Below are 144,179 nucleotides of genomic sequence, written 5' to 3'. Positions count from 1 at the left end.
TTGAACTCACCCAGTTAATCAAAATTGATTGTTGAGGGCTTCCAGATTCTTTCTACTAACATCTCACTCCTTGTGAAGGGATTTTATTGTCAGTAGTTAATATTTTATGGGAATGCTGTCAGCTTCTTACAGAGCCCAAAGGAGTTATATATTTTTTCTGAAATAATCATAATTCCCATCAGTATGTTTAATGTCAGCACCTGTAGGATTCCTTTGATTTTTAAGGAGAAAAAACATAAAGAATTCCAGACTCATCAAATAAGAATAACTGTGAATGCTTCAGGAAATTCCTATTTCTCTGGGTGAATGCTTGGGGACCAGAGGGACAGATATGCAATGGATGCCTCTCAGTGGTTTACAGGTTAACCTGTTTTTTTCTTTGCCTGTTGAACTGTGCCAGGAAAGAGAATTTCATGTGATAGCTTTGCACATAAACACAAGTAATTTAAACTAAGGCAGAATGACACACACACACACATGCACAATTATTGTGGATAATGGTGTTCAGAAAATTATCCCACTAATTATAATATCTCTGCAAAATACTATACATGTCTCAAAATACAAGACCACAAAAGAGTCTTGGAATATGTTCTTTGTTACAGGCTTTACATCAACTGGAATCTCATCAGTTTGTTTTGCTAAGTACCACTTCTTTTTTATTCTTTTTGCTGAGAACTGTGAAAAGAAGCATGAAAATGACCTGTAAAGGCAAAGGGGCATTTGGGTTGATAATTAATCTTTACAAATGACAAGCAACTGATTTAATAGTGAAAAATTATTCAGTTAACTAATATGACTGACCTTTTAGCAAAATTGAATGAATCATCCAGTTTTGGCTTCAAACAAACTCAAGCACTAAGCATATAGCAAATGTTTGATCTATTGTTGATTTTGCTATGAGAAATGTATGCTGGACCCTATTCAGCTTTGAAGATCTTAACAAATGTTTTCTTCTAAAAAGCATATGAACTCTTCACTTATCCGAAACTTCCTCCATCATCAGGTGTTTTTGTGTCAATCACTTGTCTATGTTTTATTAGAATCGGGTTTAAAGAGAAGTTCTGTAATTGTATTTGTTTCGCAGATAGAATATTGAAAATTTAAGATCTCACTATGAAGTTGAGATATGGTCGGGGGGGTTATTAAATTTGACTTTCTAATGTAGGAACTTTGCAGTAGCCATTATCTCTATTTATGCAGAGAATCTTTTATTTCTTGCACAATAAAGGCCTTATTCATTATAAGATAAATGTTTGGCAGAGCAACTTTATTTTTCTATTTTTCTATGTAAAAATTCTTGATACTTTACATCATAGAATAGCATGTTCTATATTGATTCTTTTGAAACAAATTATCTATTTCCTTAGAAAGGCATTACAGGCCATGAAGATAAAGTTGAAAAAAAAAGATAAAATTTTAAAGTAGTTATTTCAGATATCTGGGAATAGTCTGCTTCTTTGATGAATTTAACAACTGTCCTAAGCCAAAGTCAACACCATAATTAAGATTTTAGAAAATGAATTATAACTTGGTTATGAAAAGTCAAAGACATTGTAAAAAAAAACCCAAAACTTTACTTCCACATTTAACATTCTGACAAAGTAAATAGACATGACATAATTAAGAAGGGCCATCTTCATATTCATGGACATTTAAGTTATACACTAAATAAAACTTGAAATGATCAGCTGAAAAAAAATTTAAATTAATGAGAAAATTTAGTTGGGAGGTATATACAAAATATCGTAAGATGGAATGATTAAAACAGCAGTTTTAATACAAAAAAAAAAATGGCCAGATCAGTATACTAAAACTTCCAAATTATGTTTGGGCTAGAGCTTGAACCCAGGACCACATATCTATAAACTGTTTTATTATTAAAATATATTGCATATTATGAAATATTTTAGATTATTCCAAGTGATAATATGATTTTAATATTGAAAATCATTAGTATAAATAACTGCATTGGTGGATTTTTCTGACATTAAATAATTGTGAAGTAAATTCTACTTAAATATATCATATTTTAATACACTGTTGGTTTAGTTTAGTTAATAAAAATTTAGGATTTTATAATTATATTCATAAACCAAATAGAAATATAATTTTTCTTTCTGCTATTGCCTACAATGATTTAGTTCTGTACATGGTGTAGATTAAAAGGTAGAAAATCCCTCATCTTTTAAAAAAGAAAAAAAACTTCTAATACACAGTTTACTTAAATGTAGGCATAACCTATTCCAAAAATGTTAGTAAAACACATCTAAAAGTTCTTGAGAATTTTTTTAAAAATTTGGGGTGGGTGGAGTTCTGATTACCATTTCAAATTCTTATATGATTAAAATTTTATTTTCATACTCTATTTCTTGTAATCTACTTATATATTATTTTTTAAAGTTTTAGCTAGAATTTTAAACATAATAATGCATTGTTGCTAGTTTTATTCTTTAACAAAATATACTTTTTGCAACATCTACAGATATTTTTTGTTTTCCTTTCTATATTTTTTCATCTCCTCATCTCTTTGTCTTCGAATTTATGACAGGAATGTGTCTTCTCAAAGCTTATGGGTTTGTTATTAATTTTTTTCTGTTTATTAACTTCATGTCCACCTCCTTCTTGCTTTAAAAAATCTGTTTGCTTTTGTAATATTTTCCACCTCTATACTTTTTAGTATATTTATAATATTTGCTTTATATTCATTTTCCTTTTACTGCATTAATGTTGCTTCTTCTGTCATATGATTTTATATTCAATGCCTTTCATTTTTAAAATGTTTGCCTTTCTTCCTACATTTTGTTCATGAAGATTCACCCTTGACTAGAAATGCCTGCTTTCTGGAGGTCCAGAATCCGGGGGCTAATTTTATTTCTTACTCAGAACTTCAAATGGAGTGGGTATCCTATGGAAGGAAAGCCTCAAAGACTGCAAACCTGCCTCAACCACTCTCTGCACATGCTCCCTTATATACTTTATAATATACATTAATATTTTCATAAATATTAACCTTCTTGGAAAGATAAATAACTATCATAGGAAGATAAATAATATAGTACAATTGTCAAAATCAACTAGAAGCTTCATTGATATGTCCAAAGAACATAACATGTTCTTTTTTTGAATATATTCTTTCCACTTTTAAAATAATATTACTTCCATATCATTTTATTAGGCTTAGGTAAGCATCGCCATTGCATTTCAATTCCAAAGTCCTGTGTGTCCTACCTATGAAATAGACTAATAAAGATGAGCAAAAACTCTAACTTGTTGATTCCTACCAAATATAGATGACCCTCGAACATTTATTGAAGAATCATGAATTGAATTAACTTATTGCTCTTAAAAAATTTACCCATTCCCAGTTCCAGATTCCATTAAAATAAAGAAATAATTAACACGTGGTGAGAAAAAAATATTCTTTATTCCATATGTTCCCTCCTTATTAGAGTTTTGTGTTTCTTATTCAACCCTAATCTCATATGTGTTATTTTCAAATAATGCATTTGGCTTATTATAAACTACTACAGGAAAAGAGATTCTTTTCCTTATAGGGAAAAGAGATTGTGATATTATATTGATGACTTCAATACTTCTTTATATCTAAAAGAGAACCATGAAGATAAAAGATAATTAAAATACCCATTAGTGATTTTTTCACTTGTCCTGCAATTGTTGATTATAACAATGCTGACTTGTTTCTAGGGCATTTTTTTTTCATAGATTAATAAAGTTTACCTAATTTTGAAGATATTGAAAGACAATATTTAAATGGAGTAAGAGGAATTAAGTTGCACTTAATTGACAAAAAAATCAATTCAAGAAGTTGACAAAGTACCCAATAGGTGTGAGTCATACATGAAGAAATTCTTGAAATCCCAACCACACTGGAATAAGAATCCGTATCTATATCAACATAGAATCTCGGTGCTTTAGAATGTTGTCTCTTGGGTATTAATCTTTGATTAAAGATTCCTAATAAGAAAAGCATTAACTTCTATCAACATTTAGCACTTTATTAAATAATAGATTTTCCAATTTATGATGATCTTTCTTTATTATATAACTTTATAGCAGTTTGATACGATGAGTATTTTTCCCACAAAGTGTTCCAAAACAAAGAACTCTCAGTATAAATTTTCTTTTTACTGTAATCACTGAAACTTGGTATAGAAAACTGGGAGTATTTTAAGGTTAGAAATAAACAAGTTTGCTCATAAATGTATTTATCTGAAAAATATTTATTCCACCCCTGCCATATACCAGATAATGTTTTGAGTGCTGACTTATTTTCAGTGAAATAACAGAAAATGTCTGGCTATTATAAGCATCAGAGTATTAGAAAAAGAAGATAGCCACTCAAAAATTATACCCTGAATTATTTAATTTGAATATTGATACTAGTAAAAATGATAAAGCAGAGAGCACTATAAAAACATATGAATGGAGTGTGGGAGAAATTTACTAGCTGTACTCAGGCAGGAGACGTCCTCTTCAAAAAAGTACACATTAAACCTGTGTCTGAAGGATGAGGGAGGGTAGCCAGAGTTAGGGGGAAAGCAAACAGAAGAAGAAGTTTTTAATTCTCCCACTCTCCTTGTCTATACCCCTAACTACACCCCTAACTGATTCTCAGTAAGAGTCAGATCTAAGGGAGGCTCTTAGCTTTTCTTCCTGGCTTCAGGTTTTCCTTGCCAATCATGAGTCCAAGTAAAATGGGAAGATGTGACCAAATGGCATTTAATGTAGTCTACAAAGAATTAATGAATGAAAGCCCTAGAATCTCTTTTGTATTGGTGGATGTCAATTATCATCCTGCCAGGAGATGTTACTGTTTTCTGGGTAAAGCATTTGCTGAGTAAATGAGGTTAAGAACATACATTCATAATCTGTAGCCTTCCCAACCATACTGACTGACTGTCTCAGCATAGAGGCCAATGATTAAAAGGAGATGGAAATTTACAGCTTCCAAGCAAGAGAAGGCCCCTTGCAATAATTTACATCACCATGGAATATGCTTTGCCTTCTTGTTAAACCCTTATATTTAGAAATAATACCTTCTCCAGTCTATTACTTCTGAAGGGTAAATTAATTTAATAATTATAAAACAAAAGTAATATAGAGAAGAAAATATTTGCAAGTTTTATTATTATGATTGGCATAGGTTATTTTTAGTCATTCAAGCAAACACTTTGCAATCAAGTATAGCATAAATAAGCTGTACCCTCGTATTGTATTATATTCTTACTCAGGGTACAACTGAGTTTGTGATCATGCATTTAAATAAAATGTAGACAATAGCCTTGGCATTATCTTGTGTACAATCTGGTTAAACTATTTCTAAAAGCTTCATTGGAAAAAGAGAGTGACCCCTTTAAATTAATGAAATGCAGGACAGCAACATTCTATAATACTGATGGATTATATATATCCAAGTCCTTGCTTATCAATGTGTTAAATGCTTGCTTCATTTCAGAGGATTGATTTCTAAAAGTTACTGTACTATCTTTACCATAGGTGTTATTAATAATGATATTTCAAGCACATTAATAAATATAGCCAAGATATCATGTACAAAATATTCATTGAACAGAAGAAGAAAACAATTATTAAGGAGCTAAGTATTTTGTTGTTGTTGTTCTAATGTTGTTCTAATGACAGTAGAATTCACTGTGATGATATTTCTATGTACAAGTTCAAATAGTACAAGAACGTTAAAGAAGCTATGGATGTCATTATCCCTCTCAATTTAAAACTGAATACATATTTTAATTTTGCTCAATAATTTGCATTTGATATTTCTGAGATTTTACCTGAAATATCTACTGAAGCATTTACTTTAAGCATTTAAGATATTGTAACATTTAGCAAAATGTGATCAATATCATTGATCAGAATTAATTGTTTACTAGGACTTTCAATTCTAAGTATATTAGGTAGATTTTTAAACTAAGATACATATAACAAACAGAAAACATTTATTTGTAAAATATTTGAACTTTAATAACACATGCTTCTCCGACAGATTTTTTTCATTATCCACCCATTTATGCATCTACTCATGTATTTATTAACCACTACTGTGTGACAAAATATTTATTAACTGCTTATTGGGTGATAAGTTGTGAGGATAAATAAAATAGGTAATGATAAGCATTAATGCTTAATAATATACATCTTGTATCATGATCTTCTTTAACTATTTTATGTATAATAATACATATGATCCATCAATACCTGTAAAATGGCTGGGCATGGTGGGGCATACCTATAATCTCAGCAGCTTGGGAGGCTGAGGCAAGAGGATCATGAGTTCAAAGCCAGCCTCGGAAACTTAGTGAGGACCTGAGCAACTCAGTGAGGCCCTGCCTCTAAATAAAATACAAAAAAGGACTGGGGATGTGGCTCAGTGGTTAAGTACTCCTGATTTCAATCCCTAGTACTAAACAAACAAACAAACAAACAAAAACTGTATAAGACGGGTATCATAATTAACCCCATTTGTGCTGAGAAAACTCAAGGAAAGACACATGAAAGAACTTTTCCATACCAATATTAATTAAAGAGAGTAAGATTCAGATCAACTAGTTGAAAAATTATACAATTAATATATTGAAAAATTCTGAGTAAGAATGCTCTTAATTCATTAAGTTCTTGTTTCTCTAAGATGAACAAATCTCCATTTTTTTAAATCTGAAGTATAACATAAGCTTTTAAATTAATCTGGTAGTAAATATGAACACATAAGTAGATGATTAGAATTAACCATAATAACATCTATTATAATTAAATTCTAGAAGTATAGCAGGGTGCAAAAGAGAAACTGGGTATCCTTCAGAGAATATGATCTCATACAACAGAGATTCTCTCTGCCAAAAATGACAGTCATCCAATTACCAACCAAATCCTAAAACACTAAAAATAAAGTAATGGAAACCTAAATCATTTTACAGATATCTTATTACAGGGATACATATCTTAGTTTTAGATATTCTGCCAGGATTTTTCTTACTCTTTGATGCTGGATCAGTAAAAAATGAATATATACTAATATTCAAATTTGAATTATTAATCCTTTGAGATTGGCTATTTCACATACTCATATATTTGTCACTGTGGCTTCATAATTTAGTATATTTTAGTTATGATATTAAATAATATTTTTAACAGATAAAACTCTTGCTACAACTATGTGAGGAAATTGAATATGTTACCAATCTATCTTGTTTTTCAAGAGCATCATTACTTGTAGAGATCACCCATGAGTTGAATTGGTTTGGTAATTACTCATTGAATTCCACTTAAGGCTGAATGAAGTTTTGGTTGTTGTTTAATGCCACAGTACACTGTGCTATGTAAAATGTTCATTAATTCTTCTTTCAAGGAAAATAAAGAAAACTTAAAAAGTATTGTCTAAAAAGGCAGAAAACAGTGATTACACACAGAAATAAAAGATGGGAATGGGGATCCATTTATCTAGTAAATTTAGGCAACTAGTTATTCTAATATCCTCACATTCAAAAGGGGAACTATAATTTTGTATATTTTTTTTCAAATTTAATACTCAATTTTGCAAATATAGATACGCACTTCTATGATGTAACAAATGAGAAGCTGATGAAACTTGAATTACATGTCTTTTAGAAATTTACGTTTATTAAATAAGAAAGTCATTTTTTTCTAAATTCAAGGATTAAATAAAATTCTACCTATTTTAAAATTTAGTTAAATTTGTATATGGTCATAAGAGTTATCACTCACTAAGCCTTTCCAATTTTGATTAAGGCATGTAATTACACAATTATGACAAACCCTTAGTCCAACTAGAACTATTTGTAAAATTTCTTTGAAAAAAAACCCCACTAATTTTAAACAAAACTACATTAGCCTGGATAAACTACTGTAAGACAACTAAGCTACTTTGTTCAGAGAAGTATTAAAGCTAAGCCATATATATACCTCATAACTGGAAGAAATATTTTACCTGTGGTTAGAATCCAGTTTAATCTCTGGAAGAGAGAAAAAATAATTCACCAACATTCTCCTTCAGATGCATTGGGATCAGTATTTCTTTAAAAATAAGGAATTACAGGTACTTGTCATTGGGAAATATGATTCTATAGGGACACACATATGTGATTGCAGCACTGACCAGATAAAGCAATCTTCCTAAGAAATTTCCTGACCTCTGCTGCAGGGTATATATTAAATCTCAGCCATTGCATTTGAAGTCATAGATTAAACATTCACAATGAAACCAGACACAATACTGTGTATTAGTTCTCCCTGTGCCTAGAAAATTTTGTTCTTAGATAACCCTTTGGCTAAGAAAATCTTATTCTTCAAATCTTTATAAATTTTCACTTTGTCTGCCCACCTACCATAACCCACCCCATTTCTGGAATCCTGTTTTATTTTTTACTTAACTGTTTTTCTATAGTATATTCAAGATGTTGCTAGATTAAGCAAATAAAAGTAGAGTATATCCACTTAAATTTGAGTGTCAGATAAATAATAGATAAAATACATATTATATACATATACTTATAAATTTGATATATTTTCATATATTAATTTACACATATATGCAATATTAGGACAACTTTATAGTAAAAAATTATTCTATTTGCCTATCTGAAATTTAATTTTTAAATAAATTTGGTAGTTTTATATTTTAACTGGCAGCGATAACTTACCACCTCCTTAAATAGGATAGAATTAACTTATTGTGGTTATTTTTAATTTTTTATCTTCAGTGAGAACAAGGATCTCTGACTTTTTTCATTACTTATCTATTACCTAAGACAGTGCTGGGTTTAAAGTAGTTACTCAATAAATACTTAGAGAATAAAATTATTTTTATAAAGAGGATTTTTATGTTTTTCCCAAATATAACTGCAATGAATGAAATGTGTACACACATAGCTAATTCAATTTTTAATCATTAATTAGTAAATCATATTTATCTTTACTTAATTATTTAGTATAAAATGTATTCATTCATTGAATAACATATTTGTTTGATTGTACCTGAATTGATAAGTGAATGGTACATTCTAAGCATCAGCAGCTCTTGTTAGAAGACATAAAAACTCATTCCAGAGTCAATAATTTATTTTTTTAACAAATGATGGAAAGGCACATACTTGTAGATTATTGTAATATTAAATTATTAAAGTCTTTCATTTAGATATATTTCATTAATTAATTGTAGTAAACAATTGATCTGCTAAGTCAGGGTGCAACTGTTGTGACTCTGTGTTCAGTTAATTGGGCTATTTGCTGAGTAGGATTGAGCAATGGAATTACTTTTTACTACTTAGTATCTATAGGGAATTATTCAGGTTAATTTATGGTGACTGGCTTCAACATTAGACTCCTAATAAAATGTAAAGTTTTTAAACATCTCAAATGTAATTTTAAATAACCTAAGATATGATTCCTCTCAGTGTTTGGGCTGCATTTACAATATGTGTGTACAATCAGTGATCAATGTTTGTGCGTTTATATATGAAAAGTAAGTCACAGATGTTGGGGAACATTAATTTACAATTGATATAAGCATTAATCAATTTTCCTTGTTTGACTGGCATTCCCATTATAAAAAGTTACATGTTAGCAATCATCCTTTCCATTTATCTACAGTCTCTTTTTCAACAAAATCGAATGGATTCAGCCATTGAGTAAATGTAACTCAGACCTCTTTTAAATCTAGTAAAAATAACATAAATATCTATTCAGCACTTAAAACATCTTTGCAAAAATATAATACATTTTGTCTAGCAACTTAAATATATAAAGAAAAAAACCCAAAAGCAATCAATAATTTTTTTTGTCCAAACAAAAATTGCAACCCTTACATTTCAGTAGTTCTCCTTAAGCACTATTTTAGTCAGCTTTCTTGAAACTGTGACCAAAAGATGTGATAAGAACAATTAGAGGAGGAAAAATTTATTTGGGTGTACCGGGTTTAAGAGTTCTCCGTCCTTCGACTGCCAGCTTCATTGCCCAGGCTCAATATGTGGCAGAATGTCATGATAGAAGAGTGTTTTGGAGGAAACCAGGTCAGGACATGGACACCAAGAGGAAGAGAAAGAGAGATCCCCTCACCAAGGACAAAATATAAACCTAAGGCACACTCTATTGACTTGCCTTTTCCAGCCACACACTACCTGCCTACAGTTACCACCCAGTTAATCCCTATCAGTGGATTTGTGTACTGATTAGGTTAAGACTCTCATAACCTCATAATCTCTCCTCTGAACTTCTTGCATTGTCTCCCAAGCTTTGGGGGAACACTTCATATCTAAACCAAAGCTAGCACTCAATGGGCCAAATTACTCAATTTCATACATTTTTGAAGTTGTAACAAAATATTTCAGAGGGCTGGGGTTGTGGCTCAGTGGTAGAGTGTTCACCTAACAAAATATTCCTAGCTGAAAAAGGAAAGACTGAATGCTAATACAAATTTTTCCATCAATTTTCTCACCCACTCCAATTAAAATTTCCTTTCTATTTGCTTTAGAAGAGTCCAAATCAGCTCAAATGTAAAACTTTTTACTATCCTAGAAAGTGAATGGATTTCTGGCCTAAATGAATCTAGCCTGCCTTAAAACATATTTTCTCCACTGAGAGAGAAAATAAGTGAAATTCATCCTGAAAGGTTACAATTTGTATATCAATGCTCAATTATCAAGTCATTCAGGCATGCTGAATCATTCAACCAAAATGCTGAGGAAAGTGCTCCACACAAGCATCACTGAGAATGTATGTGAGAAATCAAATGTCCAAATATAATGACTATGAAGGGAGATGTATTTAAGTTTGTGCTTATCACTGATTCCCTAATTTTTTCCTCCCAAATGTCAAAAGTAAAGCAGACTTATCATTATTCAATAGAGGGATGTGGGAGGAACCAGGCTGGAAGTAACCTCATGCTGAGATGGAAGACATGAGGGTGAGACCTTGGGAAATAAATCAATGAGAATAATCACAACTTCTATCAGGTACCCAGGTTGAATGCAGTGCTCTCATAGTCATAAGTCAGCTGGGTCATGTTGGTGCTACTTCCTTAACACTGCATTTTGTTGAAAACTCCACTGATAATATTTTATTCAATATATCTATGTTTTCACTAGGCAGTGATGTAGCTTAGACTGTAGTTAGAATAGCTTTGAATTTCTCTATCTTCCACTCCTAATACAAGATCTGAGAGTTGGTAGGTACCAAAGGAATGCATTTAGTAAGTAAATATGAGATGTGAAACTCTGGGGGACAAGTCACCCCCTTTGTTTTCCTAAACTCATGAGAATCTTCTTGAGTCAGCTTTTGTTCCTATTCCCTACTTTGTCCTCTGTGTTTCAGTTCTTCTTGACAGTATTTAAAACTGCATATTCTGAGTTTGATGTAAAATAATTGATTTCTTAGCTGCGTTTTAATCAAAGATCATTCAGGTTAATATGTTTGTGGGATTTAATCGTCCAGTACTACAAAAATTAATTCTCAGCTCATCCATCTAGTCTCTTCATTCACCCTGCTATCCATCCACCCTCCATCCCTTCATCTACACATCGATCTATCCATTCTATACTCATGCAGACAGCAGTACTTGGCTTCCATTACTATGTACAGAGCATGGTAGAAAGTACTCCAGAAGATGCAAAGATGAAAGAAAAAAAATTCTGTTTCTGCAAAGAACTTTGTTTTGTGGCCTCAACTGATCTGTGTTCACAAAGGCAACATTATTATAGAAATGTTAAGACAATCAATCAGTGTTTCCACTCTTTTTTAAGGTCAAGAACACTTTAATATGATTATGACAGTTAAAATTTTTCTCACAATGATATATTTTGCATATGTACATTTTTGCATTTTTTCCACAAGGTTTATAGAAAAACACAATGGTGGAAGGATAAGGAAGATCCTCTAATATTGGTCTAACAAACAGATAGTATAAAGATTGAAAAAGGACAATTGAAAAGTAAGGTGTCTGCCCATCACTACTAATTTTTTTGGTTTTTTTTTTGATGAAATTTATAAATTCACCTTGATATATCTCTTCTTGCTGTACCTTACTGTTTCTTGAATAGCACTTGCTACTTTTCCCTGCCAGTCCATTTCCTGGGTTATTCTCCAGATATTCTGATCATCTAAATGTGTTTGTCTTTTCCAGTCCTTCACAAATGCTGAATAATGTCAACATCAACTTCATTTCTCTGAATCCTCCAACACTCCCACCACCCCAAAATAATGAGTTGTTGAAAATGCAAGAGCATCTTTCTCCCTTTCAAGTTCAATTTACTTACATAAAATTATTTATTTTATGGTAAATCACTGAGAACAAATATATGTTCATGTGTTCAAATTAGAATAAGCTAATTTTGATATGTCACTTAAGTAATTGGCCCAAATGCACCATTAATTACAAAGATTTAAAAATAAGACCCAAACTTTCTATTCTTAAATATATAGTTATTTATTAAATATTATTAAATATATTATTTAATATATTTAATATATTTAAAATATATTAAAATATATTTTAAATATATACTTATATATAGTTATTTTTCTTATAGAATATACTTGATCTTGAGATATTCATGTTCAGCACAAATACATACTAATTAAGATAGTAGTATGGAGAATTAGTGTTAACTATTAGTGTCATGTGTGACAGTAATATAAAATTAATTGATATATGAGTTACACAATTATACTGCAGGTTATTGCTTGAAGGCCTAAATGGTGATCCCCAGCTTCCATTAGGTGACAGTTTTAATATTTGCCAGTTATGCTAATTTTATCTGTAGCAGCTGCGGGATCCTTCCTGCTTAGAAGAAGGATTTAAAAAAATATAAGAAAACATGAACCCCTACAAAGAATTCAGAAAAAATATAACAAGAGTATATAAATTTTATTGCATGAGTTTATTTAACGGATATATCCATTTCACATTTTCTCCCTGTTTATATGCCTGAAAAGTTAAATGCTTTCAATTACAATTAACAATGAACCTATACAAGTGTTTCCAAGTAGTTTTAAACTTGAATTTAATGCCACATATAATCATCCTAATAAATACCAAATTAAAGCAGTGTAAATTAAATCAGTGCATATAAATAGTTGTAATATTTTTACTTTTCCTGTTACAAACATTTCAATTCAATTTGCCTTTGGATTTAAGTCATTCTAGTTTCTCAAAAGGTAAATTTATATAGAGGATTCTTTTCCCAACTACAAACACTTTTTAGGCAGGTATTTCATAGTGTATGTATAGGATTTGTTCCATTGTATTATGTCTCTGGAAGAAAAAAAAACAAATTATTCATTCTTTTGATTTTTTATCAGATATTCAACACATATCTAGTATTAAAACATGTTCATAAAAATTTTTCACTCTGATAAAATAATTTGGATAATAATTTATCAACTGAGATATGGTCTCTCATTTTTTATAAACTCTTAAAATAATAGATATCACAGCCCTGTGTTGTCTCATGTAAAGAAATAGCCAGAATCTTTGTACTAGAAACCTTTGATAATTAGTCCAAAAAATTCATTGCATAAAACAGAACAAGTCATACTAACATCCCATTCTTTCCCCCATGATTTTCACAAAACTTTCGTTCTTTCCTCTTTATTCTACTAATTCTTGAATTTTACTTTTGCCTCCTTCACTCATCTGCTGAGTCTGTTCTGTGTTTAATCTGATTGTTTTCCAAAGTAAATCAATTTCACTATTCTTCTTCCAATTCTGCATATCCTATCATTCTCATTACTAGCAAAAACAAAGCAAGATAGACAAACAGCTAGCTCTTAGACAAGTAGGCCGGGAGAGGATGAGGCATCAGCAAACACTGAATAGTGAAATGATGATATTTTGTCTGGAGGAAATATTACCTTATAAAAATATTGGCCATCCTAATTTCTCAAGAGGCTGAGGCAGGAGGATCTAGCGTTCAAAGTCAGCATCAGCAATGGAGGGGCACTAAGCAACTCAGTGAGTCCCTGTCTCTAAATAAAACACACACACATACACACACACACACACACACACACACACACACACACACACACAATAGGTCCTGGGGATGTGGCTCAGAGTTTGAGTGCCTCTGAGTTTAATCCCTGGTATACCTGCCTCCCTCCCCCAAAAAATATTGGCCAAGAGTTTATAGTTGTAAAATCCTCTATATTTTACATATACTTTTTTATTCAGTTGATACAATATATCTATCTATCTATCTATCTATATATATATATATATATATATATATATATATATATATATATATATTCTTAGAATGCCTAATGAAGAGAAAACAAGGTAATTTAAAGGCATAGAACATGTACATAGAGGAGCAAGCATCTAAACATGGATCCTACTGACTTCTTAAGATCCATGCCAAGCTACATGAATCAATGATACTGACCTTCTTCAAGCAATGATATCAATGATAATATATTTGGTGTTAGAATAATTTCCTCTAGGATAGACAATAGTTAGTGACACCCAAAACCCGATAAAAGTAGAAAAAGTTAGAAGAAGAAATAAATACTTTGATAGGAGTCTGAAGACAAGGGTAATGATGTTGTTCACATCTTGGGAGAGAATTGTTAGAGTTTACTGAATGCTACCTTAGAAATATTAATTTAACCACAAAACAAATGTTATTACTGAACCAGAATTGAGTTATTTAAGAACATTGCATAATTCTCAGTTTCAAAAATATTTTAAACAAGAGCTGTTACAAAGTTTTACCCTGATATGCTTCTACCCCAATTCCACTTACCCTACAGTCAAAATAATCAAATAAATCCTTCAATTCTCTTCCACTCTACCACTGTTTTTAAAACATACTTTAACTTCTTATTAAAATGTTCTTCTGTTTTTCAAAAACCATTTTATAGATTACCTTTTTAACATTTTACTCTAATCTTATATCTATTAACTCCATTATGAGATTTCTCTGTAAAACATCTATTATATATCCTTGGTTTTATATCCTAAGTGTAAGATCTATTTCCATGTTTATTTTCTAGAAAAAAGGAAAGAAAGAAAGAAATATAATAAGTAAGCCAGAATATTCCCTCCAGCCTCAAGTCAATCTTATTCACCTGTATGTTCTTTTTTATTTTGGAAATATCATTCTACAGTTCCTCTCTCATCTGCACCTCCTCAGGCTACTATAAATAGGGTTTTTCTTTTGCTTCACCGTAGTTATTTGAAGGTTTCCTAGTTTTCTCCTTTCCAAACGTGCATCATCAGTTGGTTCCAATCCTCCTTGCTCCATCTGTGAAATTGCAGACTGAACCACGCAATCAGAACTCATGATCTTTCCTACTTGTTTGTTCCTTTCACTTCCTGGCTCATTTAATGGTTCATCCACTCAGAAAAACACTGACACCACAAAAACTTGCTTTTCTGTTATGTTTTCCTACAGGTACATATTGTGCCACCAGTTTTACTTCTGAAATGACCACTTTGTTTTCTCCTCTCCTATTTTAACTACCTTGGTTTAGACCCTTCCCTGGGGAGGTATTGAAATACCTTCTTAAGGAGGTTATTGTCATGAAGAGTTTCTTTTAGATTTATTTTCCAAACTGCTCACCAAGTTATTTTGTAACATAGCCAGATGCTTCTTTAAAACACTGTTTTTAAATACTCAGTCTTTCTTTTCTATTGATGAAATAAAATCCAATCTAGTTAAGCATACCAAGCACTGTACTTTATAACTAGGACACCATTGTCTTGCCACATCTCAGAGCTTTGTCAAGCTCACTACACACATAAGTCTGGACCCCTACCTGGAGAGAGTGTGTAGTCTGTATTTCTGTAACTTTGTTTCAACTATTTCTTCTTCATGAAATATCTCTGATTTTTCCTAGTCTTTTCCCAGGGGTAGATTTTACCTCTTGTTCGATTCCCGTCTAGGCATGAGAAATCCAGCTTCATCCTTCCTGTCCAGGCCATTTGTATTTCATTCTGTCTTTCTTTACCCTTGAAAGAAACAATGTGTACCCTCCTCTCGACACCCTAACCTTTTATAAATACTTCTATTAAAATGGCCATTTATGTATCTTTTTCTACCACTATTTATTGAATCCTTTTTATGTCCTAGGTGATGGAAATGTAATAGTGATACTTCTACTCTATTGGCTTGCTTCTGGAATCTCATATTGCTACTTTTATTTGATGTTCATTCTCATTGCTAAATTGTTCTTGTCTAAGGGTTATTAGGGTTAGTGTGAACTTAGGGAAGGATTTGACTCTAAGAAGCTATACAAATGTTATTTAAATGGTAATATAGAATTTCTCTGTCACTGTTTTACTTTACAATATGTTTGATGAGTCTTTCCCTCTAATATTCGTAATACATTTGGAATTACTTTCTCATCATGCCTGAAAATACATATTCAGTCCATTTTCTGTATTGTTGATGAGAGTTCTGTGAGAAAAAGTAGGCTCACAACTAATGGACTGTATTTCAGACGCGCTTTAATTTTCATGGCATTAGACTCTTTCTGTGATTTTGATTCTGCTCAAGAATCTTGTGATCACAGAGTGATTCAACTGAATGCATTGTCAAAACAGTCATCAAAATTATTTAAACTTAACAAAACAGTACAATCTTTTGAAACTCACAAAAAAGACAGTTTGGAAGAGAGGAAAAGGGTATTTTTGTGAAAGACTATATTGCCATCCACTTGCCTTGATTTAAATAGTATTGTTTTTGTTTGCCAGTTATTCATTATTTGTTCTGTTTATTTAACAAATGTGCATGTATGTGAGAATAAAATTGCACCATTATTATAAGTCAATTTCAAAGTCAGATTTTGATTATAAACTAGAATTTTGCAAAGGGATTAGTTCTTAAGGAAATGATAAATAAGCTGGGGATAGGGGATGTTTAAGAAATGTATAGTAATCTTTCTAATTACCCTATCACCAAAAGCTACTATTTCTTATAAAAATAATGTGAAGAAGAAAGCTGATTAGAATAGAATAGCATATAGGAGTAGAAAAGACCATCACTGTATTAGTGTAAGGATGGGACTTCAGTGCTTGTCAAGCTCCCCATACCATCAAAGTGACCATTGGCCAGGATTTCCAGGGTAGAAAGACAAGGAACTGAAGTGAGGTACCAAGGGGGGAGCAGGAAAAGTATTAGGATTTCTTAAGCAGTGGTAGGAAATTGAAATTATGAATGTATTCTCAGCTAGCCAAAGTTAATGTACTTTCAAGAACTGAGGAGATAAAGCTAATTTTTTATCTTGTAATAAGTATTAATAATATCCTTTCGTTTTGCAACCTCACAATTTGAATGCCACAGACTATGATGATTCATATGTAATGTTTTATAATTTTCAAAATACAACCAGAAAGTACATATTATTATTCCTGTTTCATGCATAAGAAAACCAAATTATAGATAATTTAAAGAATTTACTGAATTCAGAAAAAATGCCCCAACATATTGATTCCATTAGATTTTTTTTTTCATTTCAGTTTTCTTATTCCTGTATGTACTTGTGCATTTATATATGTAATGCAGCATGATTAACAAAACATAATTCCTGCTTTCGTTTAGGCTTATGTTCTAGGAAGCAAAGTAGGTAATTAAGACAATTGATCAAGTGTGCAAGAGTGAGCTGTGATGGGGCTTATGAGTCACGTTCCGCAGAAAAACCGACTTTTAATGGAGCTACAAGATAGATCTGGTATGAAAGTGGAAAGGAGGGTGGTCTAAGCAAAACATATAAAATCCAAAACACTGAGGTGAAGAAATGCTTGAAATAATGAAAGACCACAAATAAGACAGGTTGAACTAGACTGCTGAGTTTGCAAAAGGAAAAGGGAGATAGTATGCAAGGTCTCAGATTAGAGGTCCTTGCTCTTTGTTTACACATATTGGACATTTTAAAATTCTGAGTTTATGAAGAATTTAAGTAGAGAAGTGAAATGGTCAGTGGTGAATTACATTCTGCAGAAGAATATTCAGAGAAAGAAATAGAACCAAGACTGAACTATATTGCCTATTACTTACAAAGGTGAGAATACAAATGAGAATGAGTCAGAGATGAGAATTACTATGGACATTTTGGGAGTCTTATTTGAGGGAAATAAGGACATAACATGTTTAAATTGTGTTTAGTAAAATAATTATGTGACCCTGTGTATACTTCAGTTTTTCACCACTACTATGTAATATGCATGTAGCAAGCAGATGGTTAGCTTCTACTCACTGGGTGGATTCTCCTAATATTTCAGCATGCAGGTAAAGAGCCAGAGGGCAGGTCACAATATGAATTATCTTAGTGGCACTTTATGGAGGTAGTGAAAAAGGAACAATATTTGAAAAGTAGAGTTAGAAGTTAATTTGTGGAAAATTCTTTCAAATCTTGCAGCTATAAGAGAGGTTTCCAAAAATTTGATAATCGTGTACTTTCCATGGTTTTTCAATAACATGTGATGAGATTTAAGGAGACTTTTCTAAGTCAAAGATGATAATAAAAACTTGATCAAATATTCAAGAGAAAAGACTAGATTAATTTTCTAATCACTTTGCAGCAAACATGATTAATAGACAATTAAAGTCACTTTAGGTAAAATAAATATGTGGAAAATATTTTATAGCGCTATATCCGTGAGTTAATTCATAAAAACATTATGTTCATTTTTTAAATATTTATTTATTTTTAAGTTTTAGGTGGACACAATGTCTTTATTTTACATTTATGTGGTCCTGAGGATCGAACCCAGTGCCTCGTGCATGCTAGGTGAGCGCTCTACCACTGAGCCACAACCCCAGCCCTGTGTTCATTTTTTAATTAATTGTTTTTTTTTATGTAATAGGATTTAAATTTTCTAATGTATTGTAATTTTTTCACATTTAAATAACTGTTTTTATACTTAATTTTTCATTTGAGGTCTTATATCCTTTCCCTTAAAGAATGCCCAAGTAACAGTAATAAATCAGAGCCCACTACACTTGGGTCTGTTTCTGTAGGAACTGATGCAATCTGTAAAGGAAAACATGGAAGAAGAGTCAATGGCAAGATACTAGACATTTTCCTCAATAGCACAATTGGGCTTTAGTGCCAATAATTGGGGTCTTTTATTAACAAAAGAGATCTAGTTGTTTTAGTTCAAGGATACTCTGAGTCATGTATTGAATTGCCTTAAATGTAATAAATATAAATTTTTTTAGAATAATGTCTGAATTATATAATCACATGATTTAATATTAACAGAGGAACATAGACACTGTGCATTAGAGATCCCCAAATTTTAATGTGCCTAAAGATTGCATGAAGACCTATATCAAATTTTGGTTTCTGTATCTTAACAGCAAGAGATGCTAACCAACAACCAAAAATTGCTTACTTAATCCACATTCCAGTGATTTTGATGCAGAGGATCTGAAAATCAAATCAGTGAGGAAGTACTTATATCCTGCTTGCCATATCTCTCTTCAAAACTTTTTTCCTCTGATTTGAGGAACTGAAGAAAGATGCCAAGTAAAACATCTTCATCATATTGTTAATAAGTAAATGTATTTAAAGTCAAAATAATAGAATAATATATGATTTAACACCAGAAACAATAACAAGGTTGTTATACATAAGTATATAAATTTGTAACATGCCAACATACATGGTTTTTACTTAAAAATCTCTGGAATTAGTAGTGGTACTAAAAAAAAGAGAAAAAAAAATCACTCCCTGATTTAAATTATATATATATATATATATATATATATATATATATATATATAAAATAGATGTATTGTAGGTTTGAATAATCATTTCAGCGAGGCTTCATCTCTTAATCCCAAATTAAATCTCTTTATCCCAAATTTTTAAAAGCATGTTACAATGAATATTTAAAAATTGAATTAAGAAACTTTGTCATATTTTTTAAAGTCAACTTTACTAAGGTATGATTTATATTGCCAGAATACTTGAATATATAAAGCAGTAGATGTGTTTTAATCCTTGAATTTGCAAATTAGTTCTTTGAAATTAAAAAAGTAAACAAATTAGAAAATACATAAATAAACTAGAAGTAATTTGTTCAAACACAAGATAATAGCATTAAGTATGAATTTAATGTATCTTAAAAAACTAAAATTCTCTACAGAAAATTTTGAAAGAAAAAGTCAAACCTTTCATAATTATTCAGTGTATATGTATATACAGAACTGTATTTAACATATATTTGCACTGGGAAGATTTTAGAGATGCCCTTGGCTTATGTTCATGTTTTTTTAATAACTTTATTTTATTTCTTTAACATGGTGCTGAGGATTGAACCTAGAGCCTCATATGTACCAGGCAAGTGCTCTACCACTTAGCTACAGTCCCAGCCTCTGATGTTCACTTTTGTAGATGAGGAAAATGAGGACAGAGCCCTGAGCCACTTGCCCAGAAGAAAACCTGGGAGATCAGTTTGGAACCTAGTGTCCTACCCTCTCATTTATAAAACTTTTTTTTTTTAAGTTACATGAAACTTTTGTGACATGGGTTGTATTAATCTGTTGATTTTCACATTTGTATCAATGTGAAAATCCACTGAGTTCAAACTTTTCATACTTACATAAACTAATGAATACTAGTGCAGGTGTTTTATACACTTAAATTATAGTCCCACCGAAGGAGCTTTTTGAGACATTAGGATGAGAGAAAGGTTTTTAGCTTTATTTCCCACTGTAAATCACCGAAATAGACAAATATTAAGGAGATGTTAAAACTCTTTCTGTAATTATGTGCTTACAACACATAGCATGTATTCTGAACTGGGTGACTGGTTGGGTTATTGTGAAAATGAGGCAAGGAAAAGACCACAGGTTATTAGAACTCTGGATGTCCCTGTCACTGGTGCTTTTTCTTGAATTAGAGTTTCAGTTATATATATTTCTTGAGTAGCCAACTTAGGTTTGTAGAAATTTCCAAGGTTAAAATTTTCATCAGAGAAGGAATACTTACAGTTTATCATATCAATTAAGTATATAATTTGAATGTAAATAAACATTACATAAGCCAAGTGAAATGTGAATTTTAGTTTAAAACGTGGACTTTTATTCTTCCCTTCACACCTTTACATAACTACCCAATATTTTTCTGCCATTGACAGTAGTGTCATTTTCATTCTGTTTATTATAGGGCATTTGCATAAATTTGCAAACATTTGGCCCAACCCAAAAATCTCTCAAAATAAAATAATTTTCTTTATATCTTTGGAACTATAGAGAATATTTAAAATCAAATTGATGAAAATTTTTAATAATTAGTTTGGGCATAAGCAAGGTCTCACACATACATTGAAAATAATTTTATTGAAAACTATCTTTTAAATAGTATGAACTAAGTCAAAAAGTAAGATCTAAAAATATCTCAATCCAGTTCCTTCTTTATATCAGTAGCAGAAGGACAAAAAAGACTGCTATACTCAAGTGTGTACCTTGTCAGAGAAACAGAGCAGTGGAATGCAGCTTCTGATAAATCACTTTTTCAATTATTTTCCTTGTAATTTTTATTTATGTTACACACTCTTAAGAACAGCAACAACAATAAAGTGTATTTCTTACTTGAGTTAATTCAAGTACATGTGGGAAAAGAGAAATCAAAATCTTGTATTTGCAGCTAGAACTTACAGATACTGAGGAACAATTAGAAAGTCAGATTTGATAGAAACACAGGAATGTCTAAACACCCTGTTAACTCAGGTAATAGAAAGCAGTTGGGTGACAAAAATGTCATTAAATATCTAATAGGAGTAATAATAATACTAGCTAACATATATTGCCTATTTGATTTGCCAGGTAGTAATATTTTATACTTTATATACATTTTTTCATCAGTTTGAAAAATTTTTATAGGTTTCCAACTAAAATTTCCCCTGACATAGCTGAACCAAAATGATATAGCTAGTAAATAACTGACTCATGCTCATTTGATCCCAACTCTATATTTATTATTTGTTTTGTTGGTTTTGTTTCAATCTCATAGCTTCTGTTCTAGTTTACAACTTTTAAAATCTCTCTTTAGTATTCTGGTTAACTCCTTATGTTCCTACAACAGGGAGTATACTAGACAGTGGGAATTACTTTCTGTCATCCTTATTAGGTAGATTTTGAATTAGACTACATCTCTATCTTAGGTCATATGCCTCTCTGTTCCACTCACCTTTAACTACAGTGAGGCATCATGTGAAAACTGTGACAACACCTTATTGGGACCCAGGTAGAAATCAAGAGAAGGTGGGAGTTCTTTAAAGTAGGCCATGATTTTAACAGATATCTTGTGTCTGAGCTCTTGGAAATATTAGATATTCAATATTTTTTTCCCAATATTTATAGAAACACCAATTTCCATAACATCTGTTCCACACCTCTTCAGTTTCTTATGTAATATTTTATTGAGTAAAATTTTAGTTAGATTGTATATAGTGATATTTAGTGCATTCTCATTGCACATCAAGAAATTGAAATGTATTTTGTCTAAAAATATTTGAATTTCTAAAGTGAATTACCACATTGCTATCATTTAAATGAGACAGAAATGTGTTTCCTTAGTAGTTTTTAATCATTTTTATCATGATTAATTAAAATGTTTGTTGAAGAATGTCTAAAATAGATAATATTTACATAATTGTGTTTATAGTTCCACATCAAAGAAGTGATAAATGTCCTTGGGAAAATAGAATATAAACATATATAATGAATAATAATTAATAAGTTAGATAATTAAAGACATAATAAGATATTTTCTTAACTTACTGATTTTTAATTTGCAAGAATTAAAATTAATTTAGTCTTTTTAAATATAGATTATGGTTTGGGGAGTTCATAAATTTAACAAATATATATAACATGGCACTTATAAATTTTTTTAAAGAGAGAGAGAGAGAGAGAATTTTAATATTTACTTTTTAGTTTTCAGCGGACACAACATCTTTGTATGTGGTCCTGAGGATTGAACTCAGGCCACATGATGCCAGGCAAGCATGCTACAGCTTGAGCCCCAGCCCCAGCCCCAGCCCCAAACACTTATAAATTTTTTATTTAATTTTTATTATTTAAATGTTAACTTTCCTTATCTCTCATTAAGTACTTTTTAAATATATTTTAAAATAGTTAAACATTTAAAGTACTTCAGAAATTATACTTAATTATAGTGGAAGATACTCACTTTTATCATATAGAAGTTAGGCATTATTAATAGGTAATATAAATCAAAGCATAGAATCTTCAAAAATTTGCTTTTGCTCTCATATTTGCTCTCATACATTATTATCTTCCTAGTCATCTGCTAATAATCCCTCAAAAGATAACTATTGTGGTATCCAATTTCCATTTTGTTTTATAATCACATCCATAGTGCTTGCTATACTTTGTTCTGCTGAGCACAGATTTTGTCATTTGCTGATTGGTACTTGACAACAAGCCAATGGATTTCTAAACTATACCCATTTATTCCTCAATCACTGAGAAGAACATGTAATTCACAAGTCACTTCCAAATTTGGCTTATTTTAATAAAAAAAGCCCAATTTTTTATGGTATTCAGATGATTTTAGGAATGATTTCTTTTTTTTTTTTTTTAACAACTTGCTGGACTCTGAATGGGAAAAAAAATAAAACATAAATGTTGAAATCAAAAGAGGATCCAAATCCTTCACTTTAAAAGATTGAACTGACTAGAAGTTTTTGGCACATAGTGTTATATATAACTGAAAAAAAGAAAGTCTTCATTTCTCAGAATGAAGAGAACTTTGATGTTACATTTGCATGTATACATATATAATATATATTTTTACATATCTTTAAGGATTCATAAATATATTTATCACATAAAAATGTAGATGTATGAATGATTTATAATTGTATGATTTATAATTCATAAAGATAAACAGCATATGTACACGTGTACTTTTTAATCAGTACTTTGTGCCTCTGTGTATACATGCATGATTTTAAGGAAAGTATGATCAATATTACAAAGAAATTTAGCTTTAAGATATGCCAAAAGTTGCTATAACTCATTACTCTGAATGAGATTTCACTTTAAGTATGTTAATTGTAATGTAATAGAAGTTTCACGATATCAAATGAAAAAAAAAAAACACCACTTCTTTAATTCTTTAGTCTTCTATCAGAGTTGATGCTCAAACAAGATCTGAATATTGTCTGTATTTCAGTCCACCCTCTGTTGAAAGGGTCTTTCATTGTCAACTCTCTTGTGTTCCCTGAATAGCACTTCTCCTTTGTGACATTAGGCACCTGATGCTACAGATATTACCTAGGGTTTTACAATGGCCTTATACTGGAGGCTGGGTGGCAGAGCTAGGGGCCTAGCTTTTCCAAAACAGGGGAAGTATTTTGAGTGCTCCTCCCTTAACAAAACAAAACAAAACAAAACAAAAACATTAAAAGGTGTTTTTTGTTAGTTTTTTGATACAGATATTAAAACCAGGGGTGCTTAGCCACTGGGTCATATTCCCAGCCCTTTTATATTTTATTTCGTGACATGATCTCATTGAGTTGCTAAGGGCCTCTTTAAGTTTCTGAGGCTGGCTTTGAACTTTTGATTCTTCAGCCTCAGCCTCCTGAACCACTGAGATTACAGGCCTGTGCCACTGGGCCCAGCTCATAGAGAAATACATTTTCAACATTTTTGGGAAATCCTACTGAAGATTTCTTTGGGAAGTAAAGGACAAGGTTATTCCCATATATTGGACAGCTATATATATACTGCAAGATCATCTTGGAAGATTATTCAACAAAAGAACTTAAAACTATGCATTGGCACTGAAAGCTACCTCAAAGGAGCTCTGAAATTATCTTCCTGGTAAGGATTCGGCATTTTAAGAATCTAAACTAAGAGTGAAGTAACATCTTATTTAAAACTTAACGTTCCTCAAAACAAACAAAAAAAAATCATTGTTGTCATAGACATGAAGATATTACTGCATGGAATTTCTTCAATCATCTCTCATCATTTCCATTCCTTAAATTTAAATATTATTGAAAATGGTCAAAAATGTGAAGAAAATATTTGGGTTCAAATATTTAAAATGTGAATATCTATGGACTGTCAAAGATGAAACATAGTAAGTTTAGGATGTGAGAGAAAAGCATATTTGTAAGATGAATTTTGATAATATATTTGAATGGAAATTAGTATAATTACAAAAAATTCTACAAATACTTCTTTTGAGAAATATCAATTTTACTCAAATAGTAATTCATTTTAAAAATCAGACAAGTGGCCAAAATTTACTACAGAGCTTTTATATCTTTTAATTTTTGAACATTTAGTTTCCATTTTTTTAAAAAAAACTTTTCAAGAATATAAAAAATTCACATAATGGTTATTATGTCCTTCTTAAATTTATTACACAGAACTATAATTATCAATATGAAGGTGTATCACTAATTTTTGAGTATAAATGATAATACACTGAGTAATATATTTATCATTCTCTTGGAAAAAATCTTCATAATGTTATTCATTTTTTTGTATAGAAAAGTGCAGGAATATGGAAAAATAAAATAGCAACACTTATGTACTAGAGGTGGTATAAATTAGACTTGATAATTTTCTATTTTGTGTATTCTTTATTTTTATTTTAATTAAATATATTGTATGCAATTAAAATATTCCCTACTGAATATAATAACATTTCAATTTTCATATTATGGTATTATACAATTAGTATGTGTTTTGTTATATTAAAATATACTGTTATTCAGAAATTTCTTAATTATAGAAAAATGAAAAAACATTTCATGAGAGAAAATGTGCACACTTATATCTCTTCCTTATAACATTATGAAGCTTAATTTATATTCTTTTAGTCCCTCATGACTGACTTTCCTAATTTCCTATTAACATTAGAATTTTACATTAAACCTTTTCTTCTGATAAAGTAATAATTACTTTCATTAAAACTCATTTAAATTCCCATGACATGTGTCTTCTGTAGAAAAGTACTTAATTATCTGTGTTACTTAGAGTTATGTTTAGGAAACCCATTGACCTTTTCTTCATATTTCACAATTACCCAAATAACACAAGCCCGCCTACCTAAGACCTCTCTGTCCTGTCACATCAACATAAAAAAGATACGTTTCTCACTTTATCATTTGGGGTTTGATTATGTATCTACAAAAGGGCAACCACTCTGTGAACACCAATGTCTTTTTTATATTTCCCCAAATAGTATTTGTTTGATGAAGGAGATGAAATTAAAAGAGATGGAGCTGGTCATGGTGCTACATACCTGTAATCCCAGCGACTCAGGTAGCTTAGGCAGGAGGATTGCAAATGCCCAGTCTGGGCAATTTAGCAAGACCCCTGTCTCAAAATACAAAATAAAGATTAGAAGGGTTGGAGATGTAGCTCAGTGGTAGGGTACCCCTTGTTTCAATAACCAGTATTGCAAAAGTGAAAAGTTAATTACTCCACATTTAATTTTGGACCATGCTAAGAAAAGAGATTCTTGATAAAACAATAAAAAGGTGGACCTCTGCCACATTTTAGGTCTTCATAGTCAATGTCTTCATCTGTGATATTTGTACATGATTGTTCCCATCACCATAAATGCCTCTATTTATCTTTATTTACAAAATTATAGATAAATGATTGACCATGTTTACTTCTCCGAGAATAGTTGTTACCTGTATAGAGCTGAGACTCAATCACATGGGAGTGTGGCTATTATTAGAAAGAAAAATTTTTGGAAGGAAATATTGAGGCCTATTTTGAAACTATAAATTTGATGTCGCATGCTAATAGTTTTATGTGGGGTAGGTACTAGCAGTGTGTATATGATTTGCAAGTAGCATCTGTAGTGCATGTGCAAGTGTGTGGGGATGAACCATTTCCATTTAGTGCCTTTAGGTAGTGCTGCTAGACACACTCCAAATGTACAAGTCATTGCTCGAAAAATGCAGGTAAATGCCAGCCTGACAAAAATTCCTTCAAAGATTATGAGAGCAAGTTTTTTGTTAGTGATATGTTTATTTGTATATTGATCTTGCAGTTAAGTGGTATTTTAAAAACCATTTAACTTTCTGATTTGTCTTAACTAATGTAGATGCAAATATATATTTCAGTGAATATTAAGTAAAATGCACACATTGTTTAATTTAGTATGTGACGCATAATGAACATTAATACTATTTATGGTATTTATTTTTATCTCCCACACCAAAAATTATTTTCAAAATCTGCCAAATTAAAACAATGAAGAGTAAGAGGTTTGACTAGTTATGAAAAGCATATTGAAATATTGACTAGAGATTGGGTTTATTGGTTAGTGGTAGAGCACTCGCATTCTCAAAATGTCAATAACAAAAACAAAAACTGCATTCAAACTCTGTAATCAAGCAAAATAAACTGAATATTCAACCTAATTTCTATCTGACTAAAACTAAGCTATATGAGTTACTTGATGTTCCTCTGATGCATCATGCTGCCCATTTGTGATCTTCCTGTTTTGTTTAACTTGTTATTTTCCACCTAGCCAGTGTGGTAAACTCATATTATTTTATTATATTGCTTTAAAAAGACCTTTTCTGATGCTTCCCTGATGCATGCATCCATTACTTATAGTTGGTAGTACAATTTGCCAACTCACCTTGGCTAAGGAACAATAGGGCTGTTTATCATATAATCTAATAAAATGTCTTCAGAATGGTATAGAAGAGTGGGGTTGACTTCAGGGAAGTCCAAGAATATTTTCCAAGCCCACATGAAGAACATCTTTCCATTCGACCATTCCTTTTTTGGTCATCATTTTCTGGCTTAATTTCAGTATTCTCGAGATGGTATGTCTACCCCAGACTTGAACTGCTCACAATCAAGAGCCCTGCAGGAGAGTTTTCCCTTCATAAGTTTGCTCAGAGTAGAAAGGAAAACTTTCCCTGGGAGAGTCCTAACAAATGCCTTGCCTCTACTGTCACTAATCTATACTGAACCACATGTCCATGATTTAGTTGCAAGAGATTGGGAAAGCAAGCATGCCACCTTCCCTGCCTCCATAACAAGAAGTGGGGTTTTCAATACTGTTAAATGTTGTTATTATGCAATAATACCTTTGACACATCTTAACTCCTAATTCCAGGTCTGTCAAAGTATATTTCCTCTATTTTGATCCTCTTCCAAAAAACACATGAGCACAACTGCATTACTAACTACATCACATTTGCTGGGAGCCATCAGCCAAGTAGGTATGACAATTTCCTTGCCAGCGTACTCCCATGCTGTCTAGTGGAAGGACTCCTGAAAGGTGACCTTGTTCAAGAACCAGGGCGGATCCGTGTTTAGGGTGTCCCCGGTTTAGCATAATAGGAGATTAGGGTGTTCCCCCTTTAGAATAGGGCGTATCCTGCTGCCTGAGTTCCTCTTGAGTTCTTAGGGTCAGACAAAATATTTTGGGAGACAGAAGCCCAGTGGAGTGGTGGATTTGGGCAGAGAACATGGATTCCCCCAGAACATGTTTGTAGACGGCCAGTGTGAGTTCGGGAATAAAGAATTGCTGTTTGAATCTACAAGCTGTGTGGTGGCTCGTGATTTGTGCCCAGCCAGAGACTTCGGCAACATTAATGTAAATGTTTAGAATTTTGTAGACTTCTCTATTAAAACATCAGCAACTTGTGGGAAGAGAACCTATTGTATTCATCATTATATTCTTATTGCTTTATATCTAATAAGTGTTTAAAACCCTTTAAATAAGTTTAAAAACTGTTAAAATAGATAAAAAGAAATTTATTGAATTAAATATTTTAAAGTCAAAATAAGAACTTGAGATAAGTAAAATTGTAATGGTTATAAAACAGCATAATGGATAAAAGATATTGCATCATCCCTGAAGGAGCCAAAACCTAACCATCTGCTTCACATCTCTCTAAGTCTAGAGATGAGAAAAAAAGATGTGAATTTGCTACCCCCTGGGAGATTGGATGAGGATCATATAGGATTTAGAGAATAGAACTTGCAGGGAAATGTCAATAATTTAGGTTTTCCTTTTGCAAAGAAGACACATCAAAATTTTACCCTTCCTTAACAATGTAGTGTAGATGAAATAATGATGAATCTTTTAAATGGACTTTTGAGAAAGGGCAGGTAAAAAAATAGAATATTTTTACAGGAATTTCAGAAAAGAACACTACAAAGTGTTCAATGATAAAAACTATAGTTAATCATGTTGAATGTATTAACCTTATTTTACCAAATATATATATTTGTCTCTTGCTAAAAAAGAAATGGACTTTTTACTCAGGGGTTTGTGTCTGTGTGTGTGTGTGTGTGTGTCTGTCTGTCTGTCTTGGTAAACAGTTCTAAATAGTTCCATGCTGTATGTTTTATGATTTTCCATATCTCTGCCTAGAAAAAAACAAAAGAAATACACAAGTGTTTAAATAATCAAAGAAAAAACCTGACTTTCTCCTTGAAAATTAAATGTCAAATTGGATTTGAAATGCTTACAGAGGTACTTTTCATTTGTCCATTATGATAGTAATGATAAATGAGAAAAGCTCTTTCAGGGAATAAAGAATTTCTTCAAATTTTCAATTTAGTCTTAGTTTTATGGAAGATGGTTTTGTAAGTGTGAATTACCATTAGTAGCTCCAAAAACATTTTGTGCTTAATAAGGCTTAGAATGAGTAATTTGGTAATAGCCAATATAAAGTATAAATTTATATATATATATAATTAATTACATTTTTGGCATGAATATTGTCAATTTTTCCTCATCTTCCAAGTATAAAAATACATTCACAATGCACACACATAAACACACACACAAACTTTGCAACTCATTTATTACTCAAATAGGTCAGTTATTTGAACACTTATCATTTTTTATAAAATTCTACAATGACTTTCTTTTTATTATTGTTGACTTTAGTCATATGTCAATATATTTTTGCTGACTCTTGACATCAAGAAGAAGAGAAGGTCTTTTACTTTAGTGTTGATGCTAAGGAAGAGTGACTTAAGAGAAAAAAGGCCTTTAAATTCTTGGAGTATTAGCTGACAATTTGCTTACTTCTGACTCATTTGATGAGATTTACATGTGTTATATCTTGGCTTGGACTTGAACCTGTGGAACTAATTTTTTGATTTCATTTTGTTGGTGGTGTAACAAAACACCACAGATCAAGTGGCTCAGAGCAATACAAGTTTACAATATTTTTAAATTCTGGAGGTCAGTAGCCTAAAGAGTGTCCTCATGGATGAGCTCTTTTGGTGGCTCTGGGTGAGCATTCTTTTCCTTTTCTTTCCAAGTTTATTGGATCTGCCTGCATCCCTTGCCTCTATGTCCTCTCTTCAGTTGCTACAACCTTTGTTTCCAGGGCATGTCCACGTATAATCCTCTCTGACCTCCCTTTTAGAAGAAACTTTTGGATACAGCACCTCAAAATCTGCTCTTTATCTCATCTGCAGTGTTCCTAGAAATGAGAATGAGGAAGTGGACTTTTGGGGGATGCCATAACTCAGCCCACCGTGTGACTATTACTCAGTTCTATTCAATTTCAAATCTTATATAATTTTATCTCTATCCATTTTAGTTTTGAGTATGACCAAGCTTTAGGTGAAAATGCATGCCAATTTAAAAATATAAGAACATGTGTACATATTGTGTGAGTATGTATACAAAAATGTCTAAACAGTAATTAAGTTTCTAAATTATCAATAATGTCCCAACATGACAATAAGAATTACTGATGAAATATCATGGTATAGTATCAAAATATGGATAGTCTTCATTATGTAATGCCCTTGTAATTTACAAGTGCACATGTTTTTCCGGATGGAGTTAGCAAAGATAAACAATAGCAAACATTATAATCTTCATAAGAAGGTTTATTTTTTTAATCAACCACTCATTTTAGAAGGTAATGCATGTCCTTGGGGAGGGGAAAAAGGTCAAAATTCAACCATTTTTAATTTACCTTCCCCCACCTCAACTACCACAAATATGCAGAATCCAAATCTAACATAAATGGTGAGTTATATTTTATCTTACTCTTAAAATTATATTATTCCTAAAGGAATTATTTTTTAAAAAACTACCATTAACATATTCAGCTAAGTTACCATTGCATACTAGCTATTGTACAATCTAATTTTCAGTAGAGTATTTAAGAGCCCCAAGAGGATAACATTGAACCTCTCTCATGTTTGATTTTTAGTTTTCATGAATGCTTTAATTTTATATGGTATAATTTTTACTATTCAGTGTATTTTATTTGCACCATGGGAGAACTTAGTTTTATTTTAATGATCAGCAAAAAAAAGCTATGCATCATTATGAAAATAAAATAGAGAATATAGAATTATTTGGTTATTCTTTTTCGCCATATTTGTAAAAATGGTATAGAATTATACATAGAAAACTTAATTTTTTTTCTACTGAGAATTTCCCTTTAATATACTTTTGGTTGATATATAATTATGCATATTTTCAAGGTGGAGTGTGATGTTTTAATTCTTATATACAATGTATAATGAGCCAATCAAGGTAATTAGCATATTGATCACCTTAAACTTTTATCATTTCTATATAGGAAGAGCATTTGTAATCCTCACTTCTAGCATTTTTAAATGCATTATTATTAACTATATTCGTCCTACTGTGCAATAGGATACCAGAACTTTTTTCTTCTGACTGTAACATTATATCTGTTGATCAAATTTTCCCTCTCCCACCCGACTCCCACTTAATTAACCTCTGGGAACCACCATTCCATACTCAACTTCCATTAGATCAGATTTTCTAGATTATATATGTAAGTAATATCATGCATTGTTTTTCTGTGCCTGGTTTATTTCAGTTAACATAAATGTCCTCCAGGTCCACTTATTTTATTAAAAGTGAAAATACTAAATCTTTTCCAGGGTTGAATAGCATTCCATTGTGTGTGTGTGTGTGTGTATATATGTATATATGTATATATATATATATATATATATATATATATATATATATATATATATATATATATATATATATATTAGTGTGTCTTTTTCCATTCTTCTAGCGAAAGATATTTAGATTGGTTATATATCTTGGCTATCATAAATAGTACTGCAGTAAACACTGAAGTGCAGATGTGGCCATGACCTATTTAGCACAAATATAAAATTGAAGAAAATGTTCCCTGCCCTGTAGGAGCTCACCACTCCAGAAGTACAATACATACAGCAATGAAAAATTGAAGCTGTATGGTGTACTGAGAAGAGTTATACAAAATTAAGATAGACACACAAAAAATGAGGAATTTTCTATTAATGGAGGTAAAGTGTCACCAGACATTAGTGAATAGCTAGAATTTTTATATATGAGAAAGGCCATTCCGAGCTAAGGAATGGGAGAATAAGGACATATAAGTGATAAAGAAAGGAAAGTGAGTAAAGCAACAAGGAGAGTTAAACATGTCTACTGAATGATAAATTGACAAGAATATTAATGTTAATAACTTATTTAAAAATTATAACAATATTGTTAAGACAAAATAAATGGATTTCTTGGAATTTTTTCTTCAACAACATGTGCACATGTTTTTCTTTTTTTTCTGGAATAGGAAAGTATAAAGGAAAGTAATTAAGGTAGCTTATGAAACTTGATAACTGGAAATATGCCTTTAACTTTACATGAGCTTTATCAAAATCGGAAGCTTAATACTTTCTTTAACACTTTACAAAAATTTTATTATCTTGGCAAATGAGTTAATTGCCTGTTATATTAGACAAAAAGAAGAATAACCATATTTCTCTTAGCAATGATGAATAACATATTACTCACATTATTGTTAACTCTTTAATATTTTAGTAACAAGATATAAAGATAATAAATATTGTCAATGTTAACTAAATGCTGAAAGCATAAGTCAAATCACATCCTTAATAGTTCACTTGTTCTTAATGCTGTACCAATTATTTAACTTCTTATTTATAACATATTTTTAACATCATTAATCTGAGTCCCTAGGAATTTATTTGTTGAATGCATATGAATCCCTCCTTTATGTTTAATTTGTAAATAGTTAGCAGGATGCATCACTTTTATTTCCTTTAAATTTGCTTAAAGTGTCCTATTATGATTCAATAGACTTATAATTAATTTATTGGTAAACTATCATTCCCAGTAGAAATAACAAAAAGTCAACTTTTGAAAGAATTGATATAAAATTATTTAAATTAATTATGGTGAAATATTCAAGGATACGGAAGACATAGTTATTTAATGCATGCCTATTGAAAGATGCTTCAAAGTTTGATAGTTACTTTTTTCAAAAATAGCAAAATGAATAGTTCATTCTTATATTAAAAAGAGAAAATATGAATTAGCTACTCGGTGGCAATTTATATACACAAAATTTTTAGTTACGACCATGTATGTTAAACTTACAAAATATTCATTGTAAATTATGATTAAAAAATAATTCGATGTTTTAATAAAAGTATAGAAAGATTAGCAATACTAAGATTTTCCTTGTCCAGAATGAATCCAAACTCAGTAAACTCCATAGGCTATGGTTGTCCCAATCTTTTCATGTTTTTGATTGCAAGAGCCTATTATAAGAGATAAACATGGTACTAGCTTTGATTTTCTTCCTTAGGGATGTAAGTAAAACTTCACATTCTCATAAGCTTCTTGTTTTAATTACAGTGTAAGAGCACTGTGTTTCATATAATAGGAAGACATTTAAAATGAGATTAGTTTTGCTATCTCAAAAATGTGGGTTGAAGCATTAAATAGAATAAATGGAAAACACACATACATCCTACATGTTTTGCTTTTGACTCAAAGAACTCAATCCAGTGAATATATTTTTAAATAAGCATCTCACAGTAGCAAAAAATTTGCTCATTTCAAACTATAAGCAATGCTTTTTTAAGCTGACCTTGAAATGGAATATCTGTTTGAAAAGTAAACAGATGTGTTATAGTAAGCTCTTCTCAACCATTATTTCCTAAAGGGATAAATAAAACTGTCGCCCAAACTGCAACAATGCAAATTGTTTTTAAAGATTGAAGCTTGCTTAGCAAGCTGATAATACAGGCTCCCTAGGTAAATTGCCTTAAGTGTACCTTACTTCTATAACAAAAACAAAGTTAATTTTAGATTACAATGACTTTATTTATGTTTCTATGTATGGGGAGTACATATTGAGAATGATGGCTTGCAAATTTTCTCAAAGGATTTTTACTGAGGATTGTTTTGTATCTATGGCTCAACTTAGGTTAACATATAGATATTCAATCAAAATAAGATGAGCACTTAATTGTCAAATTGTCAATGATAGCTGTATATTCATTGCTATTAGAAGGTAATCCTTGGTGCTGGGGTTGTGGCTGAGGGGTGGAGTGCTTGTCTAGCAAGTGTGAGGCACTGGATTCAATTCTCAGCACTGTGTATAAATAAATAAAATAAAGGTCCATTGATAACTAAATAAAATTTAAAAAAAATTAAAAAGAAATCAATCCTCTCACAGTTCCTAGTGGATTCCTAATACCACTTCTATAACAAGTGTTTGAAATTTTACCACCATTTCCAGTTCTTTGGTCCTTATGTCAGAAATTAATTCTGCATCTTGGTTTCTTTAGAAAATATAATCAGAGAAAATGTCTTAAATTTTTCTTAATGATTTATCCACCATTTCATTTTTCTATTCTTTCATCCTTGGAGCAAATGCTCTTATGTTCTTGTTTAGGTTTGTATTGCATCAACAAGAGTATTCGGACAAACCCTTCCATTCCCATCTCCTTCTCAGGCCTCTTGACTCTCTCCAGATGCACCTTTCTTTCAGCAGGCACATCTACTCTGTCTGAAAGAATTCACTACACTTGAACTTTGCTATTAGTGGTACCTTCCCTGATTCAGTTCTTGAAATTGCATGGGGCATTAGTAAATGTCCTTTCCCCTTGCTCTTCATTCTTTAATTATGCATGAACTTTGTCTAACCTACTATTACTTTTCGATTTTTTCTCTTGAAAGTCTAGTCATCCTCCTCACATGTCTCTGTCCTCACTTTAACTTCACCTAACTTTCATTCCTATAGCTTACATTTTTTTCAGCCCCCAGTTCTATTTCCAATTTTGATCATTTTCCTGAATTTTAAACTTAAATACTTCACTGCCTAATTCCTTATAGATATCTTCAAAGCATCCCCAATTTGGTACATTTAAAAAGAGATCGAAATTCTAACATTTGGGTTCAGAACACCAAATTCGGGATTCTGACTTTAATGAGATAGGGTACATGATATTTGACTTCAGTTTACTCATAAAATACAATATTAACTTTCCACTCCACCAACATATTTATACACTCAACATCTCTACTCACCTAGATTATTCCAGTAACACCCTATTTGATTTCCCTACCTCCACCTTTACTTCAATACAATCTGCTCTCAAAACAGTAGCCAAAGCGATCATTTCAAGCAGTAAATCAGACTGTGTCACTCTGCTCAGTATCTTTCAGTTGTCTCCATCTTGATTTTTAAGTAACCAAGTCTACATCTACAGCCCCAACCCCATACTCTCTCATCTTGCCTCTTCCTAAATTCTCTGTTTATCCCACCACACTGACCTTTTTAGAGTCTCTTCTATTTTCTGGGCAAATCGTTGTGTTGGTCCTTTGACGCAGTCTGGCTGGGCACAAAATCATGAGCCACTCACAACTTTGTAGACTCAAACAGCAATTTTTTATTCCTGAACTCACACCGGCACTCTACAAACACATTCAGGGGAAATCCACGGTCTGGGCCAAATCCACGTTCTCTCTGAATCCCGGGAGAACTCAATGGGAACTACAGGATCAGGCAGGCCTGAGAAAGCAGGATATGCCCTATTCCCAGCAGGGTACACCTTAAACCTGGATCCGCCCTAAACCCTGATCCGCCCTAAACCCAGATCCGCCCTGGTCCTTGAGCAATTTTGAGACAGGGTCTTGCTAAGTGGATCAGGCTAGCCTGGAATTTGTGATTCTCTTGCCACATCTATCTGGGCAGCTTTACAGGAGTCTGCCGCCAAGTCTGGCAAGATTTTGTTTTCTTAACTAGTAAAATGAAGGTAGTAATAGGACTTCTTAGTTTTAATAAGGTTGAAATAAATACCAAATGAGTTAATATGCACAAAATATGTTTAGCAATGTGATTGACATGCGGAGATCATTCAAATTGTCAGCTAAAATTGTTTTATTACTAGTTTTAAAAATGAGACTTGAGTTTAGCTAAAATTCCTAGGTCAGGAATGTAGAGATGATGATACCTGCAAATCTCAACATACTAGTGGTACTTACTAGACTGTTTCCTGTGTGGCTTGTAGTTAAAGTTTTCTTAAAAACCTATTTGTCCAGCATTAGAGATGTCCAGTGTCAGAATTTCAGTTTTGTTGGGGTGGGGTGTTGTTTTAGATTAGGGAACACAAAGGAGGAGACATAAAGGGTAATCATAGTTCACTGCATTTTCGGTAGCATAAGGATTATGATGGAGTCTATGATATAAGTATCATGGGATGGAACAGCAGAGGCAGAAGCAGGCTTGTTGTGCCTGGGAGTCAGATACACATTGCATGCCATAGATATGGAACAGTAAGAATGGAACTGTCCTGGATCTCTTTAGAAGAAATACTGCCTTAAAAGCTCATTTGGCTTCCTAGTCTTATGATGTGATCTAGGAGCTGAGGAGGAACTTGAACTGGAAGAAGCAGTATTTCTTTCAGGATCAAATTTTTTACAGCAGGAAAATTTCCTTAAAATGGTCACCGAGGAGAGACTCCCCTTTGACTATCTTCCAGTCTTAGCAGAAAACCCAGATCAAGACCCAACCAGTCTTACAAAACCACACCCCTTGACTACTTATTCCATTGGCTTAATTTTGGTAAGTTGAAAATCATAGCCAGCTAGTGAGAGATTATGAGGAGAATCTAAACACATACTCCTTCAACACTGTAGGTTTCCATACCTTTGGCAAAAATCAGATTGATTGAGGAGAAAACTAATAGCAGAATTGTATGAGTTTTGAATTTTAGTCATTTTCTTGAACTTAAAATGTCCTATTTCTAAAATTTATAATATTATGAGCAAAAAGGCATGGCAAATTAATGCTACTGACTTAAGATTACATTGGGTTGCAGGGTAAAACTGACTTACAGATATTTCTTGAAGGAATAGTAGCAGATAAATAAAATCAAATAAAATATACCTAAAAAGATGAACATACGAAATATAAGTAAAATAATATTGAAGTATAGCTCTTCCAATAAAAAGAATCACCACTTAATATAATCAAATATTCTTTGAAAACTATATGACACAGTTGTAGGAGATAAATGTCTTGCTGTCCTGCCCTGTATAAGCCCAAATATGTTGAAAAACATGGAATGTTCTGGAAGCTAGGAATATAGAATTTTTACAGCACAGTGGTAAAAGCACTATACCTAGGAATTTTAATCTGCTACTAAAATTACCTGAGTGATCTATAGTAAGACTCTTGATATATCAGGGTTTCTTATTCCTTATTAGTATGATGTTATCTTCCTTTTTTTCAAAAAGTGATAGTATGAATCAAAATTGGTATATAATGATGAATAAACATAGCATGTGAATTCTCATGGTGAACAAGAAACAGAAATTGACAGATATGTTAAATGTTGATAGGAAGGAGAGTTTACTGTGACCTTTCATCAGTTGGGGGAATTTTTATGCCAAGGTTATCATCATTTCTTATTTGGATTTTTATAATAGCCTTTTCATAGAGCTTTGCACAAGAATCTAGAAAAAATGTTGATGAGCAAGATGATTAAAGTTTCTAAAATTTTTAGTCTCACCATGGAGGTAAATGATCAAGTAGTTAACCTTGTTCACACATTTTTGTCAGGAAATGTGTCTTGGCCTAAGGAGACCCTTTAAATGTGCTACTTTTGCACCATTAGACATAGGATATCAGGAGAATCATGTAAACTGAGACTGAGGATGAGTAAGTTAGTCATAAAGAGAAGAGCATGTTGGCTTGAAGGAAGGCCCAAAGAGTTTAATATTTTTGAGAAATAGAAGTTTTGAAAAATATGTTCAATAAGTTCTGGAGTGCTTCAAGGAATTTATTAATGGTAAGGGAAAATAAAAGACTTGGGAGTTGAATGTCAAAATATTGTAGGAACAAAGCATAATATTGGTCACTTGAGACTTGCTCCTAATATATGTTGAAATTTAAGCAATACTGAAGAAAAATACTATATTCAAGAATGTTATAAGAAAGCCTCAAAGAATAAATGTGTATTTGTAAGCTGTATCTTTAATTGATGAGATGTTTTAATTAATGGTCGACCCTGCATATAGTGTATGATATTTTGGAATTGGTCTGGAGCACCTGATCTATTAAATTTCTAGATAAGAAAAACTGTTAAGAAAAAATTTTGGTTTAACATGAGTTCAGTACTATATAAGGAGGGTATACATTGAAGTTTAATTTTCTGGACAAGATGAATTTGAAATTGTCTCCTTAAATTACTGTTTCACAAGTTTAAGTCAGTTTACTAAATGTTCTCAGTTGCATTTCCATGATTTTGATAGCTCCCTTGATTACTTAATTTTTGGAATATCTTGCTCACTCCCCCAAAATAACTTGCTAATGCAAAGTGTTTTGCTTTCTATCAATTTGTTGCCCTTTATTCAAAATTTATTTGAGTTCCCTGGGCAGTAAATCTTGGGTTTACAGAGTATTTGCTGAACAGATATTGACCATGGTGTTAATGATAAGGCAGATATCATTGTTGTTGTTTCTCACATTGGAGCTTCTTGCCTAGGGTTGGGGAATTAAAATTATTTAGTAGTTGGGTTTTCTTAGTTATTTTATGAGTTCCTTCAAGTTAGCATAAACTTTTTAAAGGTAATAGTACCCAGTTCTTTGTAAATAAGTTGACTGGATAGAGAATATAGTGGATAATAGCTGATAACCCTACAGTCAGAATATGCTACATCTTGCTGATTATTGTGATTTGTACTCCCTTTCTCAGAAAGGATTCCCAAGAAATAATGTAAAATCTTGGCTCCCTAGAGCCTCCTGTGCTTCTCCATGTTCTCAGCTTCTTCCAGGCAACAGAGGTTATGTCATCAAAGTTGGTAACTGTATCTTACAGCAATAAAAAGTGTGGAGATTTATTAAAATTTATTTTCTGATGTTTCAGTATACCTAGTGTCTAATAAATTACCTTTACCAAAAGTTTGAATTTATATGAAAACTATATTGGAGCTCTGTTAAAGATATCATTCTGCCCACTTCCAGATGAAAGTGTCAATTCGGTAGGATCCCTATATTTAACTTCAAAGAAGTTGTAGCCACTTCTATAGCTCTTTTTAAATGACTTTAGATGTCATTTCATGTTTCTTTTCTTAGACAGTGTGTTATGGCCACTGAAGTTGGAAAAAAGCGATTTTTTTATGTCGGGTGCATCACAAGACTTAGTTTATTATGGATAGATGGTTCCCACTGTTCTTAGCTTTTTTTTTTTTCCTGAAGTACTCTTGAGTGTATACTTTTATGTTTGCATTTACATATAAACTAATATAGATAAATATTCCTGTGTTCCCACTGATTTATTTTGATCAAATTATTTACATGCCTGGATCATGTTTTCTTTTCGATAGTTTTTTTTTTCCTTTCCCATATGATCAGGACTTCAAGATTACTATTGTGACTTTGTCAGTGCTCTAAATTTTTTTTTTGCACAATCTGACATAAAAGTACAAAGTATTTTTATTATTTATTGCTTGTGAACCAATAAATTTATAATTATAGTCTTAGCTACTCCTTCTCCAATGTACTCTTTTCAATACTCTTTTTCAGCTACTGAAAGTATACCATTTTTTCACTTACTCCAAGTTAGCCATTTTTAATCACATTTGAGCTATTTATTAACTGCAGATTTTTTATATGTAGTTATTTATAATTCATCAAACATTTATTTTCCTTTTATAATTTCATTCAAATATTTGTATTTTTTAAAAAAGCCTTTCATTTTTTTTTCTGAAAATGTTTATTTTACTTTTAAGATAATTTTTTCCTACATACGGAATCCAAGTTTGACTTGAATTTCAACTTTCTGTTTTCCCTAGCACTTCAAAGGTATTCCATTATTTCCTCCCCTTTATTGTTTCTGATGAGAAATCAGAAGTAATTTGTATCATTTTTTCCCTTATATTTATGTATGTATGTATGTATGTATGTATTTTTAAGATTTTTTTTTATTTCTTACATGACAATAGTGGAATGCATTACGATCATAATTTTCCATTCACAGCACAATTTTTTACAAAGCCTTTCATTTTTAAGAGCAGTTTTAGGTTCACAGAAAATTGAGAGGCTGTTATTTCATTTTTAAACCCTCAACAATGGGGAAATATATAGAAGTGAAAATTGAGTTCTGGCCTTCAAGGAATTCAGTCTATAGGAGGATATTTACACTAAGAAATGCATATATCATGGCAAAGTAAGAATATTACTCTTATTCAAGCACTATATAGAGCTTTCAGTGGATCATAGAAAGGAGGACATCTCCATCTTTTGGGGGTAAATTAGGGAAGGTTTTATATGAAGTCACATTTAAGCTAAGCCATAAATAGTGACTAGGATTCTATTTGTGGAATCAGTAAAGCAAGAATATTCCAAACATAAAGGAATAGAATGAATGGAATGGTGGAACTGGAACGTGAGAAGGCAAGGTATGTTTGAGGATTAACAGCCACCATAGTAAGACCTGAAAACAACTTTAGTCTCTTACCTGTGGATAATGGGTAAAATAAAAAATGGTGTATGCATACAATAAATAGAATAATATTGTAGAAAAGAAGGCAGTTGTGCTACATTGGACAACATGGATGGGCATGGAGGACATTATGTTAAATGAAATAAGCCATTCATCAAAGGACAAATACTATATGAGTTCATTTAGATGAATATCTTGAATAGATTCATTGAAACAATAGAAGGTTGGCAAGGCCCGAGAGGAGGAGGAAATGGAAAGATGCTGTCCAATTACTATAAAGTGTGTTATGCAAATGAACTCTAGGTATCTCGTCTAGCATAGTACCTATAATGCTGTCTGTATACTTAACATGAGATCTCCCCTATTAAATTTTTAAGTATTTTTTAAACAATCTCTCTCTCTCTCTCTCTCTCTCTCTCTCTCTCTCTCACACACACACACACACACACACACACACACACACGCAAACAACAACAACAACAATAACAACAACAACAAACCCAAGACACCAAACAACTCAAAATGAAACCAGAGAAATAAACACAAATTGACCAGAGAAAATATTTGGAAGTGGTGAGGTGGTGAATGTTTGTCCTATACCTCAATGAAGCCATTTCAAAACAAAGAATAAGGATCATAAACTAAAAATATTGGAAGTACTCTATAGACAGCAATCATTTAAATAGAAATTTAGATCTTTGTCAAAATAGGGAAAATTATTATTCTTTATATACTTTAGATTATCAAAGATAATTTACATCATCAAGGATAATTTACATCATCAATGATTATTAAACTTTTGGAAAAATGTTTATAAAATTTTTAGCTAAACATAATAACACCCCAAAATATTCTTATTAAGGGACTACTATGAAATTATTAGAGGATAGATGAATGAGGATCGTGGAGACATGAGGTTAAGAGATTAGTTATATGAAATGAGCACACTGTGCTGACTCCCCACATGTTTGCTTTTCCAAAAAGCCATCTGCCTGCAGCCCTGCCTGGCCTGAGTGGACAGGATATGTTGCAACTTTCAACAAACTGAGGCAGGGAGCGAGGGTCTGGCAGTCAGTTTAGGTAATGAATAAGGAGGTTGAGAAGATGAGGGTTGGTTATCAAAGCAAAGACAATGGGTTGCTAACAGCTAACACCACTGGGATGGCACTTTACAGCATAAGGAGTTGCTGCTCCTTCCTACCCTTAGGCACATATATGGAGAAGAATGAGAAAGTAGTTCGTTCTGGGGTCTATAAAAGAGCAAGATGTACCCACTCCAGCTCTGGGTCCCCTTCTCTTCAGAGAAGAATCCTGCCTCTGTGTCTTTTAAAGTAAACATGCTTTCTACACTTGCCTTGGTGTTTCTCGGGTATTTAATCTTCAACACCAGTGGGACAAGGACCGATCCTGATCTACAAGACTGGTATCAAAATGTTTTAATGCATGTATATATTATGTAATGTTTAAATCAGGTTAAACCCATCAGTCCCCTTAAACATATATATTTATTCTGAAAACTTTCAAAATCCTGTCTTCTAGCTTTTTAAATGCATAGTAAGTTATTAAATCATCTGCAGTTTCTGTCCTGTGGAATAGCATACCAGAACCTCTTGCTTCAAAGTGTAACCTAAGTACCTGTTTTCTTGACCAGCCTTTTCTTGTTCTCCTTCCCCTGCCCCCAAACACTGTCTCTGGCCTGTGGTAACTACCAATTCATGCTTAACTTCTGTAAGGTCAACTTTTAGATTCCACACACGGGTGAGAAAATGTGGTATTTGTTTCTGTTCCCAGCTTAATTTACTTTACACAATAATTTCCAGTTCTATCCATGTTGTTGAAAATGACAGGACTTCATTTTTTACAGCTAAATAGTACTCCACTGTGTCTGTTCCACATTTTATTTATTTATTCACAGTTGATCAGTTGTTTTCGTATCTTGACTATTGTGAATACTGCTGCAATGTACATAGGAATGCAGCTGTCTTTTTTTCCAAACTATTTTTAGTTGTAGATGGGCACAATACCTTTATTTTGTTTATTTATTTATATATTTTTTAATGTAGTTCTTTGGATCGAACCAAGTGCCTCAGGCATGCTAGGCAAGTGCTCTACCTCTGAGCCACAACCCCAGCCCCAGCTGTTTCTTAGTGTACTGATTTCATAAAGATCTGTTTAAATGGGAATATAAAAAAAAAAACTTTTAGAACACTTTGGAGATTACTTGAAGGATATGCTATGTCCTTATTTGGTGACTGTGTATTGTCATTTTTCCCACCTGTTAGGGAAATAATGAGCTATTTCAAAAGTATGAAATAACATGAAACTTCTCAGTACTTTGAAGTAAACATGGATATTACATCTCTATTCTTTTGAATAGTGGATTATTTAGGATTCTTTAGAGAAACAGAACCAACAGAATATATATGTGTGTGATTACAAAAATGGGATGTATTTCACTGGCTTACAGTATCAGAAGCTTAATAGTCCCACGATGGCCTTCTGCAGGCTGGAGACCCAGAGAAACCTGTAGCTCCTCAGTCCAGGCAGCTGGAGCTTCAGAAGAGGCATCAAAGATGCAGCTCCAGTTCAGTACCAAAGGACTGAAACTTCCTAGGGAGTCTTTGGTCAGAGTCTGCTTGGGAAAGTGAAGGAGCAGGAGTCTGAGTTTCTCTGGGAATCACACTAGCAATTGGAACATCTGCTCAAGAATAATAGCCTTTGCATCTGTTTGGCTTCCTCCTCCTCTTTTTTGTTCCATCCAGTCCCCAACCTATTAGAAGTTGCTGTCCACCTTAGGCTGAGTCTCCCCTTCAGCTTGACTCTGTCATACCCATAATTCCCGGAAACAAACTCATGGACATGCCAAGAAACTTCTTAATTTTAGGCATCTCTTATTCCTATCAAGATGACAATCTGGATTATCCACCAGAGTACATACCAAAAACAAAAAGAAAGTTCTTTCAGTAACAAGATAATCGCATTGCTATTACTTTTTATTATAGTGCTGTGTTTATCTTTTTGTCTAATATGTGAGATTATTTTTCTTGCATTGAATGAATCCATATTCGTTCACAGATTTGTCATTGTGTTGTGTTGTGTGTGTGTGTGTGTGTGTGTGCATGTGTGTGTGTTTCATCCTTACTGTGCTTTTCATTCTGTTACTTCCAGGTTTATTAGAATTGTGTGGTAATATGGAGTAAATTAAACTACAAAAAAAAGGACTTTTTCAAAGCTCTAGCTCTTTATGTCTCCTTTTATTTTTTTCTGTGATGTTAGCAGCCATGGAAAACCATTACCTAAATATATTTATTAATTATTACTAGCAAATGGTGTAGCCTAATTCAGTCATTCCTTCTTAATTTATTAACTGGAATATTTCAATAAGAGAAATGTCCTTCATTAACTGTTTTGTTGTGTAGAAGTAGTTCATGGAGAAAAGGATAATAACATATTTTACTCTTTTCAGTTTACTTAACCAGTTTTAAAAATGTTTTTCTAACATCCAGCAAAAGTTAACACTAGGTATATAGTGAATTTGAATGCATGGATTTAAGCATATGTGAAGTGTTTCAGTCTCTTATGGTCATTAACCTTGTATATGCTCAAATGATTTATTTTTCATCAGTGGAAGCGTATGAAAGTTGATTGCTAAATCGTTTTGTTTTATTTTCATGTTGATATTTTCCCTATTTTCTGGGATGTGGGCTCTGAAATACCACCAGTTAAGTTGGCAGACCAAAAAAGAAAAAAATAAGTGAATCTGATCATGTCACTAGATATAGATATATCTACCATCTAAAGAAAATGGAGGAAATGAGGGAGTTGTTCAGTGGTATTTCATGATCAATTAAGAAAACCTGGAATGTGGGACAAAACAATCTTTTTTCCCCTAGGAATTTGATTTAAAATAGTGAAAAAAATAATTATTTAGTCATTAAGGGACATACATAATAAAACAACAAAGATACTTTATAGCACCTCTGTCAGAACATCTTTAAAAGGAACTGGCTAATACCAGGGCCTGATAGGTGAAGAAAATGTAAAACCATACATTCTGCTATGGGGTATGTAAAATTTTGTGGCCATTTTGGATCCAATTTGACAGTTTTTTTTTTTGATAAGAATTCTCTGTATAACTCAGTAATATATCTCCTAGTTACTTGCCTTGTAATAATGAAATAGGTATTTTAAAACTTTATACATGGAAATTCATAGTGGCTTCATATACAATTTTCCCAATTAGAAACAGTCCATATGTTCATCAAAAGGGAATTACATACACTGGAATCATTGTCAGAGTAAAAAGGAATTAATACATGAAGCCACATATATGGATCTCAAAAGCAGAGTGCAAGAAACAGGCTCAAAAGGCAACATGCTATATGATTTGAAATTCTGGAAAAAAAAATTATAGGGACAGCAATCAGACTAGTAATTTCCAGAGGATAGTATGGGAAAGAGATTCACTATAAAGAAAGGGTCACAAGAAGTTTGGGAAATATTTTATAATATATATAATAATTGAAATATTTTATAGCCTGATTGTAGCCATGGTTAAATGAATGTGGGGGTTTGCACAATTCATAGAAATGTGCATTTTAGAAAGGGTGAATTTTATAGCAAGTAAAACCAATAAGTAACTGGAAAATATAATGGGAGACTTAATAGAGGAATGCCAGCTCACATAGTAAGAATATGTGCTTACTATTTGTTTACATGTCTGCCTTGTTTTAAACCAGATGGAGTTACTTTTTGTTACAAAAAAGGCACATAATTTTTGTTTTTGCATCCTTTATTAATTATTATATATCTAGTTATAATAATATAGTCTACTTTAAAGATAGCAGTTCATACTTTGCTGATAACACTTAAGGATATTTAATAACATAAAAACAGAAGTTTGTTGCCATTAAGATAATTTTTTTAAGTAAAAAAGACAATAAAGTGGAGATACACAGAAGTGGTTTTATCATTCAATATCTGCTATAAAAGGCTTTTAAATAGTTTTTAATTACGTTTAGGTTTAACAATGCTGAAATAAGTATGTATATTATTTTAAAATTATCACTATTTCATTTATCAAATCATTGATATTATTATATGCTAATATTTAATATGTAAAAACAAGTAATAAAATTATTTGGGCTAATGTGATAAATAATAAGGGTAGGTGATATTGATTTAAATAATTTAACATTTTTACAGAAGTTGAGAAATTCATTCAAGTCTTATTTATTTAATTCCAGTTGTGTTGCTAGATACGACAACTGTGCTGGGAGAACTAGGATGGAAGACATATCCATTAAATGGGGTAAGTTTAAATGTCTTTTAAAAATTATCATCCTTGTTAAGGTCTCTTGTAAGAGTTGAAGGAACAGTAGACTTTTGGTTCTGTTTAATATGAATTTTGGCTTATAACTTAAATCCTATAGAAAAGATTAAAATATCATTAAACTGGTGATTGAAGGGGGTGATTCTAAATTAATGATTTAGAAGTCTTGCTCCTAAATTACATCTTATCCTTTAGTGCTGTGTTTTATACATTGTAACACTAGAATTCCCCCATGTTTTCTTCAGAAATAAATTTTCATGTGTAGTTTTAGACACTTTTCTGTATGTTACATTTGTTAATCTTGTGTTTGTGCATAAACAAGCTCCAGAGTATCACAAATTTGGTTTTGAATAGAAAATATGTCTACTAATGCAGTATATGTTTAAACTTGACAAGATGATGTACTGTGTTCTTAGCTGGAAATAGTTGATTTTGAAGGTTTATTGGGATGTTTGATTTACAAAATACAGTTTTTCATGTACTGACATTTTAGCTATGGTTGTAGTTGACTTTTCGTTTTGGCCTGTTTTGCATTTTCAAATTGCAGTGAATTTCTACATCTTTTGTTGATATTAGGCTAATATAAAAAAGTGGTTTGTGAAGTTTTTACTTGATATTTTTCTATTTAATTAAACTATTCAATAATAGGAACAAATGTTTCAGCTATGCTTGAGTTAATCTTTTTTCATAGAAACTGTATTTCCGCATTCATGATATTCTTTGTTCATAAGTTTTTCATTGCTTCTACCACTAAATCTGAAATTTAAATTTGAAAGGAAAAGTTGATATTTTTGGGGGGGATGTTTACATATTGCTGTTGAAATTTGACATTTTATTTCATTAAAATATATATTTTCAACTCATAAAGCTTAGCATTAACACTTTATCATCCTATTTCTTACAGATTTATGTTCTGTATTTTTTCAATTTTCATTTTATTTCAATAAAATGCTCATCAGTCCATTTCTGAGAACTATATCTGTAAAAGTAAAATTATGCTTTTGTCATCATACTCTTCCATGAAAATTAATAAGCTTCAGTTTTGGGTTAAATAAACTTTGAGTTAATAACATCAGTTAATTAAGTATTAAGTGGACCATGTTTATCATTAAGTAATAAAAAAAATGAATGAACATTTCTTTTAGAATATCATTCCAAGGTGTGTGTATGCTTATATACATATAATCATAAGAGATATACATCTATCTATCATATAGATATTCACAATGTATAAATATATACATAGATGTAATTTCTACAGTATACAAAATGACTTATAAACACTTCCAAACATTAAGTAGTGTAAAGCTCTTTTTTCCATTTTCTGAAACAAATGAGAAAAAGCAATTAGAGACTTTATTCTTGGCCTCATGTAGTCAAAGCCAGGTATCACATGAGGAACAGAAGATATGAATTTGTTCTAGTTAATCTATGTATGGCTTGATCAGGTTTCATTTTTGAGGAAACTGCTAATGCAGAGACTTGGAGAATCATAAATGAAGTTGCTGCTGTCAGTCTTGTGATGAATTTTCTCTGGATATTATGAAGTAGATTTGCGAGTTATGGAAGAGAGAGGGCAGGATTGTCAGGAAAGGAGCCACTTAGCTCATGGTTTTCTATTTTCCAGACACTGCCCTCAGCGTATTTTGTTTTCACAATGGCCTTTTGAAGTGTGTCCTATATTTATTTTCTTGTCAGAGAATCCTAGTCCTAAAAAAGAGTGAGGAATAGAAAACAGTAACAAATTTTGTAATACTAACAGCCAAATGGTGAATGGTGGAATATAAAACTAAGATATTTCTGACTCAAAACTTGTGTCTTTCTGGTGACTCTGCTAAGAGAGAGGCATGAAATTTTCATGAAAGACCTTTTACAAATGTGCAGCTTTTACCTAATTGATTCATATTTCTTTTCTTTGATACACTTACACAGACACAAACAAACACACACACACACACACACACACACACACACACACAATATTTACAGTTGGGACACTACTTAACTATTACCAAGAGGAAAGAGAGAAAGAATAGGGGGATGAGAAGAGTAAAATAGAAAATGAATAGATAGAAAATATAAATAGAATGAAGTAGGAAAGTATTTGATGGTTATGTTTTATTTGACATTTGCCACATGCTAGACTTCACCTCAAAACACTTTACTCAGATCAGTCCTGTACATCAAATATAATTCATCCTCATTGGTACATGTGGAAATTGAGGACTCAGGTGCATTAAATAACATTCACAAGGTCACAAAGCTAGGAGGTAGTTCAGCAAAAGTCCTAAGCCAAATATATCCTAATATTGACACTTATGGATGGTCATTTCACAGCTAGTTACTTTTTATTTCTTCTAAGATTCTAACAGGTAAAGATAAAGGTCCATGACCAACATATTTAGACTGTGAAGGGAAAAGTAACATGTGGATTCAAACTTTAAAAAGTAAATAACTAAACCACGTTAAAATGTTATCATTAGTATGGGCTATAATACTTTTAGGTTATCTCCCAAATAATAACCTATATTTACTAATTGAGAGCAGTAGGACTATTTGAATATAAAAGCTCCTGGATATATTTCACAATATATGTGGATGAAACTATATAAATTTTAAGGTAAGATCAAGGGAATTCAAGGGAAAAAGTAAAATGGATAGAAAACAGTGTTAAAGAAAATGTACAATTTAAATTATCTTCTAATAAGGAGGATAGATTACTGGTAAGTATCAAACTTAATGCTATTTATAGGCTAAATGAATCAAATATATGAAATATGATATGTCAAGAGCTATGTAATGTTTTGAACAACTAATAATAAATAAAAAAAATAAAACTGCTGGTCCAAAAAGATGGACCCAGGCACAGATAACTAAAAAAAAAAAAAGAACTAATAAGTAAGAAGGAAGAACTTTGAAAAAAGACTATTAAAAATTCCAAGAATGAAAATAATCTAGTCATAATTGTAGCCTGAATGACTTATAAGATCTGTGGGAACCATTTATTACTATAAAACATTTAAACAATAATTTCTAGTCACTTATTAAAATTGAAATTATATTTATTTGGATTTATAAGACTCTTGAGTTCTTAGTTTTACTGAGTCAGCCTAATTTGAATGAACAATTTTAACTATTATCTTTTTCAGGCACTAATTTAGGTAGTTTAATGAATATGTCATGTGTGGAAAAGATGATTAGATAATATAAAAAAGTATATCTAATATTTCTATTAGTAGATAGTAAATCTTGTATTTCTATTATTTCTATCTAACATATTCTACTATTCCTGTGAATTATGTGTTTCTTTGTAATAACTTTTTTAAATTGAAAGCTTTCTTTCTATATAAGAAACAGAACTGAGATGAAATACTAAAATGTACTATATAAAATAAAATAAATTTAATCAGTAATTCCATAAGTCTTTATTTTTTTCCTCCATTTTTAAGTTAAAGAAGCCAGATGACCAGGAGTGCTATGCTGATAGTTATAGGAGTAGGCATTCACAGTATGCCTGTGAATAGAATTGCTATGATCATTGGAGTAGGGGGTGAGCTTCCCTATTTTGTGAACATGGAAAAGGGATGAATAGTCTTGAGTGAATGACTTCATATCTTACAAAAGTGGAAACAGAATATGTTAGTTTTCTGAAACATTTGCTTGTATCAACATATAATTTATAGTTTATTTTCTTTTGACCATTTTCACAATTCAATTTAACAAACTTCTTTTTTATGCTCTATGTGCCATGCATCCTGTTAAATGTGCTTAAATAACAGATTTTTCTAGCCTCAGGCAGTCTTACATTATAGAAATTATACTGCACAATCAGAAGGCCAAAGAAAGTGTCTTCACATAGTTTTGTGTAATGTTTTGTGAAAGAATATTAAGGGAAGGAGTAATTCTGGTGAGAGAAAATTGGGTATGAGAAGTGTTCTATCAGCTTTTTTTTTTTTAATAAAATGTGAAGGAATCACATATGGTCTGGAAGAGAAAATAGAAGGCACTGTCTAGGCAAAGGAATGGCTCCAGAAAAAACATGGGATTGTTAAACGTACGTTCTTAATGTGTATTATTATCAATTCTTATATATTAGTTCTCATAAAATTCTTAATGTGTGTTAAGCTTCAGGACTGTTGAGACTCATTTGTCTCCTTGTAGTAGGGGGTTGCATTGAGAAATACAGCTGTCATCACAGGCTAAGCCACAGTGCAAAAGACAGAATTTAAGTGTCTTAGTTGATCTAATAGTGTGTATTTCAATTCTAATAAGTAAATGTGAAAATAAAACCTTTCTCAATTTACTTAAAAATTACTGAAGTTTTCTTTTGCTTAACAGAATAATGCAGGCCCTTGGAAATGAAATAGGCTTTGGAAAATTGGAAAGATGCTTTAAATATAAATGACATGACCTTCCTCAAATTATGATATTTGAAGCTTGATTTTAACATAATAAAATATAAAAGTCAAAATATATGCCTGTATTTTATGTGGGTGAAAATACTTTTTTAATGCTGCTCAAAAATTTAAATTTGTGCACATTTTTCCATTGATTTCCCTAGTATTCTGTTAGCTACTTTGCAAGACCTTAATCTTATCATCTTATTGTATTACAGTGACAGATAAGGAATGGAATAAATTCCTAGAATAAAGTTCTCAAAAATTTTGAATTATTCTAAACATTGGACAGAACACTGTGTTAAGGCTTAATGACCATCGATTCCCAAACTCTGATTGAAATGTTAACTCTCATCTCATATGGACTTCTTTCCTTTTGAAGTTTTTACTTTCTCAGTTTACTTTTAGCCACTAAATAATTTTATAAACAAAGGGAAAATACAATTATTATAATAGGACCCATAGTTAAATGTCGTAACTGAAACCCCCTACTATCCATTACAGCTTAGACCCCATTTATTTTCACACAGCTGTGAGTCTGTCATATTGGAGCATCTTGGCCTAATATTAATTCTAACTAATGAGAAGTAACTGCTATGAACCAGAAGATTAGAAGTCTTCTCACAATACAAAAAGGAATTTCATGATTTAAAAATCCAATCTGTTTCCTTTGAGCTTTGATAATTAAATTTACATTACTTGAAACTTAATAGTTATATATTTTTAGTTTGGTTCTATAATTCAAAAGACAGGTGGCTCTTTAATACATACTGTTTAGTAAGAGTAATTATACCTAAATAAAGCTTGATAATTATAATATATAGAAATTTCTTAAGAAGATTTCCCTAAGATATTTATTTAATCTGTAATTACAAATTACTGTTCTTGATAGAAATAATTTTATTTTTAAATACTCCATGAATTCATCTGAAATAGTAATTTGTTTTTATGTTTATAGTAATATTTTAAGCAAGAAAATAAATATTTTCTTGTCTCTGATTTATTTTCACTCTTTTGATTACTAAGAGGTAGTTATCTTTTAAAAGTTAGTCTTTAATGTTCAATGTTTGGTGGTGGATCATATCTTTGTTATGTAGTTGTCCTGGTATTAGATATAATTGTCCAACATTAAAAATCAAATTTGCATTTCAATATTAGATGATTTCAACTTTAACAAAAACTTAAGAAAAATTTAATGTTAAGATAAAAAAGTATTTTGGATGTTAGTTTGCATTTTATTTTAATGATGAAAATTAGAGATTGATAAAAATCTGTTTTTTCATATGTCAAATGTTGGTTTTAAATTCATTATATGTATTTTTTGTGTTTGTGTCTTTGATAATATTTAGGGCTTGGATAATGAAGCATCATGTAAATTATATGATCTTTTCTGTTAGACATAGTCAGTTGATATTAGAGGATTTATCCTGAAATTCTTAGTGTATTAGAGTCCTCTAGAGGAACATAAAAAAAGGAAATGTTTTGGGGGTAGAGGATGTGGAGAGACTTCACTGACCCAAGCAGGATTGAGGCTTGCTATAGGACCTGGTTTATGTGATTATGATGGCTATATCCCCAAATGTGTTGTCTGCAAGTTGGAAAACAACAAAGCCAGTCATGTAACTCAGTCTTAGTCCAAAGGCTCAAGAACCAGAGAAGACAAGGGTTTCTCTCCAAGTTCAAGGACTGGGTATAAAGCTTACGAAAAAAGGTGTACTGATGAAATCAAGTCCAAAGGCCCAAGAACCATAAGTTCCTGTGTGTGAGGGCAGAGAAGATGGATGTCCTAGCTCAAGATATAAGAAGAAATTATAATTTCCTCTGCCTTTTTTGTTCAGTGGGTTCCATATTTGTGAGGAAGTACCTGCTTTGCTTGTTCTGTTGATTCAAATGCTAACCTCTTCAAGAAAAATCATCAGGGACACACCCAGAAATGTTTTACCAGCTGTATAGGTATCTCTGACTCTACTCAAGCTGACATAAAATTAATCATCTCAGGAAAATAGGAACACATGGTATTTATGTCTACATATTTGCTACAAGTGAACCTAGTAACTAAGGAATTCTATGATTAAAAAGCATACATTATCATTAACCTGTGTAAAAGCATACTTTTTTTTCACGAATAAGAGCATCATTTCCTAATATCATTGTTTTTGAAATTTCAAACACTGAATATATTAGAGAATGTAGTATCTAGTAATAATTTTAATTTGATATTATAGTTTCTACATTTCATATAAGAATGAATTTATCATGGTATAAGACTTCAGTATTGCATCTTGATTCATTGATAATTCATTGAAATGTTTTCAAACTACCATATGTTTGAATTCTGAAAATATGAACTTTAGTGATAATTTATATTGTCAAAGTGAACTGTTACTATTTTCAAAACTGATATATCTAAATGGTTTTCCACCAAGAAACTTCACAGCTTATGTGGTAATGTTCTAAATGTTCATCATGTTGATTTTAATTATGTTGTTTCATATTTGAAAAAAATGCATTAGGTTTCATGAATAAATTTCAGTGTTAGCATCTCAAAGCTATATAATTTCTAATCTCCATCCATACAAAGGGCAAGGTATGATAATAGTATTCATTTTATTAGATTATTGTGATGATCAGCTAATTTAATATATGTAAAGAACTTTAACAGTATATTGTTCATAATCAACATTAACATTATTACTACTACTATTACTACTACTATTGTTATTGCAAGAACCCTAAATATTTTGAAATGAAGATTTCTGTATAGACTTTTTTACTTTCTTACTTTATACTGAATCACAATTTCATAATGTATTGCATATTTTTTTCTTCTAGAGCCAAAAAATATTACTTTTTGCAGCTTTTTATTAAATAAGTACTTTTATATTTTCATTTTATCTAAACATATATAAAATATAAATATTAGCTCATTAATATAGTCACTCATGGCACCCAGATCATAGGAAAACCATTGTGCTGAGTAGTAGAGGTGGGGGTTGGGTGGGGTTGTGATCATTATAAAGTTACTGCCTTAACGGTAGTCATGGTCTTTATCTGAGAAGTGCATTCAGCTCATTATGTATAACATATTTTGATGATATATGGCGAATTTAACCTCACACCCAAGGATTGCGAAAGCAAATACTGAGTATAAATACAGACTCACTAACTTTAGTTATGAGATGCTAGTATGATAAAAGCCCCATAAAAGTTGTTGAATTGGAATTACCCAAGAGATAAGTCTGGAGGACAGTTTATTCAGTTTAAAGTATTACTTGAAAGCAACTCAATAGGAAAAGAATAAACCTGGGATTCCCACTGGGAAGGGACTAAGGAACTACATGCAATTCTCACATTTTGTTGTTGTTGTTTTTGTTTGATGACTTTCATATATTTTGAAAGAGCAACCTGTAAATAAACAATCTGTGCTGGATGACTGCTGAGCCTTTTGATGAGGGTCAAGTGGAGTATCCAAGCATTCTCTTCTATTTATTCTGATTGAAGGAACATGATCTGAAAGCCACCTTTGCTTCTTGGGATTGCTCCTTTCGAGGGCTTGTCCCTATTTGAGACACATACCAGCATTGGTGAGCTCAGAATTGCCTGGAGACCTCCTGTGGCACCTGTGGGCAAGAGAAAAGGGAAATTGGGCTATGAAAGATAGGGAAGTTTTTGAGGTTACATTTTCCTCTGCTCTTCCTTTAAGTAGCTCCAGATTTCTGAGTGTCTTTGTTTTCCTTCTTTCTGAAGAACTTCGTCAACATTTTTTGTAAAGTGTGTCTAGTAACAAATCCTTTCAATTTTTTTGTCAGAAAATCTTTTTCTTTTTTATTTTTGATGGACATTTTGTAGGGTACATATTTTCAGATTTTTTAGTTTTCAAATCTTTGTTTTATTGCTGAACATTACATATTTTACTCTATACTATTCTTGCATGATTTCTGGACAGTCAGATGTAATTTTATCTTTGCTGCTCTATAAGTAAGGTGTTCAGTTTCACTGGCTTTTTCCAAGATATTTTTTTATCTTTGGTTTTTTTGAAGTTTCATTATTATGTGCCTAGGTGTAAGGGGTTTTGTTTTGTTTTCTGACATCTATCCTTCTCAGTGTTTTCTGAGCTTTCCGGATTTCCTGATATTACCCACTATATGCAAGGACATCCTTCTGGAGTTTTAACTATCAGAATTGTTTATGCTACACTCCAAGAAATTTGTCAATTAAGATTAGGTTTAACTAGAATGGTTCCTACACAGTTTCTATAGGTAGGTTTCTGCTTCTCTGGGTTGTGATTCTCTGTACCCATTGTCTCTCCAATTTGGGGAGGAGTGGATTGCCTTGTGATTGTACTTCTCTGTTTTAAGAAGAGTTGAATTTTCAGTTCATTCAGATTTTTACCTATTAAAATGGAAAAGTAACTTCTATTTTTTTGTATTTATTTATATTTATTACATAGAATAGAGGGGTCATTAAGGCACACTGATATATGTGTATAACATAATTTGATGAACTTTGCTTCCCAGTACCTCTCCTTTGCTCTCCCCTCCTTCCCACTGCTTCCTTTCATCTACCCATTGGTTTCCCTTCTACTTTAATGATGTCCTCCATACCCCACACCACTAGCTTAGGTATATGAGAGGAAACATAAGACACTTGTCTTTCTGAGTCTGGCTCACTTTGATTTACATAATGGTCTCCAGTTCCATCCATTTTTCTGCAAATGGCATAATCTTATTCTTTTTTTTGAAAAAAAAAGGTAGAAGAGAGAGAGAATTTTTTGATATTTATTTTTCAGTGGACACAACATCTTTATTTTATTTTTATGTGGTGCTGAGGATCTAACCCAGCACCCCACGCATGCCAGGCAAGCACATTACCGCTTGAGCCACATCCCCAGCCCAAATTTCATTCTTATTTATTTATTTATTTATTTATTTTGAGAGAGAGAGAGAGAGAGAGAGAGAGAGAGAGAGAGAGAGAAGAGAGAATTTTAAAATATTTGTCAGTTTTTGGTGGGCACAACATCTTTATTTTTATTTTAAGTGGTGCTGAGGATCGAACCCAGCATCCGCGCATACCAGGTGAGTGCATTACTGCTTGAGCCACATCCCCAGCCTAAATCTCATTCTTTACAGATGAATCTAACTCCCATGTGTGTGTGTACAAAATCATATTTTATTTGTCCATTCATCTGATGATAGACACCTAGGCTGATCCTATAACTTGGCTATTTGTTGTGCTGTGATGAATATGGGTATGCATGTATCTTAACATTAGTCTTTAGTATGCCAACTTTAATTATTTTGGTATTTACCAAGGATTTGGCATAATTGGATCATAGAGTAGAATTATTTTTAGTATTTTGAAAAACCTTCATACCGATTTCCATGTAGTTGTACTAATTTACATTTTCACCAAGGGTATGTAAAAGTTCCTATTCCCCTGCCTCCTTGTCAGCATTTATTATTATTTGTATTCTTGATGATTGCCATTCTTATGGGAGTGAGGTGGAATCTCAGTGTAGTTTTGATTTGCATTTCCCTGATGGCTAAAGATGTTGAACATTTTCATGAAAATGTTGGACATTTTTACTTATTCTTTAGTAACTTCTAAACTGCTTACAAGCTGAATTGAGAAAAAAATATTGTATTTTTGACACTCAAAATCATTATGTATTGGCTAAAATATTTGCTTAAAAGTTTCATGAATTGTAACTTCACTTAATTTTTGCTGACCTTTTTTATTTCAACGCACTAATTCTTTTCACTTTCTCTGCACTTCAATCTCTATTGGTAGTGGTAAACTTGATTTTCAAGTTTGTTGAATTTAAAAAATAAATCACTGTTAGAACTTTGTATGCAGGAATTATTGTCATTATTCCTAATTTAAAAAAATACAGAAAGGCTTTGGAGTTTTTCTGTGGCGCACAATCTAAGCAGTAGAACATGACACACTCAGGAGCTCTTAGAAATTTAGTTCCTGACTTTACAGGAAGAACCATGTAAATTTCTGCCCTAGAATATTTAAGTTATTAATGTGGTGTTAGTCAAAAATAAGAACTGCACTGAGGTATTTTTTCATATTTAGTATTTTTTGTTTAATCTTTGTAAATTTATGTAGTGTAAATATTTTTAGCACTATGTTATAGATGAAAAAAACTGACCCTGAGACAATTTTCAAAACCTGCCCAAGTTTGTAATAATAGTAATTAAAACCAGGGTTACCTCAATCCCAAATCTAGAACTCTTATCTATTATAAGATACCTATAACTATGGGTTGATAATTGACATTGATGCTGTGCAGGGTATAAAAAAACCTGTAAAACTGATCTAGCAAAGACTGAAAATAGTTTCAGTGTTGTTTGAAACAGATTTTGTTTGATGATGCACAGTTATAGAAAAGTACTGAAAGGTTAATTCATCTTTGAAAGCATCTTAAAGCTAAGGATGGTTAATTACTATACATATTTGTTTAGTGAGTTGAATAAGGATATTTGTTGCATGTTTGCACTGAAAAACTAAAAAAAAATTTCATAGGTGTGTCATTTTTAGTTTTATCTCTTTGTGTTTATATATTGCAACTATGACTTTATTACACACCTATTATTGCTATAATTTATAATTTAGTAAAAAATATAGACAAATATAGTAAAAAACATACCATCCAGTAATAAGTACACTAGAGATATAAAAGTGTCTGTCACTCTCAAACCATCTTCTAAGTAAGTTATCTAATCAAAATACTTGCTAAGGAATATCAGTACCAGTTGGTGCTATAATGCCCTAGTGCATCAATCACATCTTATTTGAACAAAGATGGATACCTCATATAAAGGCATCTCAACCACTGAGCTGCCTGTCACCTCTCACATGTGGATTTTCATAAATGGCTAACCTAATTAGATTCATTTTGTTAGCAATTCAAGATTCCTATGTTAAGCACCCAAGGAAAATCGAAAACAGAGTCTTCTGCTGTAAAGATGTACAGAAAGATACATGTGGAAGGGTTAGAGTAGAGGGACTTTGATAAACTAGTCATGCAAATGACAGTTCTGGAACAGAAAAGAGCAACAGTGAAAGGGCAGCCATCAGTAGTAAGACCAAAGTAAAGGTAGAAGAAAAGCCATGAGAAAAAGAAACACTGGGGTAGTCAGTAACTCTTGAGCTAATTATGTTGCTGCTGAATCTCCAAGTCCAGTTCTTTCTCTGATTTGCTCCTTACAAAATGTATACTTGCATTGAATCATCACTTTATAATGTGTAAGTATGTACAATACAAGCATTACATGTCAGTTTTTTTAAAAAGTGAGTTCTTGGGCTGAGGCTTTAGCTCAGTGGCAGAGGGCTTGCCTAGGATGTGTGAGGCACTGGGTTCCATCAGCAGCACCTCATAAAAATAAATAAAGGTGTTCTGTCCATCTACAACGACAATTGTTTTTAAAAAAGTGAATTCCCTTAATTTAGAAGGCCAGATTGTAAATGCAGATTGTAATACTTCCAGTGGTAGTAGTAATAAATAATAATTACCAGGAATGAGCTACTGGCACTATTTTGAGGCAGACCAATAAACAAGAAAAGCCATGGAAGGTAGAATTTCCTCAAGGAGAACAGGGGAGAGCCCCTGGCTTATGCTGTCAACTCATGCATGAGTAAATAACCTTTCCTGTGTACAGGCAATGTGGGACACAGGTGATTGAATGTGCATAGTTTATTAGAGTGGATGAACTTTAAAATATTTAATATCTAAGCAACTACATGATTCATGTCACTTCTCTCTCTCCTAAGAGTATTCCTTTCTGTCAAGCATCATCTGCAAAGAAAATGAATTGCTGCCTTAATTTTCATTAGCTGAAAGAGCATGTATTAGATAATGATGGGCTTAATTCTATGATAAGGAAGAGAAGTGATGGAAAAGCAGCTTATAGTGATTTAGGAAATCAGATGTGAAGTGTTCACTGAATCTGTGAACATGTCATTAGCCTCATTTTTTGGTCAGCTGAAAGTATAAATCTATAAACTTCATTTCTCTGGTATCTCTGCTATTATTTTATGTATGGTCCTGAAAATTTCTTCCTGTAAACATACATTGTTAAAAAGGTATGAACTGCTTTAAGCCACATATCCTTAACTTACATCATATAGTAGTTTTTTAATTCTTTTTATTTTTGCATTACTACTTCAGTAGTTTGACTTCAAGTCTCCTAAGAGAAGTTCTCATTTTTTAATATATTTATTTTTTATTTAATCATATGTGGAGATGAGGATTGAACACAGTGCCTCACAAGCAATAGGCGGGCACTCTACCCCCGAGCCAATACCCTAGTCCCTGAAGTTTTCATTTTTAAAATATGGGTTTCTATAATATAAAATCTAAGATTGTTTTATAAGTGTTTTAAGTAGAATAAAATATAATATATTTCATTTTTTAATGAGTCTACATCTTTATCAAAAAAAAAAAGACATTCAAAACTCTAGGAGACCATTAGTGAAAGACCAGATAAAACATGTTAGACTAGATGATTTATAATCATTTACTATTTTAAGTGACCAGTTTCTTCTTAGACCCCCATATCTAGCTACCATATCTTGTTTATTCTCTTAAAACTCCTTCAAGTATCATCAGTTTCATCTATTACTCTGTTAATAGTTTGACTCTTAATTATTTCTTCTACATATTGCCATGATGTGTCCTAAATTGATCACTTGCTGTCTTTCTCCAGCCCTTTCTCCAGGCTTTTCAATACATACCTCAACCTGTTTGTAGAACTCATCTTCTAAATTGAATGTTTTATACCCATATCTCTGTCCTACCTCCTCCTACCTACCATTTAACCTGTAGATGCCTTTCTGTCTTCATCTTCTAACATCCTCTGATCTTGAACCATCTTGTTGCCAGCTATTCAGAAGCTGAGGGTTTCTTCCCTGAGATTTGTTTCTTGTTTCTGGATGAAGGATCATGTTATTGAGTCTGTCTGGAAAAACCTCTTTTATCTCTCCCTTTTTCAGTCTCTACCTTCTGGATCTCCCTTTCTCCTATTGGTCTTTAAAGGCACAAATGATTCTTCCCCTTTTCTGGAAATCTTTACATTGTTGAAGATGGAATTAGGAAACAACTTTTTTTTTGGAACACCTGAAATTCATACCTGTCATTGCATTTATCTCACACTGTTCTAATGTCTGTCTCTTACTGGATTCTGAGACCTTAGAATGATACTTTGTTTGATTTCTGTGAGTTAGGAGGCAGAATAACCACCATATAGCGGAAGCTCCCTAAAAATTGACTGAATAGCTAAGTGGATTCACCAGAGGCACCATTTTAGATAGGACATTGCTTAAAGGGTGTATTTTGCAGTTATCTCTGGAATGGAGATAATTTTGGAGGTATTATAATATACTGCTTTCTACAGAATCAGCTGTTTAAAAAGGTGAAAATTGAACTGAGTTCTTTTCATTTGTTTTGAGTACAAGTAGAAAAGTTAATGTATAAACTTTTATATTTGTATTCTAGACAATCCAATTCATCGCCTCATTATCAAATTTCTCACCAGAATGGGAGTTTAAAGGTGGAAGAAAAAGATATTTACCTATGAAATAAAAAAGACTATAAAAAAGCTTATAAGCTATTTAAGCAACACCAATCAAGGCATAATACACTTTCAAAGAATTAATGACTGGTTTAGAGCAGTTGATGATTTGAATCACATGTGGGAGATATTAACCCCAGAAGGTTATTAATCCTGCACCTTGTTATTAAGATGAGAATAAAAAGAAGAACATATGGATCTTTAATGGTTGATAGATAGACTGCAAATTTTAGAGAATTTATACTAGCCAGTCAAGCTTTCAAAAAGCCCAGGTCAGCGTTAAATGTTAAATGGGTTTTTATAATCTGTTTTTCATGCAATTAGTATTTTGAAGTAATGTACCATAGTAAGCAAAATAGGTTCTTAAAAGGGTTTGACTTTGTTTTATTTCAGCAAAGCAAAACCTATTGGCTTATAAATGTAATGCTTAACATAGTCTTCATCTCCCCCGTAATTAAGAAGCAATGTATATAAAAATATTTCAATGAAATTTAAGTCTTTCAAGTAAAAACATAAAACTAGGAGTTTGTGTGTGTGTGTGTGTGTGTGTGTGTGTGTGTGTGTGTGTGTGTTGCTTTGAATATACATTCTTAAAGACAGTGTTTTGGGGAGCAAGAATTAAATCCATCATTGAATTAGCTCACTTAGTAGTGTTATTAATATAATTCAATTATATGCTTGCCTTAAATTCAGTACTTTCCATTGCACATTAGAAGGAATTTCCTTATGTTTACCAGTGAGAAATTGCACTATGAAATTTCCACATTATAAATCTCTAGTAAAGAAAGCTGCACAGCCAAAAGATTATATTTATTTTTTTATTCCTGCTATTGGTAAACACTTTACTAATTGTTTGGATAGCCATAAGGTCTGGCTTGCCTGACAGAGTTCTGGTATATTTCAGTTGTCCTAGAAAAATAATGAATTGTGCCACAGATCATTTTTTAAAGTGTAAGATAAATCACAGGAGGAGGAGAATGCACACAATGTACTCCATGCTAAGGCCCAAACCTGACACATCATTTCTTACAGTGCATTGACCAGAACTAGCTGTATGTCAGTTCACATCAAGGGGAGTAAGATTTGGAGAAAATTCAATGAATAATTGGTGGGCATTTTTGTCAGTGCAATGTCAGCTCAAATCTCAGAATCCACTTTTAATTTTATGACTCAAGGGGTTTTCTTGTTTCTTCTCATCTAGAAAACTCTCAAGTATCATTCCCTCATGAGTGCCATGAGATAAATGTTTGAACTTTTTAGTCTAGTCCCTATATTTCTTAAGTGCCCTTTCATGATTTTAAATTCCTTATCTCTCTCAGGTAAATCAGGATAAATAATTAGTATTGTATTCTAATGTCTCTGATTCTTTTTGCTGTCATCTCTTTTTTTTGCTTCAAATCATTCTGTACCCCCCTTTATATTTTCATTAAGGAGGTTTTTCTGTCATTGTCACTATTTGCATCTTACATGTGCTTATTAATCTTTTCATATTTATTATGAAATTATTTTCATCCATGTTTACTTTATGTTTTGGTTATTAACTCATTTGATTCACTTCTTTGGCCTTTTACTTCCTTTCTTCAGGTTGGTTCAGTTCCTTGCTGCCAAATTAAGTCTGCAGATTGCTAAGCACACAATGTTTGTTTTTAACTTCTTTTAATGTGTTGAAGTGAGTAATGAAATGGCATATAAAGTCAGATGTCCAGCAGTAAGCTTGGCCCCTATCTGCAGTATCACATGATTGACTTTTGTGGTTTTGAGCCTGACAGAAAAATTAAAAGTCCCTGCTACCAATCTTGGTCTTGCTTTCATACCAGAGTCTCTGCAGGCCTGTGGCATCTAGTGTTCTTAGTGCTTTGCATTCGTGTAGTTTTTCTTCTATGATTTCTTATTTTGTTTTTATCCAGTCTGTATGACTTTCAAGTTTTGCATTTTATTATTTGTTGGAAAGGGCAATGGGCATAGGAACAGGGGATTATGGTATCACTTTGATGGGAAATTTTTGGATATGAGGGCCTATTGTCTATCTAGTTTATGCAAAGTTTTAATTCATTAGAATTGAATAGTGTAAGCCATTTGTTTAAAATTTTAGAACTAGCCCTTTTGCAAAACAGCACTCAAGATTATATTTAAAAGCAAAGAATGTGAACATTTCTGCTTTATCATTAAATAACTACCACAAGCTTGAAATATCTTTCCCCAAATATCATTATAGCTTTTCAGGGAAAACATCATTATGAAAATATTTTAACTTTTTTTGTAATCAAGAAATATTAAAAAAGAAAGTTGTTTAGAAATAATATATACTATTGCTATTCCTTCAAAGATATCCACACTTGCCAACACATTGTTGATGAAATTTTTATTAAAACATCATTTGGCATTCAATGCCAGTAACCTATTTGATGTGTCATATGAAGCTTCAGTTCAGCACACATGCCATTTAACAAGATTGTTGATACAAAATAATGATCTTGCTATGTGTATTAGAAGACCAAATTTCTTCTTATAGTACCTCTTTGAGGACTATCTTATTTGTTTTCAAGCAGACCTAGGTAGGTACTAAAACCTTACCATACTTACTTAACATACTTACCCTTTGTTTCTTTCTTTTCATTTTTCAGTTTGGAAACAGAAAGAATGGTATTCACTTTTAAATATATCTTTATGTATACTCAGCCCTGAGACTCACTCTCTGTTTGAAAAGGCAGTCTGTCCAGGTTGAGTCTCCTGAAAATATACTTTCCTGCAGCCTGTTATTCTGTATGAAACTAAATATGTCATTTGTCACTGAGTAGATGTTAACAAAGATAACAGAAACTCTAATACAGCTGCACATATAGAGATAATAGCAAAATAAATGGGGAGATGTGCTAATATAAAAATTCAGTTCATGACTTCCTTTATTTAAATTTTTTTCCAAATGGGTTGCAAAATGTATAAGTATTTTTTAGTTTTTTGATCAATATTATCAATCTATTACAGAAATCTTCACAGAATATCTTAGCATCTAAGGATATGTTAATTTGATAATTTCTCTCTTTGACCACAGAAAGTATAGTGGGCATGATGGAATGATGAGATCTCATTAGTGAAGTAGTTACTACTGTTACTTAGTGCCAGGCATTTCTCAAAACCTAATTGTTAAATCCTAAAATCTTAAGATTTTCGACCTGTAAATGAATAAAAAGGAAAATATTGATTTTTATCATGTTTTACATTACTTGGATTTTAAGAAATCACATTGTTTTTTATTTTGAAGTAAATATTGCTAAAAAAAGGAAAGATCTGTGAAAAACAATGATGCATAGTTGAAATTTAACCCTTAAATGGGACACTACTGGAAATGAAGTTTAGTTCTTACATATTGTATTTTTTAGCTGTGCATTACTGTAATGAAATAACCTGAGGCAATTAACTTATTAGCAATTTGGCTCATAGTTCTAGAAGTGTTAGTCTAAAATTGGGTGCCTCTATTCTGCTGTGCATCTTGTGAAGACACCAGATGGCAATGGTAGAGAATGTATGGTGGGATAAGCCATTTGTCATGGGCCAGGAGACAGCAAAAGAAGGACCTTAATCCTCCTTAAAAGCATGCCCCCCATGCAGTGACCTAGTGACCTCCCACCTCCTAAAGTTCCACAGAACCTACCCATAGTACTACCCTGGGGACCAAGCCTTTAGCAAATGGTCCTTTGGGATGGTGGACACTCACCAAGCCATGACACATATAATAAATTTACATTTTAATATTTATTATTCCAAATATACTTAAAATATTAAAGTAATGAACTCTACCTGCATAATACGTTTGAATATTTATATTGTGATTTAAATATTGTTAAAGGGAGCCATGCTAACTGTAAGAAATAAATTTATGTTGAAATAAAAAAAAATACTGATAGAAGAACTCTGTTTTAACATACACAATAGGAGGTAATTTTGCAGCTTTGGAAATCTTTCCTCCTGCATCAATCAGGTTTCTGTAACTCTAACAAAATGCCTGAGATAATCAACATACATGGATAAAAAATTTATCTTGGGTCATGGTGTCAGAGATTTCAGTCCATGATCAAAGGACCTTTTGCTTTTGGTGGGCTGTTAGCAGTACACATGGTGAAAGCATGGTAGAAGAAACTGCTCACCTCATGGCAACCAGAAAGCACAGAAAGAGAAGGGGGCTAGTAGTGTTCTAATATCCCCCTCAATGACATTTCCACAGGGACCTAACTTGCTTCTTCTAGGTCCTACCTCCTAAAGGTTTCACTAACTTCTAGTACTGCCACAGGCTGGGGATCTGGCCCTCAATACATGAGTCTTTGGGGGGTCATTCAAGCTCTTAACTTTAGCATCATTATCCACTAATTCCAGCTACCGTATTTCTCATTTGAGGAGTCGGTTTTCTCAAAATTTCCAAGGATTCTTAGGTTTTCACTGTTTTACATTCATAAATTATTTAAATAATGTATATGACCAATGAATCTTTGTGTACGCATGTAAGAAGTGTAATTTGTAGATAATTCTAATAACACATTATGAGTAATCAGGAATTATTTTATAATGCTATATCTTAATTTCCTGTGGCTACCTTGACAAAGTATCAGAAACTGGTTGTTTTAATATAACAGAAATTTATATCATAGTTAATTTCATCTAACTATGAAATTAAGTTATTGGTAAGGCCAAGCTAGTCTCAAGGCTCCAGGAGACCATCCTTTTTCTTCCTTCCAAATTTTTGGTGTTTTCAGCAATATTTAGCTTCTTTTGCCTAACTTAGCTACATCATCATCCTACCTTCTGTCTCTACCTTCTCATGGCAATATTCCCTCTCTGTGTGTAGGAGTTTTCAGGTGGCCTTGAAAGAACTGTAGTCATAAAAGTTAGGATCTGTTCTAGTTTATTATAATCTTAACTTGATTATATATGCAAAAACTCTTATTTAAAAATAAGGTCACATTTACAGGTTCTAGGCCAATGTGAAGTTTCCTGTGACACTCTTCAACCACTATATTTCAGATTATTAATTTTCATTGTGATATAAAATTTAAATTTATGATTTAAAGTATAGCAGTGTAACAATCAAATACATCAGCAGATTCAATATAAGGTTAATACTTTCATTCACTGTCTCTTCAAGGTTAACACCTAATACTCTGATTTACTCATTAAGGAAAGCTAAGGAGAATTAAACACATAAGCATTAATAAAAACAATAATAATAATAGTAGTAGTAGTAGTTATTTATCTGCTAGTGAAGTAATTAATTGTTCTGTGTCTTCTGTCCTGCATTTTATTATTAGCAGTAGTCCTATTGTCATGGTAGATGCCACCTTTAGTGAAGTCTGAAGAAATGCTATTAAATACAAGACACAGAAGAATGGAAACAAAGAGATGTTGCAAATTTTTCTCTAAGTTGATGAAATAATCTTAACTCACAACTTAGATATGGCCTCCAATAGCCCTTGCATGAAATTTGAAAAGTTTCAGAAATATGGAAATACATAATAATTTCTCAGTCATTACTAGTGGTCTTACACAATTCCCACTATGAGGCTTTGGTGTATTCTCTACTACAAATCATGAGAAATTAAATTATTATCCAACTTGTTTCTTTTGAGAATGAAGTGGGCACTGTTATTAATTACTCTGGGACAATTCATGTAAACAGAATGTTCAGTTCTGCTATCTATTTATTATCTACTAACTTTTATTGGAATAATATTTTTCTGTTACATGCTTTAACAGAGAAAAGTAATGACTAGATAAACTTTTTTAAATCATGGTCAATGAATCATAGTTTGTGAACGAACAAGAAAAAAAGGTTCTAATCAGTGGTATGATTGTGTAAATTGATGTTATCTGTTTGTAAAATCCCACAGAAGGTAGAAATTGCCTATGTTACTTGGAGGAAAATGTAAAAGTTCCTGTGTGCTTAATTAAATTCTACATATAATGAATTAAATATTTTTCTTACATGCAAGTCTTTTTGATCTCAGTTATATTACTGCAGATAAAATTAACTGGTACTGAAAATCATTAATATCACTGAAAGTACTTTGAAGGATAACTTAATTTTTTAAAAAATTAAAGAAAAATTTTCCCCCTTTAGCCAAGGTAACAACTCTTTCGGGGAGAAAGGAAAATTATTTTTTAAATTCTCTGTTTCACATGACTTTAAGTTCAGTTATGTGAGGTTATCTTATTGAATATGAGTCTCCTTTAAAATAAAGGGTATTTTAAGAGATAAATATTTCATTAATATATTTTTGAGTCCTCACGTATAAGGTAAGATAGTTAATAGAGGGAAAAGGAAGAAGTTAGTGAATACAATGAATGCGAAAGTATAGGAAATGGGAAAGAAATAGGGGTTATGAGGAACGGAGAATTTGATGGTACTGGCAGGCATGGAAAAATATGTTTGCTTTTGGAAATTCCTCATTATCTTAAGAATGTTACTGAATAAGAAGCTTTACATGGAATGTCCTGGTCACAGGAACAAGCTGTGACATGTGCCAGTGAGATTAAGCATCCAATTCATCTCTGTCAATCGCATCTGCTCAAAGACTGATTTACAATAATAACTTGTTATGAGGAGGAGGACATGAGGAAACATTTGAAAACACAAAGGTTTAGTGACATCATCAGTCAGTCCTGTAGCTATTTTTACAGTGTGAGGAAAAGAATGGAAATAACTAGAATATCCATGAATTCCCTCTTTCTGAATCATATATGAACATAACAGGACATAGTTTGAATATAAATTTGGTTTCATGACGTGATAAGAAGTTGGTCCTATCTCTTTTATTCTAAAGGCAACTCACATGTTGGCTGTGGCTCCACATTTGGTTCAGAGTGGAAGAGAGCTTGTATCACTTCTGTGCATAAGTAGTGACATTGCGTGATTGGAGGCAGCCTGCATAGAGAGGCTAATGCTCAAAGAGATTGAATCCTTCTGTAAGTGTCAGTTTGGGCCAATTTGATGAGATTCATCATCCAGAAGATTCTGAAAATCTCTGCCCTGGGCCCTAAGTTAATCCTAGTATAATAATGTGACCAGCAGTAGGTCCAAGCATTTAAGGATGCTCACTGTCATAAAAAGGGGAGATTGATAGATTTATATGTACAGATTTGTGAGGGATAGTCATGATATACGTTTGGCTAAATAAAAAGTTATTTCAAAATGTATATATGTGTATCTCATAACCTTTGTAAAAACAATGCCTATAAAAATTTTGGAATTATTATGTTTGCAAAATATGCACAAAAACATAAACAAATTATTTGGTGTCCTCTAAATTGTTTTATTATGAGAAGCCAATTATATCCTCGATTCAGGGTTGGATTTAAAGCACTCTGGGAGAAGATGGCTTTTATGTTTTTGTTATTTCTTAATGTAAATAATATTACAGATGATAGTACATACATTTATATACTTTTATAATAAGTAAAATGTTTGGACCTGCAAATTTATTAGAATTATAGCAGATACTAAAAACAAAACCCTATGATTTATAACTTAAACTCCCAATGAAGGGATAGTATCCCTCCCGTGTTGCCAACTGGATAGTAGTGTTTTGGTTCTTATGTATAAAAGAGAGATGGTGTTAACAAATGTCCTATTGAATGGAAAAGAGAAGATCTTGGCTTCATTTATTGCATAAAATTTTGCAAGTTATAGTAATGATTTTTAAGAATTCTCAAGTCACTGTTAATCACCTTACAATCAATCTTAGAAATAGTGGTATAATGAACTATTTGGTTCTTTGAAACAGTTAACTTATTGGCTATCAGAACAAAATATTTTATCATAGTTTACCTGTACATTGCAAAATCTCATAATTTATGTTTATTAACTTTGTAAGTATATAAAGTATATTACCAATGTAGAAATGTTTGTGTGTATGCACACATGTATTCATCATATATGTGTGTATATATTATATAAAATATATATATGTTTTATATGGATATATATGGATCCATATATATGTGTGGGTATATATGTGTGTGTGTGCTTGTGTATACAGCATCCTGAATTCTTTTAATTAAATGAAAAAATATATATTTAAAAATCATATGAAATATTATGTCTTACTGCAAATGAAATAAATTCTAAATTTAGCTACAAGTGTTTAAAATAAACTCTTTCATATAATTTAAACTCAAAATCATAAAGACAACAATTTCTCCAGAAATTGTCTTGCTACATTGTATTAAATTTTAATTAATAGGTCTACTGAGTACAGATCATATTGATAAATCAGTGTGAAGACCAATTAATTATTCAAAAGATGTTTTATTCTTTTATTTAAAAATCTAATTATCCAGATTTAGTTATCAAAATTTAAAAATTGCTCAGCATACTTTTTAAGAGAGAAGTGAGAGGTAAATTCTATATACCCTGCTTTCTTCTCCCCCTGCCCCCGCCTCTCTCTCTTCATATTTTAAGGTTCAGGCACCCTGTGTGCCACGTATTTGGTGCCTTATCAGATCTTGTTTAAAATATGTCTGTGTCTTTGTACCTCTGTCCAAAGTTTCCAACCACAAAATTTCTTCTTCGTCTTTACATTTTATATTGCCTTCTGGGATTTATGAGACTACATAGTAGCAGTGGAGTTTCACAGTAGGTGTCTTAGGGTAACTGTTGAGTTAAAAGGTAAAGAATTTTAAGATCAGATTTTTCTCTGAAAATTCATGACTAGTACAGAATATGACTCACTGGAAGTAAATAGGTGTAACCAGAACAATGGAAAGTTTGATATGAGAAAGGACACAAGAATCTCTAAGGATAAGATTATTGGAAATAGTTTTGCAATTAATAAATGATCTCCGGAATCTGGGAGAAGTAATTTGGTATTAAGGAAACATTTATAATCAAAAGTAGGCCTCAACATTAGCATTTATAAATGATGATTTCCTATCACTTGTCTCACATTCCTGGTGAAATATTATAGAAGTTCATCATGAAAGAATCTGCAGAAATCAAAGGAATGGAGAATTATAAATAATGGGCATGTCTTTGATTTTCATTTTTTATACATTAAGATGTGTTTAGCACTATCTTGAAAATTTTATTTGCATGCAGGTCAATAATTTCTTTGTAAGTTTTTTAAGGTTGTCAATTAAGTATCTTATATTTTATTACAATGCATTGATTATTATTAAAAGTGTTAAAAATTTACTTTTATTTCTTTGGATTTTTCTGATTCATCATAATTTTTTCTGGTTCATCATAATTGTGGAAAACTTATAAACGAGGATTTATTCACTTCTGGTGACTAGCTGCTATTTCTATACCTTTACCTGTTGCTGATAACCAGGGAGAAAGCCTGATTTGATATTTGTCTTCTGTTGTTTTATAATTGCTGCATGTTTTTATTTTTTGTTTGCATTGACATTGCATCTTTTTCATGAATCTTACGTTGGCAGTGATAATTTTAATGTCTTTATCTTTCATACTTTGTGAAAGATATTAAGTTTTAGAAAAGATTTGGAGATAGTTCGTATTTTAACTTGACTTCCGGTAACTAATGGTTATTTTGTTATTTTTAAGCTATCCAGTAGTTCTCCCCAAACTTATGTATTTTGTGTGAATGGAGCAAAATGGCTCACAGTGTGTCTGGAAATACACAACTTTGAAAAATTATCATAGTTCATAGTACCATTCAAATGAATAGGGTGAGGTCAGCTTTCCTGTACTTGTCTTCCAAGAGTCCATAATACTTTTTAAAAATATAGTTCCTTCCCAACGATCACTTTAGCTTCATTTATTTAATTAGTTCCCACTTTTCTATCTGTATTATAGAAATAAAACTCAACGGTCAAAGTTTTGCAAAGTTTTTCAGACACTTCTTGAAATATTTGTCATACTGTTTCACCAGTGATAGAGAATAACAAACAAAACTTGTACAGCTTTTCCATAAGCTTGGATTTTATATTGTCTACTTCTTACATTTTATGTACTTGGATAGATTATATTAGTTGTATCTGAGATTAGAAGGATAAGATTGCAAATAGAAAACAAATGAAAAAATACACTTATCAGTTTTCATTTCATATTTCATATTGTATTTCTTGTGCTGAATTGTGTCTAGCTGTGGCTAACTGAGTGAGCGAAGTGCAGTGGAATCTAGGGGTAGCACAGCACAGGAGTTGGTTGGGTAAAATTATTGTTGTACATAGAAGGACCTAAGTATTTGAGTTCCTTTTGAAATTTTTTGAACAAAGAAAACCATTTTCTGTGTGTTCTTGTTATTGTAAACTGTAGATGGCTTTGAAAGGAAAAGCAATTTGGGTTGATTAGGAGGCTCTTTGACATGAAAAGATTGTCTTAATCTGATTTTAAGGGAATGACTTTGTTGGGATTAATCTCTGAGCCCAGAAATAGTTTTCAGAGCTTCATAATGTAATTGAAGCAGTTGGGAAAAGTGGAGAATAGGAGCTAAATTTTTCTTTTCCTTATATTGATTTGATTAGTGAGAAACAGTCTTTGTGGCTTCAGCAGTAAATACAGAGATGGAGACACTTAGATCTTTGATGGCAGATACAGTGTTTTTCATGTAATTTAACTGGCTATTTTTGCTCAACTCTTCTCTTAAAAAGTAGTTCAAAGAGATTTTTCAAGACAGCTAAATTTCATATAAACTTGGAATTCATTTTTAAACCATTATTATTAGTATAGATGACAGTTATTTGGGTCCATGTCCCATATAATTAAGAAAACTGCAACAATATTTCATTTTATAATCTAGTCTAGTAGAATCTTAATCTTTGGAATAGTTTTTAAAGTAAAGATAACCAGTAAAAAAAATTCTGGAAAAAGTAAAGAAAAATACACACGAGTTTTATTTCTCAAGCATCTTTCAAATCTGGTTTATTTTTATTGTTACTATCTCCTTCTCATTGGCTTTTGGGAATGCCAATATCCATATGTAAGATGTTAAAGTAACTGTAAAATGCATAAGTGTTGGTGATAAAGGAGTGTAAATCTGTTATTTTACCTACTGAATTTTTTAATATGTTGTCTCTTTTCGAAAAGAATATGTGGCAACTGATCATAATACTGTGATTTCTCTATAAATTACTTCATACTTTATGAAATTAAAGATGAAATAATTTGAAAATACCATAAGTATTTCATCTTAGGCATTCATTTTATGTTGAAGGTACTGAATATATATGCTGTATAAATGAGTGAATGAAACCAGAAGACATAATGAATCTCAAGAACTGAATAACTTTACAGTTACATTATGTGAGCAACTGCAGCATTTTGACCTAAAGCAACAACTTTCATAACACACAACTGTAGATGGGAGTTGCTGTTGTCTCTGCTACTGAATTTGTGCCTGACCTTGAACAAGTCTTGTGTGTATCAAGGGCACATATTTCCTCAGTCACACAGTGTGATCATTTGCCTAGATATAATATAAGCCTCTGCCTTTCATTTGGTAGTGTTAGTAGTTTGTGTTTGCATAGCCCCCTAGCCAGTCCATCTTATATTGATCTAAAGAACTATCTTCTTATGTTTCACATTGTTCAAAAATATAGTGGGTGTGTCCTTGGTATATTAGTAGAAATTGTTGATAGATATCTTATATAGGGCTAGAGAGGGCACTCTGTTCTGGTTATATATATCTATCTATATATCTATCTATATCTATCTATATCTATATCTATATCTATATCTATATATATCTATATCTATATCTATCTATATCTATCTATATCTATATCTATATCTATATATATCTATATCTATATCTATATCTATATCTATATATATATATATATATATATATATATATATATATATATATATATATAACAAGAATAACAACAAAATAATCTACCTAATGGCTCTGTCAGAGAATCTGTGATTCAGCCTTGGTTCCTTTATACGATCAAAATACAGCTTCAATCTCACATCTTAAGACTATCATCTTCATCCTTTTGTAGCACTAGTCTAATAATTGATCACTCTCCTGTTTCTTGACCTCCTCGCCCCAGCCCCCAGTAGGCACAATATTCCTTTATATGTTGATCATATGGCTATTTGACATAACACCTCCAATAGCTTCTTTTGACCCTTGGGACAGAATTCAAAGGACTTACTCTTTCATTCAAGGTTCTAAATGACTGTGCCCTGCCTAACTCTCCAACCCCTCATTTGTGACTCCCTCCATTCTTCACTCTGCACAAACCACATTGCCTTTTTCTTTCTTTGAACTTGACTTTAAACTTATTCTTCTGTTTGGATGCCCCTTGCCAAAGTTTTCCCACTTCATTCAATAGTTTGTTTGCTCAAACCTTTGTCATCTCCTTGGAAAAGGCTATACACAATCTGTCTACAATAACCTTCCCAATTTATTCTTCTCTAACCCCTATCCTTATGCTTTTCTTGCTGACACTAGATAATTGTCTATGTCTCCATAGTAATGTAAGCTCCATGAGGTTTATCCTGTTTACCAATGTATGCAGAATTCTTGCCACAGTTAGTAGCACAATAATTATTGGTAACTGAAAGAACATTATTTTTCTCTAAAATAATATTTTATTTTCCTTGCATTTATATTTTGTGCTTTCTTTCTTTTTTTATTGGTTGTTCAAAACATTACAAAGCTCATGACATATCATCTTTCATACATTTGATTCAAGTGGGTTATGAACTCCCATTTTTACCCCAATTACAAGTTACAGAATCACATTGGTTACACATCCACATTTTTACATAATACCATGTGCTTTCAAATGCTTTATGAACTGTTCTATTTTGAAATATTTTCTTAAAATATAATAGAAACATTTCGACTTTTATCTGAAAGATCAAGCTGTATTTTGGGGGAAAACACTGGTAGCTCTTATATTAAAATGTTAGCTTTATAAATATTCAACACATATGGTTGGCTGTATTATTTAGCTACCATTTTATAAATTTTCCATTAAATCAAATGAGTACATATTGGTATTCATAAAAATTAAAATCAGGAATAAGTTGAATATATTATTAAACTCAAACCTTTCTTACCTATAAGGTCAGAAAATTAATGCTTTTTTGTGTTTGTTCAAAAATTCTTTAATTCAGAGACACTAAAATGTCCCAACTAATCACTCTCAGGATATCTCACTTTAATGTAAGAATATGGTATTTTTTTTAATATGGAAGGCTTTAAGTTTCAAGAATATATTTTAAGAGAAAAATTATAAATATATGTAATAAAATATGAAAAATGAACACTGAGTTTAAGATAGCAGTTACTTTTGCATATGCCCATGGAATAAAGCAGGAAATGTGACCTTTAGTGGTATTTGTAAAAGTTTATTTTTTAAAGCAAAAATATAGAATTAATAAAATCAAAGTTTAACATTTGTTCAAACATGGTACTAGGAAAATTCTTTCCTGTTTTATATTACTTATAACTTTTGATATGTTTAATATGCTTTAATAAAAAGTGAACATTTAAAAAAAAATTAATACAATGCCATTTAATCCATTAAGTCCCAAGTTTACAGTTCTGTGAATATTTTTTTAAATATTTATTTTTTAATTGTATTTTAACATAGTTATCTCTATTTTATTTATTAATGTGGTGCTGAGGATTGAACCCAGGGCCTTTCACATGCGAGGCGAGCGCTCTACGGCTGAGCCCCTTCTGTGAATATTTATACAAAATCGATGTAGTTGTATTAAAATAGTTTGAAAATGAGCTAATGTATATTATTATATTAATATTATAATTCTGTTCTTAGTATATAATTATATTGTATATCATGAGCAATAAAATGCTTAAATTTTTATGTGTGTCCCACATCTGGAACAATGAAACAAAATGAGTTGTCAGTCTATGGCCTAGTAATGATTGGCTCTGTGTTTAGCTAGATTTTTGCTGTTAAAATTAGAACATGTATTACTGTAGTATAATTTAAGGTCTGGTATTGTGATGCCTTCTGCTTCATTTTTCTTGCTAAGGGTCATTTTGGTGATTCTGGGTCTTTTTTTTCCAAATGAATTTCATGATTCCTTTTTCGAGTTCTATGAAGAATGTCATTGGGATGTTAATAGGAATTGCATTAAATCTGTATAGCACCTTTGATAATGCAGCCATTTTAATGAGGTTAATTCTGCCTTATCCAAGAACATGGGAGATTTTTCTGTCTTCTAAGGTCTTCTTCAATTTCTTTATTTAATGTTCTCTAGTTTTCATTGTAGAGGTCTTTTACCTCTTTTGTTAGAATGATTCTCCATTTTTAAGCTATTATGAGCTTGTGAGCTATTTCTAATTTTTCATGGCACCAAAACAGACATTTAGACAAGTGGTACAGAATAGAAGACACAGAGACAAACCCATATAAATACAATTATGTCACACTAGACAAAGGTGCCAAAAACATACATTGGAGAAAAGATAGCTTCTTCAACAAATGGTGCTAGAAAAACTGGAAATTCATGTGCAGTAAATAAAATTAAACCCCTATCTTTGCCCTCAACTCAAAGTGGGTTAAAGATTTAGGCATTAGATCAGAGATCCTGTGCTTAATAAAAGAAAAAGTAGACCCAAATCTACATCATGTCAGCTTAGGAATGGACTTCCTTAACAAGACACCTAAAGTGTAAGAAGTAAAATTAATCAGAAGATGGGATGGAATCAAACTAAAATGCTTCTTCACAGCAAAGGGAACAATGAAGAATGTGAAAAGGTAGTGTACAGAATGGGAGAAAATCTTTGCCCACCAGCACCTCAGATACAGCATTAATATCCAGGATATATAAAGAACTCAAAAAACCTAACACCAAATAAATAGATAAATAAATAACCCAGTCAACAAATGGGCAAAGGAACTGAACAGGCTTCACAGAAGAAGAAATATGAGTGGTTAACAAATATATGAAAAATGTTCAACATCTCTAACAGAGAAATGCAAATTAAAACTATGCTGAGATTTCATCTCATTCTAGTCAGAATGGCAATTATCAAGAACATAAGCAACAATAAATGTTGGTGAGGATGTGGGGAAAAAAGGACTCTCATACACTGTTGGTGGGACTTCAAATTGATGCAACCACTTTTGAAGTATGGAGATTCCTTAGAAAACTTGGAATAAAACCACCATTTTATGAAGTTATCCCACTCCTTGGTTTATAACCAAAGGACTTTAAATTAGCATGCTGCACTGATGCAGTTGTTAGGAGCCATCCATGGGCTGTGTGTATGAGCTATTGTGCATATGAGGGAATAGGCTGTGTGTGTGAGCTATTGTGCATATGAGGGAATAGGCCTGGCATTATCGCATGGTGCAGGTGCACCTCCCTCTGAAGCTCTGCGTAAGACCCCACACAGCACCCAAGATGGTGTGATTTACCAAGATGTCTTGTGGTCAACAGATTGATTGACATCAGGAAGCAAGACTCCACTCTTGAAACCTTGTCCCCTGCCTTTTTTGGTAAAGAACATCCTACAAAACTCCTTTGTTAGTTCCCTATAAAAGTAGATCACCAGGTGCAGCTCTTTTCCAGTGCTCCTTTTTAAGCACAGAAGCTGGCCCTTAAGGTCAAAGTGCTGTCGTACCCTTAATATGAAAATTACTCTGTGTCCTGTGCTTTTTACCCATTTTCTTAAGCTTAATGTTGCAGCCATCTCTTTTTGAACCCAGTTCATATCATCTGCTTGGGTGGCTAGTGGGATGCAGACACATCAGTGTTTGTAGTAGCTCAATTCACAGTAGCTAAAAATGGAACCAGCCTAGGTGCCCTTCAACAGATGAAAGGATAAAGAAAACATGGTATGTATACACAATGGAGCATTATTCATCCACAAAGAGAAGTGAAATTATAGCATTTAGGTAAATGGGTGGAGTTGGAGAATATCATGCTATGTGAAATAAGCTAATCCCCCCAAAACAAGGGCCAAATGTTCTCTCTGATAAGTGGATGCTAACACAAAATTGGAAGGGGAACAGCAAGAACAGAAATACCTGGAATTAGACAAAGGGGAATGAATGGAAGGGAGGGGCAATGGGAATAGGAAAGATAATAGAGTGCATCGGACATTACTTTCCCTTGTGCATCTATGATTACACGACCATTGTAATCCTACATCATATACAACCAGAAGAATGAGATGCTATTCTTCATATACTTGAAAGAAGAATGTAGTTTGAAATATAATTAAGAACAAATAAAAAGTAAAATAAAAGCATTTAAACTATTTTTAAAAAGTTAATATACCTGTTTCAACATATATTTAATGCTTTTTCATATTTTGACATTATTTTCTTAAAATTATTCATTTTCTACCTTATATTACTTTTATTATAGGATATATTACTTTATGTATAGGATGTCTCAATTTGGTGCCTTATAAATGGAGAATTCAAGAAGTATGAACCAGACTGTACCCATCTTAAATAAATTTAGATTATTTAGGAATAGAATATAAGTAAATGAAATACACTTAAAATATTAAGATTCACTTTTCATAAGTTTTATTTCTCTTTAACTTTATCATCACTGTGATAATCTTTTTCCAGGTCTTTATTTCTGACTTCATTTAGTTTCTCATAAATATATGTGTGTGTGTGTGTGTATATATATATATATATATATATATATATATATATATATATATATATATATAGATATAGATATAGATAGATATAGATAGATATTTTATATATTTTACATATATATCTATATGTATTTAAATATATGGATACATTTAACTTTATTATCATGCTATAATTATGGTATAATATTTGTTTGCCCCAGAAGAGTCCTGTCATGTTGAAATGAATGAAATTACTAAAGTAAACACTTTGAATAAATCAGGGTCTAATTCCCTTTCAGCAGTGAAAACAGTAGACTTGCCATCATGAAATTTATCATCTTGAAGGGATTACTGAAAAGTGAAATTTCAATATTTCAGGAAATTTAAATATTATTATTCCTAAGTGTATTAATGTAAAAAATAGTAGATACTCTAAAAAAAGATAGAAGTGGTGTGTGTCCTAGCCACAGAAGTTAAGAAAATCTTATGAGATGTAGCACACAATGGAAGGCCATAATGGGTGAGTAGGATTTAGCTAGGCAAAAAAAAAAAAAGTGGAAATACAGAGTTTTAATAGACATCTTGGCAAGTACTTAAGCAAGAGAAAGCCCAGTGACTGAAAGAAGCATCATAGTGTTTACTGTGCATGTTAGTTTAGGAAGGGAGAAAGAGTGAAAGGTTAGAACTGAAAGTCTTGAGTTTTGAAAGACTTTGTGTATGCCACATAAGGAATGTGGATTTTATTCCATGGAAGTAACATCCAATTCACATTTAAAAAGTATTTTGGTGACTGAAGACCCTACTCCATTTATCTACTGTGATTTTTGTTCCCTCCATACTTTTTTACTGAAACAAATTAAACTTGTTTGAAAATCATCTAAATTCTTCTGTGAGATGAGGAGGAAGAAGTAAGGTAAAATAAAAAAATAAAGTTTTACTTTAGCAAAATTACACATCCATATTTTTATTTAAATTAGGGGGAAAATAAGCAAGGCATCATGGTAGTTCACTTCGGTAATCCCAACTACTTGGAAAGTTGAGGTAGGAGGAACACCAGATCAAAGACAACCAAGGGTACTTTAGGGAGACCCTGTCTCAAAGAATAATTATATATCTACATATAATTATAAGATCTGGGCACATGAAGTTGAGTGGTAGAGCACTAGCCTTGTGTTTGCCAGGCCCTGGGTTAAACCCCTAGTACCACACAAAGTAAATAAATAATAAATAAATAAAAAGGAAAATGATGTCATTGTTTAGAAAAAAACAAAATTTAGACAGATGATTTAAAACATTTTGGTCAATAGTACTTAAATATGTGCACCATGATTATATGTAAGTGCTCATTAATCATAGACATCAAGGCATAGGCTTTTAAAATGTACATCTATAAGAATGGGGTACTAATTAGAATAAGATATATTTCATGCTTGTATAATTATAACAAAATGAATTCTACTCTCATGTATAACTAAATTAAAATTTAAAAAGAATAAGAAAAGTGCAGATCACTGAAGAAATAAGGTGTCACCTTTAAAGGAAAATGAAAAAAGTAATTAAACAATGGCAACTAACAATAATATTTAAAGTAAAGGGAATGTCACATTATTCAAATACTTGTTTAATTTTGTTTTAGGTTTTGAATTACTTTATAGATGTATATTAATTATTTATATCTGAGGGTTAGTAACAGGCTGCATGTTACAGGCTTACATTTTATGTTAGTGATGCATGAAATACTGTAGGTTATTCATCTATCCCAGAAGAAAACCACAGTTCTCCAATGAAAGCTGTGAAATTATTGGCAGAATCGGGGAGAATAACATGTTGCTTGAATGGAAGGCAATGTGCAGAATAAATGTAAGGAACACTTATTATGTATCTGCTATTCTAACTATATATTCAAATTTAATTCTTACCAAAATGATCAATTTTTTATTCTTAGTCTCATTTTTTAAATAAGGAAACCAGCTTAATGAAGTATTAAAAAATTCTATAATACCAGCATCTCTTTTAGGAAGTCAGGATTTAAATAGAAATATGTCTTATTCTAATACATATTTTCTTTATGCTGCCTTAGCTCTTACATGAGGTTGGAAACAGTATCATTTGCAGAAGTAGCAGTATGTATTATAGATACGTATATACTTGTGGTACTTACTATGTTCCACATACGGTTCCTATGCATTTTCTATATTTAATTTGAAAAAGAACTCTATGAAATATCTACTGTTTTGTCCCAGTTTTTTAACAGATGAGGGGAAAAAATCTGGGAAAGAATAGTAGGCACCATTACTATGTGTTTGTGCATAGTTTGTAGGGTTTTAGAGATGTGAAGTGGTGAAATGCTGGCCTTTAATTAAAAAATTACATGTGCTTTCTATTTCTAGGTTAAAATATGTCCATCTTTTAATAATTTGCTATTTAAAATGCTATAAATCAAGTCACTAAAATGCTTACAAAATAGTCAATTCTTTAAAAAAATGGAGAGTAAACATCTTTATATTCCTGAATGGGTGAAGAAAGGTATGGACATATTTGAGCTTCTTGGGTCCAAGGGCACCTAAAAGGAGTAATTGATTTATCTGATGATTTAGAATCTTGAGACAAAATTTTGAAGGTGATCAGCATTGTGAACAGGTATCCAACTGGAGATAGAGGGAAATGATAATCTAGATTTTGTCTGTGGATGGAAAGAGTGAGTGATGGCATCATTGATAATCTTTATAATTATAAATTTGGGGAGTTGTGAACTCCTCTTTTAGACTTCACAATTAAAATTATCTTTCCTATTTTTGTTAATATTAACAGAATGGTATTGTTGTCTTAGTTGTTGGTTTATAAAGGTCTTGCTGAACAAACTGAAGGAAAAAAAAGTTACATATAGAAGATTTGAAGCGACCCATAGAAAAGGCAGTGACAGAAGGGATGGGGGTTCCTGGGTGGAGTAAGAGGAGATTGAAGGAACTATCCTCAAAAGGTAGGAAATGACATCTAATATGGCAGATCACACAGAAGACCATCTGATGAAAGGACTTGTTATTGCCTGAGAAGAACATATGATAACCTTCAAAAGAGAAGGCCAGCAGGTTCAAGATACCTGGCAATCAAGATGTACCAGAGACCTCATGCCACCAATGACAAATGAAATTTGCAAAATTAGAAATCAGTCTGTTTTACTAATTGATCCATGTAGTCTAGTACCAAGTAATTTCCTGAACAGTGAGAGATCTGATGTGTTTGAATCATGATAGTTGCCTTCAGAGGCTCTAATTCTATAATCACAGCTAAAGAACTTCTTTTTCCTACAGAACTCTTTTATTCTTCCTCAAAGTATCCTTAAAATTTTATTTTTTCCATAGGCAGATATTATTTCCTTTGTAAACCAGTGCACATGCATATGTGCACACACACACAGACCTATTATTTTGAAATAAAAAAACAATACTTATCCTTGTTCTATCATAGTTTGCTTTTTCTAGTTATTTTACTTCTTTTCCTCTCACCTTGGCACTCATGACCCACCAAATTGTTTTAATGACCCAATCATTGTTGAAATTTGTGGTATATAGATGTTGGAGCACACAAGTTTATAATTTATAAAAAATTATTAGTAAATTTACATATATGCTAGAGGTTAAAATAGTTCTTGAAGGAAAATCTACTAGTGACCTACCTTTTCAACTGAATAAAAATTCAAATGTGAAATATTTGTAGTTTAATATTATTAAAACATGAAAAGGTATTATTTAAATTCTTAGCTTTAAGACTTAAGAGCTGGGGTGTAATTAATTAGGAGAATTTGTACTATCAGTTATAGCTAGTATTTGAAGGTATTACTGTATAATATATGACAGCAACCACTTTTTTCATGTAGTGGAATTCTCTGAACTTTCAGTGATGGAAGGCATTGTTTAAGGCAGCAAAGAGATAAAAATAGGAAGCACATTAAAAATCATGTACAGTCAATTTTATAATTTGGTTTCTTACTTTACAAAGCTTTTTGAAATTGTGTTTGAATCATATTTTACTTAAGGTAATTTGTAGTTGGCTTTAATGATGTTTTAGTGAAAATAAGTATGCATTTCACACTTTGAACATGGACTTGCAATGTGCATAAAACACAGAGAAATATCAGATGTTCCAGATATATCTGTGGACAAATTAGACAAAATATGTCCTAGAACCCCTTTTCAAAGCGACTTTGAAACAAAGCATTTGTGTAGATTCTCTTCATGAAGGTTAATGTTTGAATTTGATAATGCAAATGACCAGAAGAAACTCCTGTGAGGCACTTTCACTTCTACCCTAATGGAAAAAAAATGTTGTAGCTATGTGATATTTAATCATTTGTTATTGCATCAATGGGACTACAATATTTTGTGTAATTGGTAGTATAGAAAGCATAAAGTTTATCATTCTTAAATCTTAAACATCATTAAGTAGTTTAAAGTTAAACACAGTTGTCTTATTTTTACAAATTGTGCCTTAAGAAATACTTACCATTTTTCATCATATTTTACCTTAATCTATTTTTATTAACATTTAATTATATACTAAGTTACTTAGAAATATTATTCATTAATATGCATGCATTTCAACTTGTATGTTAAGGACTACCAAAAACAACTGTAGTGATGTGAAAGCATAATATATTACATTTGATTTAGTATTTTATTTCACATTCTTAGATGCTGAGGTATCTGAAATAGACACAATGGTTTTTTGAGGGATTATGTTAAAACACATTATGAATTTAAGGTGTTCCAGAATAAATTTTTTAAAGTGAACCCAAATACATAAATGAAGTATTTCTTTGATAGTATATTCTTGTCACAGTTTCTTACCAGAAGGCAAATTTCATAGTTAACATAGAGTGAAATCTAAGATACCTCTCATTTACTTTGCTATGTTATTTATAGAAAATATGGGCAATTATAGAACATAGTCATTGTTTAATAAGTTTGTAATTGAAAAAGTCCTACTCATTGCTAGATTATAATATCTTGTAATTTTACACTAATATCAACAATAAATAATATCCCATATTAGAATACTATTCTACAAATAAGGGAAAATATGACTTGTTATGAACTTCTCAATTTGAAAACCTTTTGGGGAACAATATATGCTCATAGATTGAGGTATGAGAGCAAGGATTGAATTTACATGTCTGTACATGAAATATATAATAAAAGAAGTTTTAAGAATTCAATTAAAGTTTGTGATAGGATAATAAATTCCATAAATTCATAAAAGCACATTAATACTGTCTATAAAGGAATGTTGTCTCCTGCTTAAAATGACTCTTTTAGTTTCTTCCTTTAATTTAGCTTTAGGGAATTTTAAAAATATATTTATGTCTCTTTCAATAAGCGAAACCATCGTTTTTCAGTCAATTGAGGAAGGGATTATAATTGACTATACTAATTTCTTGGTATTGAATACTATTTAAAGTTTCATAGATATTAAAAAAAATCTGTGCCTTTGGCCAGATAAGAAATGTATGTCCATCTCTAATAATACTTTTCTTACTATTTCTTTTTTTTTTATTGGTTGTTCAAAACCCTACAAAGCTCTTGACATATCATATTTCATACATTAGCATACATTAGCTTCAAGTGAGTTATGAACTCCCTTTTTTACCCCAAGTACAGATTGCAGAATCACATGGGTTACACATCCACATTTTTACATAATACCTTAATAGTAACTGTTGTATTCTGCTACTTTTCTTACTATTTCTTCACTTGACAAATCACTTTGCTTCAAGCTTTGTGTGCTCATAAATACAGTTTGGATTCTTTTACTTGATCTTCTCCTCAGTTTGGTTCAAAAGTATTATTTTACTTTATAGAAGAAGAAAAGGAGTGTGTCAAAACATGTATATTTCTGAGGGTGCACCTGGAATTTGTAACATTTACCTTTTGGTTACCCTAGTATTTTAATAAAATAATAATTAAAATTAAGTTTTAGAAAGAAGTATATATAGTTTCAGGTTTTATTCTACTAAGACACACACACAAAAGATATGACTTTGAGGTTGGCAAAGATTTCTTAAAGTTTGCTCATAATATTTGTTTTAAATCCAGTGAAGAAAAAAGGCAAGTGAAGTTATTTTTGTTTTTTCATTTCTGGTCATCATAAATGGTGGGTGGAGGAAAAAATTTTAAAAACATTTAGTAAGACTGTTTTGTATTTATGTGAATGTTCTGTCAGTGACATCTCATTCTGCAACAAAAGATGTACACTTTTAAATTTCAAAATAAATTTAAATAAATACATCAAAAAGTGATTAACAGGGGATGGAAATGAAGCCCAGTGGTAGAGTGCTTGATTAGCATGCTCCAGGCCCTGGGTTCAATCCCCAGCACCACCACCCCCACAAAAAAAAAAAGGTGATTCAGAACAGAATATATGAAATTCTCTTTAATGTAGTGAAGAGAAAGTACCAAAAATATTGAACAAAAGGAAAACATGCCTTCATGTATTTATTGACTGCATTCACAATAGATTTATTGATTGCCCACTTAGAGCCAAAAATCTGCTCTACATAAGATTCTTTAAAATTGTTGTTGATCGTCTTATGGCCAGTTAAGTTCTGTATACAAAAACAAACAAACCAGCAAATTTATTTGCATATAAAATAATTATCATCTTTGATATATAAATATTTCCTTAGTATTTTAGTTATTATTTTAGTAATTATAATTTTAAGGAAAATTTATCTTAATTGCATGTGTATGTCTATAACACATAATATTTTAGTATGTTTGCAAGTTTTAGGAAGTGTATATATGCATGTGTGTATGTTTGTGTTTTGAGAGGGAAGGAACTACTCCATTGATTTAAATAAATGCCTCTATAAAATAGCTGGAACTTAAGTAAATTTGTTTTATTTCTCTAATAAATATTTAAATAATTATGATTTACAGACATGCGAGGAGAGAAATAATTTGTTCTATGTATACTTTAAGAAAAACAAAATTATATTTATTTCAGAATTTGATGGATTACCAAAGGATACTAAATTCAGCTCTTTTTTTTTTTTTGGTGGTGGAAGGGTGCTGGGTAGAATTCATCGAAAGATCTCATGCAGGTTAAGCAACTGCTGTATCACTAAGCCACATATCTAGCTCGACCCATAATTCTTTTTTTGTTTTTATTTTCAATGGGTGGGAGTACGGGGGATTGAACTCAGGGGCATTTGACCAATGAGCCACATTCCTATACCTACTTTATATTTTATTAGAGATGTAGTCTCAATGACTTGCTTAACGCCTCCCTAAATTCCTGAGGCTAGCTTTGAACTCGAGATCCTCCTACCTCAGCCCCCCGAGCTGCTGGGATTACAGGCATGCACCACTGTGCCTGACTACAACCCATAAATCTTTTTCTTTTATCTATACATGACAGCAAAATGCATTAAAATTCTTACTACACATACAGAGCATAATTTTTCATATCTCTGGCTGTATACAAAGTATACTCATACCAATTCATGTCTTCATACATGTACTTTGGATAATAATGTCCATCATATTCCACCATTATTTCTAACCCCATGTCCCCTCCGTTTCCCTCCCAACACTTTGCCCTATCTTAGAGTTTTTCTAATCCTCCCATGCTCCCCCTCCCTACCACACAATGAATCAGCCTCCTTTTATCAGAGAAAACATTTGGCATTTGGTGTTTTGGCATTGGCAAACTTCACTTAGCATTATCTTCTCTAACTCCATTCATTTACCTGCAAATGCCATGATTTTATTCTCTTTTATTGCCGAGTAATATTCCATTGTGTATATATGCCACATTTTTAAAATTCATTTTTCTATGAAAGGGCATCTAGTTTGGTTCCACAGTTTAGCTATTGTGAATTGTGCCGCTATAAACATTGATGTGGCTGTGTCCCAGTATTATGCTGTATTTAAGTACTTTACATATAGACCTAGGAGAGAGAGAGCTGCGTCAAATTGTGGTTCCATTCCCAATTTTCCAAGAAATCTCCATACTTCTTTCCATATTGACTACACCAATTTGTAGCCCACCAGCAGTGTATGATTGTACCTTTTCCCCCACATCCTCGCCAACACTTATTGTTGTTTGTGTTCTTAACAGCTGCCATTCTGACTGGATTGAGATGAAATCTTAGAGTAGTTTTGATTTGCATTTCTCTAATTGCTAGTGATGATGAGCAATTTTTTCATGTATTTGTTGATTGATTGCATATCCTCGTCTGAGAAGTGGCTGTTCAGGTCCTTGGCCCATTTATTGATTGGGTTATTTATTTATTTTTTTGGTGCTTAGCTTCTTAAGTTATATATCCTGGAAATTAGTGCTCTGTATGATATGTGAAGGGTAGAGATTTGCTCCGAAGATGTAGGCTCTCTCCTTATCTCACTGATTGTTTTTTTCCCAAGAAGAAACTTTTCAGTTTGAATTCATCCTATTTATTGATTATTGATTTAATTTCTTGGGCTTTAGGAGTCTTGTTAAGGAAGTGATGGCCTAATCAAACATGATGAAATGTTGGGCTTACTTTTTCTCCTATTAGGCACAGGATCACTGGTTTAATTCCTAGGTCCTTGATCCAATTTGAGTTAAGTTTTGTGCATGGTGAGAGATAGGGGCTTAATTTCATTTTGTTGCATATGGATTTCCAGTTTTCCCAGCACCATTTGTTGAAGAGGCTATCTTTTCTTCAATGCATGTTTTAGGTACCTTTGTCTAATATAAGATAATTTTAATTTGGTGGGTTAGTCTCTGTGTCCTCTGTTCTGTACCATTGGTATACCAGTCTTTTTTGGTGCCAATACTATCCTGTTTTTGTTACTGTGGCTCTGTAGTATAGTTTAAAGTCTGGTATAGTGATGCCACCTGCTTCACTCTTCCTGCTAAGGATTGCTTTAGCTATTCTGGGTTTCTTATTGTTCCAGATAAATTTCATGACTGTTTTTTTTATTTCTATGAGGAATGTCATTGGGATTTTGATTGGGATTGCATTAAGTAGGTACAGTTATTTTGGTGGTCTAGTCATTTTGATAATATTAATTCTGCCTATCTAAGAGGAAGGTAAATCTTTCTTCTAAGGTCTTCTTTGATTTCTTTCTTTAGGATTCTGTAATTTTCATTATATAGATCTTTCACCTCTTTTGTTAAGTTGATTCCCAAGTATTTTATTTATTTATTTATTTTTGAGGTTATTGTAAATGGGGTAGTTTTCCTCGTTTCCCATTCTGAGGATTTGTCACTGATATACAGAAATGCCTTTTATTTATGGATGTTGATTTTGTATCCTGCTACTTTGATAAATTCATTTACTATTTCTGGAAGTTTTCTGGTGGAACTTTTAGAGTCTTCTAGATATAGAATTATATCAGCAGCAAATAATGCCAATTTGAGTTTTTTCCTGTGTGTATTCCTTTAATTTCTTTTGTCTAATTGTTTTGACCAGTGTTTCAAGAACTATGTTAAATAAAAGTGGTGAAAGAGGGCATGCTCATCTTGTTCCAGTTTTTATAGGGGATGCCTTAGAATTTTCTTCATTTAGAATGATGTTGGCCTGGGGCTTATCATAGATAGCCTTTACGATGTTGAGATATGTTCCTGTTTTCCCTAGTTTTTCTAGTGTTTTGAACATAAAGTGGTGCTGTATTTTGTCAAATGCTCTTTCTGCATCTATTAAGATGATCATATGATTCTTATCTTTAAGTCTATTGATGTGATGAATTACATTTATTGATTTTCTTATGTTAACCAACCTTGCATCCCTGGGATGAATCACATTTGATCGTGGTGCATAATATTTTTGATATGTTTTGTATTCAATTTGCCAGAATTTTACTGAGAATTTTTGCATCCATGTTCATTAGAGACGTTGGTCTGAAGTTTACTTTCTTTGATGTGTCTTTGCCCTGTTTGGGGATCAGGGTGATATTGGCCTCATAGAATGAGTTTGGAAGTGCTGCCTCTTTTTCTATTTCCTGAAATAAATTGAAGAATATTGGTATTAGTTCTTCTTTCAAGGTCTTGTAGAACTCGGCTGTGTTTTCATTTGATCCTGGGCTTTTCTTGGTTGGTACGGCTTCTGATGGCATCTTTTATTTCATCACTTGAAATTGATCTCTTTAAATTGTGTATATCATCTTGGTTCAATTTGGAAAAATTATATGACTAGAAATTTGTCGATGCCTTTGATATTTTCTATCTTATTGGAGAACAAGTTTCCAAAATAATTTATAATTATCTTATGTATTTCTGTAGTTGCTGTTGTAATATTTCCTTTTTCATCGTGTATGTTTGTAGTTTGAGTTTTCTCTCTCCTTCTCTTTGCTAGCATGGCTAAGGGTCCGTAAATTTTATTTTTTCAAAGAACCACAATTTTTCAATTGTTTCTTTTGTTTCAATTTCATTGATTTCAGCTCTGATTTTAATTATTTTCTGTCTTCTGCTTTTGGTATTGATTTGTTCTTTTTCTCTAGGGCTTTGAGATGTAATGTTTATAGTCATTTATTTGTTGACTTTTTCTTCTTTTAAGAAATGAACTCCATTAATTGAACTTTCCTCTTAGAACTGCCCTCATAGTGTCCCAGAGATTTTGATGTTTTATCTGTGTTCTCATTAACCTTTAAACAAAATCTCCTCCTTGATATCTTCTGCAAGCCAGTGTTCATTCAGTAACATATTATTTAGTCTCCCACTGTTGGAGTAGCTTTTCTTATTTTATCATTGATTTTTAATTTCATTTCATTATGTTCTGATAGAATACACGATAGTATCTCTACTTTTTTTTTATTTACTAAGAATTGCTTTGGCATAGTATATGCTCTCTTAGAGAAGGATCCATGTGCTGCTGAGAAGAAAGTGTATTCTCTCATTGAAGGATAAAATATTCTACATCTGTCAATTAAGTCTAAGTTATTGATTGTATTATTGAATTCTATAATTCCTTTTTTGTTTGGAAGGTCTATCTAGTGATGAAAGAGGTGTGTTAAAGTCACCCAAAATTATTGTGTTCTGGTCTATTTGACTCTTGAACTTGAAGAGTTTGATGAACGTAGATGCTCAATTGTTTGGGGCATATATATTTTATAATTGTTAAGTCTTGTTGGTATATGGTTCACTTAAGCAGTATTAGTGTCCTTCTTTATCCCTTTTGATTGACTTTAGCTCAAACTCTACTTTATTTGATATGAGGATGGAAACCCTTGCTTGCTTCCACAGCCCATGCGAGTGGTATGATTTTTCCCAACCCTTCACCTTCAGTCTGTGGATGTCTTTTCCTATGAGATGAATCTCTTGGAGACAGCATATTGTTGGGTTCTTTTTTTTTTTTTTTGGATCCAATCTGCTAGTCTACATCTTTTGATTGGTAAGTTTAGGCCATTAACATTCAGCATTATTATTGAAACATGCTTTGTATTCCCAGCCCTTTTTGTTTATTTTTGGTATTTGACGTGAGTTGGTTTTTACTCTGATTAGATTTTCTTTTAGTTTAATCTCTCTCTCTCTGCTGATTTTCATCATTGTTTTTCATTTTCTCTTCTTGGAATAGGATGTTCTATATTGCAGGCTTTCCAGTTGTAAATTCTTTTGATTTTTGCTTATTGTGGAAGGTTTTTATTTCATCACCAAATCTAAAGCTAAGTGTTACAGGATATAAGATTCTTGGTTGGCATCTATTTTCTTTCAGAGCTTAGCATATGTTGTTCCATGATATCCTGGCTTTGAGTGTCTGGATTGAAAAATCTGCTGAGATACAAATTGTTCACCCCCTACATGTGATCTGATTCTTCTCTCTTGCAGCCTTTAAGAGTCTATCCTTCTTCTGTATGCTACGCATTTTCATTATAATGTGCCTTGGTGTAGATCAGTTGTAATTTTGTACATTTGGTTCCTATAAGCCTCTTGTATTTGGTTTTCCAATTCATTCTTCATTCTTGGGAAGTTTTCTAATATTATCTCATTGAAGAGATTGTGCATTCTTTTGGTTTGAAACTCTGTGCCTTCCTCTACTCCAATTACTCTTAGATTTGGTCTCTTGATGTTGTCCGATAATTCTTGGATATTCTGTTCATGGTTTCTTACTCTCTTCATTATGTGATCAATTTTATTTTCCAGATTGTATACTTTGTCTTCATTATGTGACCCTGTTTCTTCCAAGTGATCTAGTCATTTGGTTATGCTTTCTGTTGAGATTTTTATTTGGTTTCTATTTTTTTTTTTTTTGGTTTGTTTTCAGAGTCTCTATATCTCTCGAAGTAATCTTTTGCTACCTGTGTTTGCTCTCTTATTGCTTTGTTGGGGGATCTATTTTTGCCTGTATTTGCTCATTTAGGTCATTCTTTAATTCACAGATCATTTTAATTATGAACCTTCTGAACTCCTTCTCTGACATTTCTTCAACTTCACTGTCCATGGGTTCTGTTATTATAGTATCCTGATTTGGTTGGGGAACTTTCCTCTCTTGTATTTTCATGTTGTCTGTGTCTTCCTTTCTTGCAGTATGGATATGAGATATTACAGTTTCTACCCTATATTCTTGTAGTAACCATGCAGTTTGTCTGTTCCTCACCTTGATGTTGGGCTACCAGATCCTGCTGGTGTCCCTCAAGGTATACTACTTCAACTAAAGATGATGGCGGCAATAGCTGAGATAATGGAGATAACTGTTGAGGTGCCCCAAGATGGAAGCAATGTCTTACAGAAATGGGGCCGGAAGGGTGGGCCTAACACTCTCTTTGGGATGCCTGCTCTGAGATGCAGCTGCTTCTAGGCCCTGTCTCATATCAAAAAGGAGCTACTGCATGGGGAAGGCTATGGTGGTAACTGCAGTGTCCCAAGATGAAAGTGGGTTAGGCTTTGGTTCCCAGATGAGGGGAGGGAGGTGAACTCAGACCTTCCCTGGGCCTGGGTTCTGTGCCAGTTGTAGTGGGAAGATCTAGGCTGGGCCTGGGCTCCCTTGGTAGTCTGCTGGTCCCAAGATATGGTCCTGTGCAGGAAGTTGGGCCCCTACTGATCAAGAAAAAGACTTGGGCCTACTGTGAGCCTGTGTTCCACACAGGCCAGTGTGGGTGGATCTGGGCCAGGCCTGACCACTCTTGGTAGTCTACTGGTTGGAAGGGGTGGTCCTGTGCTGGAGGCTGGGTCTGGTGGTGTCTGCTGGTGGAGGGTTGGAAACCAGCCTACTGTGAACCTGGGTCCTGTGCAGGCTGGTGTGGGTGGATCTGGTTCATTACTCTTTAAGGCAATTAATTATAAGAAATAAGTAAAGGAAGTCAATTACAATCTCTAATGGATTCATCCCATAATAGTGCCTTTGGTTTTGTTAGGCCTGTTATGTTATACTTTAGGACTAAGGATGTTGCATATAACTTTATAAAGAGAAATATATAGGAGAATATATATAACAAAAACTCAGTTGTGGTTATATCTTTTTATTAATTTTTATTTTTCTTATATAATACCTTTATTTTATTTGTATGTGGTGCTTAGAATAGAGCCCAGGGTCTCAGAACTGCTAGGCAAGTGCTTTACTACTGAGCAAAAACCCCAACCCTTGTTATTTCTTTTTATTTTTTGCCCTCCTGATCAGTACAACATTAGTTTCTAAATGTGAATAAAAACATGATAATTGAAAATCGGCAATATTATTCTTTTTCAGATCGTAAAAAAAATAATTACTGAGGAGCAGAATAGTTAACTTACAAGACATGTTTTTGTTTGTATTTATTATGGCATTTTTATTACATATGTTTGATTAAATATTTTTCAAATTCTAAAATTTTCAGAAAATTATAGGTAGTACATTGTAATAATCATTACTTTTCTTCTGCATCTGTTAAGATATTTGATTGTTATGAATTGGCAAAGACTAATATCTCAGTTAATTTTAATTGATGATCTTGAAATCAACTAAGAGTCAAAGTTTTACTGCACTGAATGTGTATTTGTAATAAGGCAGAAGTAGCTTGATGGGGCTTCTATTGGCCAAGATTTATAGATTTAAACATCATAAAGAATATTGACTAAAGTTGATTGTAACTTGTTAAGTGTTTTAAAATGCATGAATCTGGTTTGATGTTACACATGGGGTGGGGTGGGATGTAGGATGGAGAGGCAGGAGAAGGCCTAAGTTTTGAAGTTGTCTATTGTATAAATCTTTACTCTGAAAATTTGTAGTTAAAGATAAGAATAATTTATCCTCATTTTCCTGTAGGAACTCTTATTTCTGAGGAGCCAGATGGTTCTAGTTCATGATGGACAGATTTTCATCATAGAGAAAAACAAACTTCTAATTAAAAACAGAGGGAATGATAAAATTAGATGTTGCCATTTTTCAATACCTAGTGAAATAATTAATTTAACAAAGATTGGTAAAATCACTAGGCGAAATATCCACAGAAAGGAATGATTTAAATTTGGTAGAGACAATTAAATGTAAAATGTCCACCTTGAATAGATATGCAAGTGAATTTGAAAATAGAGTGTGTATTTAGATAAAATTAAATAATCAGTGTCAGTTTTATTACTTATGAAAACAGTATTGTGGTTACATAGTTATGTGGTTATGTAGGAGGGTTCTTTTCAAAAAATCTGACTACAACATTTATAATTAAATGTTAAGATATCTAAAATTTACTTTAAAATGCTTCAAATGGTAAAAAAAAATATGGCATTTGTAATTACTGAATCTAAGCAATTAAATTTCTTTAACTTTATATCTTTCTATATACTATTTTGGTGAAAATTTTTCAAAATAAAATGTTAAAAAATCATTATATCATAGAGTTCCCCTCAATTATTCAGCCTACTATTTGCATTTTATTAATTTAACAAAAGCCAAGTAAGAGAGAACATCTTCTTAGTGTTTACTGTGTCTACATTGCTTAAATACACAAAATGGAGATAGTAAAAAAAATTAATATTCAATAAAAATGATCTGCAGATTTTAAAAGGAATTAAATTGCCTTAATACATCTTTATACTAATAATATATTTAATTATTTTATTTCTAAGTTTCAAAAGTTATAGACCTTAATTATTCAATATCTATTAAATATTTAGGCTAAATATGTTTATTAAAATTTAAACATTTTACTTTTATAATATTTTGCCATGGAAAAATATCTAGATAGCAAATAGTTTAGCTTTTAAAATTTTTATAAATCACTTCTGATTTCCTAAGTTTTACAAATGAAATGAGTTATGTTATGATAAAACTCTTGTACTATTTCATTAACATCTTCTCCCAGAAGTGGAAAAGTAGGAAAGATTCAGAACCAAGTTGTGAATCATCATTAAAGCATGAGGTAGTTTAGGACATATAAAAGTTTCTTGAAACAGAAACTATCAGTTATGAAATTACATTGATTCAGAGTAATTTTGTGACTATGAATTTTAAATTGAAATTGGAGGAAAGCTAAATATGTGAAACATAACTACTTTTAGATTTTCAGGAGTCAGACAAAACATGTGGGTATTTAATATGTTTGTCATATAATAAATGACAGTGTGATGATATTTTAAATAACATGAAATGGCCAGACAACAGTTTTCATATAGTGTATCAGTGACAAAATTTTATTACAATTGGTGAAAAGATTGCAGTAATTTAGGTGGTATAGTAATTTAATGTACAAAAAAACATAAATTGAAGATTTATTCCATCAAAAATTGTATTATTTACTGACATTTTGGCAAATATCAACAAAACTATGGCATTCTCCTTTCCCATGCATCCAGCTTTGAAACACACACACACACACACACACACACACACACACACACACACGTGCATACATGCATACACAATCTTTTCTTGACAGTTTGGTTTTCTGGAAACAGCTGAATTCATGCACATAACTTTAAAAGAAAGAACTTTTGCAAAATATCTGCAGCAATCCACAAGAACTCTATAAACACCAATAATAATTTAAAATAATTTCCTCAATAAGCCCTACAAGTGTATTGTATTTAAATCCAAATAATCTTTAAATTGTAATACTTTTGATTAATATCATTGCTCAAAGTAAATGCTAAAAAAAACTCACAAATCTTAGTTTTTCTGAGAAATTAATAACTATACTTCCATGTAAGAGTTTTCACTAGTATTTTTTTTTAATAATGTAAAATTTGACAGTAAAATTGTTTTAAATTGTAAGAATATGTGTATTAGACTTTTAGAGAATGATTTTCATTTTATGCAATGAACTGTCCTTGGTCAGTTAATAAATTTGCTGATGATGTACCCACGTAATTAAAATACTTAGTTCTTTGCAACCAATCATATAAGATTTATATTTTTTATTATTGAATTTAAGAAACTAAATGTGGATTGATCTACTTTGTCTAATACTTTGCTTGATAATTAATCATTGATATTTCCTTTTTATAAATTGATCATACCTTTTAGTAGTTCTCAGAATTTCTGAATGACACTTTCTTTTTAGTTATTTCTCGTGTTTGTCTCTGAACTTCTGTGCTACAGTATAATTTTAATCATCATTAGCGAAACATTTCATCCTGTGAGACAGGTTCCATATCTTCATTTCACTTTTCCACAGAAAGCAAAAACAAAAACAAAAAGAGAGTAGTATCTACCAGCAGTCCTGAAAGAGGAATGTCATATGCAAACAATGATGTTTCAAAATTGTATTTATAAGTTTATAGGGAAAAAAAGAGAAATGAAGACACGTCATGGAATTCATTTAGCCCATTATAATATCAATACTTCCTGAAGTAGTCTAAGATGATGATGATGATGATTTTAGTTCTTTAGACTCGATTTCAATTCTGAAATATTTTCCAGTGTTTAATTCTCTTAATTATTTAGCAACTATTTTCTCTTCCAATAACTTTAATACATTTTTTAACCATTCAAAAATGACTAATACTAGTTTTCAATTTGGTTTTAGAACAAGCAAGTGATGTCTGTAATTAAAATCTCCAATCTGTACTTTTAAATAGAAGAAATGGTATTTTTTTAAATCCTGCTTTAAATTTGCTGAGCTTCCTAAATCTGTGGATTTCTCTCTGATGAAACTTAGAAAAATTTTGGTAATTATTTTTTTAAATAATATATACATCATAATTTCTCTTTCCTCTCTTACTGAAATTTCATATACCTGTATGCAAGTCATCTTCATTCTGGCCTCAGGTCACTGAGGTTCTTTTTATTTTTTCCAATTTTTTCTTTTTTCTTTTCCTACTTCTATATGGATGGTTTCTGTTAGCCTGTATTTGAGGTTAATTAATTCTTTTTGCCAGTACATTTTTCATCTCAACTAATAGATTTTATTTTTCAGTTAATGCATTATTCTGTTCCAGAATTTATTTTTAGTTCTTGGTTTTGTTTTATTTTGCCCTTTTCATATTTTTACTGGATTCTCCTTATCTTCATTCATTGTGGCCATCTTTTCTAATGGATTCCTTAACAGATTTATCCTGATTACTTTAAGTTCTTTTCACTAACTTCAACATTTAGTTTGTTTCTTTGTTTTAGTTGACAGATTTTTTTTATTTATTCTGAGTCACATTTTCCTGTTTGTTACTCTTTATTTCATACTGGAAATAAGAATATTTTAGACAGACTGAATGTTACTTTCCTCCAAAATCTTTTGTGTTTTCTTTCAGCTGGGCATTAATTTGCTCACATAGTACTTTGAAGGCTTGGCTTTTGACTGTGTTAGGGCATTTTCATTCTATTTTGGTTTGTTCTTGGTTGTAGAGACAATCCTTTAATCTAAAGAGAAAGTTTTTATTCCTAAAATATGGCTCTTCTGCCTTTTCAGTGGAAAGATGGAGAGTTTACAAAGCCTTGTGAATTCATTGGGCTTAAACTACAAATTTTTATTTTCCTTAGAGTGGGTGCTGAAATCTGTTGAGCTCTTTCAGGCTGTCAGCTGCTTTCCCTGTGCTGCTTTCAGTCTCTTCAGCACAACAGCTTGTGTCAGGTGAGGATTGTGGATCTGATATGCAGCTTTTGGATTCATCTATTTCACAGTCCTACCCTCCAACCTATTTTCCAAGTGCTCTAACAGCCAGAATATTCAACCTCTGATTCCTCAATATAGGATTATTGAAGCTGCACCTTTCAGCTTGAGTCTATGTTTCATTGTAGACCTGCTTACCCTCATTGCTTATTGGGCAGATTAGGAAATCCAAACTATCAAATATTCATAAATCTCATCCATCAAGGGTATCACCTCCTTTAATTTCTGCTTCCTTAAAGTCTCTCTCAAATACTCTCATTCTACCCCAGCCCCAGAGTTAATTTTCACCATTAGCCTAATATAAGTGAATCTACCATAATCAGAAGCTGAAAACATCTGTATAGTTCATTTTTAAGCAATCCTTTAAGAAAACCTAGTATCTAATAATAGCATTTAAAACTACAGAGCCACAAAATTTATGTATTCTTTAAAATTTACTCTTGAGTCTGTATTTGAGGTGCTCTGCCTACCAGTTGCCATCTTATCGTGGTTTTACATTACATTCACCTTCTGCCAATATTAAATGGAGATATTTTTATTGTTGCATTATTCTAACTTTGTCCTTCCTACCTAGTTCCAAATAGCTTTACTATCATTCCACACTGTCAAAAGAACTTTAATTTTTAATTTTATTATTATTTGGGGTTTTTTGTTTTGTTTTGTTTTGTTTTTTTGTTTTTTTGGTTGTGACTCTAGGATATAGTACCTAGAGTTGGAAATTCCCATGGTTCAGGGTAATCCTGCACTCTCATCAGATGACTCTCAGTGGTCAGTAGAGTAGTTGTTGGGTGGATTAGTGTCCATTCCTTCCCAGGTTCAAGAACTGAGCTTTGTTTATACCTTCTGAAAGCATCTAAATACCAGTTGGCTTTAGCTGTGCCTATTAAGCCAAAAATAGGTACACTGATTTGGATTTCTAGGTTACCTGAGAGATACAGGTAATTTGTAGTGGCAACTGCTATAGACTGAAGGATTGTGCCCCTCCCCCCAAATTCACAGGTTGAGGCCTAATTCACAATAGGATGATATTTGGAAGTAGGGCCTTTTTGGGGTCCTGAGTTGTCATGAATGAGTCTAGTGTTCTTATATGAAGACACATGAGAGAATTTCCTTCCCCCGTTTTTCCTGTTTGCCATGTGAGAATACAAGGAGAAGCTGGCCATCTAAAAACAAGAGGAATACCTTCACCTGACAGTATATCTTCCTTGATCCTGGACATTAAGCCTTCAGAATTATGAGAAATATGTTTGTTTTTTAAGCCACCTGGTCTCCAATATTCCATTATAACTGCATGAAAGAAGACAAATTGGTACTGAGAAATGGGATGATCCTGTGACAAATACCTAAGAATTTGGAAACGACTTTGAAACTAGGTAATGGGGTGGAGGCTAGAAAAGTTTTATGACAACATACTAAAAAAATCCAATATTTGTACAAAAGGATTTTTAAAACTGATTTTGGTGAAGTTTCAAAAAGAAAAAAAAATTGCTACAGAGAAAGCTCCTATTTCCTTGTTGCATACATAAATAATCATGTACAGAATGCTGGTAGAAATATACACTATAAAGCTATTCTGATAAGGTCTCAGACAAATGAGAACTATGTTATTGGTCAGTGGCAAAAAGAAAATCCTTATTATTAAGTGGTAAGTAACTTACATGAATTGTTTCTATTTTATTTAATTGCGGAAGGTAGATTGTGCAAGTTATTATTATTTCTTTTCCTGAGTGGATTTCAAAGTAAATTATTGAAGGTTCCTTCTGACTATTTAGAGGAACATGTGAATAGAAAGAAATGAATTGAAGTTGGAATTGTTAGGCAAATGCAACTGGAACTTAAAAGATTTGGAAAATTATCAGCCTGCCCATAATGTAAACAATAAGACAGCATGATCGGAAGAGGATGCCAAAGATGTGGCAGAGAGACCATTGGGTAAGGAAATTGGTATGGGTAAGAACAACAGATTTAATCAGCTTCTCTCCAGAAGTCAGGAATAGAGATGGAATTGTAAAAGTGGAAAGATTGTCATTAGGGCCTAATGTGGGATAGAATAGAGGAAGGCTGAGAATATGTTCTGTTGTCCAAGAAAAAGGAAAGGAAAAACCCAAAAGGCAATTCAGAGATCATCAGGGCCATAATTTAGGTCATAGTAGGACAAATGGCCTTAAAAGAAGCTACGTGGAGATATGAGGGCATGACCCTTGCCCAGCAGAGACCTAAGACATGGATAGGGCTATTACAGAGAGCTACCACGTAGGCAGAATTTTCTGAGCCATAATGGTGGCATTGCCATCCTATTGAGTCCCCAGAAGTTTTAACATGAAGCCAAAGAGGATTATTCTCAAGACTTTGGACCTCACAGAGCTTACTAGGTTTTTTACTTGATTGGGATGTCACCTCCTGCTCCCTTCCTATTTCTCCCTTTGTGAATGGGAATGTCTATTATATATTTTGGAGACATATAACTTTTGTTTCACAAGTTGACAGCTAGGAATTTGCCTCAGAAAAAATACCCAATTTTATCTGCATCTGATTTAGATAATATCTAGATGAGATGCTGGACTTTAGAGTTGATACTGGAACAAGATAAAATTTGGGGGGCTATTAGAATGGAACAAATGTACTTCACATGCAAAAAGGACATCAATTTTCAGGACCCATGGGTGGAATGTTATTCCCCCCAATTCATGTGCTGAAGCCTAATCTTCAGTGTGATGGTATCAGAAGATGAGGCCTTGGGGGGTAATTAAGTCATCAGGATGGGGTCCCCATGACTGGGTTTTATAACTATAATAAGAGAGTTTACTTTATTACTCTGTTCTTGGTTGTTATGAGAAAACGGTCATCTGTAAGCAAATAAGAGTGCCCTCACCAGAGACTGGGTTTACCTGTAACTTGTTCTTGGAATTCTCATCTTTCATAACATTGAAATAAAAACATTTTTTACTTAAACTACCTGTTTATGGTACTTGGTATTGCAGACCAAACCAACTAAGAAAATAAGCTACTTGACAGAAAATTTTGCTATTTTTCTACCACAAGCATTGTCCATTGTCACATATACTATTTTTAGCTCCAGATCAATATTATCCAAAATATTCACTGTAGAGAGGTGTTTCATGATATATTTTGCCAAAAATGGGGGCATTAGGGCATTGTAGCACATCACCCCAGTAGGTATTTGTCTTAGATTCTAATAAAAAGCACACAGTCCTGATGGCTGTTAAATGATGTTTATTCATATTTTTGGAGGCTGAAACCTGATATCAGGGTGAATTATCAGATTCTGGTGAGCTTGGTCTGTTTTGGTGAGGGCCGTCTTCTGAGTTTTCTAACAGAGTTTTCTGAGGTCCAATAATAAGGGCACCAATCCCATTTGTGAAGGCTCTGCCCTCATGATCTAATTTACCAGAAAAGGGCTTTACTTCCTATTAACACCATATATGCGGTTAGAATTTCAGATATGAGCTTGGATAGTACTAGAAGACACACATTGCCTTCCAGCATCATTGGTAAATTTAAAACACTTTAATGCCAGATAATTGTGTTAGTCTTTGTTTTAAACCATAGGAACACTTAATGTTCAAGAGCTTGCTATAATTCTCTTGCTTCATTTGTCTATTCATCTTTGTATTTGAAGAAACAGTATGATTAGAAAACTCCACCTTCCTTTGAACTGCAGTTTCTACTCTTTTAAAAAATGCTGCTTTAAATTGCCTGCAACAATTTTATGTATGGTCTTTAAATATTTGCTGATATCAGTACGTGTGTGTTCTGTCTATTAATTTGAGATAATTATACTAAAACCATGTATGTGCTAATATGTCATTTTCCTCCTGTTATAGCACCTTACTTAGTCTGTTCAGACTGCTATAGCAAATTATCATAGGTTGGGTGGCTCATAAAAACAGAAGTTTATTTTTAATAATTCTAAAAACCTGGAAACTTCAAATTTAAGGCAGAGGAAGATTCGGTGACTGGAGAGGGTGTGTTCCTCATGCATAGATTGCTCTTTATTTTACTGTGCCCTCACATTGTGGAAAGGCCAAGAGTGTTTGAGGAGTGTTTTTTTTAAGGGGACTGATTCCATTCATGGTGGTGTGTATGGTGGCAGAGGGGTGGGGGAGTCAATCCTTATGACCTAATTACCTCCTAAAGGTTCCATCTCCAAAAATCACCACATTCGTCATTGCATTTCAACATATTATTTTGGGGGACTGAAGTACCTGATGTTTGTTGAACATATATTCAGTATTTAAGTCAAGTAAAATGAAGTGATCATTAGTATCAGCTCTAAAATGTGCTTAGTTTATATATCTTATAACTGAAAAGTTTTCTCAGGGACTGTTCTTTTTTCAGTGACAAAATTTTCCCTGGTTCTTTTTGTTGGTTTTCTTTCATAGCATGCTCCTTTTAATCTTTTGAATTTTGCTTTCCTGAAGAAAAATGACAACATGATTGGCAGAAATTGATGAGAGCCCTTTTTCAAATCAAATTAATCTTTCTGTTTTTCTTTGTTTGAACTGTGACTGCTTCAGATTTAAAAGATGTCTTTAACACAGAATTCATTTTATAAATGAATTGGAAAGCTTTTATTTGATTATGTTACAACTACTCTCTATGACATCTGACCTTAGTTTGAAGGGTTTTTGTCACAGCTGCCTATCTTTGACCACATTTTCAGTTCAGCAGGTTTTTTTCTGATTGTTTAGTGTTAAATTATTTTTTCTAAATATCTGCAGTATCATGTTTGTGGACATCCTCACTGTAGAATTTTTTTGTTATTAAATCACCGTTATTCTCAATAATATTGTATTTTTCATGCTAAAATACGCCATCGATAATATTTCTCTTTCAAAATGTGCAATACATTTTCCTGTTTCAGTGGGTTTTATTTACAAGGAGAAATAAATTTGCACATATTTCAGCAAGAAAGAAAGCTGTTTTTAAGTAGAAACTTCACTTTGTTTAGTTTTTAACTTCATTAATCAGAAGGATAGTATGAATTTCTGTCAGACTGTCCTTGGTTGCAATTATAATTCTCATTTCTGCTTTTAGATTTCATTTGTAATGACTATCTTGATTTAATTTTATTCTGACAAACTATTAAAGAAATTATATTAACACATTTGTAATTCCTAATTTTAGTTGTAAATTACCACTTATACAAGTGATAATTTGTTTTTAAAAACTAATTTTTTAACATACCTTATTATTTTATTAACCATGACTTTGAAATAGTCAAATACAGACTTTTAGAATAATCAGTCAAAAATGTATCAGGAAAAATAATAAGCTCTGATAGATTTGTATTTTATTAAATAAAAGACATTGAGTAGCTATATTTTTTTCTATATATGACTATGCTGTAGTCAGTCATGTGTAAGTAGATTTAGAAATATTTGTAAAAATTCATGTTCTTCATGTGATTTTTAACAGTAACACAAAATAATCACATACTTCAGATGTCCCTTTTGTAAAGGATTGTAAATCTTAAATATGAAAATATAGGTCTGTAAAAAGTCCTTCAACTATGATAGCTTTAAATTATTATCTTTGTAGTTTTGTAAAATTTAAACTGTTATTACTTGTTTTTATTATTCTAGCCCCCCAAAGTAATGAGGGAGTGATATCATTTACAATTTCTGTGCACTGCATTCATAATATAAGGATTCAAATAGTGTTATTTCTTCAATGTTTACTCAAGCCTTGTGCAAGTAGTAATGATCCAACAACACTGAGAGCATTTAGATTAATGGTTACTATTTCGGCAAACTCTCTTCCTTAAATATGTATTATCATGTTATTTTTAAATAAATCTAAAGATGGTACTCATATGAATAGCATTTTTGTATATTTTAGTAAAAATATTGTGAATATATTGAATCATCAATTGTTTACCTACTTGTCACATCAATATTGGAGAAAAATAAAAACATTTTTATGTTATAAATAATTTTAATATTTACTTGAAGAAATTATTGATCATATACGATTCTATGATACCTTTTATTAATCAAGGTCAAAATATAATTAGATATATTTTAATTTGGGATTAGCACACACACACATATATGAGCTTTATATGTGTATATATATTAAAATATTCTATGTAGTACACATGGGAATACTTATTAGACAATTCATCTCATATTTTTGTTTAAGAGCATATAATATTTAATAAGTCCAGATTATAAAGAGAGGCTAAAAAAGTCCCAGATTGTCCTTAATCATCATATTTCATTTTGTATTAAAATACCATCCTAAATAGTTCAGCTTTCCCTAGAAACTGTATATATGTATGTGTAGTTATAAGGATGCCTTTATTTAATTCACACATGCATATTTTCAAATATATCCCAATTTTAATTAATATAATGTAATTTTCTTTATTTTGAGTATATTGTTAATTTGACATGGGAGGACTCATTAGTGAAAATGAATATTTAATGTCATACCATATAGCACCTTCACCATGCAAAATTGATAAAACAGTATGGAAAAAACCTCCTAAGAAAAATTTGATATAGCTTTCCTATGCTTTTCCAGACCTATTTTCAACACTGCTAAAAGGGGGGGAAATTCAAGATGGCACTGAAGAGACCGCCTCACCAGACCCCAATGTTACGTCTCCTCTGGATGTACATGCTGCAGCTCCATAGGAGCCAGGTTGGAAAAGTTTTGAGGAAAACAGAATATACATGTATAGCATATATTTTTAAGTAGAAAGATTCATTTTCTATGGCAGTTTGTCATTTTTAGGCCCCAGATTTGAGTACATTAAAAAGTCCACATTTTAACTTGAACTTAAACTTTAAGGTTTTTGGTTTGTTTTTTTTTAAATATCAGTGAAAACTTTTGGCTTCTCAAAAATATGTATTAAATGTAATGATTTTAAAGCATGCAAAGTTAGCTAATCAAAAACATAAGGTGTTTGTTTTATGCAAACTTTTAGAAAAGAATGTTAAGCTGTTAAGAATTCATTATGAAGAGGAGGGAAGATGGCCGCGAAGGGAGTGCAGTAACTCCATGTACTGCGTCACTGTGAGGGAAAATGACGAGTTAGAACGGCTAAAAGCTATCTTGTTAGGAATTTCCAGCAAAATTGGGGTGCTCCAAAACCTAGTGGAAGGATTTTCATCGCACGAGGATCAGCTTCAGGGGCTCAAACGCGAGCGATCTGTCTGTACGGAGCGCTGCTTGTTCGGCAGATCGCCCCGCGGCTGGAGTCTGCGGAGCGCACTGGGAAACGACGGGCTGGTGGCGCAGAGATACAGCGATGCTGATTCTGCGGGCTCCTGCCAGCTAGGCATTTGCTGAGCTCGGAGCTGAATTCTGGGTTGGAGATGGGGGAAGGAAACGGTCCAGTTCGGTTCTCCACACCGGTCAGACCACGGAGGAAGCCAGCGGCCACCATCTTGGAGAGCAGATGTCACCATCCTTGTTTTCGACTGATTGCAGCTCTTTCAGCTATAGAACAGGTAATTTCAGGCTGACAATTGTCTGCGTCTCGCAGACAAATTGCTCAGACTTAGTGCTAAATAACACGCGGAAACTGCTTCTTGGAGCCTGCTCCTATCAGAACACGCACCGAGCCCGGAACGGCAGAGCTCCGGCTCCCGGAGCTGCTCTGGCCCAGGGCTATAGAACCCGCGGAAACTGCTTCTTGGAGCCTGCTCCTGTCGGAGCAGGCACCAAGTCCGGAGAGGCCGAATTCTGGCTCCCGGAACTGCTCTGGCCCAGGAATAAAGAACCCGTGGAAACTGTTTCTTGGTCCGGGTCCTGTTGAATACTGTGGAGGCCAGAGGGGTGGAGCAGAGCCGCCGCCGGAGACCGGAACAGGCCCAGCGACCCGCCGTCGTGGTGTCGCGTCGCCCTGGCTAGAGCAGGGGCCGAACAGAGCCTCCGCCCGCGCCCGGGAACAGGTCCAGCGACCTGCCGGCGTGGTTGTCAAGAAACCCCAATTGGAGTAGGGGGAAAGCAGATCCTCCACCCGCGTCCACAAGGTAGGCAGGCCTGTGACAGACTGGCAGAACAGCCCCAGCAGCCTGCCGGCGTGGTAGACACGTCACACCACTTGGGGGAGGGGCAGAGCAGAGCCGCTCCCCGAGCCCGGATCAGGCCCAGCGGCCCGCCAGCATGGCAGTCACATCACTCCATTTGGAGTAGGGGCAGAGCAGAGCCTTCTCCCGCGGTTGGAGCAGGCCCAGCGGCCCGACAGCGTCGTAGACACGTCAACCCAATTGGAGCAGGGACAGAGCAGAGCCGCCACCCGCGCCCAGAACAGGTCCAGCGACCTGCAGGCGTAGTAGTCACGACACCTCAATTGGAGTAGGGGCAGAGCAGATCCTCCACCTGAGCCCGCATGATAGGCAGGCCTGTGACAGACTGGCGGAACAGGCCCAGCAACCTGCCGGCGTGGTAGTCACGACAACCCAATTGGAGAAGGGGCAGAGCAGAGCCGCCGCCCGCGCCTGCAAGGTAGTCAGATCCGCGACTAACTGGCAGAACAGGCCCAGGGGTTCACAGACGTGGTAGACACGTCACACCAATTGGAGGAAGGGCAGAGCAGAGCCGCTGCCCGCGCCTCCAAGGTAGGCAGACCTGCGACCGACCGGCAGAACAGTCCCAGCGGCCCGCCAGCGTGGTAGACAGATCGCCCCAATTGGAGGAGGAGCAGAGCTGCCGCCCGCCCCTGCAAGGGAGACTTTTCAATTATACAAGAGCAATATAAATATATAGGGGGAAAATTTCAAAAACACAACAGTTTCACTAAGCAGAAAGAAACACGAGCAATATGAAAAGACAAGGAAAGAAAGGACCACAAGCAATGCAGGTCAACTCAACTTTAGAAGAGGTAATAGCTGCAGCAGATGGAATGTCAGATAAAGAATTCAGGCTATACATGCTGCAGATGATCTGGAGTCTCAAGGAAGACATTAGACAGCAAAATCAGACAATGAAAGATCACTTCGACCACTTCGACAATGTATTACATAAACAAATCCAAGAAGCAAAAGATCAACTATACAGGGAGATAGAGGTAATAAAAAACAAACAAACAGAAATGCTAGAAATGCAGGAAGCAATAAACCAACTTAAAAACTCAATTGAGAATACTACCAGCAGAGTAGAACACTTAGAAGACAGAACATCAGACAATGAAGACAAAGTATTTCAACTTGAAAAGAACATAGACAGCTCAGCAAAACTGTTAAGAAGCCATGAGCATAACATCCAAGAAATATGGGATAATATAAAGAGACCAAACTTAAGAGTCATTGGGATACAGGAAGGTATAGAGGTCCAAACCAAAGGAATGAGCCACCTATTCAATGAAATAATACGAGAAAACTTCCCAGACTTGAAGAATGAGACAGAATCCCAAATCCTAGAAGCATACAGGACGCCGAATGTGCAAAATCATAAGAGATCCACACCTAGACACATTATAATGAAGATGCCCAACATACAGAATAAGGAGAGAATTTTAAAAGCTACAAGAGAAAGGAAGCAGATTACATTTAGGGGTAAACCAATCAGGATAACAGCTGATCTTTCAACACAGACTCTGAAAGCTAGAAGATCCTGGAATAACATATTTCAAAAACTGAAAGAAAATCGGTTCCAACCAAGAATCATGTATCCAGCGAAATTAAGCTTCAGGATGGAAGATGAAATTAAAACCTTCCACGATAAACAAAAGTTAAAAGAATTTGCAGCTAGAAAACCATGTCTTCAAAACATCCTCGGCAAAACATTACAGGAAGAGGAAATGGAAAATAACAATTAAAACCAACAGTGGGAGGTAGGACAGTAAAGGGGGGAAAATAATCAAAAAGGAAAACAAACCATGTTTAGTAACATAAATAAACAAATATGGCTGGAAGAACAACCCATATCTCAATAATAACCCTAAATGTTAATGGCTTAAACTCACCAATCAAGAGACACAGGTTAGTAGAATGGATCACAAAACAAGACCCAACAATATGCTGCCTACAGGAGACGCATTTGATAGGAAAAGACATACATAGACTGAAGGTGAAAGGTTGGGAAAAATCATATCACTCATATGGACTTCGGAAACAAGCAGGAGTGTCCACACTCATATCAAATAAAATAGATTTCAAGCCAAAGTTAATCAAAAGGGATAAAGAGGGACACTACATACTGCTCAAGGGAACCATACACCAACAAGACATAACTATCATAAATATATATGCCCCAAACAATGGTGCAGCTATGTTCATCAAACAAACTCTTCTCAAGTTTAAGAGTCTAATAGACCAACATACAATAATCATGGGAGATTTCAACACACCTCTCTCACCACTAGACAGATCTTCCAAACAAAAGTTGAATAAGGAAACTATAGAACTCAATAACACAATTAATAACCTAGACTTAATTGATATATATAGAATATACCACCCAACATCAAGCAGTTACACTTTTTTCTCAGCAGCACATGGATCCTTCTCAAAAATAGATCATATATTATGTCACAGGGCAACTCTTAGACAATATAAAGGAGTGGAGATAATACCATGCATCTTATCTGATCATAATGGAATGAAACTGAAAATCAACAATAAAAGAAGGAAGGAAAAAACATGCATCACTTGGAGAATGAACAATTGGTTACTAAATGATCAATGGGTTATAAAAGACATCAAGGAGGAAATTTAAAAATTCTTAGAGATAAATGAAAGCACAGACACAACATATCGGAATCTATGGGACACATTAAAAGCATTTCAAAGAGGAAAATTCATTGCTTGGAGTTCATTCCTTAAAAAAAGAAAAAACCAAAAAATAAATGATCTCATACTCCATCTCAAAATCCTATAAAAAGAAGAGCAAAACAACAGCAAAAGAAGTAGAAGGCAAGAAATTATTAAAATCAGAGCTGAAATTAATGAAATTGAAACAAAAGAAACAATTGAAAAGATTGACAAAACTAAAAGTTGGTTCTTTGAAAAAATAAATAAAATCGACAGACCCTTAGCCATGCTAACGAAGAGAAGAAGAGAGAGAAATCAAATTACTAGCATACGGGATGAAAAAGGCAATATCAAAACAGACACTTCAGAAATACAGAAGATAATCAGAAACTATTTTGAATCCTCATACTCCAATAAAATAGAAGATAGTGAAGGCATCGATAAATTTCTTAAGTCATATGACCTGCCCAGATTAAGGCAGGAGGATATAGACAACCTAAACAGACCAATATCAATTGAGGAAATAGAAGAAACCATCAAAAGACTACCAACTAAGAAAAGCCCAGGACCGGATGGGTATACAGCAGAGTTTTACAAAACCTTTAAAGAGGAACTAATACCAATACTTTTCAAGCTATTTCAGGAAATAGATAAAGAGGGAGAACTTCCAAATTCATTCTACGAGGCCAACATCACCCTGATTCCTAAACCAGACAAAGACACTTCAAAGAAAGAAAACTACAGACCAATATCTCTAATGAACCTAGATGCAAAAATCCTCAATAAAATTCTGGCAAATCGGATTCAAAAACATATCAAAAAAATTGTGCACCATGATCAAGTAGGATTCATCCCTGGGATGCAAGGCTGGTTCAATATACGGAAATCAATTAATGTTATTCACCACATCAATAGACTTAAAAATAAGAACCATATGATCATCTCGATAGATGCGGAAAAAGCATTTGACAAAGTACAGCATCCCTTTATGTTCAAAACGCTAGAAAAACTAGGGATTACAGGAACTTACCTCAACATTGTAAAAGCAATCTATGCTAAGCCTCAGGCTAGCATCATTCTGAATGGAGAAAAATTGAAGGCATTCCCTCTAAAATCTGGAACAAGACAGGGATGCCCTCTCTCACCACTTCTGTTCAACATAGTTCTCGAAACACTGGCCAGAGCAATTAGACAGACCAAAGAAATTAAAGACATAAAAATAGGAAAAGAAGAACTTAAATTATCACTATTTGCAGATGACATGATTCTATACCTAGCAGACCCAAAAGGGTCTACAAAGAAACTATTAGAGCTAATAAATGAATTCAGCAACGTGGCAGGATATTAAATCAACACGTATAAATCAAAGGCATTCCTGTATATCAGCGACAAATCCTATGAAATGGAAATGAGGACAACCACTCCATTCAAAATATCCCCCCAAAAAATAAAATACTTAGGAATCAACCTAACAAAACAGGTGAAAGACTTATACAATGAAAACTACAGAACCCTAAAGAGAGAAATAGAAGAAGATCTTAGAAGATGGAAAAATATACCCTGTTCATGGATAGGCAGAACTAACATCATCAAAATGACGATATTACCAAAAGTTCTCTATAGGTTTAATGCAATGCCAATCAAAATCCCAATGGCATTTCTTATAGAAATAGAGAAAGCAATCATGAAATTCATATGGAAAAATAAAAGACCCAGAATAGCAAAAACAATGCTAAGCAGGAAGGGTGAATCAGGCGGTATAGCGATACCAGACTTCAAACTATACTACAGAGCAATAGTAACAAAAACAGCACGGTACTGGTACCAAAACAGGTGGGTGGACCAATGGTACAGAATAGAGGACACAGAAACCAATCCACAAAACTACAACTATCTTATATTTGATAAAGGGGCTAAAAGCATGCAATGGAGGAAGGATAGCATCTTCAACAAATGGTGCTGGGAAAACTGGAAATCCATATGCAACAAAATGAAACTGAATCCCTTTCTCTCGCCATGCACAAAAGTTAACTCAAAATGGATCAAGGAGCTTGATATCAAATCAGAGACACGGCGTCTGACAGAAGAAAAAGTCGGCTACGATCTACATACTGTGGGGTCAGGCTCCAAATTCCTCAATAGGACACCCATAGCACAACAGTTAATAACTAGAAGCAACAAATGGGACTTACTCAAACTAAAAAGTTTTTTCTCAGCAAAAGAAACAATAAGAGAGGTAAATAGGGAGCCTACATCCTGGGAACAAACCTTTACTCCTCACACTTCAGATAGAGCCCTAATATCCAGAGTATACAAAGAACTCAAAAAATTAGACAACAAGATAACAAATAACCCAATCAACAAATGGGCCAAAGACATGAACAGACACTTCTCAGAGGAGGACATACAATCAATCAACAAGTACATGAAAAAATGCTCACCATCTCTAGCAGTCAGAGAAATGCAAATCAAAACCACCCTAAGATACCATCTCACTCCAGTAAGATTGGCAGCCATTATGAAGTCAAACAACAACAAGTGCTGGCGAGGATGTGGGGAAAAGGGTACACTTGGTCATTGTTGGTGGCACTGCAAATTGGTGCAGCCAATCTGGAAAGCAGTATGGAGATTTCTTGGAAAGCTGGGAATGGAACCACCATTTGACCCAGCTATTCCCCTTCTCGGTCTCTTCCCTAAAGACCTAAATAGAGCATGCTACAGGGACATTGCTACATCGATGTTCATAGCAGCACAATTCACAATAGCGAGACTGTGGAACCAACCTAGATGCCCTTCAATAGACGAATGGATAAAAAAAATGTGGCATTTATACACAATGGAGTATTACTCTGCATTAATAAATGACAAAATCATAGAATTTGGAGGGAAATGGATGGCATTAGAGCAGATTATGCTAAGTGAAGCCAGCCAATCCCTAAAAAACAAATGCCAAATGTCTTCTTTGATATAAGGAGAGTAACTAAGAACAGAGTAGGGACGAAGAGCATGAGAAGAAGATTAACATTAAACAGGGACGAGAAGTGGGAGGGAAAGGGAGGGAGAAGGGAAATTGCATGGAAATGGAAGGAGACCCTCAGGGTTATACAAAATTACATACAAGAGGTAGCCAGGGGAAAGGGAAAAATAATACAAGGGGGAGATATGAACTGCAGTAGAGTGGGTAGACAGAGAAGAGGGGAGGGGAGGGGAGGGGAGGGGGATAGTAAAGGATACGAAAGGCAGCAGAATACAACAGACCCTAGTATGGCAATATATAAATCAATGGAAGTGTAACTGATGTGATTCTGCAATTTGTATACGGGGTAAAAATGGGAGTTCATAACCCACTTGAATCAAAGTGTGAAATATGATATATCAAGAACTATGTAATGTGTTGAACAACCAACAATAAAAAAAAAATTAAAAAAAAATAAAAAGTCAAAAAAAAAGTCCAAAGCAATAAAAAAAATAAAAAAAGAATTCATTATGAGAACATGATGTTCAATTATAAATTATAAAATCTTTCTCAAAAATTTCAAATTCTTGTATATTATTTAAATGACAGTAGGTAATTTCCATAGTTCTCTTTTCTGTATACTTCAGGTTCAAGGAAATTTATAGTAATGTTTTTGATTTTTAAGTGAAATTTTAGAAGTAATAAATATTCACATGTTGATCATTTGATAAGCTTGGATAGACTCTGGAGATAAAGTGAGGGATTTAGCAAAATGAGTTTGAAAGTATTTTATTTTCTCTTAAGACTAATCTCAAGACCTGAATTCAGATTTTTTTATACTTTTGAAAATAGAGCGAATCACCAAAACATTGAAGTCTTTTAAATAAAAAGGAATGATAGCCATTCTATGAATAGTGGTTGCATACAATAATTACAAGTATAAATAATGTATTTATGATGCACAGTTAGGATATTTTAAAGATGTAATTGCCTAGAAATAAATTTATAAACATGAAAAAGGCAAAAAAATTTGACAACAGAGACATGAATTCACAACTAATGAATGCAGTTAATTTTTAAATAAAGGTCTAAGAAAGACAATAGGAAATACCCTGATATTTTTATTCTGAAACAACAAGTACACAAAAAAATGGAAGTTATCTTTGCATGTGTGTAAAAACTATGTTAAAATGCTATTATCTATAGATCTACTTAATGAAAATGTGGTACTTCTAAAGTTTAGGACACTTTTAATAGGAAAATTATACAATGATCAATATACTTGATTAATAGCTTTATCACATTTACATTGTATTATAAATATTGTTTTAAGGGGATTTGTGTTGTTATTCTTTTCTCCCTAGCATTAAATTATAAATCCTTTGAGAGTCATAATCATATCTCAAAATATGATTATATTTTTATCTCCCATAAGCCCTAATAAGCTGATTTTAAGTGTTAATAATTTATAAAGTTTGTTGAAGAACTAAATATTCAAAGTCAATCCTTAAAAATAAATACTTGCTTTATTGACTTGTTTGAAAATAGGCCACCAGTTCAAACCTGTTTGTGTTTATTAATTCAAGGACTTTTGAAAGTCCATCTGCCTTAAATCTAAAGCAATGTTGGTAAATGTGGCTGCTCTAGTAGTTTAAGCACTGCTGGTGTAGACAGACCTAGAATGGTGATCCAAATCATATTTTAAAATTCTGATAACAATATCTTGTATTTAGTACACACTCAGTGAGACTGACTTGTCCATTTATCAGATATATTTAAACATAAAATAAATAATAATAAATAATAATGTAAAATTCTTTTCATCATAAAGTAACAAACATAACTACTCTAAATTCTGTAAGTGTGGTATGGATTACTGAAATTTAATAGAAATAAAACAGTAATTGTTAGAGGGAAAATGGAACAATGAGCACAATTTTGTAATAGGTTTATTGCTTCACCTGTTTATTCCTTAAATAATTTGAATTGGTACATTAAACATATTTTTTCAATTAAGAATAATGGGTCATAAATAGGTCAGCTTTAAGGATAGTGACTTGAAAATAAGCAATAGTGACCCAAACACATGCTTCCAATGAATATAGCAAATCTGCAGGCAGGCTTTAAGAAAGATTTTATTGTCTCAGAGACAGTTTGGTGGCTAAAAGATAATTTGGTTCACCTGTTCATTTGGTCTTATAATAGTGACTATATCTACTTATATGTGTGTGTTTGTGTGTATGTGTACAAATATCTTGTGCTTCTATGTTTATACACATGTGGGTCTGTGCACGCGCACACACACACACACACACACACACACACATATATATGTATATGCATATATATACATGATGTATATGTACACAAAATGGTATTAAAATATAAATGAAAGACAGATTAGGAGCCTACATTTTGCTGGAGAAGGAAATGTAAAATTTCTAATGAAATGAAGTTGAAGGTGATAACAATAAAATCAAACTTAAGATTTCGGACTCATTATTGAAATATAAGGGACATGAATTATGTAGTTCCTGGTATGTATTCTTGATATCAATAGTGCTCTGTATCATCAATTGTGTTACAACCACCAGCCTGTATGTATTATGTTACTATAGATATCCCCCTCCAACCACTATACATTTCTTTACAAAATTCCTTAAGAAATCATCTATATATTGTCTCCATGAGTGAACCATCTATATTTACCATCTTCTTTCACAAAACCATATTTGTTGACTTTTTCCTGCACCAAAATAATGCAGGATCATCTATAACACTCACATGGTCAAATTCAAAAGTCTAAATTTTCCTTCCTCTTATTTGATTCATGGGTAGCCTTTTTCATACATGTTGACTACTTTTACTTTAAAATAGCCCTGTCCCATGGCTTCCCTGACATTATTTTGTTTTTCCTTCTACCTTTTCCATTTCCTTGACTGGTTTCTCCTCCAGGAATAAAAACTTCAACCCTTATATTGTCATATATCCTCCACAAGACTTTATTCATTCTCAAGGATTTAAACATGTTACTTGAAAGCTGGATGTATATTTCCAGGCTTGGCTTCTCTGAATTCCTTAACTGAATGTCTTTATCCAGTATATACAAAACTGACCCATCTCAAGAGCTTTTTCCTCAGTCTTCATGGTTTCACAAAAGAGAAACTCTAGAATCCCCTTCCTCAATAAAAAAATATTGGAGGTATATTGAGATCACTTTACAAAGACTGTACAATCAATCAAGAAAACACATTTCTGTGACATTGCTTTAAAATAAACCCAGAATTAGATTACCTTTAACCCCATTATTGCAATCCATAGTCAAAGTACCATCATCTTTACCCTGTGTTGATGAAATTATTCTCGTTTTTTTTTCTTATTTCATATCTACTTTCCCATCCAGTAGTCCTGTATATGACAGTGCTGCCCAATATGGATGTCAGAGCCAACAGGTTCCCTAAAATGAAGTACTTTTCACTCATGCTTGTACTGTCTGAATTGTGCAGCCAGGGAAATATTACTATCAGCTAATTTATATTTGACTCAGGTTAATGAAGATTTTCTTAAGTTATGTCTTGGAGATTTAATAGGTTCCAAGCTTACTCAAATAAATAGCATATATTACTAGTTCTATAAAATAAAAATAGATGAGTTTGACTTTGCTCATGTTCATTTAACTATGTCAACTTATTTTATACTTATTTTCCTAGTCTGTAAACTAACTGAAATATTGCTTACTTTATGGTTTTTTTTTTAGGAGTTAAGTGAAATGATAAATTTAAAATATTTGGCATAGCACATAAATGTCATTCTAGATTTATAGCTATCATTAAATGATGAAATATATATGCAATTGTCAATAAAATTAGAAGATTAAACACCACAGAAAAGTGAAAGAGAACAGATATATGACAAATAAAATCATTTTAGTTTTGGTATTTCGAAAATATTATCAGTCTTCAAAGTGTATGTAGAAAAGAGAAAATGTGGCAAATCTATACTAAATTAGCATGTTCTCATTAAAAAATAAATCTTCAGGTTTTCTCCCTTTTTAAAAGAAGAGACTGTATTTTTAGAGCAGTTATATATTCACAGAAGTCTGGAGCAGAAGGTGCAGAGATTATCCATAAACCCTTAACCTCACACTTGCATAGCTTTCCCCAGGGCTTCAAAATTCCCCACCAGTGTGGCACATTTGTAGTGATCAATGTATCTGTATTGACATATCATTATCACTCACAATCCATAGTTTATGTAGAGTTCACTACATTAAATGGATTTGGATCATTATGTCTTCTAAATAATGAAATTCTGTTTAGGGGAATAGTCTTAAAACCTTCAATGACTTGTCAGTATCCCAAGTTATGGTGACTAGCAGATATTAAAGGTTCATGAAAACCTGGCATTTGCTTATTTTTTTTTATGTCCCTTCTTTCCCCATTGGCTTTATGTTTCAACCACAACAACTATTGTTACATCCTGTGTGATAATTTCTCATGTGCTTATTTATACCTAGTACTGATTCTCTTAGTTTCTAGTTCTTACTTTGCTCAAAACTATTCCTGCCTTAGTTCGAATACTGATTCTATGCCCTAATCTATAAAGCCTATGACTGCTTAGGCAGAGATAATCACTGATGTTCCCATGGTACCCTGTGTGCAACGCTAGGGTAACCTTTGTTGCCCTTGCTCTTCTGAGGCACACTGAGTTGTAGCTGACTCTTTCATGAGGTTGTAGCTCTGTGAAATCAAAGACTGTGTCGTTTTCTCAGTTGTGATATATTAGTTCATGGAAAAATGACTGCGGTAATTGGATTTTCAAAATTAAAACAACTGAACAATGGAAGTTGAAGAGAAACAAATCATCATTATTCATGAATAGTAATCTAAGATTTCCTTACTCTTTAATCACTAATTATTTCTCAACTCTTTAACCTTATGATCTGTAAAGTCATTTTTTATTATTACTGTTTTAGTTTATATGTCTAAGTTCAACTTTATCTACTTTTTATTAATTTACAAGTAGTCTGTATTGCTGCCTAGACATTGTAACTGTCATTCTCCATGTTGACAATTGTCTACTGATGTCTAATATGTCTAATTACTTCTTCATTATTAAACACTGAAATAATTTCTGTTAGAATTAGTGATTTAAGAGAGGTGGTACTGGCTAGATATAATTTTCTTATAATTTAGCCCAGCTTTATTTTTCATTCTTTTACTGTTCTTGTTTATGAAGTCTATTTTAGTGAGAATGTTTTGGTTTTCTTTTTACTTAATGAAGAACTGATATTCAATGTTTGCAGTATTGTTATGATTGTGGAAAAAAAGTTCGTTACTTATTCCTTAATTAATTCACTGTTTCAAATTTCTCTTTTTTTAAAGATCAAATTCTTTTGCCTTTATTTTCTTCATTATGCTTATGTGGTGCTGAGGATCCAACCTAGTGCCTCACACATCCAAGGCAAGTGCTCTAACACTGAGCTACAACCCCAGTCCCTAAAATCTCTTTTATCAGAATAAATAATTAAGAAATTCTCTGGCAGAAGGCTAGTCCCCCTCTCCCTGCCCCAGCATGGTCAATATTGTTCTTATATGCTCTTATAACTAAATGACACAAGTCCAGTAACTTCTATTTGTCTACCCAGCACTTTTTTTGGGGGGGTGTGCTGCGAGGTTGATCACAGAGGCACTTAACTGCTGAGCACCATCCCTAGTCCTGTTTGTTTATTTTTTTGATACAGAGTTTCTCTTAGCTGCTAAGTTGCTAGGGTTGGCTTTTAACTTGTGATCTTCCTGCTCAGCTTCCTGAGCCAGTAGGATTACAGACATGCACCACTGTGCCTGACTACCCAGAATTACTTTTTAATCTCTCATTTGATTCAGTTCTCTTTTCTTGCATACCTTATCTCATATTTGGGACACAAAGAAATTAAAATACACCTTTGAAGTTTTATTATCTTTTATTCTAATGAGGATGAATTTTTGGTAAATGTATAGTATTTACAAAATGCTTCTAATTAACTACTCTGTTACTAATGCCTGTTGGTAAAAATGCACATACTTTTTTGCTGAAGAGGATTTAGGTATTTGAGAGACAATCCCTGATGTTAAGATGTTTATGATAAAATATCACTTGGGGTGGTGATGAAAGTAGCACTGTCTTTAGGAAGGAAGGTAGAAAGGAGACAAAGAGGACTGATAAAGTCAAAGAGGGTTGAGATGGTTTTTCAGCAGTCTAGAAAACTGCAATGTACTTGGAACAGAGAGAGAAAGAGAAACTATATAGCCAGAGTTCTTGGAAAATGTAATCCTTTATTATCATCAAGACTGGCAATTTTTCCTCTTGTTTTATTGTGTACCAGGAAGAGACTGTCATCATTAAGTATATCCCACTGCACTCTCCAACCAAGAGGGTGATACTTCTGAATGGTCTGATAAGCACCACTCAGTGCAGTGCTTGACAAAGACCATGTAGATTTTCTAAATTTATTTATTATCCAATGTCATAGGAAATATTTGAATACAGGACATTTTATTCCATAGCCTGTTTTTCCACTGTACTATATGCTGATAGGTTTCCCATGTTGCTTGGTATACTAATCAAATGTCCTTTTTCTTTTTTAATTTTAAGTGAGATTACGTTTGGAAATACAGCTTAGCTTCTATGTCATAGAAAAATGAAGATGGTAAGATTTATATATCCAATGATTAAATTACTGTCAATTGAAAAGTTGTATTTGGAGATTCATTTAGTATTTATGGTATTGAAAATTCCAAGTCATTTATCTGAATTACATTAACTTCTAATTTAAAAACTCATCATCCATGTTTTAATCTCTTTTTTCTTCCAGTGAGTAAGGCTTTTACAATTGCTTTAAAAGTTATGTAGAGGGCCAGGGATGTAAAACTCTGGTAGAACAGTGCCTTGGGTGTGCAAGACCCTGGATTCAACCCCCAGTACCACCAAAAAATAAAAACATAATCAAATAATAATGAGATGGATAATACATGCTAGCATACTCAATAATATCAAAATCAGTGGATTCAAATGTTCAGATTTCCACCTTCTGCCTCTATTTTTTGAAGGAAAAAGTTGGCATTTATTTTTCTTGGCCATTTTAGAAATAAAAAATAGAGTGATTATACATATTTTTCTGCCATTAAATCTTAATATCTACCTTTCCAGATCTCTTTTTCTTAATAAAATGTACCCAATATACACATTTTTTTTTCTGCAGATGTCTTTTATCTCACCTGACAATATATCACAGACTACCTTCTATATCAGAATGTGCTAATTTATCTCACACTTGACAGTTCCTCTTTTTCTCTTGTACACCATATCCAAACCATTAACAAATCATGTCGGGATGACCTTAAAATCTATCTGGAATCATTACTCTTGCTGCAGCTCTCTAATTCAGACTCTGTCTCCCTCTACCTGCACCATTTTAATAGCATCTTAACTGGTGTCCCTTCCTCACTTCCTTCCTTCAGCCAATTATCTAGATAGCAACCAGAGTGACCCACTTAAAATGTAAGCCAGATCTTGTCATTCTTCATGACAAAACCCTATAGTGGTTTGAAATCTTACTGTAAGTGAAAGCCACAATCCTCCTGACAGCACACCAGAGTCTTTGTGATCTTACTCCCCAAGGCTCTCTGAACTCATTTCTTACCATGCCCAGCCTTGCAAGCTGATCTCTAGTGCACTGGCCCCTTGCTGTTTCTCAAATAAACTGTGTTTGCTCTTCACTTGTGCCCTTTGATCTTACCTTTTCCTCTTCCTTTTGAGTTCTTTGAGATGTCTTGTTAGCTTGCACTGGAGTCAGGTTTCAAATATCACCACATCAGAGAAGTGCTTCCCATTACCTCATATAAAAGAACACCTCCATCATTCACTCACCCCTATCTTACCTCACTTTATTTTTCTCTCTAGCACTTTACTACTGGTAATTTTTAAAAATTTTTTTTCTAAACAGACTATCTACACTGGCTGAGGCTGTGTCTCAGTGGTAATGCACTTACCTGGCGTGTGTGAGGCACTGGGTTTGATTCTCAGCACCACATATAAATAAAAAAAGGTCTATCAACAAATATATTTGTGAGTGTGTGTGCCTATATATATATATTTATTTAAACTATCCTCAAATAAATTTTCATGGAAGCAGAGAATTTATCTTAGATTTTAACTGATATGTACCCAACATAAAAATCGATAAAAGCAGGTTTTTATTAAATACTTTTTGAATGTGTTATTAAATGTTTTGAAGGATTAGTGAGCTATATTAACATTGATAGTATAGTCATAAATGTAGGAAAACTGTAATTTATCTATTTACCTATTCTATATATTCCATTTGTCCTAATTTTTCACAAGAAGAAATACTGAGTGTACATTATTGTGGTTTATTTCATAGAATATATTTTTAATAATGTAAATACTATATATCAAAGAATATCAAAATTATAAATCTGGTGAGTGCTGACAGGGTTCCCTCCAAAAAAAGTGGACCATATGTGTCTTTACAGTTAGAGTTTTTATATCCTTGGGCTTTTTATATTGCTTACATTTATTCATAATTCTATGTATTTTAATATCAATATTATATATGAATATTATTGATATTTATTCATAATTTTTATGGTTTTTCATTGCCTATGCAGGGAATATTTATTGTATTTGGTAAAGTGTATTTTCAAAGAAAGCAGAAGGAAAACAATTTTTGATACATGAAGAGTTTTCACAAAAATTGTGCAAGTTATGTTTGTTTATATTCAGTTGTACCAATACTCCTAGTGTTTTCTTAATTCATTTTTGGAAAATTTCAAATTTAATTGTGAAAAGGAAAATGTGATTTTTAAAACAATCATTGTGCTTTTACATGCAGAGAAGCAGGCAGAACCTTGAAAGTAGGGGTCTGTACAATTTTAATTGAAAAAATATTTTCACTTCACAGATGGAATTCAATGATTTAAAAATATATAATGAACAAAAACTCAGTTTTTTATCCATGTCAGTAAGTCCAATATTTCCCACCTTTTTATACATTACGCTAATTACTTTTCAGATGAATGCATTTTAATTAAAAAACAGTTGTCAGGGCTGGAGCTATAGTTCAGTGGCAGAGCACTTGCCTAGCATGTGTGAGGCACTGGGTTTGATCCTTATCACCACATAAAAATAATAAATAAAAACGAAGGCATTCAGTCCATCAATAACTACAAAAATTAAAAAAAAAGTTGTCAGTTGAAAAGCAATCCTCACAAGTAGGAGCAGTACAAACTGTGGTTTGTGTGATATGAAAAATGCTTTGAAGAAATCAGTAGAGAAATCATTTGCTGGTAGCTCTAGGGAATAAAAATGTTAAAAACATATCCTTTTTCATAGTTATGTGAATCATATTTCAGTGGGAATGGAGTAAACATGCCTTCTTCATTCCTGAGCAAATATATCAGCAGGTCAGTGTCAGAGATTTTTAAACTGAAAAGTGTTCTACAGCGTAAAAAGAACATGAAAAGAAAATTTAAAACATTATTCAGTAAGTATGAATCTCTACACAAGTATCTTCTAAACTTTCTTAAGTAACAATCCATGTACATAGAGAAGCAGCTAAGAGATTGGTAATTAGCAGAAAATCCTCCTTTTCACATTCTCCCCTCTTTGAGAAGCTTATTAAGAAATTGCTCTAGTAAAGGGCACACAGGTGATAATAAATACTCCTAATGAATGAATTAGAAAGTGTAACTGTGCCCAGACAGCTACGGCCCATCAATCTACTAAACAATGGTGAACAGATTGATTTGAAATGGAAACAAATAATGCACTTACCTCAGAGCTCACTACCATCAGATTTTCCAGGTTCTGTAATGAAAACCAATAGACTCACATGGAATTTTCCTTGTTTCTAATTGAGTATAGTAACATTTGAATGAAACTAAAATATATATGTAAACAGCAAGTTACGGAGTTTAGAATTAAATTAGAAGACACATTTTATATGCATTGATATGGTAGAAGAATTGTCCTTTTTATCAGAAAGGCATTAAAATAAAATTTAATTGAAAGTGAAAAAAAAAATGTCCAGATATACAAACCACAACACAGGAGTGGGAAATTAAAGGTACAGAAAACCTGAACCACAGTGATAAGAAAAATATAATTTTGATGAAATAAATAACTTTTGGAGTTAGCAAAATTATGCTGAACAGAGCAGGAATAATATGCCGAGTATTTGGAAACAAAAATAAGTGAATGTTAATAAGGAGTCATTGAAGGGAATTTGAATAACAGTAATGCAGTGACAATGGTGGATCAGAATACAAGATCCAAAAGGGAGGGAATCTAAGAGGTTGGGGAATATTTGAGTAATAAATAAAGGAAAAAATATCATTGAATATGCTAGATAGCTAAAGACATTAACATATTGGACACAGATGCTTTCAATTTTGAATAATAAAAACAAATGAAGATACAAAATTGAGTCTTTGATATTTGGAAATACTTTCATATATGCCGAAGTGTGCTTACTATAAATGAAACTCTCCTGTTTCACTATATTGTCTATAATTGGAATATATCAGAAACTAGGAGAATCTTATGAGTGAACAGTATAATTTGCGTTATTAAATTTCAGTCATCTGGTAATGCCTGTCATCATAATGCTGACTGGTGGCTTGAAAATAATGGAATCCCTGGGAGTCAATAACCAAGTCACATTATAGTTCTTTTAAGTTAAAAAAAAAAAAAAGGCACCTGGAAAAAGTTTATTTTTGTGAATTTTTATTTAACCTAAGTAGAGAGAATTTTTCTAATAATGACATGCATACATGACATCTTCCCCCCAAACTGAACTATTGGACCTCAAGACAGAGAGAAAATGTAGTAAAGTCATGCCTCACAGCAACTATTTCAAGAGAGAACCTGAAGTCTTGGGAGTGAGAGTTAGGAGGTTTGCACTCTTTCAAGATAATGTGATTCAATTGCTCCTAGAATTTGGGATTCTCCATGCACTACTGTGATGGTCCCTTTTAGATTTTAATTTTCAGTTTATTTGCAAGTTTTCAGCATTTGGAATATAAGACTCAATGTTCTTAAGACTCAGTCTTCTTAAATGTAAATTGTGGATAACACTAGTACCTTCTTTATTAGATTATTGTGAGGATTATGGGTAACATTTCTTACAAAGTCTTTGTATTTATTCAATAAATATTATTAATAACATTGATCAATAATATTACTAATATTGATGGTGACATATTTATTGAATGATTTCAGTTGTCTTGTACTGGCTATTTATATGGCATTATTACTGTTTGTAGGAGAGAGGTATGGGTGTTAGTAAACCATGACTATGAAGTGCTTGTTATTTCTATTGATAAAATTTACAGTCTTCATTATTGATGAGATCCCAATAATTGTATTATTGAAAGTCATTCTTGTTTTATTATGATTATTAAGTTGATTATGAGAAGAGATTTAGGGAAACTGATTGGATGGAGATTGCAATGGTGCCAGCAAGAGATGGTGATGGTTTCATTTAAATTATTAGCAAAACAGATAGAGAAAATTGAATGTATGATGTCTGTGTTTAGCTCTTGAATAAAGGCCACATTTGAAGAGAGGACAATAAATGAAGTATTATTCTTAGACTTTGGCCTTGGCTTTATGGCAGATTGTGGTTGTGTTTACTAAAATGGATAAGACTTACCGAGTGGGGGATGTGAGTAGATAGAATCAAGAGATCTGTTGCACCCATTATTCATGATACATATTGGGCAGATATCTAAGTATGTCAAAAAGGCTTCTGTATACATAAATTTGGAATTAAGTGAAGAGTGAGGTGTCTAGGTATAAATCAGATAGTGAGAAATCATATACCAAGAGAATGGAAGTAAAACAAGAAGTGGGAATAATTTATAGTTTTAGTTATTCCCACTCATCTGTTTCTTCATCAGCTAAATTTCCACATTATTCACATTGTCTTTATAATTATGCTATATAATAAACTTTCAGATTTACTTTCAAATAGTTCCTAGCAATCCCATTTATATCTCACCTCCCATCTCCTGTTTCTCAATTCATATTTTAAAAGGGAATATCTGATTGGCTTATATATTAACCTAATGGTTCCTGACTATTACCTTACCAGCATACTTTCCTTCATTAACATGGATGAATCTCCTTTATTTTAGGAACCAGTATTTCAATATATAATGCATATTATATTATATATAATATATTTTGATTTTATTAATAGTTGAGAACCAAAATGAATCTCCCAGATCACATAGTTTTTATTCATATACCAGGTCCATAATTTACAATCGTATGTGACTCTAAAGTGCAAATTTAAGAAAAAAAAATAGGGATTTAAGCTCTGAGTTGCGTAGCTGTATTTATATCCATGTGTATTAACTCCATGTACTGTAAGGGAGACAAAAGTCAAGAAATAAACACTGGAAACCAGGACTGTGTCATAACAGTTGAGTTCTGGAATATACTTTTCCCTGAGACAGTCTCCTTCTTTTCCAGAAATATTACAGAAATAAGACAATTATTTTTTTCTCCCTAAGATTGTTCAGCTTTCAACTACACCATCTTAAATAATACAGACATAAGGTCCAAGAGGGAAAAGAGTGAACATTATGCAACATTGAATTCAAAAAGATAACTAATAAAGATAAAATTAATGTCATATGAGAGTCACAGTATAAAGTATACAATTAATAGGTTTTTGTATATTCACAGAGCTGGGCATTCATCAACAAAGAGTTTAAAAGTGTTTTCAGCATCCTAGAGAGAAATTCTGTGCTCATGAGGAGTGCCTGCTCAACCCCCACTTCCACCCTCAGGCAAAAAATTAACTGTTTTTGTTTTCTGTTTCTATGGATTTATCTCTTCTTAACATTTTATATAAATGGAAACATATAATAAATGCAGTCTTTTGTGTCTGGCTTCTTCCAATTAGCATAAGATTTTCAAGATATATCCATGTTGCTATATTTCTTTTTATTAGGAATAATATGGCAGTCCTTCCAATTGACAATACTCTTCAATTGTGTAAATATACCACATTTTATTTATCTATTCATCAGTTGATGAATATTTGGGTCTGAACATTTGGCTAGTATGAAGAATGCTGCTTTAAATATTCATGTATAAGTTCTTATATGTATAAGTTCTTATAAATTCTCTTGTATAGATACCTAGCAGTGGAGTTAAGGGGTCACATGGTAACATTATATTTAACATTTTTAAAGAACTGACAGATCATTTTCTATAGTGATTGTGCCTCTTTACATCCCCAATAGTAATGTTTGAGGGTTCCCATTACTCCATGTTTTCATGAATACATATTATTGTCTGTTATTTTGTTTATAGGCATCCCAGTTTGTTTGGAGTAGTTTTATACTTTAGTTTTGGTTTGGGCTTCTGTAATGGAAAATGATTCTGATAGCTTTTTATATGCTTATTAGCCATTTGTCTATTTTCTTTGGAGAAATGTCTATTCAAATACTTGGCCCATTTTTAATTTATTTACTTTTTGTTTTTTAGTTGACGGGACACTTACATATTCTAATTTCCAGTTTATTCTCAAACTTGAATTTACAAATAATACCCCAATGCTTTGGGTTGTTACTTTCTGTAGGGTATCATTTAATGCACAAAAGTTTTTAATTTTGAAGTACAGTTAATCTATTATTTTTAAGTTCTTTTTGGTTTTATAACTAAGAAACCATTGAATAATCTAAAGTAAGATTCACTTCTGTGTTTTCAGATATTTATAGTTTTGGCTTTTACACATAGGTCTGTAAACCACTTTTCATTAATTTTTGTGTATGACATAAGAAAGAGGTCTTGACTTCATATTTTGCGTGTAGATGTGCAGTTGTCCCATGTAGTATGTTTTTCAGTAATAAATATGTTGCTCAGGAAATCGAAAGGGAAACCAAAAATCCACACAAACAAAACTCATATTTGATTGGAAATATTAGGGAAGTTTTTATTTTATATATAGTTTCCTTAACTGTGAATAACTTTGAACATGTAGAAAGAAATATTAGGGTAAGAGAATTATAGGAATAGGTAAAAAGAGAAAGTAACAAAAAATGTTATAGTGATGATTTCATTTTTCCCTGTTAAATGCTTTGCAGAGAACCTGGAATCTGATACTGACAAAATGACACAAAGACAATCATATCTTTGGGGTGTCTCATTTATGCCATTCATGGCATGTGAGCTGGTATAATTGTTACCCAATCCCCTAGCGTCCTTTGGTGAAGGACTACTTTGAGGTGTGTGTTATGGTAATGGGCTTGGGGTATGAGAACTGGTGCACTGCAGAAAGTAGTCTAGAATAGTAATTTTTTTCATTGTCGGAGCTGACAGCCTGTGATGGCATGTAGTCTTGAAATTCTTTGGTTTTGTAGGTCCTGCAGTACCCTCTCTAGCTTCCCATCTGATTAATTCCTGAGAATAATCTATTAGCTAATGCCACATATCCCTAAGTTTGCCACTGAAACTTGGCCACCTATTTTGGCACTTAGAATAATTTCACTCATCTTTCCTCTTCTGGTTAAGTCTTGCCTTCTGGCCTCTGATATTCCAAAATCCTAGCATTACTATTGACACTGGGGAACTACTTTCATAAGCAAACGCTCCCTACAACCTTCAAATCTGGTCCTGTAAAGAACAACCAAGACTGTTTTTCAAGATGAAGGTATTCTCCTTTGCACTTTTCTCCCCCAATATCCTATTTCCTTCTTTTTCTTCCTTCCCTTCCTCCCTTTCTTCCTTCTCTGGCTTACCTGTTTTATGAAAGGGTTAGGCACAGGAACATAGTCAGCTGGCACTTCCCTAGTGTTATGTAATAAACCCACTCTTGTGCACTCCGTTGTTGGACTCTTTTGAACCCTTTATCTAAACTTTGAACAAATATTATCCTTTTGATTCTAGGTCATCATTCCTCCTCCCACATGCTTTGAAGAAGTATCCTAATAAAATAGTATATCATACCAACTCCAGCTCCAGCTTCCATTAACCCAGAGTCCTCAGTGAATAGTCACATATCATTCAACTCACTGTGATCTGCCTTTCTTTCCTCTATTGCCCAACAGTCTCAAGATCCATTAAAATCCATGGTTTTGCAGTTCTTGCCTGAATACATTGTCTTGGTCCTTTGGTCCTTCGGTCCTTCAGATGAATAATCCCTTCCATTTCAATGAAGGCAGTGTATATCTATATTTGGTTTATACCCAAAATTGATCTTCATCATTGGTTTTGAACTCTTAAGTTGGGAGGGAAGGGACAGCTCTAATGGGGCAGATTTTATTTTGCCAGACACCTGACTGAGATGTTGCTTTTGAATGTCTCCCAGACAAAGAAAGGCTGCTGATTGTCTAGCAATAATGAGGGAGTCACATTTGTACACACACAGACTTCAGGAAAATCTCAGTGTTTAAATACAGATGTATCCATCTATAATCAATCTAGAACTTAAATCCTTCCCTGTCCATCCTGACTTAACTGCGGGAGATACATCATGGCTGAACAGTCATCTTTCTCTACAGTTTGATTCATTGATGTCAACTCCTGATCTTGTTCTGCATATCCACCTGATATTATTAACACCTTCTGTGTCAGAATATTTCATGAGTTGAAGGTTGGATCATTTGAGTATGTTGTTGTTCTTTCTTCAGTGCATTGATAGCACTTAACAATGACCATTGTCCTTATAAATTACCTTTGCTATTGGAGTGTAACTCACTCAAATCCTAAATATATTACTTACTCGAATGTTAGCCTCTGCCTATATAAAATCCCACTTTACCACAGAAATAATGTGTGCAGTTGAGATGCTTCAGAATAGCAGCATTCATTATTATCTCAATAGCAGTGGAGTCCTTGGCCATTTGGACAGTGAGTAATACAGTTACTGGGGTACCTGCTTCTGGGAATCATTTTCATGCCCACTGTCTTGTTCTAGGTCCTTCATAAGCTAGTGCTGAAACAAAAATTTGGTAGTTTGTTTGGAAAATTCAGGGGCATGGATTGGGCAGGAAAGTAATGCAGAAAGAAGATGATGTCAACATTAAAGGGCACTTTATAAAACTGCTTGATACGATAGATAATTGGTGCTTAATTCCACCAGGACATTCAGGGAAATGGTATAAAACATGTCTCATTCACTAAATTCTACTAATCATGTTTTGATGACTTTTTTCCCTAGGGGTATTAATTTCTTAGCACTGCTGACCTGTCATGTATATGGAGAAAACTTCTATAGTTTTTTTTTTCAGGGGTTCAGCCTTCATACATAGAATTGATGTTAGCACATCCTGAAAAGTTATAGGAAATTGGCAGAACTCTGACAGCATCTGCTTCATGGAAGAAGTGAAATTAAACTTAACTGAAGTCAGCTCATGCAGCATCAAATGCCATTTGAAGAAGTATATGTAAACCTGATTTTCTTTAGAGAAAGAATTTGATTAGCTAAGAATTATGCCTTAGGAATATTAAACTGAAGTAGTTTATAGGATTGTTTGGAGAACAGGATTGGATAGTGTTATGTTTTGTGTACAAAAAGTTCCCTGAAAAACTCATGTGGCAATGGAGGACAGGTCAGAGGTGAAATGGTTAGATTAGGAAAACTATAACCTCATCAAAGGATTTATCCTTCTGGTGGAATAATACATTACTGGTGGGAACTGCAGGCAGGTAGACATGGCTGCAAGAAATAGGTCCTTGGCTCCTTGTGTTTGCTCACACACACTCTCTGTTTTCCAGCTGCAAACAACATTGCAGCTTTCTTTTGGCATGCCCTTCCACCATATTGTTCTGCCTCATCTCAATCCCAGAGCAACAAAATCAGCCAGCCATGGACTAAACCTCCAAAACCATCAGTCAAAATAAACTTCTATGAGTTTTTATTGTCCGCTATTTTAGTCACAGCAAAGAAAAGCCGACTACCAGATAGTATAATGGAGAGGGCGTAACATGATGATCTTATTTCTATTTCTAGTTCTGACTGGGACCTGCTCACAGTCCTAATGCTAAAGCAGCTTCCAGAAGACTAGCATTCTGAGCACATGCCAACAATAGTATTTCAGATAAAAGAGATTTCATTCTCAGAAGAGCTGAGAACTTAGAATGGAAGCAAATATTCCGAGATTACTTTTTTTTCTGTTCTGTTTATTAAGAGTCATGGGAAATCTTCACCCTGTCATTCAGACTTCAATATGCTGTTTGAGCTAAAGCACATTAACCTAAACAGAAACAGCCTTGTACAGAGAGAGTTAAGGTTGTCCTTGCCTGTGCTTTCTGGTAGACAGTACTGTCCAGCCAACTCTTTGTGACCGTTAGCACCATTTAGCAATATTTCATTCCCATTAGTGGTTTACCAAGACAAAGGAACAGAAAAAAGATAAGTCAGAGAACAAAGACAATGAAAAAGGATTAAGTACTAAGAAGAAATTTTTTTGACTAATCTGAAAGCTGCTTAGAAATAGAAGAGCAAAAACTAATAACATACTTCATATGTTAAGCACTTATCTAGTAATACTTGTATTAATTTATCATCCTCATATAAAACACCAACAGGCATATGTCAAATTAGTTTAACTCAGATACTCCCTTTCTTGCACAAGCTTTAATTTCCTACAAATCTTTACCAACTTCACCTATTTCTGGGGCTTGTAAAGACCTACTCTTTTTCATTGTTGAGAACCCATTCCTGGAATAGGTTTTCTTCTTTTCTTTTTTTTTTTTTTTTTTTGGAGGAATTTTCTACCAGTATTTACAATTAATTGTAACAAAATCTATTGGAAAGAATTCTCCAGGGTATGGCTGTTTGCCAGATCTGCTTGGGTATTCCTGTATACACAGTGCAACTTGAGTTCATTTCCAGAAAAATTATATGTCATACAATGGGTTTCTTTCTGTTTTCTCCCACCTATTATGTAAAAGTGAACAGATAAGCCAAAATGAAAAGTTGTGGGAAAATACATGATTTACTCTGATCTTTCCTACTGTGTTTCCATGAAATAAACAGTAACATCTTTGGTTATTAGTATATATACAACTCTAGCTTTGGGTAAAACAATATCATCATATCCCGGTATATCATAATCCCATTTCCCAGTTTGCAGAGAATAAAGAAAGCATAGTCATTTCAAGTGGTATGCTTCCAAATCTTCAAATATCTAAGTGGATGTATTCATGCCCAATAGGTAACATCTAGTTAGTCTTATCACTTTTGGGAGAGAGGTGTCCCCTGAGGTCTGGAGACCTAATCACATACCCCTCTGAATGACAGTTCAGTGCCTCCTTATCATCACTGCTCTATGCAAATACTCATTTGCTTTATTTTATTTATTATTGCTGCTCTTTTACCATTTGACTGTTCTGTTGTGTTTGAGGTGATCACAAACAGAGTTCATATGTAGAATTCTAATGTTGAACAAGGTTATCCTACCAGAAGTCATTCCAGTGGGACTGAAGTCTTAAAGTTTTAATTTTAATATAATTGTGAAGATCTAAGGTATTTAAAATAACAAGAAAAAAATATAACTCTGAAGTGTTAAGGCAACATTAGTGGGCCAAAATTTGACCAAATAAGATTTATAGAGAATCATGATCTTACCCTGAAAGATTCTCTACTAATTATTTTACTCATTATGTGTCTGCAATATGAAATAGCTCTTCTCCAGATTTCTGCATGAAGATGAATGCCGTAGCAACATTTCATCAAATGTTTTCTTGTCTTGGCCACCAGTAACTTCTCTGTTAATAATTGCAGTATACATTGAGCTCTTTATTTTACTACACCTTTCAGCAGCATTTAATATATTTAAATATTTTCTCTTTTAGTAATCATTTTCTTCTATAACATGCATAGAACATCACACTTGTATCTCACAATTTGCATTAATATGTACAGTTTGAGTATTTTATACTTGATATTTGCAAGAATTAACAATTCATAAATTAATGTATTTAAATACTGTACCTTTTACTTAAAATATAAAATTAATTACAGTTACAGCTGTGGACAATGGACTTAATTAAAAGTTAGAGCAAAGATGGATGATTTGACAGAATCTATAAGTAGTCCTTTTTTATTAAAATCCTGCTCAATTAAAGGGTACTTGCCAAGCAGCCTTGATTGCATATGGCCTGCTCGGGTCACTATCTCTCCCAATGCAAACATATGTTCCTAAAATAATTTTTCTGTCCTCCTCCTTTGCTTATCTCCATTTTGAAAACACACACACAGACACACACACACACACACACACACACACACACACACATATGATATATAAAGAGGGAGAGTTCTAAACTTGAATTTTCTTCTACTAAAAATCTTGTGCATTAGCATAATGCCCCAAAAGCCATTTGTTGTTTCTAGGCTTCAGCTAAGGCATGGCATCTGAATTATCTATAATCAGCTACATTATTCTGATATCTTTAAAATAACATTTCTGGTTTGGGAGAGTGCTAAAAGCTTACATATTTCTTTACATGTATGATATTTAGAATTTTGACCTAAGAAACAATAAGTCTCCACATTAGTAGATGCATTGAGAATTAATTTAGAATTCAAGCCTCGTGCTATTCACCTGAATATTCAACAAATACTAAGAACCTACTGTGAGCTTTGTAAATATTCCCTTGGTAATGGGGATACATTGATGAACAAGACAAAGTCTCTACTTTTGTAGAACTAGCATTCTACATACACTTATTTTAATTTAAAGCTTTCATATGGGTCAGCATAAATTTTCAGATACATTTGATGTTTAGTCTTGTGTTTTCTTTAAAATCTCAAGTGAGTTAATTCGTTCTTCAGGTCAGTTCCTTCATCTCTAAAACCAGGATAAAATGCTTCATACAAATGCTAATGTATATAAGTTCAAGAATTAAATTAAATGTGGCTTGTGAGATAATTATTCTGTGCTTCTATATTTCTGAAGTCCCGTGAAACCTAGCATGGTCCTCAGGTATTGTTGAATATTAAGGCAGAATAATTTAGATGAATATTTGACATCTCTTTACTGTAGTATTGCTGTAAATATTCAAAGATGGTATTTGCAGAATTTTTATTCATTTGTTCAGTAAATTCTTGACTTCAGATAATGCCAGTTAAGATCTTTGGATATATAGAAGGTGGACTCTATTATCAGACATTTAATCTTAATGAATATTTGATGTTTTTAATGGGATGATCTTTTCTTCTTAGTGGAAATTATCCTCATTGCTATAATATTTTGTTCTATTAATAGGAATAATCCACAAAAAGTAATAAATTTATTTGTAAAACTTACTCAGTCTCAGCAGTTATCTTCTAGATACCAGTGAATTCATATCTTTTTAAATTAAATATCTTTGTAGTACTAATAAAAAAGTTTTATGTTTGCCCAAAGTGAAATAGAAATGTATCTGCACATGATACATTTTGCTTGTCATTTTATTCTCTGAAACTAGTTATCATTTAAATGCAGAGCCTTCGCTTTTCTGCTGCAAAAACAGATTTATGTTATTAACTACATGCCTAGCAGCAGTATTCAGGGCACTAATTTTCTAAGTTTATGTCAGTATATTGACTCAAAGTGAATTTTTAAGTAGTTGTGAGGAAAATATCATATTAGAATAAGAAGGCCCTTTAAGAAGCTTTTCATTGATAGAAAATATTAGATGTATATGCTTTAAAAAATTAAACCACCACAGAGTTACATAATAAGCTGCCTGTGTGTTCAATAACTATATTTTATTTTTCTTATGCAAGGGGCAGGAAGAATGTTCTGAACAAATCAGATAGACGTCATTTTACCAAATGAAAGCTTCTCTTCATTCTGAACCATTCTTTTTCTTAGGATGAATTTGATGGTTTACTTCTCTCTTGCTCCTTTTTCTAATAAACTTGGTTATCTGTGGGACTAATTAGTTAAGTCATAGACTCAAAACACTGTGGAACAAATTACATAGGGAACCTGACAAGGAATTAAAGATTCATCAGGAGTTTGGTTTTGTTTTATTTTAACCTATCTTTAGATTAGTGCTCATTGGGGAAAATGAATAATTTGCTTTTATTGCATTATTAATTAGTCATCTGCCAGTAAGACTAGACAACTTGAAAGGTCATTTACTTTTTTGGAGTCATATCTTTGAAATGGTGCTTTGTTGTAGTCTTTCCTCTGCATGGCTTCCCTTTTATATGTTTATCACAACCACATTTTGAGGAATAAAAAGATAAGAAAAAAACATTTCTCCACAAACTTTTTTTTCCATTTTGGAATGAGTTGGGATCTGTTACAGTTTGCAGCAGAAATAAATTCAGGAATCAATAATTTTATTAAAGCACAGAGTGGAGAGGGAGGAAAAAGTTTTGATCTACATTTGAATACTTATTCTTTAGGAGGCAGAGGTAAAGACCAAAGTACCTCTGTACAGCAATGTCTTTCTCCAATGTTTTTGGAGTGTTTTCTGTCTCATTCCTTCCTATCAGTACATATAACATTACTTTTTACAGATTTTTATTTTTATTCCCCTTGAATCAGCAAGCCCTGCAGCTGTGTATGGTCCTCAGATAGTCAGGGCATGACTTTCCTCCCTACCATGTATTTCTAGGGATACAGAGGTAAACCTATTAGTCTGAGGGTGATTGATCTTTTCCTTTGCTAGGTCTTTAAGTGAGTTTTCAGGACTTTCACTTTCTTTGAAAATTTAATTAGCTTTGCAGTAGTTCATTTCATTTTGAGAAATTATCTGCTTTTATCTTAAAATTTCAAAGTTTACTATGGAATAAAATTTATATTCCTGTTGCATTCTAAATATTTTTCAAAAGGAGGAAGATATACATTTGAGACATTTATATGAGGACTTGGATATATGGTCAGTTTATCAATTTATTATCTGAACATTCCTTCCCTACAAAGGCTATGTGTTTGACTTATTTTAATATCTGTGAGAAAAGAAAGGAGTCTGATTCTTCAATTATATTTCTGCTTTAAATATTAATTTTCTTGTTCTAACTTTCTATTCTCAAAAATAATTCAGTTTTTTGCCTAGTTTATTTGACTTGTTATGGAAACAAAAACTTCATATGTGGGTAGAGATTTTTTTTTAAAGAGAGCACTCAGATATAAATGCACTACAGACTATTTAGAACTCTGTACTCCTGTCAGTTCTAAGAAATATTCAATTGAGATGGGAATGGCAGAGCTCAGCACTAAGATAAATGCCCTGTCGTATGTATCCAGTGGGTAAATGCTGTTGCCCCTAGTAAAACAAATATACTTATTTTCCAGCTGTGAAATGTTTAAATATACATGAACCACCTAAATGTTGAAAATATAGGATGAAAATAATCAAACATCTCATTAGTTCTGCTATTATATTGGTCAATTCCATCAGCTGTTTGCTTTTATATAGCAGGCACTGAAGCAAAACATACTGATTCCTCCTTCATGAATGCTTTTTGCTCTTAATTTTTTCATATTTTTCATGTAAGACTAACAGTATCATAATATAAAAGCAATAAGCCAATGTATAATGTACAAAAAAGCTCGTAAAACCAAAAAAACCAAGTCACTGAAGCTTCTTCATAGTAGAGTATCTTGTAAACTATGTTCGTTCTTACAGCCTGTGTAAGTAGAACAAAGAATTTTTTTTTTTTTGCAGTTCTTTATGAGTTGTTTCTTTGGGTACAGGAGTGGATATATGAATTATAGATGATGAGTGCAAGTTTTGTCATGTGAACTATCTTGCTTAATGAAAACTGTTGCTTTAGCAAGAATGAGTTTTCCTTCAGAGATTTTCTGGGAAAGAATGTTTTAAGAGTCATATGACTATTTATTTTAAGAATGTGCATGTTGAATATGTTATGATATAGTTATGGTTGGATATGTTATGATATAGTTGCGGTGTCTATAGCAGGAAAAGTAATATGGCTTTGGAAGATTTATATACTCATGAGTCCCACAGAGGGAGTCTGTACATGCCAAGAAAGACAATAGAGGTTTTGGTGAGATGGTAGATGGCAAAACTCCAGGCCAGAAGTCTTTAATGAGATTTCCAAGGTAAGGTACTGCATAGTAGGCACTTCAGCATGGTTAGTTTAAATAATTCCTGTGGGATTTGTACTTTAAGAGTGGTCTCTAAATGCCTCATACCCAGCCTAGGATGATTTAGAACAAGAGGAATATTGGAATATTGGCTGCCTGTGTGAGAGTTAGATAAGTGGGTGTTTGGGGATTTAGACTTGGGGTTGGTTGTTTGGCATATAAAAGATTCACTTCAGGTCAGTCCTTTGCAATCTCTAAGAATTATCTAGCCCTGGGAGGGAAATTTTTCATCTGCTCAACTCTCTCCAGCAAGCTTTATAAGATGCGAAAACATCATAGACTATGGAAAATCAAGCCAGAAGCCTTGGTTCTAGTTCATGGTCAGTACAAGTACAGCAATGAGCAATTACTTTAACTTGGGAGCCTTGGATTCCTTACTGATATCATGAAAATGAATACCATTAAGGTATGAAAACCTGTGATACTACTACTACTACTTTTTTTTGGTCTTTTTTGGAGCTGGGGGTGGAACCCAGGGCTTTGTGAATACAAGACAAATGCTTTGGCAGTGAGCTACATCCCAGCCCTTTCTATGCTACTTTAATGAGTATAAAGCTTTAATGAGTACAAACTCAGTGTATAGTTTCCTCAGAGGTCATTACATCCAAGGTGAACATGTAGCCCAAAGAAATAGTCCTTTGGACTATACCTAATTCTTGCTTAAGCAAAACTTCTTACTGATCATGAAACTTGAAGTTTTTAACCTTTTCTATCGCTTCGTAACTCATCTATCCACAACTTGATCTAAAGAAAGGGCTTAAAAAATCAAGACAAAAGAATCTCTGTTCTACCTATATTGGCCATAAAAACAGAAATGATTTGCAAATGTATGGTTTGCTTTACTAAGTTTTTTTCTACATTGTATCTTAGCAAATTTTTATATAATGATGTGTTAGATTTTTTTTCACTGTGACAAATACCTGAGATAATCCAATTATAAGAAGGAAAGTTTTACTTTGGCTCACTATTTCAGAGGTTTCAGTTCATGATCACTTGACATCATTGCCCTAGGGTCTGTGGCAGCACAGTACATAATGGAATGAGCATGTGGCAGAGGAGCTTCTCACCTCATGGCAGTCATGAAGGGAAAAGAGAGGATGTGTGTGTGTGTGTGTGTGTGTGTGTGTGTGTGTGTGTGTGTGTGTGTGTGTATAACCAATATCTCCTTTCACAACACTCTCCCAGTGATCTAATTTCCTTCTATTAGGCCAGTCTCCCCAAAGTGCTACAGATTAGCAATCAAGTCTTTAACACGGTGGAGATATTTCAGATCCAAATTATAGCCAATGAGTATACTATTTTATTCCAACATAAAACATATTTGAAAAAAAATTAGTATCAGGAGATTAAGGAATTGGAATATTTTGAGTTCAGTGACTGCAATGCAGCTGAAGCAAATTGTCAAATTAATGACAGAATTAATTAATTTAATTAATTAATTAAATTAATGGTGGTTTGATTTGTATGTTTCTCTAATTTCTACCTTTATCTATACACATAGAAAATGAATTATGTATTTGTTTTGAATGAAATTTTGAAATTTAATCCATTAGATATCTGTGGTACAACCTTAAAGTTTTCTCAAAGTGTAGGCATGTAGATTAGTTTTATACATTAGCTTCAACATCTTCCCCTCTGCCTTACTGAATTGTTTTAGTCGTTAAGGTGCATATCAAATGCCTTCTTCATTCCCAATCCTTCCAAAGCACTCCAATTCATGAATAAGTTCTCATTTGAGCACATACTATGTTTATTATATATCCCATTCCATTGTTACTTATAAACAAACCTATGCTATCAGTTACATTTTCTTATTTTTTATTTTAAAGATATAATAATATTTCCACTGAGAACAAGCCTTGTATCCTCATTTTCACACTTTTATGGAACTTGACACATACAATAAATTCATTAATTATTAACACATGACATGTAAGATTCACAGTATATTTTATGAAGTTAAAAGTGTTTTGAAGTAAATGTTTACATTAACTGACTAATAGTGAGGTAGAACCTACTGGGTTCATTAAATATTATATTTAACTCTGCATGTTAAAAAAGAATAATTATAATATTTTCAAATTCCAAATTGAGGTACTCTTTATCTTCCTGTCATCTTTAGACCTAGAAAAGGAAGGCCATGCTCTGTGTCTAGAGCTTTTCATGATCTTGCCCTTTCTCTCCTCTGGCCTCACTCCTCTTCATGAAGCTCTAACCTTGAGGGATGAGGAGATTTGCCACATAAATCCTCTTTCATAAGACCACAGATAGTCAAGACCCCATAATTTCTTTTTCAAGCTCAGGTTTCCTTCAGGAACTTCATGACCTTTTGAGGTCCATCCTCCAATGGAAATACTGTGCATTGTTCTGCTCATCTCAAGCTAAATGGAAGACCAAAGTTGGCAGCTTTGGGTAGCAGGAAAGGGGCACAGCTTGTACCTGAAGGCTTATAGGCCACCATATGTACATGGTGAAGCCCTCATGGATTGGTATGGAGCTAGAGTCAAGGAATGGAACAGCAGTAGGACTGACTGAAGTTAGAGGCTAGCCCTCTGTGGACCACCACATACTTCCCTTGCTATTCTAAAAAATACAAGTATTTTTGCATTGACCTGACATCTGAGGTTGTTAGGAAGTTGTCTTTACAAAGTAAGAATATAAAAATTTAAATTTTCATCTTATTTAAAGTATGATTTACTATTTAAAAATATTTATACACTTTGTATGTAAGGCCTCAAACTTATATTCTTGCCTCAGGTCCCAATTTCCAGATATGTTAGTAAATTTCATATTCTTTTACAGTTGTACCAATCTTGAATTTATTTTCTTATTTTAGAAAATCAAATTCAAATTTAGAAATCTAATGTAAAGTATTTTCTCTCTTCTTGGTTAAGATGAAATTTATCAATTGCTTTGGTATTGAGTCCAATTCTAATTTCTTTATTTCTCTTTCTTCTTTTTTTTCCTCCTCTTCCTCCTCATCTTTTTTCTGTCAATGATCGAAGAAACAATTTTTTTTCACAAATTTGACATCAAGGATAATGCACAACTTTAAGTATCATTATATACTGTCTTTGAGTAGTTTCATATTTCTTGTGTGATTTTTCTGACCCTTTTCTCCATGTAAACATCACCCCAAAGAACCATGTAAATATTTTACTGAATACTGTAAAAAGCATCATGATGTGATGTGGGGCAAACTGGATAGGAGGAGAGATGGGGAAAACAGAGAGCATATATCGTGGGTCTCATTGTTTTTTTTTTTCTTTTTTTTTTAATCAGATAATGAATGCTTCTTTATGTTCTTTTAGTGTTACAGGAAATAATTAAACTGCTCTTTATGTATTTAAGTAGTATATACTTTATAACAGTCCTATAAAATGGGTGATATAAAGTTTAATTTTACACTTAAGGAAATTAGAGACATTAAATAAAGTTGCTGTAGGTCATACAGTTAATATGTAAGAAGGCAAGATTCATACAGGGATGGTCAATTGCAGAAACCATCCTTTCAACCAGAGGCTCATGATTAAAATGCTGTTGCATTATTGCCTTGAACAGCTTCATTTGTATCCTTTCAATTCACTTTTTGTTAAAACATTTGGAAGTTTTCATTTCACCATTATCATTTTATAATTACTTAATTTTTTTTCTTTTCACAGTGGGATGCCATCACTGAAATGGATGAACACAATAGGCCTATTCATACTTACCAGGTATGCAATGTAATGGAGCCAAACCAAAACAACTGGCTTCGAACAAACTGGATCTCACGTGATGCAGCTCAGAAAATTTATGTGGAAATGAAGTTCACACTAAGGGATTGTAACAGCATCCCTTGGGTCTTGGGGACTTGCAAAGAAACCTTTAATCTGTATTATATGGAATCAGATGAGTCCCATGCAATTAAATTCAAGCCAGGCCAGTATATAAAGATTGACACAATTGCTGCTGATGAGAGTTTTACCCAGATGGATTTAGGTGATCGCATCCTCAAACTCAACACCGAAATTCGTGAAGTGGGGCCTATAGAAAGAAAGGAATTTTATCTGGCATTTCAAGACATTGGGGCATGCATTGCCCTGGTCTCCGTTCGTGTTTTCTACAAAAAGTGTCCCTTCACTGTTCGAAACTTGGCCATATTTCCTGATACCATCCCAAGAGTCGACTCTTCCTCTTTGGTCGAAGTACGGGGCTCTTGTGTGAAGAGTGCTGAAGAGCGTGATACTCCTAAACTATATTGTGGAGCAGATGGAGATTGACTGGTTCCTCTTGGAAGGTGTATCTGCAGTACAGGATATGAAGAAATTGAGGGTTCTTGCCATGGTAAGGAACATTTAAATAATTTATTTTCCATTTAATTATTTTTTAAAAGTAAACATGTTCTACAATAATTTGAAAATAGTAAACATTTTGATACTGCTCCTAATAGCTAATTATAGAAAAAATCGACTCCTATTATCTATTTGAAAAATGTATAATCTGTTTTTTCTTTCTGGGAAAATATATCATTTTTATTTTGATAAAGGAGTTAAACACTATGTATTGTGGTTTTCGCCTACTTTTATAAAGAATACTAAAATCAACCACAGTAATGAAAACCAATGGGGATTCAAAATAGGATTTGCCTGATGTCCCAGTGTTGGTGGTTTAGAGACACTGTCATGTTGAAACACCATTAAAAAATGATTGCATTTTTCATGTTGAATTATAATGAAAGAATAGTATTTAAGTGTACTTAAAGGGGTAATTCATATGTTTTATTTTTTTAAAAAAATAAGCTAGTTTATACAGGTGTTATGTGTTTGAAGGTTGAAGGTTGAGTATTGACCTTTTCAGAAATTAATTTATCCCTTGTTATTATTAAGTACACTTTTCAGCCACATGACACATTAATTATTTATTAAAATAGCAGTATTTGTATACGTTCCAAGTATTAGGATATATTAATACTGCATAATGCTAGTTAAGTTTAGCATTACACAGGGTTAGATAATGAAAGACCTGTAATTTTAAAAGAGAGGCATTTTTCCTTTTTTATATGAAATATCTTATGAGGGTTTATTAATTTAATGAATCTATATAAAGATTTTATATACCCTTGATAAAGATCATCTATTCAATTATGTTTGTATTTAGTACTCAAAAACAAAACACATATATAGAAAAAAAGTTATTTTCTTGGTAAACTGTAGCATACTAGAGTTATTTCCTTCTCAGAGATAAATTATATACAGATATTTGCTGGCAGTGCATATTAAATTTTTTGACATCTTGGTTGATGCTATATTCACATTCATTAAAAAATTCAGAGAAAATAAATAAGGAAAAAAATACTTGTTTTTATATAAGGGTCATGGGTAATATATATGAACTTTCAAAGGATTTATCTACTCATAAAATGTTTGGGTTCTTGATTCTTGAAAAGTTTGCTAGAGGCTCCAGTGATCCTCATGTTTTATATTTGGAGAACATTAATATTGGCATGAAAAGTCAGTAGTGTGTATTTTATAAAGCATGAACTAGTCTTCTTCCACTATTTAATCACTCAAATATATTTCATTCAGATTTATCGATATAGATTGAACCTAAAATTTTTACTCACCTAAAACAAAGATTTATAATGGAGAAAAAATAAATCATAAATGATCCTGGATAGATTTATAAAATACTTTACACTTTTTTGCTGTATTTTTAATACAATAAATATTTTATACATATGAAAAATTATTCAGTGAATGGGAGGGCAATTAGAACTTGGAATAAAATATACCTAAGGAACCATACTGTTTTGTCACATTTTAACATACATAGAAGTTACAGGCTTTGATTGATAAAAATAATCAAATTTTAAAAATATTTAAAAAATTGTTCAATAATCCAAGGATTTATGTGATTAGCTTTTACTATATTTGTATTTTTATGGCATAGTCCACAGGATTAAAGTAACCAACCATGATGACTAGATATCTTTTTACTTGACATGCTTGTTGTGTGAAATTTTATTCTTTGTATATGCCCTAATATTTCTTTATTGTCTGGCAAAGGTGATTTTGGACAAATGATAAACATACTCAGATTGTCCAGTGCTTCTGCATGTCTATTTTTATGTCTTGTTATCTTTATTCTTATTTACCTGGTTTCAGAAATATGAGGGAGTTGGGATAGTATAAATGTTCATCATCTTCTTGTACTATATGCCAGAAACTATAAGGATTGAACTTGAATTTTATGTCCATGGCTTACTAAGTTTGAAATAAGTTTTTGTATCTATTTGTTATTTTGTAAGACTGAAAATAACCACATATGGTTTTAATTAAATATAAGGACATGCTGTTAGCAAAGAAAAGGGAATTTGAGTGGATGCAGAGACTAATTTTTTTATTTGTTCTAATTACTTACTCATGACGTTAGAATGCATAAATGGAGTGTAATTTCTCATTCTTCTGGTTGTACATGTTGTAGAATCATGCCAGTGATGTAATTATATATGTACATATAGTATTGATGTCTTATTCATTCTACTATACTTACTACATCTATACCCCCGCCTTCTCCCTTCACTCCCTCTCTACATAATCCAAAGTACCTCTATTTTGCCCTAACAACACCATTCCCCTTATTGTGAATTAGCATCCACATATCAGAGAAAACATTTGGCCTTTGGTATTTTGGGATTGGCTTACTTCACTTAGCATGATATTCTCCAGCTCCATCCATTTACCAACAAATGCCATAATTTCATTCTTAAGGCTTTGTAATATTCTATTGTGTATATGTACCATATTTTCTTTATCCATTCATCTGTTGAATGTCATATAGGTTGGTTCCATAGTTTAGCTATTGTGAATTGAGCTGCTAAAAACATGGATGTGGCTGCATCAGTATAGTATGCTGATTTTAAGTCTTTTGGGTATAAACCAAGGAGTGGGATAATTGAGTCAAATGGAGGTTCCATTTCAAGTTTTCTGAGGAATCTCCTTCGGCTTTCTATATGGTTGCAACTATTTGCAGTCCCATGAGCAATGTATGAGTTTACCTTTTCCCCCACATCCTAGCCAACATTTATTGTTGCTCATGTTCTTGATAAATGCCATTCTGACTTGAGTGAGATGAAATCTTAGTTTTGATGTGCATTTCTCTAATTCATGGAGATGTTAAACTTTTTTTCATATAGTTGTTGATCTATTGTATTTCTTCTGTGAAATGTCTGTTCAGTTCCTTAGCACATTTATTGATTAGGTTATTTATTTTCTGGTGTTGAATTTTTTTTATATATCCTGGAGATTAACATAGAGACCCATTTTTAAACTTTTTTTGTGACAGCATCCTATGTTCTGTACAAATTATTTGCTTACAATTCTGTAGTCAGGATATCTGGACTAGGTGTACGGGGCGGTTCTTATTTGGTCTTAAACACAACTAAAGTTATTTGAAGATTTATCAGAGCTGGATGTCTAAGAATGGCTTCATACCCTTATAATTCTATATCTAGGATCTTTGAAGTTCTAAGGTTGCTTACTGTCTACATCCTAATTATACTCTTTTAGAGTGTTTTATTTCAGATAATTATTCTAGTATTTTTCTTTATTGGTATGTATATTAAAAGTGATTATTCCCAATAGTATTCAAGTGACTTCACAATTGGGCCCTGTTCTGTTCTTTTCCTAGCCTTGGATAATTCTGTGTGCTATTCTATTTTTATTATTTTTGAAACTTTTCTGTGCTTTTCCTGTCCCTTTTTTTCATATTTTATTTAGCTGCTAAGTGCCTTTTTCTTCCTTTTTCTGCAATGGCATTTTATTGATCCTCCGAAGTGTAGCAGAAATGTCCTATGTCTGGGTTTTCAGTGAGTTAACAGCTCTCTTCTCTATGTTAACAGTTTTTACTAATTGTTTATTTGCCTGTTTAACCTGGCTATCAGATAAAAGAGGTGTATTTCAACCTTGCCTGTGTAATAATGGGTAGGAAACTGGTTGATGGGAATGTTTCTGTGGCACTGAGCGTGGACTCTCCTGAGTAAAGGTTTAGCTTCTGGTGGAGCTGCTCCCTGCACTGTTTATCCTCATCTATGAAACAAGAAAGCTCCTTTCAGGGAGGGTTTCAGTATTATAGATCTGGAAGGCCTTAGAAAGTACTGTCATCTGTCATTTTATGACTGGGAACTAAATTACTAAAAACGGAGCTTCCTTTTCTGGGGCCTACAGTAGTGACCAACCCTAGACTGAGAATTGAAGCTCAGATGTTTCTCCTATGGGCTGTTGCAAGATTTTCCTTTCTTTTTTCCTCTATTCTCCCCTTCCTTCCTCCCTCCCTTTCTTCCTCTCTCTTCCAATCAGTGGTGCTCTTACTTTGTATTAATATTTCCTATCTGCCAAGCCCAAAATAATGGAGGTCTGTTACACATTATTTAAGACCCCTTTCAAGCTGTTGTTTATTTTCTGTAGTCCAATATACTTATTGTTAGGACAGAATTGACACATCCATTCTGAAATTCAGGCTACCAAGAATAATGGAAAAAATACAGATTTATGTGGAACTTTGCAGATAAAGATCACAAATAAAAAAATTTACAGTGAAGCTTTGTACACTTTCATAATTTGCTTGAATTAATTTGAGAGCTCTATGCAGTAGACACAATAAGGTGGTTTAAAGTTGAATAAATTCATATATATCTATATTATCTGTATCTACTGAATAATATATAAGTAGCATGTTTATATAATTCATTATTGTATTGTACCCTAAAGAATTATATCACTGAATGTTTGAATTAGTGATGCCTTTCTCCAACATTAAGGCACATCTAAATCCAAATTCTAGAAGCACAAAATGAGAAGTATTCTTATCCTTGTAGTATCAATCAAGTTTAAATAGAAACTTTATTATGGCAAATATGATAAATTTAAAACAAAATGCAAGGATATAGGTTACTGTATTGTACCTAACAAGCATTATTATAATTTTGGCTTACAAATCAATTTATTTTTGATAACTATTTTAATTCTATTTCATAAGTTCCTAAGTGAAACTGTCATACTGGACATATTGATATTAGACATATAATTTGTAATTTATTTATTTTACTTAATGTCAATTCTTGTTAAGGATTTGAATTAAAAATGAAGTTGATTGGACTAGCATTGGAAATGCTAATTTACATCAAATATTCTTTCACTTTACATATCTAAGATTATTTTAAGACTATATAAGAAATGACTGGATATGACATGCAAAGTTGAATGCAATTTTTGTTCACTTGTCTGAGTCCTGAAGTGACATGAATCCCTAATAATCTCCTCTGGAACATTAATTTAAGATAATCTCATTAAGGTTGTAGCATTTATACTTTGAGTTAAATAAAAATTGACAATTATCTGCATCACCTAAAATTTTTCTTTTAAATAAGAAATGTCAGTTTAAGTTTAGAGTTTTATATCTGTTGGGCATACATACATACTACAAGGATACTTATCTTTAAGTATAACATGATATGATTAAATAATATTTAGCTATGGAAATTATAGTTCTAAGACATTGAGAATTTTTCAAAACCTTTGCTTTTTTCAAGAACATGCTTTTATTTGTTTATTTTCTTTCTAGTGCTGCTCTACAATTCAGGAGGAAAGGATAGTGGCGTTTCTCAGACCATTGCATTATTGTGCATAGAGGTGAATGGGACATACAAGGCCTTTAGTGACTTAGCTATTGATTTGATCTTCTGAAGAGTGTTGTTATTAAGGCTTCGTGGCACAGTCCTCTGCTGCAGTTCAGAAACATTTATACTCTGAGTTTATGATCTTCTGTCTAATCATGTTATCAAAGATGACTGTGGAAGCAGAAAGGATAAAGACATTTGAGAGGCCAGGATTTGCTGGCATTAAATAAGGGGGTTTGAGGATATGATGAAAAGCTGGAAGATGAGATTGGGATCAGAAAAAAAAGGGCAGACTTACTGGCCCAAATAGTATTTTCGTTTTCGAAAGGCTTTCACATAGTAAATATAAACTCTTGCAATATGACCTTCGATTCCAAACAAAGCTGATTTGTCACGAAGCAATTCCAGGCTTTCGTCTGACTTGAGAAGGATATGAAATCAAGAAGTTTAAAGGAATCTAAAAATAGAAGGAATTATTGCTAAGTGAGACACAGTAAAGGTGAATAATTACATTATTCTTTGTTCTTTATCACAATTTTAAAAATAGGTCAAAATATAAACTGTCTTGAAATGAAAATATTTATGAACTTATTTAAATAATATTTAACATTAATTTTACTCCCTATATTGTTTTTCTGGCTTGAAAACTATAAATTATGTTTTATAGGGGTTATGCTTAAATTTTAAAATATTTTGAGCACATATATTTCTGGAAAGGGATAAATCGATCTAACATCTGTTCTTTTTCCAAGCATGAATTACCTTGCAACACACTGGAATTGTGACTTTCCTTGTGAATATTGCCTAGAATTTTATTTTATCTTTAAAACACACGCACACACACACACACACACACACACACACACACACATTATTAGCTGTGTGGAGTCAATACTTAGTTACACAAAGACATACTAACACTTTTTAAACTCATCACCTTTCTGATTGTCTCCTTTTCGTTTCACTGAAGTATATTCTTTGGTAGTTCTTTTGGCAGGATTCTATGGGTGGATATGCTCTTTAATGGATATCTAAAAATATCTTTAGGGCTGTGAGTGTAGCTCAGAGGTGGAGCACCTGTTAGGCCCTGGATCCAATCTGCACCTCCTAAAACACACGCACAAAAAAACCCTTTGTTTTCCTTCCCTGCTCAGTGATTGCTTATTTGGTCATAGAATAGTAGGTTAGAATTGTTTTTTCTTGAGTACTCTGAAAAAAGTACTCCTTTTCTATGACAATGTGCTGCTTAATGATGTGCTGCTGTCCTGACAGTTATTACTCCTGAGATCTTCTGTAGGATCTGTATTCGCTGTTCTTCATTTTCAGGATGATGTATCAAGATGTGTGTTTACTTTTCCTCCTGCTTATTGTGGGGTTTTTTTTTTGTGTGTGTAAGGGGTATTGCTTTCTTCTGTTTTTTCTAGAATTCTTATTAAGATTTTTTGAACACTTTCACTCTGTCCTCTTTGAAATTCTATTTTGAATATTTCAGTCCCAGTACCAATTTTCATGAATTTTCACTTTTGACAGCATCTAGATAAGAGTTTATTGTATCTATTGAGGCATTTTTACCTTCATTGGTTTTAATTTTTTTTGATTCTCTTATTGTTTCTGCTCTGCATACTCTGTTTTGTAATTCCTTTCTCTCTTTTATGGATTTATATTATTTCTGATAGATTTTCAAATCATATTGAAATAGATTTTGAGTCAAAATTAATCTCCTCATTTTTATTGAGGATATTGACCATATTTCTAAGCATTTTTGTCTATAATGTCCTTTGGATTTCTAATATAGGCTAATTTGTCTGGGAATTTCACATTCTGTTTCCTTTACTTTTTTTTTCCTTTTCCTTTGTTGATTTATTAGTTGCATCAGCCCAGTCCTTAAATACAGAAAAAACTTAAGAGGCATAAGAAATTTACCAAAGAATTTGGATTAGTATCCTGGTTGACAGGTGGGTAGTTTCCTTTCATGCAGTGACTTGGGGACCAGACTTCTTGCATTTCTTAAAGCAGCTATCCCTGAGAGCTTGGAAGTGGACTGTGTCCAGCTCAGAGACTGTAGGAAGCACACATTCCTTTTAATCAATTCGTATTTGAAGAGACACAGATTTCTTTCTATAACAAACCAACAGTAAGAATTAATACATGACCAAACCTGGCTGTAAATAGGGAGTAGGATATTCTTAAATCATGTCCCTGCTCAGTAATCACTTTTCAACAATAGTTTCCAACCATGGATGAGAAAGTCTACATTTTTCTATAAAATTGTTCATCTTTGAAACAGTCTGCCTCCTCTCTTACAAAATGGACACACTCATCTTCATATGTCTGATAATGCAGTGTTTTATCTATCCGGTTTAAATATGTCTTCTTGTCATCTGGGGATGCACAAATAAATGACAAGCCATCTATTACTAACATAAAATATACGATAATGTAAAAAAAAATAGAATATTCCCAGTAAGAAAGGGGAATAATGCTGGAGGTTATGTTAAGTGACTAAATGAGATACAGGAAGGTAAACACACAATGTTCTCTCTCCTATATGGATATTTAAAAACAAAATCACTTGGAATATATAATAGTGATTACTAGAAGCAGGGAAGAATGGGGGGAAGAAGAATAAAGCAAACTTTGGTAACAGGCACCTAAACACAATTAGAAAGAAGTTCTAGTGTTCTACAGCACAGTGGGGTGTCTGCAATTCATAGTAAACTTACATATTTTATGTGTAACTACTAGAGTGGATCTCAATATCTTCAAACACAAAGTAATGATAAGGAGATGGAAATCTTGATTACATTGATTTGATCAGTACATACTAAATGTATTGAAATAATCACATTTTGCTACACAAGTATGTCCAAATTATGTTAAATTTTTTAAAAAAATGTTACTAGAGATGGAAATATTAATTTTCCTAATTTTATTATTTTATAATATATACATGTATTAAACTATTAAACTGTACCTCATTAATGTGTAGAATTAAAAATAAGTCAAATGAGGAAAAGGGGAACACACAGATGTGACTGCACCTTAGCAATGATGGACCCTATGGGGCAGGCA

General features: G+C 32.7%; 1 pseudogene; it reads left to right on the top strand.

The window, feature by feature from the left end:
- Nucleotides 1–26,959: 26,959 nt before the first annotated feature.
- Nucleotides 26,960–141,174, top strand: LOC143390078 (ephrin type-A receptor 6-like; annotated as a pseudogene).
- Nucleotides 141,175–144,179: the final 3,005 nt, after the last annotated feature.

This window comes from Callospermophilus lateralis, unplaced genomic scaffold (assembly GCF_048772815.1).
Source record: "Callospermophilus lateralis isolate mCalLat2 unplaced genomic scaffold, mCalLat2.hap1 Scaffold_89, whole genome shotgun sequence".
Classification (NCBI taxonomy): domain Eukaryota; kingdom Metazoa; phylum Chordata; class Mammalia; order Rodentia; family Sciuridae; genus Callospermophilus; species Callospermophilus lateralis.
This window is presented reverse-complemented; position numbering and strand designations above follow the sequence as displayed.